This window comes from Balaenoptera ricei, chromosome 19, assembly GCF_028023285.1.
Source record: "Balaenoptera ricei isolate mBalRic1 chromosome 19, mBalRic1.hap2, whole genome shotgun sequence".
In the NCBI taxonomy this organism is placed as follows: Eukaryota; Metazoa; Chordata; class Mammalia; order Artiodactyla; family Balaenopteridae; genus Balaenoptera; species Balaenoptera ricei.
The window spans coordinates 5,116,119-5,236,543 of record NC_082657.1 but is presented as its reverse complement, the minus strand read 5'-3'; the positions used below and the strand labels follow the sequence as shown (position 1 = coordinate 5,236,543).

Here is a 120,425-nt window from a genome sequence, read left to right as displayed (position 1 = left end):
CTAGAGCACAGGCTCAGTAGTTGTGGCTCACGGGCTTAGTTGCTCCACGGAATGTGGGATCTTCCCGGACCAGGGCTCGAACCCATGTCCCCTGCATTGACAGGAGGATTCTTAACCACTGCGCCACCAGGGAAGTCCAAACTATTTGTTAATGTCATAAAATGCCTATTCTTCTATCTACTGGTAGATTTATAACAATTATTTAGAAAAGTATTTTGTTTTTTAAAAAATTGTTTTAGGGAATTCCCTGGCAGTTCAGTGGTTAGGATTCAGCGCTTTCACTGCCATGGGCCCCGGGTTCAGTCCCTAGTCAGGATTGAAAAAAAAAAATTGTTTTAGATGAATTCTTTATTCTCTCAATGATACATTTGTCGTACAATTCTAAACTGCCTTTTTTTTTTTTTACATTAGATAGCTTCTTTTGGATTATTTACCATTACAATATATTGTCTGTTCTTTAGCATTTAATTATGTATAATAAGTATGCCTAAAGTGTGTATAATATAATACTTTTTCTCCTCAATTATGAGACGGCAGTGTGCTTACTGCCAATTAGAATGTGCTTTGGGGTTGTGGTGGGAAAATACCCTTTGTTTGAGAGCTAACATAAGTTTGCACAACATGAATGTTTTTCTCATAGTGCGTTTGAAACTAAGCTACCCTAAAATCAATTTGAATTACATGTGATCACTCTTTCGTTTTTTTTTTTTTATAAATCTTGATTTTTAAAAAATAAATTTATTTATTTATTTATTTATTTTTGGGTGTGTTGGGTCTTCGTTTCTGTGCGAGGGCTTTCTCTAGTTGCGGCAAGCGGGGGCCACTCGTCATCGCGGTGCGCAGGCCTCTCACTATTGCGGCCTCTCTTGTTGCGGAGCACAGGCTCCAGACGCACAGGCTCAGTAGTTGTGGCTCATGGGCCTAGTTGCTCCGTGGCATGTGGGATCTTTACAGACCAGGGCTCGAACCTGTGTCCCCTGCACTGGCAGGCAGACTCTCAACCACTGTGCCACCAGGGAAGCCCCTGATCACTCTTTCTTTATTGAAGAGTTCTATTCTTTTAGCGTTCCTTAAATTTTGAAGATCATCATTGAGAAGATTCATGATTCTCTTCAGGATGGTATTATTCCTTGTGTAGTATCATGTTTTCAACATGAAACAATTTATTTATGAATTGTAATTAATAGGATACCTATGGTTCTTTATATCTTGTAGATATGTCTCATATACATATAATCAAGAAATTACAACCAAAAGCAAACAGTGATAAAGGAGTATTTCAAACAGTGATGGTGGGAAGCCCTGAAAGCCATGAAATCAAAGGCTTTTACCTCAGGGAAATCCAGGAATATATGCATGATTTTGAGTGTCAGTGGAGAGATAATGAAGGAAATTACAAAGGAATGTCTATAAACCATAACGAAAATCTCACTGTTGGAAGAGATCAACATAGTAGAAGCGATGCAGGAAATAAGCCTATTGAAAATAGGCATGGATCAAGCTTTCAAGATGAACTGCAGATACTTCAAACTGAAGGGAAAATTTTTGAATGTAATCAGGCTGTGAGGACTGTCAACAGTATTGCCTCAGTTTCACCACTTCGAAGAACTCCTAGTGGCTGCACCAGCATTTCTAATATACATGAGAATGATCCTTCAGTACTGACACAAGACCAAGAAGCACACAGGGAAAAACCTTACAAGTGTAATGAGTGTGACGTAACCTTTCTTCAGGGCTCAGACCTCAGTAGACATCAAGGAATCCATACAGGAGGGAAACCATATAAATGTGGTGTGCGTGGCAGGGCCTTCAGTCAGAGGACTCACTCTGCACATCATTGGAGCATTCACACTAGAGCGAAACCTTACACATGTAATGAGTGTGGTAAAGTGTACAGTCTGTTGGACCCTCAGAAAAGTCAAGCTGGAGGAAAGCCACACAAATGTGGGTGTCACGGCAAAGCTTCGGTTCTGTGTTCAGACCTGGTTAACCAACCATCAGGTAATTAATCCCGAATTGGAACCTTACCAGCGTAGTGAATGTCGCAAGCGTTTGGAAAGCGTTTACACCTTACGAAGTGTGAGCGAGCTCATACAGGAGAGAAGCCGTACAAGTGCAATGCGTGTGGCAGACGCGTCAGGGTGCATTCAGGCCTAAAAAGACATCAGGTGATGCATACTCGCGGGAGACCTTACAAATGTAATAAATGTGGCGAGGCTTTTGTCAGGCCTTTACATCTTAGGCTTCATAAGAAAATTCATGCTAGATAGAAGCTGTATAAACGTGATGAGTGTGTCAAGGCTTTTAGACAATCGTCTGAACTCAGGATTCAGTAAAGAGTTCATTCTGGAGAGAATGCTTACAAGTGACACGAGTGTGTAAAACCTTTACTCAGGGCTCACATCTCACCAGTCATCAGATAATCCATACTGGAGAGACCCTTAAAAGTGTACGGAATGTGGCTAGGCTTTTAGGTAGTCTTAAACTCAGGGTTTACCGAATACTTTATACTTACAAATGCTATGAATATGACAGTTTTAAAAATTATTGCTCACTCTTTAGGTATGTAAGAATATATATCCTGGAGACAAACCACACACATATAATGTTTGTGGGAAGGATTTTACCCAAACATCAAAGGTTGGTGAACATAGTGGAGCGATCCCTTACAAATGCAATGGGAGTGGCAAAAGTTTCACCTTGAGTTGAAGTATTAGGCAACAAGAGTCCATATTGAAGAGAAGTCCTGGAAACGTAAGGGCAGGCACTTTCCCCAGGCTTCAGAGTGCACTGGACTTCAGAATATACGTCTTTCAGAGAAACCACACAAGAGTAATGTGCGTGCTAAAGCTTTAACCCAGAGATCAGAACTGTGGAACAGGAGAGGATTTATATTGGAGAGCAAGCTTTCAAAGGTAATGAATGTTGTAAAGTTTTTCATCAAATAGTCACACCTTGGGTGTAGTAAGGTAATTCATGCAGATCAGAAACTGTACACATGTACTGAATGTGGAAACACCTTTAAGAAAACAGTATGTCCTGAAGATTCACCAAAAAATTCATACTGGGGAGAAATGTAACGAATTTGGTAAATTTTGAGACCAATTCTTACAATAGGCCACACATCAGACAGTTCATATTAGGAATAAGTAAGTCTTTAGTTCTCCAATATTAACTTACAATATTATATACTGCAGAATAGTTATATTAAATATGTTGGAACTTATGATGTGTATAACACAGGATCAAGGACGTGTGGAAACGGCCCATTATCTTCAGTGTATCAAGTAATTATTTGAGTTTTCTTGAGAAGGCGACACTACCATTTATGACTTTTTGCAGAAGTTTGAAATCTTTTTATTTTAAAGCTTTCTTGCAGGCCTTTCGTGATGGTCTCTGCAAAGAAATCAGTAAGATGAAGGGGCCAACTTCATTAGGTGTGGTTCCTTCATATCCATCTTTCTTGGGAAAACAGGAACACTGAATTATTACATTCAGTAATAATTGCTGTGAATTAGCATCAGCATAGGGCAGAGAATACTGTAAAACTGTGACATGACTCATCGTGCTTATTACGTTCAGGCTGCCCTTCCGTAGACAGGCCACTGGGGGTTATACCGCAGCGCTCCCCAACCTTTTTGGCACCAAGGACCCGTTTCGTGGAAGACAGTTTTTCCACGGATGGTTCAGGCGGTAATGCGAGCAATGGCAAGGGGCAGATGAAGCTTCGCTCGCCCGCCTACCACTCACCTCCTGCAGTGCGGCCCAGTTCATAACAGGTACCGGTACCAGTCTGCAGCCCAGGGGTTAGGGACCCCTGGGTTATAGGAAACAGTGCTCTACTATCTGACTGTGAAGAGAGAGCAGTTATCTTGAGAGTGGAATTTAATCAATAGAAATCAAACCGTATGTATATGTGTATGATTCACATTTAACTGCTGCCATTGCCATTTGCTACTGTTTTATTCAGAATGAATCACAGGTCTCCTGTTTTGATTAATAAAATTTAATCACTTTTGTCATAACCCTGGATGAATCATGTTCCTCCCACCAACACAGTTTTATCCCACTTCAGTACTTTGTACTAGAAGCTAACAGTGCACCATTAGGCTCTTAGGGCTGAAAGAATCTATGACAGTTTCTTTCCGTGGTGGAAAAAAAGAACATGCAGTTTGGGGATTACATTCTCCTAATTTGCACTTGAGTTAACTCCTCCACACTCTGCTTTAGAATATTCACCTGGCTGTAATAAAAATACCATAGCAGTGCATTTTCAGACTCTGATATTAAAGTACAAAAATTGGGGAATTCCGTGGCAGTCCAGTGGTTAGGACTCTGCACTTCCATTGCAGGGGGCATGGGTTCGATCCCTGGTCGGGGAGTTAAGATCCTACAAACCACGTGGCACGGTCCCCTCCCTCCTCCAAAAAAAAGCACAAAAATTGAACTAAGTAAATTTAAAGATCTAGTTGACTTTATTGAATGATTCATGAATCAGGCAGTATCCCATCTAGTTAATAAAGAGGTGCCCAAAGGAGCTGTACAAAATGGAAGGCTTTTGTAGGCAGAAACTGGATGGCACAAGAAAGTTATTAGCCGAAAGAAAAGAGAAAGAAAGGTTGTCTCAGGTAAGAACCATTTGGAGGTTAGGGGGAGTTCAGCAAGGGTCCTAACCCTGCAGATTACCTCACTAGTGTTGATCTGGAAATTCCAGAGCCATTGGCTTAAGGTCACGTTTCTTAGAGGGCTGAAACTACAATTAAGTGTTGCTTTGCTCTCCTGGGGGCGGTGACTACCTAGAGCCTGTTGTCTCTTTTTATCGCCGCCTAAACCTTGCCGTGCATTGGTGAATGCGCACCATATGAATACATTTCTTCTCGTCCTTTTTTGTATCCCTTGATTTACAGCTTGATTTACATGAAGAGAAAATAAGAATATAGTAAGCATATGAAAAGTATTAGGAAATAAAAGAAAATTTCACAAATAAGGATAAAAAAAAAATAATACAATCCCTTTTTTGTGCTTGGAGCACTCAGTAAAGTAACTTGAAAAGATCAGTGTTCATGAATTTTCTCTTATTTGATAGATAACCAGAAATTTTTTATATTCACTCCCCAAACTTTTTTGTCGTTGCTAATTTGTACTTCTGGCCATTTACTGGAATAGGATGGAATCCCACCCGAAGTTTGGTTTGGATATTGAGACTGATATTAAACACTGGAGTGTTACCAGAATGTTTGTTAGTTTACATAGTGACGAGCAGGGACTGGTGACTGGCTTGGTGTGTTATGGTGGGAACTGTGTGGTTCCGGGGGCAGGGTACCTGCTTATGGTTTGAACTTGCAGCTGGTATCAAAGGAGGGAGCATTCAGGCTTTTTTATCAGCTTGCCCAGATCGGCAGACTAGGGAGAGGTTGATGGTGAGGCTTAAAAGGTGGGAAATTACAGTAAGTCCCCTACATAAGAACCTTCGAGTTGCGAACTTTCAAAGATACGAATGTGCCCCCGTATGCCAGCTGTTGTATTGTACTACTGTACTTTTCAACGTACTGTACTGTAAGATTAAAAATGTTTTCTTTTTGTATTTGTTTTTTATGTATTATTTGTGTGAAAAGTATTATAAACCTATTACAGTACTATATAGCTGATTGTGTTAGTTGGATACCTAGGCTAACTTTGTTGGGCTTACAAACAAATTGGACTTACAAACGCGCTCTTGGAATAGAACTCGTTCGTATGCAGGGGACTTACTGTATTGGGAAAGACCCCACTTTTCTTTTCTTTCTTTTTTTTTTATACAGCAGGTTCTTATTAGTTATCCATTTTATACACATCAGTGTATACATGTCAATCCCAATCGCCCAATTCATCACACCCCCACCCCCACCCCCCAGCCGCTTTCCCCCCTTGGTGTCCATACGTTTGTTCTCTACATCTGTGTCTCAATTTCTGCCCTGCAAACCGATTCAGCTGTACCATTTTTCTAGGTTCCACATATATGCGTTAATATACGATATTTGTTTTTCTCTTTCTGACTTACTTCACTCTGTATGACAGTCTCTAGATCCATCCACGTCTCAACAAATGACCCAATTTCGTTCCTTTTTATGGCTGAGTAATATTCCATTTATATATGTGCCACATCTTCTTTATCCATTCGTCTGTTGATGGGCATTTAGGTTGCTTCCATGACCTGGCTATTGTAAATAGTGCTGCAATGAACATTGGGGTGCATGTGTCTGTTTGAATTGTGGTTTTCTCTGGGTATATGCCCAGTAGTGGGATTGCTGGATCATATGGTAATTCTATTTTTAGTTTTTTAAGGAACCTCCATACTGTTCTCCATAGCGGCTGTATCAGTTTACATTACCACCAACAGTGCAAGAGGTTTCCCTTTTCTCCACACCCTCTCCAGCATTTGTTGTTTGTAGATTTTCTGATGAAGCCATTCTAACTGGTGTGAGGTGATACCTCATTGTAGTTTTGATTTGCATTTCTCTAATAATTAGTGATGTTGAGCATCTTTTCATATGCTTCTTGGCCATCTGTATATCTTCTTTGGAGAAATGTCTATTTAGGTCTTCTGCCCATTTTTGGATTGGGTTGTTTGTTTTTTTAATATCGAGCTGCATGAGCTGTTTATATATTTTGGAGATTAATCCTTTGTCCGTTGATTCGTTTGCAAGTATTTTCTCCCATTCTGAGGGCTGTCTTTTCGTCTTGTTTACGGTTTCCTTTGCTGTGCAAAAGCTTTTAAGTTTCATTAGGTCCCATTTGTTTATTTTTGTTCTTGTTTCCATTACTCTAGGAGGTGGATCAAAACAGATCTTGCTGTGATTTATGTCAAAGAGTGTTCTTTCTATGTTTTCCTCTAAGAGTTTTATAGTGTCCGGTCTTACATTGAGGTCTCTAATCCATTTTGAGTTTATTTTTGTGTATGGTGTTAGGGAGTGTTCTAATTTCAATCTTTTACATGTAGCTGTCCAGTTTTCCCAGCACCACTTACTGAAGAGACTGTCTTTTCTCCATTGTATATCCTTGCCTCCTTTGCCATAGATTAGTTGACCATAGGTGCATGGGTTTACCTCTGGGCTTTCTGTCTTGTTCCATTGATCTATGTTTCTGTTTTTGTGCCAGTACCATATTGTCTTGATTACTGTAGCTTTGTAGTATGGTCCGAAGTCAGGGAGTCTGATTCCTCCAGCTCCATTTTTTTTTTTTTTTTCCTTATTTATTTATTTTTTGGCTGTGTTGGGTCTTCATTTCTGTGCGAGGGCTTTCTCCAGTTGCGGCGAGCGGGGGCCACTCTTCATCGCGATGCGCGGGCCTCTCACTATCGCGGCCTCTCTTGTTGCGGAGCACAGGCTCCAGACGCGCAGGCTCAGTAGCTGTGGCTCACGGGCCTGTTGCTCCGCGGCATGTGGGATCTTCCCAGACCAGGGCTCGAACCCGTGTCCCCTGCATTGGCAGGCAGATTCTCAACCACTGCGCCACCAGGGAAGCCCCAGCTCCATTTTTTTCCCTCAAGACTGCTTTGGCTATTCAGGATCTTTTGTGTCTCCATACAAATTTTAAGATTTTTTGGTTCTAGTTCCGTAAAAAATGCCATTGGTAATTTGATAGGGATAGCATTGAATCTGTAGATTGCTTTGGGTAGTGTAGTCATTTTCACAATATTGATTCTTCTAATCCAAGAACATGGTATATCTCTCCATCTGTTGGTATCATCTTTAATTTCTTTCATCAGTGTCTTATAGTTTTGTGCATACAGGTCTTTTGTCTCCCTAGGTAGGTTTATTCCTAGGTATTTTATTCTTTTTGTTGCAATGGTAAATGGGAGTGTTTCCTTAATTTCTCTTTCAGATATTTCATCATTAGTGTATAGGAATGCAAGAGATTTCTGTGCATTAATTTTGTATCCTGCAACTTTACGAGATTCATTGATTAGCTCTAGTAGTTTTCTGGTGGCATCTTTAGGATTCTCTATGTATATTATCATGTCATCTGCAAACAGTGACAGTTTTACTTCTTCTTTTCCAATTTGTATTCCTTTTATTTCTTTTTCTTCTCTGATTGCTGAGGCTAGGACTTCCAAAACTATGTTGAATAATAGCGGTGAGAGTGGATATCCTTGTCTTTTTCCTGATCTTAGAGGAAATGCTTTCAGTTTTTCACCGTTAAGAATGATGTTTGCTGTGGGTTTATCATATATGGCCTTTATTATGTTGAGGTAGGTTCCCTCTATGCCCACTTTCTGGAGAGTTTTTATCATAAATGGGTGTTGAATTTTGTCAAAAGCTTTTCCTGCATCTATTGAGATGATCATATGGTTTTTATTCTTCAGTTTGTTAATATGGTGTATCACATTGATTGATTTACATATATTGAAGAATCCTTGCATCCCTGGGATAAATCCCACTTGATCATGGTGTATGATCCTTTTAATGTGTTGTTGGATTCTGTGTGGATTCTATTTGGATTCTTTAGGCCAATATTTTATTACATTCCTTTTCCTACTGCACACATAAGTTAGATTGTATTATCTGGTTGTTGAAAATGCTTGTGAAAATACTATTTGGATAAATTGCTAAGATGTTTTTACACTAGTTTAATGAAAATTAATGTTTGGACATGTTTACCAATAATAAACATTACTAAGCAAGTTTACAAAGCAATATCCCAAAGGATGTTAGTGTTGATTTCACATATTGGTATTAAGCAATATGTTACATGGTTCATTTACAACTGTAGTAAAATTTGTTTCTTTTTTTAATATAATTCTTTCTTATAATTATTTTTTTCTTCCACACAATGTGACCCAGATTGTATATTTAATTTACATTTTCCCCCTTTTACACCAAGGGATATATATATCATTGTGTTGTTTTGACACTTTTGAGACATGAAAATGCACATAAGGCAATGACAGGTGCAAAGCAGGTGCTCTGTAAACATGAAGAAAGAGAGTTCCTTTAAGCCTTTAACTGGAGTGGCAAAACGGTGAACTGAATCTTTAATGTGGGACCTGGCTACGGTCAGGTGCTTGAAAATCAAGTGTTAACAATCACACAGTGAAGTAAATGAAAATACAATGATGAATAAGATACGAAGTCTCCAAGATTCCAACTATAGTTTGTGACAAGGAGATAATCTCCATTGGCAAATGCCTCGAGGCTATTCTGCCCTTTCCCAGTGATGTATTCACATTCAGAGCTAGAGGGTCTTGCAGGGAAAATGAGATTTGTGCTACTTTTACCACGGCAACTGACACCCAATATCCTCCAGTTAGAATTTGTTCCCATTCCAATATAATAAGTATATTTCCTTTAATAAATGATATTAATTTTGATATCTTTTATATCATATTTTAAGAGTCACTGTTATTAACGCTTTACATATGATAACTGCTGGAATCTTCAACTCTCTTATAAGTACTGATGTTATTCTTATTTCACAGATGAAGGAAGTTAGGACAGAGGCAAATTTGAAAGCTCATTTAATCCCATCCCAACAAGTGGCTGAATCTGGATTTGAGTCCATGTTGTCTGGTTGTAAAGACGTCTCTTAACCATGATGCTACACTAACAAGGCAAATTATTTCTATCCTTCAACTATTCAACATCTGTATTTAATTTTGTGAGTATCTCTTGACTTTTTTTTATGGGTTATCTTTATATATAATTATGGTTGTGGGGACTTTCTGTTCTGTCTGTACTTTTATTTCATAGGCCAATATTACCAATGAGTGAATAGTTAAATAAGATGTAAATACACTGATACCCACATAACCCTACAAGGAAGATTATCCAAGATGAAGTTGTATTTATTGAGGCAAGAATGGTTCACTATTAGGATGGATACAGAAGACCCATTTCCCTTGAGTCAGGAACAAGGGTGGAGAGATTCTAACTGTGGAAATAATTGCCCAAGATTGTGGCTAGCTGAGGAGTAGAACAAAACCATGAGGAAGAGATCAAACATTTTAGGACAGAGATTATTATTATTATTATTTAGTTTATTTATTTAACTTTTTTTTTTTTATTCTAATTTTTGGCTGCGTTGGGTCTTCATTGCTGCGCACGGACTTTCTCTAGTTGTGGTGAGCAGGGGCTACTCTTCATTGCAGTGTGCAGGCTTCTTATTGAAGTGGCTTCTCTTGTTGCATGGGCTCTAGGCATGCGGGCTTCAGTAGTTGCGGCATGCGGGCTTAGTAGTTGTGGCTCGCGGGCTCTAGAGCGCAGGCTCAGTAGTTGTGGTGCACGGGCTTAGTTGCTCCACGGCATGTGGGATCTTCCTGGACCAGGGCTTGAACCCGTGTCCCCTGCATTGGCAGGCTGATTCTTAACCACTGTGCCACCAGGGAAGTCCCAGAGATTTTTTTTTTTTTTAATTTTTCTTGTAATTCTTTTTTTTTTAAATTATTATTTATTTATTTATTTATTTATGGCTGTGTTGGGTCTTCATTTATGTGCGAGGGCTTCCTCTAGTTGTGGCAAGTGGGGGCCACTCTTCATCGCGGTGCACGGGCCTCTCACTATCGCGGCCTCTCTTGTTGCAGAGCACAGGCTCCAGACGCGCAGGCTCGGTAATTGTGGCTCACGGGCGCAGTTGCTCCGCGGCATGTGGGATCTTCCCAGACCAGGGCTCGAACCCGTGTCCCCTGCATTGGCAGGCAGATTCTCAACCACTGCGCCACCAGGGAAGCCCCCCAGAGATTATTTTTGATTACAGATCATATAATTATTAGTGGAAGGCTGCTAAGAGAAATTGAATTGGAAATAATGTAATAATTATTGAAATAGACTTAAAAGACATGTAAAATTACACATATTTCTTTTTTTTTTTATTGGAGTCTAGTTGCTTCACAATATTGTGTTAGTTTCTAATGTACAGCAAAGTGAATCAGCTATACGTATACATATTTCCCCTCTTTTTTTGGATTTCCTTCTCATTTAGGTTACCACAGAGCATTGAGTAGAGTTCCCTGTGCTATACAGTAGGTTCTCAATAGCTGTCTGTTCTATACATAGTGTCAATAGTGTATATATGTCAATCTCAATCTCCCAGTTCATCCACCCCCCACACACATATTTCTTCTACTTTTTCTTTTTTGAGCACTCATACGTGTTATTGTAGTTTTAATTTCAGTTTCCATGTGTAAATTGCTAGTATGTAGAAGTGCGGTAGATTGTTGTATGTTGTTCTTACGTACTGACACATTGCAAATTTTATTTTTCTAGAGATTTATGTAGATCACCTTGACTTTCTACATATATTATTTCTTTAAGTTTTCCTATTGCTGCTGTAACAAATTACCAAAAATTGAGTGGCTTAAACCAACAACATTTATTCTTTTTACAGTTCTGGAGGCCGGAAGCGTAAGATGGATCCAAAGCCCTGTGCTCCTTCTGGATACTTGAGGTTAGAATTCATTCCCTCGGGGTTCCAGAGGCCACTTAGATCCTTTGCCTCATGGTCCTCTTCTGCCATCTTCAAAGGCAGCAAGGTAGCCTCTTAAAATCTCTTCATCTCTGTCCCTCTGCTTCTGTCACATCACCAGCTTCTACATGAGTCTAATTCCACCGTACCCTGCATATAAGGACCCTTGGGATTATAACACATTTTACCAGATCATCCAGGATAATCTCCCATGTCATGATCTTAAGTAGATCACATTTGCAAACTCCCTTTAGACATTTAAAGTAACACTCAATATGTTATAGCTATGAGGATGTGGATATTTGGGGGGTGCATTATTCAGCCTACCACAGCCATAATGTCTTCTGTAAGTGGGTACACTATTTTAATCTTCTTTTTCTCTCCCTATTACTTTTACTTACTCTTCCCTTATTTCACTGGCTACGCCTTCTAATACAGTGTCAATAGCAGTAGTGAGAGTGGACATCTTTGCCTGGTTCCTAATCTCTGGGGAAAAGCATTCAGTTTTTCACCATTAAGTTTGATGTTTACTGTATGTTTTTCGTAGGTGTTCTTTATTGAGTTGAGGGAAGTTCCCTCTCTTCCTAGTTTTCTGAAGTTTATATAATAATAAATGGGCATTGGATTTTATGAAGTGCTTTTGCTGCATCTATTGATAGAGCCCCTGAATTTTCTTCTTCATCCTGTTAACAGTGTGGATGACATTGGTTGGAAGTTAACAGCCTTCTATCCCTCAGATAAACACCATTTGGTCATGGTGTATAGTTCTTTCTGTGTACTGTTGATTTCTATTGCTAATATTTTGTTAGGAACTTTTACATCTACATGTGCGATTCAGTTGGTAGTTATCTTTCTTCTTCCTTATTTATTTATTTATTTATTTATTTATTTCTAATGTCTGTGTCTAGTTTTAGCATCATGGTGATACTGGCCTCATAAATTGAGTTGGGAAGTATTCCCTCCACTTCTATTTTCCGAAAGAAATTGTATATAATTGCTATTTATTCTTCTTTATACGTTTGATAGAATTGTCTAGTGTCACTGTTGTGATCTTGTTAATACTTGTTAAGTAGAGCCCCCAAGTGTTGGATGTTGAGCCCCTACTCAACAAAAGACTGCAAGGGAAAACAAAATGCAGACGTTTATTATAGGTCCTGAGGCACACACCTCCTGGGCCACGTGAGGAGGTCCAGGCAGGGAGCAGGGTGCAGTCAAGGAGCACGGGGCAGGACCTAGGGCACATGCCTTTATTAGGCTCCATGGATGGAGTGATTTTGGGTTCTGGGGCTAAGGTCAGATAGGTCAATTCAAACCCAAAAGAACAGGGTTTTGGTAAACTTCAGGGGTGGGGGGGTCTTATCTAAAGGGAAACAAGGGGAAGGCCCTGGGTAATCGGGGACAATGCTTATCACAAGGGCAGCTGGGGGAGTCATATCAGGAACTTACATTTACTGTGACCCTTGGGCTGTTATCTAGGACATGCCCTCAAGGGAGGGGCTGGTGTCAGTTCAAGACCCGTGCAGGCCACTTGGCCACAGAAAATAAATGCCAAGGCAGCAGTATTACCAAGTAGTTTAGCTAAACACTCAACAGTCACTGTGCTTGCAGATTTATTTTTTTGGGGGGAGGGGAGATTTTAAAATTATAAATTCACTTCGTAATTCAAAATATTTATTCAAATGATATGCTTCCCATTGGTGATGTGTGGTAGGTTGTATGTTTAAAAGAATATTTCATCTTAGTTGTCAAGTGTATGTGTGTGGAGCATTTGTAGTAGTCCCTTACTATCCTTTTGATGTCTGTAAATTCTGTAGTATTTTTTTTTAAGTTAGTTTTTTTTTGATATGAACCATTTTTTTAAAAATTAATTAATTAATTAGTTTGGCTGCGTCAGGTCTTAGTTGCGGATCTTTCATTGTGGTGTGCAGGCTCTTTGTTGTGGCGAGCGGGCTTCTCTCTAGCTGTGGAGCGCGCTAGAGCGCGTGGGCTCAGTAGTTGCCCTGCGGCATGTGAGATCTTAGTTCCCCAACCAGGGATCGAACCCGCGTCCCCTGAACTGGGAGGCGAAGTCTTAACCACTGGACCGCCAGGGAAGCCCCTCTGTAGTGTTAACCAAACATTCAACTGAATAAACTTTAAAGATCTAATTGGCTTCATTGATTGATACATGAATCGGGCAGCGTCCCGTACAGCGAGGTGAGGGGAGCTGTAAAGGGCTACAGAAAAGGAGAGGTTTTTTTAAAGGCGAGGCAAGAAGTCATAAACAAAAAAGATAACTTCAGGCTTAGGTCACTCACCTGTGGTGGACAGAAGGGGTCTGTGTGGCAGAGGACCTCATGTTCCTTTGGAGAATGGAGAGGGCCCACGTGACACATGACCTCACTGGTGCAGACCAGAAAATTCCTGACTGACCTGTTAAGACAGCATTTCTGGGGGAGGTTGAAGCTTCAATTAAGTTATCAAGCCCCAGTTTTTGGGGTTTTTTTTGGCCACACCACGTGGCATTCAGGATCTTAGTTCCCCCACCAGGGATCGAACCTGTGCCCCCTGCAGTGGAAGTGCAGAGTCTTAACCACTGGACCGCCAGGGAAGTCCCTCAAGCCCCAGTTTAGTGGTGTGGCCTAGCATGAGTGATTCGATTTTGGCCTGTGGTTTTCTTTTTAACAGTGGTAATGTTCCCTGTTTCATTTGATATTTGTTATTTGTGTTTCTCCTATTTTCCTTCTTTTTTTAAAAAAAAAAATTTATTTATTTATTTGGCCGCGCCGGGTCTTAGTTGCGGCACACGGGATCTTCCTTGTGGCATGCAGGATTTTTTAGTTGCAGCATGAGGGCTCTTAGTTGCGGCGTGCATGTGGGATCTAGTTCCCTGACCAGGGATCGAACCCGGACCCCCTGCCTTGGGAGTCTGGAGTCTTAACCACCGGACCACCAGGGAAGTCCCTCTCCTATTTTCTTTGGTAGTTTTGATAGTGGGTTTTCAGTTTTATTTTTTTCAATTAACCCGATAATCTTTGGGACTGTAAATATTCATGCGAAGGGAGTAACCGGAGCAAGCAGCTCATTGCACAAGGAAGGCAACATTTCCAATACTCTGTTAGATGTAACTAGGTGAAGTCAAGAGCAACGAAATACAAACCACTGGATGTCCGTTCTCAGGAGAAGAGCTGGATTTAAGAAAAGGGTCATTTGTCATTCCTGCCCCCACAGAACAGGGCCCCACTGCATCTGCCCAGCAGAACTGCACATTTGCTGTGGACCCGAGACTACTGGGTACCTCTTTTCTTTTCTTCTTCTAAATGAGAGTGTTTATTGAGATTTTATTTCTCTGTTCCACCATAATGTGTTATGAGTGAGGAGAGCTCCACATGGGGCTCTGAATTCAGAGGAATCTCATGAGATTATTATGAAATTCTCATTTGTGATTGAACTCATGTCTAGGTAGAAATGTATTTTCTTTCCTCTGGGACTGGGGTAAATATATTTTGTGTGAACAAAGGACAGACAAATTATTTCTGATAGAAGTGGCACTAACATATATTGTAATATTATTTCCAATCATTTATCACCATCCTGTGAGATCATACATGTCTGCCCTTTGATATCAAACTTGGCCACTTGACTTAGGCAACCAACCCTTCCTTCCCTTTGAGAGGACTGCACTTCCCTGCCCATTTTATGCAAGCTTGGCTTTGTGAGTTCCTGGTGTGAGTAGAATGGTATGTTTCAACTTTAAATGGAAGCTTTCAAAAGCTTTGTTTGCTTTTTTGAACCTTCTCTTTCTGCTGCAAGAATGGTAGATCCCAGATACACTGGAATTTTACCCTGAATCCCAGAACCAAGTTAGAGAAACAAGCAAGAGGTGAATAATGATAGATATCATATGAGCAAGAAATAAATGTTTGTTGTTATAAGCCAGTAAGAATTCAGGGATATTTGTTACCACAGGAAAACTTGTAGAAAGCTGACTGGTACACTTTCAATGACCTTTTTTTTTCCTTACCCACCTTAACCACCCAAGGTTTAGGTTACAGATGGGAGTTCATTATTCCCAGTAATTGTTCCACCTTTGAAATCTTGATTTCAAGATTCCCTTCCTAAATATTACCCTCATTCCTTCCATCATATATTCACTGTTTGCATTAGAATAGCCATTTAATTTTAATTCATCTAGAAATATATTACCTTTCATTGTCTAACTACCCTTAATGGATTGTGTGTTCTCAGTGTTAACATGTTTAACTGGTTTATCATATCAGATATTTGTAACAACCTCAAGAAACTTGCCCTCTTTCACTGTGATGCCTTCACCTGCCTAAACAAGCCTCAGAACTGGATGAGCTCAGTTAAGACTTAAGTCCCGTTATAAGCAGGAAGTTCACACTGAGGGCCAAAAAGCCCAAGCAAACAAAAAAAATGAAAGAGCCCTTATGCTTTTAGGTGTTTTGTTAAATTGCTATCCCTTCTCCAAGGGTGCTCTTTTTAATTTCTCCAGCTATAGTAGCAAATTATAAATTTGATACGTTCTGTTTTCATTTTTATTCAATTCAGAATACATTCTAATTTCCTTTCTAATTTCTCCTCTGTCACAGGGTTGGTCACAAGTTGGTCATTATATTTCAAATATTTGATTTTCCAGATATTTTTGTTAATGATTTCTGTTTTAATTCCATTGTGGTCATAGAGATATTTTGTATAGGATTCTTTTAATGTTTATCCAGACTTGTTTCATGGGCCAGGATGCGGTTTGTCTTGGTAAAGTACTTTGTGCACTTTGAAAGATTGCTTAAAATTCTCATTAGCTGGATTGTTCTTATAAAGGAAAAGCTCAGTTTCCCTCCTCCTGTGGAGAGAAAGATTCAGTCCATCCTACTGTGTGTTTCTTTTCTCTGTGTTTCCTTTATGCTCACACTATTACGACCTTCAGTCTGAACACTTCACTTCTCACACTTTTGGTCACCAAATGTGGACGTTTTCCCCCACAACAAGCAATTCTCTGCAACACCAACTAGGTATTTTTCACTTAAACTCAATTCTCACACTATCTACCTGGAGAGAGCATCACACCCCACAGATTAGGGCTCAGCCCACAACACTGCCCCAGCCCCCGCCCGACACACTTCAGACCCCAGTCACAGGTCCAGGTCATCACCTTTGCTTCAGACCGAGTAGCTATAGATGGTGGATTCCAACAAGCCCCTCCTGGGATCAATTCATTTGCTAGAGCTGCTCACAAAACTCAGGGAAACACATTCACCAGTTTACTAAAGGATATGATAAAGGATACAGTTGAAGAGACACATAGGTTGAGATCTGGGAGGTACCCCAGCGCAGGTGCTTTTGTCTTCATGGCGTTGGGGTGCATCTACCTCCCGATGTGGATGTGTTCGCCAGTCTGCAGCTCTCTGAACCTCCTACTGTCAGGATTTTATGGAGGCTTCCTCGTGTAGGTATAATGACTTTTTAGGGGTAGGGCTGAAAATTCCAAGCTTCCAATCATGGCTTGGTCTTTCTGCTGACCCAGCTCCCCTTGTAGGATGGAGCCACCCAGAGTCACCTCAGTAGAACAAAAGATGCTCTTGGTGCTCTTATCGCTTAGAGAATTACAAGGGTTTTAGGAGCTCTGTGCCAGGAACCAGGGCCAGAGATCAATATATATATTTTCTATTATCTCACAGTTCTATAAATCTCCATTTCATTGATTAATGGTATTGGTAGAATCTTCCAGGAACTTACCGATTTTCTGTCTGTTCTTCTACTGTTATTGACAGAGGAAGCATGGAAATCGCTGACCATAAGTGTGGGTTTATTTATTTCTCCTTGCAATCTTGTCAGTTTTTTCCGAGGGTTTTGAAGTTCTGCTGCTGGGTGCATAGTTTTTATGATTGTCATGTCATTCTGATGAACTTAATCCCTTTATGATTATGAACTAGATTTCATTATCCCTGGTCTTATTATTTGCTCCTTAATCTACTTTGATCTTACAATAGCCACTCTATTTTGAATAGTGTTGATATGGTTTATCTTTTTTTCCATGCTTTTATTTTGTGTCCTTTAATTTTCAGAGTGCATTTCTTGTGGGAAACATAATGTCATCTCTCTTTTAAAAATCTAGTTGACAATGTCTGCCTTTCAATTGGGGTCTTTAGGCCATTTGGTTTGAAAGAGATAATTATATAGTTAGATTTAAATTATTATGCTATTGGTTTTATATTGTCTGCTTTGTATTTTCCACTATTTCCCCTCTTTTTCCGTCTTCTTTAAAATAACTGAATTTTTTTATGGGTTTGTTTAAACTCCTTTTTCGGTTCCTCACTGTTAGCTGTAACTATATTTAAGTGTTTGCTCTAGGGGTTTTACTAGACAGCTTACCACAGTCTACATTCAAGGACTTTCACACTACTTTCTATAGAGCATCCGACCCTTACACACGTATACTTCCATTTCTCCAGTCCTGCGCTTTGTGTGATCATTATCATAGATTTTACTTTGACATATACTATAAACCCAAACTAGATGGTTAAGTTTTTTAAACAATTATATTTTAAAGAAACTTAAAAATAAGAAAGGCATGACTTATGTATCTACCCGTGTAGTTTCTGTCTCTGGTGCCCTTCATTCCTTTGTGTAGGTCATGGCTCGGCAACCTACAGAACAGGAGCCAAATACAGCCTACCATCTGTTTTTAAATGCTGTATCAATGTAATTAGAATACACTTATGTTTAGGTGCTATGGATCTAATAAGGGCAGGGTAGAATAGTTGTAACAGAATCAGTACGGCTTACAAAGAATAAAATATTTGCTGCCTGCCCCTTTCCAAAAAAGTTTGCTGACTTCTCATGGAGTGTGACATTTTGATTTCGTATCTCAATTACTATAAAATTTGGGACGTAACGGATACGGAAAAGTCAATCTGGTCCTCAGGTATTAGGCAGTGGTGACACAGGAATTACTCTTTTTTAAAAAAAATTATTTTATTGAAGTATAGTTGATTTATAATGTTAATTTCTGCTGTATGGCAAAGTGATTCAGTTATACATATATATATATATATATTCTTTTTCATATTCTTTTCCGTTATGGTTTATCACAGGGTATTGAATATAGTTCCCTGTGCTACACAGTAGGACCTTGTTGTTTATCCATCCTATATATAATAGTTTGCATCTACTAACCCTCCGCAACTACAAGTCTGTTCTCTATGTCTGTGAGTCTGTTTCTGTTTTGTAGATAGGTTCATTTGTGTCATATTTTAGATTCCACATATAAGTGATAGCATATGGTATTTGTCTTTCTGACTAACTTAGTATGATGATCGCTAGGTCGATCCATGTTGTTGCGACACAGGATCGCTCTTACTTGGAAAAGTAAAACTGGAAATAATTGGCAGTCAGTAGGTCTTGTACTCGTTCAGGGGAAATACAAGTGATATGAGATTGTGTTGCGATTTGATTCGAACGTACAATGTCTTATTTTACGTTAAAATATTTTGATGACATTGACGCTGAAGGTACAACTGAGGCTTAAAAGCGCCCACTCACTTTACTTGTCATGCATTCATAAGTGGAACTAGCAACATACCCCTACATAGCTACAGGGGTCGATACAGGAAAAGTGTGTATATAACTAGTCCTGGGATCAAATCTCTCAGGCAATTTTGACAAATAATATTAACTATCTTTCCATTAATTCATTGTACTGCCCCATCCCCATGTCTTCTCGGCAATACTGAAGATGCTATAAAGATGTCTGTGTGTCCTTCAAACAGGTAATCATGATTTTGGATCCATTACTTATATCTTAAGCTCTATAGGGAATTATATCATTTTTAAAACGAAGACTCAACATGCAGAAGTATACACAGCCTATTTATATAGGGTGGCTTTTTAAGTCCTGAAAAATTAAAAAAAAATTCTAACTACAGGAAGTCCCAAATTTTAAATGTCTCCAATAGAAAATTAATATCACACCTCACCAAGCCACACAATAATTATGGCTATTCCTCAATCATTGTAAATATGTTCCCATCCTGGCAATTTTCTCCTTCTGTTTCCTTCACCGAATTGCCCTTCCCGATTTGTATTTGGATGACACACTCAGGGCCACTGCAGTGACCAATGAGCTTGATCCTTGTAGAGCTGGAATGGCAGGGCAACATTTTTGTCCTTACCGGTGTTAGTATGAAATAGCCCATTCTAAGGGTTCTGTGTTTCACATAGTTTGTAATCCCTACACAGACAAATCCAGCTCTTGTTTCCTTAAACTGCTTAAATTAACTCTAATTGCAGGAATGTTCCTGGGTCCAAACATCACCCCACATCAAGCCCCCACCAAGACTTCAGTTCCCAGACCTCTGAATTGCTGCAGCCTCACCAGCAGGACTCGTGTTCAGTTGACTTAAACAGTTTTCAACTTGTTAAGAGGAAAACATCTTAGTTTCCAACATAAGTATCCCACACTACTTTAAGCTTTGACCTTAAAACTGTTACAAACAGTTAAACCAAGGAGGAAGCGATGGTGCAACACAAGACCCTCAAGCATTTCTAAACCCAGACAAGATCAAACGGAGGAACGTGCAGCGCCCGCCCCGCCCTCTCACGGTCCAAGCGCTGGCCTGGGCCCCGCGCCCCGCCCCTCGCCGTGGCGTTCTGCCCAGGCCCCGCCCCTCGCCGTGGCGCTCAGCTCAGGCCCCGCCCCTCCCCGTGGCGCTCTGCTCAGGCCCCGCCCCCAGCCGCCTCTGGCGTCCCTACTCCACGGTCGCGTAGTTTGCAGCAGATCCCGAAGCAGAGAACGCGGAGCTGTGGTCGCGGTGGGCAGTGTGAGTTAACCGTTTTTTTCTAGTTAAACCTGCGCCTGGTGGTCCCCTCTCCGTATCCGAGGTCTGGGGTCGCTACGGACCTTAAAATACCCGCTCCCGCTCCTCCACCCCAAGTTAATTCAGTTGTGGCCGTGAGAGGCCTGGGGTCTGATTTCCCTTCGGTGTAAAATCCAGAGGTAATACATATAATGCACGAAATACGTAGTAACTTGTAGAAAAAAGAAGTCATTTTAATACCGACATGGTACTTAATTTTGTAAATGTCCCGTAACAAATGTTCGGGACATAATTTAAGTAGAATTTCAGCTTTGGGTGCTGATAGTGGAGCTTCTTCCTTGAGTCTTAGGTCTATTTTTCTCCTTTTCTGGTTTACAAGACCAGGATAATAAATATACTACAAAGACTCTTCATTTTAGGAGATTATTTTCAATGATGCTAGTTACTGGTATTAGAGCTAGAATTTAAAAGAAACAAAATGGATGCTTGTTGTTCGATAATAACGGGTACTCTAAGGTTTGTCCTCCAATTCAGGTGTCGATAGGTCTGCTACTAGTACTCAAAATAGGCATTGGCTGAGGGGTTGGAATGTTATGCTTCGTTGTTTCAATGTATGGAGTACTGGGTAAATGCTGGGATTAAGACTGAAAAAATTAGAGCTAGTACTATAAGTTTATTGGGAATTGATCGTAGAATTGCGTACGCGAATAAGAAGTATCATTCTGGCTTGATACGTGGTGGTGTATTAAGGGGATTTGCTGGGATGTAGTTGTCTGGGTCTCCTAGCAGTTCAGATGAGAATAATACTAAGATTAGAATCAGTGATCAGACACCTAGGATGTCTTTGTATAGTAGGGGTGAAATGGGATTTTGTCTATGTCATATGAGATTCTTGTGGGGTTATTAGAGCCCATTTCTGGAAGGAATAATAAGTGAACAATTGCTAGTGCTGCAATGAGGAGGGTAAAATGGAAGGCAAAGAATTGTGTTAGAGTTGCTTTGTCTACTGAAAAACCACCTCAGATTCGTTCCACAAGGCTTGTGCCGATATAGGGAATTGCTGAGAGAAGACTGGTAATAACTGTTGCTCCTCAGAACGCTGTTTGTCCTCAAGGTAAGACATAGCCTATGAATGCTGTGGCTATACCTGTAAATAGTAAAATGATTCCAGTATTTCATGTTTCAGAAAAGGTATAGGATCTGCAGTATAAGCCTCGTCCTCCATGAATGAATTGGCAAATAAAAAACATGGAAGCTCCATTTGCATGTAGATATCAGATGATTCTAGTTTACATCTTGGTAGATGTGTTACTCATGAAAATGCAGTTACTATATCTGATGTATAATGTAATGTATTGCTAGGAATAAGCCTGTCAAGATGTGTAGAACTAAACAAATGCCTAATAGAGAACCAAAGGTCCATCATGATGAGATGTTTGATGCAGCTGGAAGATCAACGACTGCATTGTTGCTAATTTTTATTAGTGGGTGTGATTTTCAGATGTTGGTCATTAGTGTTCTTATAGTTGAAATACAACGATGATTATTCATGTCATTGGCTGTGGTTAGATTCCATGTAAGAATAATGGCAACATACATTGTATTTAAGTACTATTTTTATAATTAGTTTTGTGGGGTTTTCTTCGAAACCTTCACCTATTTGTGGTGGACTTGGGTTGATTGTGGGTGGTGGTGTTGGTTGTGGAATTGTGTTGAATTTTGGTGGTTCGCTTTTGGGTTTAATGGTGTTTTTAATTTCGTTAGGGGGAATGTTAGTAGTATTTGGTTATACAACAGCTGTGGCTACTGAGCAATATCCTGAAATTTGAGTTTCTAATAAAACAGTTTTAGGTATATTTCTTTTGGGATTAATGATAGAATTTACAATAGAAAATTGATAAAGTGATAGAATTTTCTGTGCTTTAAAGGACAAGGAAGTAGAAATTGTATTTGTTCAATGGACTGGGGGACTGAGTAATTTATGATTCAGGTGATTCTGGATTTTTTAGTGAGGAGGCTATAGATATTGCGGCGTTGTATAGTTATGGTAGTCGATTCAAGGTAATTGTTACTGGTTGGTCATTGCTTATAGTTATTATAGAGGTCACTCATGGTAATTAAATGCTATTATGCTTAGGGGAAGGATAATGAGGAATGAAAGGAAGTATAGTTTGATTAGGCCTTTTTGGTCTGATACAAGTGTAGAAAATTTTATTTGAATAAGAGAAGTGGGTTTTGGTAAGATATTTTCTAGTCAAATTAAATCCAGTAGGGAAGGTGCTGATTTTTTGCTTGCTGAAAGTGGTGTGTAATAGTGGGAAAATATCCTAAGAGTTTGGAGATTTTGAAGAAGTTTGAGGGATAATTAAGTTTTAAATTTTATGCAGCAAGGTTGATTTCAGGTGCTAGAATAAAGCCTAGGATGGTTACGGCAAGGGCAGTTGGTTTCAAGTAAGGAGGCACAGTTAATTGTGGGATTGTTGTTGGGGGAATGCTGTTGGAGATAAGAAATCCAGAGAAACTGCTTCTAGCTAATAGATGTGTGATAGAGTTGATTAGGAGTGGGTAGTCTTCATTAATTAAAATTAATTGGACAAGCAAGGTTGTCCTCGGAGTGGGAGGAAAATAGCGAGTGCTATGGACAGCTGTGAGGGATGTGGCGACGGGGGTTATTGAGAGAGCTCAGGTGTTGGTATACAGTGTGTTAGCGGATTCGATAATAAGATCTTTAGGATAGAAACCTGTGAGGAGTGGTATCCTGTTAACGTGAGACTTCCAGTAATGAGGGCTGTTGTGGTGAAAGGCATTGCTTTACATAGGCCTCCTGTTTTTCGAATGTCTTATCTATCATTTAGACTGTGAATAATCGATCCAGAACACATGAACAGTATAACCTTGAAACAGGCGTGTGTGCAAATATGGAGAAATGCTAGATGAGGCTGGTTAATGCCGACTGTTACTATTATAAGGCCTAGTTGACTCGAAGTGGAGAAAGCAACATTTTTTGTAATGTCGTTTTGGGTAAGAGCACATATTTGCTGTAAATAATGTGGTGATAGCTCCTAAACATAATGTTATTGTTTGGATAAATGTATTATTTTCTATTAAAGGGTAAAAGCGGGTAAGTAGGAAGATGCCATCTACAGCTATCGTGCTCGAGTGGAGTAGGGCTGAGACGGCACTAGGACCCTCTGTTGCTGAGGGAAGTCATGGGCGGAGGCCAGTTTGGGCGGGTTTTCCAGTTGCGGCTAATGCAAGTCCTGTCGGGTAGATTTGGGTGATTTAGGTTAAGTGTAAAGATTTGTTGAATAGAGATCATGCTGTTGATACAATGAATCCAGTGTCTCCAGTGCGTTGTATAAAATTGTTTGAAGAGCAGCCGTATTTGCATCTGCTCTGTCACGTCGTCACCCAGTAAGTAGAAAAGACAAAATTCTGACTCCTTCCCATCCAGTGAAAAGTTGGAGAAGATTGTTAGTGGGCACACGAATTAGTATTGTGGGAATTCCCTGGTGGTCCAGTGGTTAGGACTCCGTGCTTTCACTGCCGAGGGCCTGGGTTCCATCCCTGGTCGGGGAAAAGAATTAGTATTGTGATAAGAAACAGGAGTAAATATTTTTAAAATTGATTAATATTAGGACCTGAGTGCATGTATCATATTGAAAATTCTATAATAGATCATGTGACAAATTAGTGCTACTAGCACAAACATTGAGAAATAATCTATTGTGAAGCTACGTGATGATTTTAAGGTTTGGATTGTGATTCAGTGTCAGTTTGAGATAGTTATTTCTTGTCCTGTAAGAATAAATGTCATTGTTGGAATCAGGCTGGTGATAAAAGCATACGAGGTAGTGGTTTTCACATGGGATGGATATATATTACTTTTGCAAATGTTGGAGTTTGTTGTTGTAATCGGCATTGTCAGTATGAATAGTGTGACTAGTGTAAAGGAGGTAAGTTATTATTTTTACTTGGAGTTGCACCAGTTTTTTGGTTCCTAAGACCAGTGGATGGATAACTACTGTCCTTTAGAAGCTTGAAAAAGCCATCCTGTTAGGTATGGACGCGTGAATTAGCAGTTCTTGCATACTTTTTTGGTAAATAAGATTTAGTCTTCTGTTACTGGATTCACAATCTAGTGTTTTGTTCTTTTTTAAATTTAAACTATACTTACAGTATAAGGTCCTAAAATGATTTGGGGATTTAATGATAGGAGTAAGAGCGGTAACGGGTGGAGAGTTACAATGTGTAAACGATGGCTTAATATTATTGATATGATGCGTGTATCTGCCTCCTTCAGCTTTTCGGTCTCCGGTCCACGTAGACATCGCCTTTAGGGTCGTTTTCCTCCATAAAATCCTTTACGACCTCCCCCGCCCCCCCATGTAATGTCCTCTTCCGCGAGGTGAATGCGCACCTCCAGCCTTGGCCCCTGGACGGCAGGCCGGTGGCCCTGAAGAGGTCTCTCCCCGGTCCTGGGGTTCTGCAGAGCCCGTCCCTCTCCGGAGACCCCCTCCCTCCCTCCCCGCCCCTCTGTCCTCGCCTCCTCCTCAGGCCGGTCCTTCGGCTCCCCCGGCCTCCCCTTCCTGGTCAGCCCTTCCCCTCACCCCGCGAAGGGGGACTTGACCTGGGCCAGGCGTGTGACATCCAGTGTTCTTCCTTCCTAGATTCCACCCGCTGGAAAATGTGTAGTCAGCGGAAAAGTAATCAATAGTCAATCTAAGAAAGAAGTGGAAAATTTATCTTTGCCGACCTGAGGATCATAACCCAGGAGACAGTCCTTAGAGAGCCGCGAGAACTGTGCTGAGAGGGAAGGGGCGAGGCTGGTGGATGGCCGACGTCGGCGAGGGGTACAGGCCGCCAGGCGCACATCTTGGTAGGAGCTCACTGCCGTTCTTGAGGAACACACAGCTTAGTTAATGGTTTTAGTGCTTTGCTAACTACGGTAAGATGTAAGAACCCAGGTTCATAAAAATTTTCCCTGAAAATGCCTGACTGTCTGTGGGCCGGTTCTGCCAGTTTTCCCAGAGCAGGGAGTGCCGCCTCCTGCCCTCTGCCCTGAATTCCTGTCAGGGCAGCTGCAGGTCAGTGACCGCGGTGGCTAATGTCTTGAATTTTGTAGAACTGGATGATGGGCAACATTCTTTATTTTACAGTCCGTTCCCTTTCGGTCTTAATTTCATCCAACATTTGGGAGGCATTTCGTGATCAGTCTGTCCCACGGTGCTAGGAATGCTCATTCCCAGGTCCAGTGAGCAGCCTGGTCTTCTAAGGTTCACCAACCCATTGCTCTCTAGGCGTTTCAGGAGTAGGGTCTTGTTTTTTTTTTTTTTTTTTTTGGCTGCGTGGCATGTGGGATCTTAGTTCCCCAACCAGGGATCGAACACACGCCCCCTGCATTGGGAGCTCGGAGTCTTAACCACTGGACCGCCAGGGAAGTCCCAGCAATGCTCCTTTTTAAATGGATGATTCATTTTCTCAGTTTTTCCTGTTGATTGTGGTCTCCAGGATGAATGTAGCTTCCAATTAATTTGCAGTGCTTTAGACACTTGTTGGGTTTTGCGCAAGACAAAAGCAGACCTGTTATCACTTTGAAGGGTGTTAGGCAGTCCACATCAGGGGATAATTTCCTTGAGGGCGTTAACCACTTCAGAGGCTTTTTCTCTGTCTGGGTGGGATATACCTCCACCCATCCTGAAAAAGCGTCCACAAACACAAGCAGATACCTGAAATTTCCTGTGGCTCGAGGCATTCTGATGCTGCAGAAATGTGTCTTGGGAGGCTCCCGGGAGCTCTGGTTCTTTACGTCTCAGCACAGAAAGAATTCAGTGAGAGGCAAAGTGATAGATAAGGATGTTGGTGAGGCTTGTGGGCGGGCGAGAGGGTGCCGCCCTGAGAACTTAGCTACAGTTTTATATAATCAAGGGAAAACTCCTGCATATCCAGAGGGGCAGTTTTCTTGTCCCTGCGTGGTCAAGCCGGGACTGTCATGGAGCAACGGAAATGAGCAAAAAGGTGGTAACATATACTAAAATACGATAAGTCATCTCAGGTTTCAGCATAATGTCACCTTTTCCTTATATTTTGTTTTTAGTGTGCGCAGAGGAGTGTCCTAGGGGTCATCAGCTTACTGAGCTCACTGGGCAGATGTGGGTCTCGTGCCACCATTGTTTTATTGTTCGGGGGCGTGTCTCAGGCTTCTGTTGCATGGTTTTATTGCTAAGCAAGCCTGCCCTCTTGAGTGATCATTAACTTCCAGGGGTCTCCCATACTTCTTTCTTTTATGATTCCCTAGTGGGATTAACTATTTAATCACCTACTTTGTCCCTCTACTCTGTCCCTATCATTCGTTTACCCTTTTATGCCTAAAATGGAGGTAAGGAGCGAGGTGAGATGGGACCTAGGCCTGCCTGGAAGGAATAAAGCGCCTGGCGGGCTGTCCGCGCTCGTTGGGAGAACGGCAAGTCACTGTCACTCTGGTCAGCACCATCCTTTAGCCCTCTTGGATGTTAAGCGTCAGGGGATGAGTCTACAAAAGACGTAAATAGAGCAGTAAGCATTCGAAGAGTCATCAAAAGCGACTGTAACCGTAAGTTTGAAGATGCAAACCATTTTTCCCAAACAGTTTCCAAATCTGGAAGAAGATCACTTAACGCCTCAATCTGTTTGTTTTTAGCTAGGCCTGGAACCTCAACGTTTTGTACTTCAGGCTCTGTTGAGTCTTTTATCTCAGTTATAGATTTAATCTGTTGTTTTTTGTTAATATCATTTGGTGATAAGGGTGGCTTCCTTGTCCCTCGAGAGACAGGGTGGCCCCTAATTTAGTTAGTAAGTCCCTTGCATTAAAGAGAGAGGACAATCAGGCACAAACGGAAAGCAATGTAGAAATGACCGGCCATTGCTGTTGCACAAAAGGGGTTCTGGGAAAGTGTGCCCCTGTCTCTTTCCCGACACTCCCATTGCGTATTTCTTATGCTTGTTAAGGCTTCTAATCCTTTGGGTTAAGACTGAAAGGGTTGCACCGGCGTCTATGAGAAATTCTATCATGGCCCACCACTTAGTGACCACCCAGGGCTCGACACTAGTGATGTACACGGTATCTGTAGGCAGAGCCACTTTCGGCCTCGAGCCCCCTCAGTGTTCTGATTGTGAGACCATCAGAGGCCCCCATCACTCTCTGGCATCTGGGGCACTCCTTCCTCCAGTGCCCTGGCTGTTTGTAAAGGGCGCGTGCCACAGGCCTTCCTCCAGTGTCCCTTTGGTCCACACAGGGCACACTGGTCCTGTCTGGGTACCCCTGGGCCTTGTGGTCCACCACAGCCAGATTGGCCCGGAAAGGCCGGCCTCCCCTTCGGTGGGCTCTGAGTGGACAAAGCCACTACCATCATTTGGGCCGTTTGTATATATTTCTCTGGGTGCGTTCAGCCTTTTCGGCCATATCCCTATTATAGAAAACTGAATAAGCCATTTGGAGCAAATCACTCATAGGGGTCTGAGGGCCAGCAGTTGCTTTTTGAATCTTGCGCCTGATGTCTGGGGCAGACTGGGCTATGAAATGTATAGCCAAAAGGGCCTGTGCCTTGGGGAAGGAGGGATCCACAGTTATATACTTTTTAAAATCTTCTATTAACTTTTCTTGAAATACTATCAGATTTCCATTTGACCCCTGTTGGACTTCTTTCACTTTTTCATAATTGACAGGTTTCACTGTAAATTTTTTCATAGCCTCTACTGAACAATCATACGGTCTCATCTGTCCCTATCAGTGGAATTTACCTGAGCGTGCATCTGCCTCGGGGACAGCGTTGTTCCCCACCCGGCATACTGCCTGGCCCTCTTGGGCTCTGGCTGCCAATATTATACACTGTTTTTCCTCTGGGGTGCAGCACGGGATAGTAAAGTCTGCAAATCCCCCCAAGTGAGATCAAAAGATCGCATTAACCGGGTAAACTCCTTCGTGAAAAGTTCAGGGTCCTCAGAAAAACTTGCCAATTTATCTTCTGCCAGACTTAGATCAGACATTGAGCAAGGCACACGGACTTCTATTTTTCCTTGATTTCCATCAGGAACTTTCTCTCTGAGGCAGAACGGTAGGGGCAGTTGGTTGGTAACTTATGCCACTGCGGGTGCTAGTTGGTCCAAGACTGGGCCCCTTGGGGTACAGAGAAGGAGCTCCTGAATATGGTGGGGGCCTCTCTCTCCTCACCCTTGGGTGTACTTTCCCCTGGGATAAGGGCCTCAGCTGCAGCAGGGGCTCCTGCCTGTGAGATGGCCCTTACTGGAGCAGCCACTTCCATGGCTATAGCGCCTTCCACCAGAGCAATAGTTAGCTATCCAGAAGTTTCCTTCCCTTGTCAAAATCCACCGTGCAATTTAATCAAGATTTGTACTTACTACTTTAGATGTATCCCTTCCAAAGTAGTCTCCCAACCTGGTGTTAATGGCCAAGAAACTGTCCCAAAGGAATAGTACAGAAGGTGTCCCCAGTGGTGTTCACAGTGAGTGGGAACTGGTCTGACTGTAAATTGGAAATAAAGGGTCAGCACCTGTAAGGGTCGTAGGGAGGGGAAGACCGACATCAGGGCACTCCTCTGTTGGGCACTTCTAGTAATTGGGGGAAAAGTACCTTAAGTCTTGGAAGTTGATGCCGTTCAGTTTCCTTGTGCATGACCTGCTTAAGAATACCTGTTAAGAGGCCTTTTATCTAGGATGGACACAGTCCTTTAAATGATGCTTTTTCTAGTATGTATAATCTCCTGGTTATAGATTATGGGCATCTAATCTTCATCCAAAGATAGATCACAGTGATCAGCTTCAGAAACAAGCTTAGAATATCTTAACTCAATTAAACTTTAGAATAATATAGCAACAAAGAGCTATTCGAAAAGTGAGTGTTAAGACAGTAGATACTGACCTCAATTAGCAAAACTAAAATTTAATATGTTGAAACATAATTTTTTCTTTTCTAAATAACCCTCAGTTTTACCAAATATAGCCAAAATAAGATTAATTTGTTTGTAAAATAAGTCTGGTTAATTAATAACATAGGCTTGTATTATAATTTGTCCAGTAAAGTGGTTGCCTTGATCACTAAAATTTACGGAAACTATACCCAAGTGAAAAACACGTTTTTAAAGCATTCTTTTTTCCACTGTGAGGGCATCAACCTTGTAGCCAAGAAAGGGTTTAAACCATTAAATAAAAAATGGGGGTTTGCCAGGGATCCGGGAAGAGCCAAGTGGCTGTCTTGGATTTCCCATAGCCTAAACCATTAAATAAAAAATGGGGTTTGCCAGGGATCCGGGAAGAGCCAAGTGGCTGTCTTGGATTTCCCATAGCCTAAACCATTAAATAAAAAATGGGGTTTGCCAGGGATCCGGGAAGAGCCAAGTGGCTGTCTTGGATTTCCCATAGCCCTGACTGTTTAATTTGCAGCTATTATTTACCCATTTAATTTCTCTCATTTAGGAGCAGACTATGGCCATGCTACAAGGACATCAGGACGGCAAAAGTCTGACAATGAGGGGTTAATTTTCTTGCTGACAGATTTTACAACAAAAATAGTATGAACTTAGTGACTTTCAGCAAACCCAGGTACAATAAAAATACTGTACTTAATGTTGATGACTAAAGACATGTCTATTAATTAACAAACTTTAATAACAACAAACTTTAATACCAGATATTAATTTAATATTAAATATTTCTCAGGTCATGTGAACCTGAAATCCATTTAGCTTAGTTTCTCTTATATTCAGAAATGTTTAATTTGTAAGCACTTACTTTTTTTTTTTAAGCCAATTAAATTGAGCTCCTTTACAAATTAACCTTAGCAATACTATCTAAACACAAGACCACGTAAGACACACATCTATCCAGACAGACAGATATCTCATAGGTTCATTTTAAAACTTGTTCATAAGACAGGCATTGCAATACAAAACTTATCAGTTTATAAATAACACTTGGAACAGTTAAGTTTACAGACTTGAGTATAACAGGGACAGACCTAGAATGTACGTGTCCTTCCGGGTCCCTAAACATCCGTAGCATCTCCCTGTGGCCAGCCGTGCTGACTGCCAGCATTCCTCTGGTTCCGTGTCTCTAAACATCCAGAGCATTGTTCCTCTGGTCTGTACCTGCATCTCTCATCGGAGTCCTGAAGCATTCGGGGTTGACCAGCCGCCTAAAAGGGGGCACACACTGGGGGAGTGTCCTCCCCAGTCCTCCTGGCACCCACGGCCCCTCTAGGACCCGACCCCCCTCCTTCTCATCTTACCACTGCCCCTTTGTGGTCGCCAGCCGAAAGCACTGAAACGTGTCTTGGGGGGCTCTGAGGAGCTCATTCTTCAGCGAGAGGCAAAGTGATTTATTAGACTAGGACGCCTGTGAGGCTTGCGGGTGGGCGAGAGGGTGCCGCCCCGAGAACTTAGTGGGCTCCTGTTTTATAATCAAAGGAAAAGTGGGGAGGGGGAGAGGACCACCTTCTTCCTCATTCTTGAGTAGACGTCAAGCTTCCATCATCAGCTCCGCCTCCACATCGGGTGGGGGATTTTTCTTGTCCCTGCAGAGTCAAACTGGGACTGTCATGGAGCAACGGAAATGAGGAGAAAAGGTGGTAACGTATATACTAAAATATGATAAACCATCTCAGGTTTCAGCATAATGTCACCTCTTCCTTATATACTTGTTTTTAGTGTGTGCAGAGGAGCGTGTCTAGGAATCATCAACTTACTGAGCTCACTGGGCAGATGTGGGTCTCATGCCACCACTGTTTTATTGTTCGGGGGCGTGTCTCAGGCTTCTGTTGCATGGTTTTGTGGTTAAGCGAACCTGCTTTCTTGAGTGACCGTTAACTTACAGGGGTCTCTCATGCTTTTTTCTTTACTTGCAGTCCCCTAGTGGGATTAACTATTCAATCGCCTACTTTGTCCCTTTACTCTGTCCCTATCAACTTGAGTAAAGTCTATTTGCCAGTCCTTGGTGGCTCGTGGAGTCCTCTGTGTTGGGTCCCCATCTGGGGAGATCTGACAGCAGTATTTGGGTTATTTTTAGCACAAATCATGCAATTTTGAGTGACTCCCTGGATGGCCCTTTGTAGGTTAGGCCCCATTATATATTTCTGAATCCATCGTAAGGTGGCATCTCTCCCGTGGTGGGTACTGTTACTAATGTGCTCCAGCACGGTGTCCACGAGTGCCTCAGAATCAAGTCAGTTCCATGTGCACTACATTCCTAGCCAGGCGAGGTGTGATCAAGAGTGAATCCCCACTCTTCGGCCCTCTCCTTGTCCTTTCCTGAATATTCCGGCTGGTATTTTGACAAGTCAGTCTGCGGGAGAAGTGACCCTATGATGGCTTGGTAATCGCCTGCCTTTGCTACTTTCTTTGCAGCTTGGTCAGCTAACCGGTTGCCTTTTGTTATATGAGTCTCACCCGTCTGGTGGCCTGGGCAGTGCATTAGGGCCACTTGTGAGGGCTTGTGGACTGCTTCTAACAGTGACAAGATTTCAGAAGCATGTTTTATGTCTTTATTGTTTGAAGTGAGGAGCCCCCCTTTTCTTTCCAGATCGCGCCGTGAGCATGCACCACGGAGAATGCATAGCGAGAGTCTGTGTATATATTTCCTCGCTTGCCTTCAGGGAGTAGTAGGGCTCTTGTCAGAGTAATGATTTCTGCCTTCTGAGCTGAGCTCCCTGGGGGCAGGGCTTTTGCTTCAGCAATCCTTTCAAGGGTTACCACCACATACCCAGCACGTCAACTACCTCGGTCCATGATGCTGCTTCTAACTGTGAACAGTTCCGTACCTGCCTCAGCCAGGAGCTGTCTGTTCCATCTGGTCTGCTAGAGTACGCCAGCTCCATGACGTGCAGGCAGCTGTGCTCTGGGGATTGTGCAGCAGCGGTCGGGAGCAGTGGTGGCTGGCTTTAGGGCTGCTGTGACCGGAAATGTTACACTGGGATTGTCTAAGAGAATGGCCTGGTACTTTCCCATTCTCCCAGAAGGCAGCCAGTAGCCCCCCTTTTTGTTCCAGTAAAGAAAAGGACATGGTGAGAGACATACACAGTGGTGGGTTGCCCAGGGTAGACCGCTCAGCTTCCAGAAGTCTGTGGCAAGGAGTTGCTACAGCTCAAAGGCAAGGTGGCCATCCCTTAACAGTGTGTTCTAGTTGTCTTGAGAATTATGCAACAGGTCAAAGGATATTCCCCAGAGTTTGAATTAACACCCCAAGATTTGTCTGTCATGGATATATATAATCTGAAAGGTTTCTTTCAGTCTGGTTGTCCCAAAGCCGGAGCTGAGACTAACTTTGTTTTTATTGTTTCGAAGGCTGTTTGGCACTCTTTAGTCCAAGTAAGGGGCTCAAAATCATGTCCCTTTAAAGCCTCATAGAGGGGCTTTACTCTGAGCCTATAGTTCGGGATCCAGATCCGATGGAATCCTGCCATTCCCAGAAACGCCCTCAGTTATCTGCAACTCTTGGGTGTTCCCAAGCCTGCAGTTGTTTTCTATCAGGCAAAAGACCCTGCTGCCCTTGGGAAAGGATAAAACCCAGCTACGCTTACATACTTGAGCCTTTTTCTGGGAGACCTTACATTCACAGTTGGCCAAATAGTTCAGGGTTCTGATGGTATTTTGTAGACACTTATCATTTGTAGGGCTTGCTATGAGCAAATGGTCCACATTTTGGAGGAAGAGTCCTTCATCCAATATTAAGTTTCTAAGGTCCCTAGCCAACATTTCCCCAAACCAGGTAGGGGAATCCTTAAATCCTTGAGGCAGGACCGTCCAACAATACTGTTGGACTACCTGTCTTTCTGGGTCCTGCCATTCTAAAGCAAACAGCTGCTGTGATTCTTCTGCAATAGGAATGCAGAAAAAAAGCATCCTTCAAGTCAAAAACAGAACCAGCTGTTTGCTCCTGGAATAGTTGTGAGCAGGGTGTATGGATTAAGTACCACAGGGTGCAAATCTTGGATTTTTTCATTAATAGCCCTCAAGTCTGGGACAAAGAGATACTCTGTTGAGTTTGGCTGTTTGACTAGGAGGATAGGGATTTTATATGGGGACCTGCAAGGTTTAACCTGATTAAACCAACTTTTTGAGAACTGGCTAAATTCCCTTTGGGCCTCTTGGCTCAGAGGGTATTGTTGTAGATTAGGTGTCCCAGCGCATCCCTTTCTTTTTGCCACGCTGTGCGGCTTGCGGGATCGGGATCTTAGTTCCCTGACCAGAAATCGAACCCAGGCTACCGCAATGAAAGCGCCGAGTCCTAACCAGTGGACCACCAGGAAATTCCCTCCAGAGTCCTTTTTTTTTTTTTTTTAATTAATTAATTTTCGGCTGTGTTGGGTCCTCGTTTCTGTGCGAGGGCTCTCTCTAGTTGCGGCAAGCGGGGGCCACTCTTTCATCGCGGTGCGGGGACCGCTCTTCATCGCGGTGCGCGGGCCTCTCACCATCGCGGCCTCTCTCGTTGCGGAGCACAGGCTCCAGACGCGCAGGCTCAGTAATTGTGGCTCACGGGCCCAGCTGCTCCGCGGCATGTGGGATCTTCCCTGACCAGGGCTCGAACCCGTGTCCCCTGCACTGGCAGGCGGATTCCTAACCACTGCGCCACCAGGGAAGCCCCCAGAGTCCCTTTTTTTCTTTTTTTTTTTTTTTTCTCTTTTTTTTCTTTTTTTCTTTCTTTTTTTTTTTTCTCTTTTTTTTCAGAGTCCCTTTTTGACATGATTTGTATTGGCCAGGCATTTTTGGCCTTCCCTGGGGTGCCATCGACCCACACTTCTGCCTTAACCTTTTCACAGACCTGGAGCGGGGGGAATGGGGGTGGAGTGGGTGACAGCTCAGCCTCCTTTTCTGGGGCGTCTGTGAGCGCCATCTTTAGGCTTACAGTGTGCTCCCGCGGGACCCTGATGTCAGGCTGTTCTGGCGAAAAAGTTGTTTGAGTGCTTAATTTACAAAAGAGGGACGGATTGGACATGCCGGCATATATAAGAAACTGTGTTTCAGGGTGAGGTCCCCTAATTAGCATTCTAGAGGTTATAAGAAAGAAGGATTTTGTCCTTCTCCAGAAACGCCTGTGACTGGGATGGATTGAGATGTTTTCTGCGCCACCGTGCTGTTTATCACAGAATATGTTGCACCCGTATCTATCAGAAAGTCAATCAGCTTGTCCGCCACTGTCAAGAGTTCCCCGGGGCTCCTGTGGGGCATCTTCAGAGCGTTGCTCTGTCTCTACCATAGGAGAGGCTCCCGTCTTTCTTTTGTTGTTTTCCTTCTTATTCCTTAGCCGAGCGCCGTCTTTTTTCCAATGCCCTCCCTCCTTACAGTAAGCACATTGTTCCCTCCCCAGTGGGGCTCACCTCTCTCCAGGCTACTCGCCTTCCAGGAATCCAGTGCTGCCACCAGATAAGTGGTGTTAAGTCTTGCAAAGAGCTCCTTTCGTTGTTCCCCGTTGTTGAACACTTTAAAAACAACATCTACCAATGGAGAAGGGTTCATTCCAAATGCACCATCTAACTTTGTAATTTTCTTCTTATATCTGGGGCGCTTTGCCCAATGAAGGTCACATTTACCATTCTCGATTTTGGGGGGCCTCAGGGTCTGCATCAGTGTAGCGCCTATAAGCTTGATAAATTCTTTCTAGAAACTCTGATGGATCCTCATTGGGTTTTTGGTGTATCTCTTGAATTCTGTTTAAGCTCTTTTGCCTAGCTACTCCCTTTCGAAGACCCGCTGGGTTACACTTCCTGTAACGCTCTAGGTGCGGCGTATCTCCGTTATTAGGTTCGCAGTCAGGCTCAGGAGGAACTGCCAGATTTGCTTCTGGAGTTCCACCTGGGTCCGCTAGATGGCGCTGGTGCACTTCCTCTATAGTCTTGTCAATGACCATCCTCCTTTCATCCCCAGTAAGCATCATATTCATAAGAGTGTGAATGTCCCCCCAAGAGGGACAGTGAGTGACAAAGATAGAAGTGAAAAGTTCAGTCATGTGGAGATATGTAGGTTATGGTTTTTCCAGTTAAATAAATCAAATTGAGAATGGATTGTGCATCCATAGATACCCAGCTGATTGGCCATCTGCCTTAAGGCCTCACAGGATATCGGTGCAAGGGAAATTGCCTGATCCAGAAGTGGCTCCTGGTCAAATGGGGTGCCCTCCTGGGTCACAGACGGTGATACAAACTAGGCCCCTGTGCCCCAGAGGTTAACATAGAAACATCTAATTGGTCCCCATAAGTAGGGGAAACAGGAGGTGGTGAAAGGAATGAATATGTTGGTGGCATGGGGGCAGTCAGAACAACCACTGGTGCAGCCTGCTTGGCCAGTGTTTTGAAATAACGTGTTCTCAGTCTCATTTTCTCCCTCTCCCTCTTGTAGAACAGATTTTCCCCTGGTTTTCCTTTCAGACCACTGTACCGTAAGGCGGCAGTTGTCTGACTTCTTTTCCTCATGATGCAATAGCGTAAATGCTTCTACGTATGGAATCTCATCATTTTTACCTGCTCAATTCTAATTGCAAGGTTGTATAAGTGAGCCATTCAGGGCCCATTGCTCTCCTGATCCTAACAGATACTGGGGCCACACACTATACAATAGAATATCATCTCTTTTTAGTCATAGGCCCACAGCTATATTTTGCCCATTCATTTAAGACACGCCCCAAAGGACTTTCCTTAGGGACAGATATATTTATAAGTTCAAGAGCAACAAAACACAAAAGGCACAAATTCCATCGTGAATGAACGCAAAACAAAAGCAAACAAATTGGTTCACAGAGTTCCAACAAAAAATTCCCCTCTCCAACAGGGTACCCCAGTCAAATGCAAAACAAATTGGCTTTTCCCTTACAGGAAAAGCCCAAATTGAGAGGGCAGTTATGTTCCCAGTTGTACACGTCAGACATTCCTACTGTCTGGAGCCCGTCGATTCCATCGGTATGGAGCTCCCAGATGTCGGTTCCTTGCTCCCACTGCCAAGTGCTGGGGCAGCCGGTGCCGCTTCAGGGGATTTTGAAGGGAAGATCCTCAGGACAAGTGGTCCTGTCAGCTGCTAGGGCCTTACCCGAAAATTCCCCACCGGGGCTGACCACAGGCAGCAAGGCTCCCGGCCGGCTCCGCCAAAATCGATGAGTCCAAGGTCGTTCTGCTCGCTGCACGACAGGCCGGTAACTGAGAGGCGAGTTGCTGGCGCACGGCATAGCGACTTTTCATTCGGAAAAGAACATGGCGGACCAGTGTCTCCACGAGCCGTCTTCCCCCAGTCAGATTTCGGGCTCCTTTTATACAGAGGAGGGGTGCTGCGTGGCTGGTTGTTGCAGACTCGGTGACCGCGCCGGCCAAGGGGGCGAGTGGGCAAACGGGGGCTGGACTGCGGCCCCAGGGCCACTGCCACACCGACTGCGCCGGCAACGCCCCGCACGCGCCCTGCCCCTGATGCAACAGCAGCCAAAGCCTCTGCATGGTGTGTCTCCCCAGCCTGTTGTGGTCCAGGAAATGGTCCTCTCTTGTTGCTTCTTCCCATATTTAGAGTTATACAATTCAAATCATCGGTCTTATAAGACTGTGTATTTGGTCACTTGTTTCAAGTCGCCTAGTCATCATTTTTACCGGAGGCTCAGTCACACACTTGGCAATGCAAGAACAATCTTTTTTTTTTATGGAAAGATCACATTCTTTTCTTTTTTTTTTCCTTTAAATTTATTTATTTATTTTTGGCTGTGTTGGGTCTTCGTTTCTGTGCGAGGGCTTTCTCTAGTTGCAGCGAGCAGGGGCCACTCTTCACTGTGGTGCGCGGGCTTCTCACTGTCGTGGCCTCTCTTGTTGCGGAGCACAGGCTCCAGATGCGCAGGCTCAGTAGTTGTGGCTCACGGGCCTAGTTGATCCGCAGCATGTGGGATCTTCCCAGACCAGGGCTCGAACCCGTGTCCCCTGCATTGGCTGGCAGATTCTCAACCACTGCGCCACCAGGGAAGTCCAAGAAACAATCTTGTAAAATAGGCAGAACACAAGTAGTATAGTAACATTAATAAGGTCATAAGTTAGTATTTAAAAGAACTTCTATTAGGTGCGACCCAGTATCTCCCCAGGTCTGTTGAACAGTCTGTTCTGCACCAACTGTTATCTTTAAGGGAAATGATATATTGTTGTTGTACATAAAGTTCACTAAGGTATCTAGACATACAGGGTGAGTGCTGCGTCATTACTGATGAAGGAAAAGGAAACAACATGTCCTAGGACGTGTGTGAGCCCCCGGGGCCGACTGCCAAGTGAGTGTCCTTGGCTTCATGCAGGAAAGATTTCGAGAGCGAGCCATAGTAAAGTGAAAGCAAGTTGATTCAAAGAGATGCACATTCCGTAGGCAGAACACAGGCCTTTTCAGAAATTGAGAGTGGCCCTGGGATGTGGGGTTGGTTAGTTTTTATGGGCTGGGTAATCTCATATGCTAATGAGTGGGAGGAACAGTTAACTATTTTAGGGAAGGGGCAGGATTTCTGGGGATTGGGCCACTGCCCACTTTTTGGGCTTTTATGGGCAGCCTGGGAACTGTCATGGCACCTGTGGGCGCGTCGTTTGGCATATGCTAATATTACCCTGAGAGGGGAACGAGGCTCAAGGTCCACTGGAAGTCGAATCTTCTGCCATTTTGGGCCTAGTTGGTTCTAACCAGTTTTTGTCATATCCTGTTTTTCTCAATGCTTGTGTCCCCCTCTTCATTCTTTGAATGGTTGTGCCCCGCCACCTTCCTTCCTGTCTCACTGTGACCCTTTAGAGGATTGAGGATGTTACATGGCTGCGGCCAGAGGGATAAAAATTGATCTTTATGGTTGAGAAGATATTTCTGCCATTGGGGAGGTCTGGTTTACACAGTGCACACCAGAGGGGAGGGAGGAGGCCAAAATGGGCAGTGAAAAAATTTATGTTTAAATTTTTCCTGTCTTGCCTTAAACTGTGAGTTTTTATCTCATCAGTGTTTTCCCAGGAAGCAGGCATCTTACTCCATCCCACATCCTCTGACTGTGTGGGCAAGGGGACCAGGGGAGACAGAGAGGGACTGAGAGGGGAAAAGAGCGGGCAAGATCAGAGGGCAGTGTAGAGGCTGGGTGAGTGTCTTGCAAAGAGATGGTAAGAATGAAAGAAAAAGCAGTGAAAGTAGCAGATGGGTAAAATAGAGTGTATAGAAAACCGGGATCTCCAGGGAGATGAAGGTGAAGGGATTAAGGCAAAATACGAGAGGAGCCCTTGATCAGTGGTAACAGCATCGTCCACGGTGGTGAGGCATTTCCCATGGAGAGTCGGGGGAGGGGATACAGGAGTTGAACCCATGTCCTACAGAGAAGCTTGATGCTGGGAGGGGAAAAGAAGAGGAGAAACGAGGAGAGCAGAGGAAGAGAGCGAGCAGGAAGGAAGCACAGCCACCAGGGGGCGCCGGAGAGTGGGCAGGGAGAGTAACAGGGACAGAAGGGGTGTAACCAGAGGGCAGAGAGGGAGCAGAGATGGGGGAAGAAAGAGGCAGAAATGCATAGAGATGTAGGTCATCAGAAAGGTCGGGGAGAAAGAGCATCAATAGGGGACACAAGGTGCAGAGTGGGGCGGGACAGGAGTGAGAAAATAGGAGGGGAGAAACAGCAGGAGAGTAGAGGGGAACAGAAAGACAGAGACATGGAAAGCAACAGGGAGACGGATAAACAGAATGAAATGGAAACGCAGAGCAGTGCAGGTGGAGACCTGGAGGTGATCACACTGTAATAGAGCACAGCAGTGGGCAGCCCTTAGCACAGGGCCCCTGGCGCACGCTGTGCCCCCCACCCCCGTTACCAGGCAACGGTTACCAGGAGACCACTGAAGGGATGGTTGGAGTGGCCTCAGAGCTCCCGTTCAGCCATTGGTCGGCGCCACCGTGAGCCCCTCCCTCAAGCGACCAACTGTCAATGAGTGACATTTAGTGGACCCATTCAGCCAAATGTCCGCAGAGTGGTGGTGGTCAGGCAGAGAGTGAAGTAAGAGAGGGATCCCGGCCTTCTCCCCTCCGCTTCTCCTTGGGCCGGCAGGGGAGCTGGGAGGCCGAGGGAACAGGCTGGGGGTGTGTCTTGCAGGGCTCCAGAGCCCTCGCCAAGGCCGCCCACTGCCCGGGCCCTGAGGCAGCGGTGACCCTCTGCCCCATCCCCGCCTCTGCGACCTAATGGCAGCGGCAGTCTGCATGGGCCACTGTCTGCGGGACCTGGCTCCCTGCTGTTGGGCGGCCAGAGGAGCCGGAGGGCCAGTTGGGTCCTGGGTGCCTGGCTCTCTCAGCGATCACAGCTGGGCAGGGTCTGGGGACCTGGCCCTGAGGGAGCTGCCAACTGAGATCATCATCTTTAGCCAGGCCTGGGCACTGGCGGTAGGACCCAAACCTGGTTCTGGACGAATGCTCTGGGGCAGGGTAACTGGCCCCCCTGCAGGGACCCCCTTCTCTTAGCCAGGCCTGGACCTCGGAGGGTGAAAGGTGTGCCTTGGCACCTTCCCCTTTCTTGTCAGGACAGAGAGTAACATTTGTTTGGTGGAGATTTACAGGAACATCTTTACCTGACCATGACCTGACCTCAGGTACAAAGGATCTGCCACCAAGAAGTCTGCAACAACTAACCACACCCCTCCCTCACTGTTCCTATAAGAGGGCTTTGCTGGAAGCTTTCAGGGAGTTTGGGGTTTTTAAGGCATGAGCCACCCATCTCCTTGCATGGCCCTGCGGCAAACCTTTCTGTTCCAAACCCCAACGTTTTGGTATTGTTCGGCCTCACTGTGCGTCAGGCACAGGGACTTGCATTTTGGTAACAATACCAAGTGGAGTAAATCAGACAGAGATAGACACATATGATATCACTTATATGTGGAATCTAAAAAAATGGTACGGATGAACTTATTGACAAAGCAGAACTAGACTCACAGACATTGAAAACAAACATGGTTCCCAAAGGTGGAAGGAGGGGGAGAGATAAATTAGGAGTTTGGGATTTACAAATACACACTACTACATATAGAATAATTAAACAAGGATCTACTGTATAGCACAGGGAACTATATTCAGTATCTTATAATAACCTATAATGGAAAATAATCTGAAAAAGAAAATATAGGGACTTCCCTGTTGGTGCAGTGGTTAAGAATCTGCCTGCCAATGCAGGGGACACGGGTTCGAGCCCTGGTCCAGAAAGATCCCACATGCTCCGGAGCAGCTAGGCCTGTGCACCACAACTACTGAGCCTGCGCTTTAGAGCCCGTGCTCCGCAACAAGAGAAGCCACTGCAATGAGAAGCCCATGCACTGCAACGAACACCCAATGCAGCCATAAATAAATGAATGAATGAATAAAATATATATTCAATATATATATACTTCAGTTAAAAAAGGGATAAGCTACACTTTGATCTTCAAAGATGTCATGCACTGAACAAAAAAAAAGTGTAGGAACTTACTTGTTGGTCTCTGTGTGGGAGTTTACTGTCCTGAGCCCCTCCTGGGACAGTGGGCAGCAGGGGACTGTCTGTTCCGCATGCTGAGGTCTTCCCTGTGTGTGTGGTGGTGACTCAGGAAGGGGGAGTGTTGATTCCAAGCATTCAACAGCATCTTTCCAACTTTCAAGATCGACCTCTAAAGACTCTACTGCCTGAGGAAGAAGCCCGGAAGAGGAGGAAGGGAAAAGAAAAGGAGTCAGAAATGGCTCTTTCTCAGGTAAAGTCATATTGTCAGTTGATGTTTCTGTCTGTCCTTCCTGAAATGCCCTTCTTTGGACTCGCTGATCTTGTCTGACTCTGAAGTATCCTGCCTGACACCTGTACCGTCACAGTCACCCGGGTCCTTCCCTCAGGGCCTGTCATCTCCACTTAGATCCCGTCTCCCCATGACCCAGTGACCTGGAACTTGTGAAGAGGCTCCACTGGGCCTAGTCCTGGGCAGGACTTCACACCCATGGACTGGAGACGGGGTGTCAGTGCTGTTGGGCAGCAGGGATTGTTGAGAGACCCCATCTGGATGCACTGTCTGCTCCCTGTAAACCAGGATAAAGAAGCTGCACATGCAGGTCAGGTATTAATATGCACTTACGCTGGTAAATTGTAGGAAACAAACTAATTACAGCAAATACGTTCTGACTTTTCAGGCTGCATTAGAAGCGAAATGGGTGTGTCACTGATTTAAAAATTGTAATGATTGGGAATGGAATGGAAAGTTCAGAGATACATCAGTGATAGAGGGTGTTTCATTCTATTATTGATTTTAAACTTTGAAATCAACCTAAATCTCTGACACATGGAGATTCTTAACCCATTTTCATCATCTCCAATCCTTGGAGGTTACCTTTTCACTGTGTTGGTTGCCTCCTCTGACACACAGAAGTTTCTCATTCTGATGCAGGTAAGGTTCCAGCTTTATACTTTTGCCGGTAGATACCCAGTTTCCCAGCACCGTTTGTTACTGAGACTGTCCTTTTTCTATTGTGTGGTATTGGCACCTTTGAAAATGCATTTTACATATATGCAAAATTAATCTGAGCGTTCTGTACTGTTACATTACATATCTGTGTTTATGCCAGTACCACACCATCTTGATTATTTCATGGTATGTTTTGCGCATTGACTTTTGGTATCCTGCAACTTTTCTAGAGGTTTTTTAAATTTTTATTTATTTATTTAATTTTTGGCTGCATTGAGTCTTCGTTGCTGCACGCAGGCTTTCTCTAGTTGCAGCGAGCAGGGGCTACTCTGTTGTGGTGCGCGGGCTTCTCATTGTGGTGGCTTCTCTTGTTGCGGAGCATTGGCACTAGGGCGCGCAGGCTCAGTAATTGTGGCTCATGGGCTTAGTGGCTCCGCGGCATGTGGGATCCTCCCAGACCAGGGCTCGAACCCGTGTCCCCTGCATTGGCAGGTGGATTCTCAACCACTGCGCCACCAGGGAAGCCCTAGAGTTGTTTCTTGATGTAGCAGTTTCCTTGTGGAATCTTTACTGTTTTTACATATGAAAGTTATCATCGGACTTCCCTGGTGGTGTAGTGGTTAAGAATCCGCCTGCCAATGCAGGGGACACGGGTTCGAGCCCTGGTCCGGGAAGATCCCACATGCTGCAGAGCCACTAAGCCCGTGTGCCACAACTACTGAGCCCGCGTGCCACAACTACTGAAGCCCGCGCGCCTAGAGCCCAGGTTCCGCAACAAGAGGAGCCACCACAACGAGAAGCCCGCACACTGCAATGAAGAGCAGCACCCGTTCACCGCAACTAGAGAAAGCCCGTGTGCAGCAACGAGGCCACAATGCAGACATAAATAAATAAATTTATTAAAAAAAAAAAGTTATCATCTATGAAAAAAGATAATTTTACTTTTTTCAATTTGGGTATCTTTCTTTTTCTTGTCTAATTTCTCTGGTGAGGGCTTTCTGTACTTTGCTGGACAGTAGTGCAGAGAGTGTGTATCCTTGCCTTCTTCCTGATCTGAGAAGGAAAGCTTTCTAGTTGAGTGTTTATATCTCTCTTTTTTTCTTTTTGGCCTTGCGTTGGGATATTAGTTCCCTGACCAGCGACTGAACCTGGGCCATGACAGTGAAAGTGCCGAGTCCTAACCACTGGACTGCCAGGGAATTCCCAGAGTTTTTATATCTTGAAACATACTTGAATTTTGTGAAATGCATTTTTCTGCATCAACTGAGATGATCATGTGTTTTCTTCCTTTATTCTGTTAATGTGGTGTATCACATTAATCGATTGTTTTATAGTAATAAAGTCCACTTGGTCATGATGTAAAATCATTTTCACGTGTTGCTGATTTTGGTTTGGTACTATTTTGTTGAGGATTTTTGCTTCAGTATTCATGAGGGCTATTGGTTTGTAGTTTTCTGTGCTTCGTGTGTCTTTCTCTGGGCTTGGTATAGAGTCACGCAGGCTCCACAGAATGAGTTTGCCAGTGTTCCCTCTGCGGCTCTTCGGAAGCTTTTTATCAGGATTAGAGGTGATTCTGCTGTAAAGGTTTGGTAGAATTAGGCAGTGAAGTGATCTGGTCTTGGCTTTTTCCTTGTTCGAGATTTCTGATTACTGCTTGAACCTCTCTAGTTATAATTCTTTTCATTTTTTTTATTAAAGATAAGAGCTTAGTAGGTTGTATGTTTCATGAATTTACCTGTATCTTCTAGATTATGTAATTTGTAAGCATTATCGTTCACAGGACCCCTTACAGTTTTAAAAAACATTTCTGTGAGAGCAGAAATCTCTCCTCTTTCATGTTTTTAGTTATCTGAATCTTTTTTTTTCTTACTCTAGCCAAGGTTTTGTAAATTTAATTTTTTCAAAACACTAACTCATAGTTTTTACTTTTATATTGACTTTTATATTCATTATCGTACATTTATCTCTGGTCTAATCTTTATTTACCTCTTTCCTTTCATTAAATTTTAGTTTATTCTTCTCTACTTACTTGAATAGTAAAAAGATTTCTGATTTGACTTCCCTGTTAGTACAGCTTTCACTACATTTTATAAATTTTTGTATGTTTTCATTTTCATCCAGATATTTAAAAAATTCCGTTGTGATTTCTTCTTTGACCCAATGGTTATTTATGAATACGTTGTTTTATTTCCACATTTTGGGGATTTTTCTGTTTTCATTCTGCTGTTTATTTCTAATTTCATTGCTTTGTAGTTTGAGAAAATGCATTATGCTCTCAGTCTTCTTAAAATTAAGATTTCTTTTATGTCCTAACATGCGGTCTCTCATGGAGAATGTTTTATTTGTTCTTGGGAAGTGTGTGTTTTCTCCTGTTGTTGGGTAGAGTGATTTGCACATGTCTGTTAGGTCCAGTCAGTCTATAGTGTTGTTCAAGTCCTCTGTTTCCTTATTGATGTTCTCTTTGGTTCCACCCATCGAAAAAACTGGGATGTTAAAGTCTCATACGATTATTGTGCTGCTATTTCTGTCAATGTTTCCTTCATTTTTGGAGGGAGCTCTAATGTTAGATGTATTATCTTCTTGGTGAATTGATCTTTTTAACAGTATATACTGTCCTTCATCTCTTGTATCAGCTTTTGTCTTTATATTGTCTGACATTGTGTAGTCACCCCGGGTCTCTTTAGGATGGAATGTCTTTTTCCACCCTTTCACTCTTGGCCTTTCCATGGCTGTAGATTTGTGATTGTTAATAGTTCCAGCTCTCTGACACACTTGCACACTGTACAGTGGTGAAAGGCAGGAGCCCTGGCCAGCACCCTTCACTGCAACTTCAGAGGGAATGCATCCAGTGTTTTCTTCTGATTATGATGTTTGTTTGGTGAAATGTTCTTGCTTCATAACAATATATTTTTTTCTATATTCCTTTTTGTCATGATTTTTAATTCTCCAGGAAGTTTTTATTATTGTGATAAGTCTTTTTCTTATTAATGTGTAACAGTAATTTAACATATTAACTTCTAATTTTGAGTCAATGTTTTTTGTAAGTGGAATACACAAACTCTGTTTTGCATTTGTTAATACCTAGCTGTTTTAATTTTGGTGGATAAAACTGTATTTATATTTTTGAATATTGGTATTGTACAGAGATAGATAGGAGTGAAAGTTTTATATTTTTCTCTGTATGTTTGTACCATTTTTCTTTTACTAGACCAGTATAAAAATAATGTTGACAAACTAAATTAAGTGCAGGTAATTCTTGTTCAAAAATGCTGAAATAAACGTGGATGAAAATGGTAATGGAAAATGTTATCCAAAAATATGTCACTAGACAACTCCTATCTTTTGTTTTTTCTTTGGCCAAGCCAAGCATCTTGTGGGATCTTAGTTCCCCGACCAGGGATTGAACCTGGGGCCACAACAGTGAAACCACCTCCCTGGGCCCACAAGTTCCTATAAAGCCCCAATGTATAAGGGGACAGTGGCCTTAGGTGGGGAGACCTCATGTAACCCCAGCTTGAAAAAGTGAGTCTGAATCTAGTTCAGATGCTCTAAGTCCTCCAGAAAGAGCAGTTTAATAAAAGGCTTTGGGTTACACTTTCAGAAGATAATATATAGAGAGAGCTGGACATTCCACTTAATCAATAAACATTAGTTAAAAATCAGGAACAACTGAAAACTGTTCAGTGAGATAGACAAAAAACAAAAAGCTTACTTTTTTGGAAGCTTATCATTGTTTTCAGCCTGTCCTCCCAATTTGCTGAGGCCCAAGGCATCTTGAGATGAGTTTTATGTCTCTGACATACCAGCTAGGAGGAAGCAGAGTGGTCGAAATATTGAGAGAAAATCAACATGGCCAAGTTAGATGTTTCTGTAACAGGTGGAGTATCTGCAGAGAGAGTGAAGAAAATTGTAAAGGCGAACTTTCTGACCAGACAACGAACACACAAAAATGCTCGAGGCAGTAAGGCCTGGACGTCTAGGGGAGGTTGAGCGACTCAAGGCAGACGATCGTTGCCCGCCCTGTTCTCTGGGTCGTGTGTGGACCCACAGAGAAAATGGAAGCGTCCTTAGCGTCTGCTCCTGGAGAGCACCCAGCTCATGGGTGTGACAGGAACCACGTGGGATGATGGCGGGGGATGGCCACACAGACAGTGCACACGGAGCCAATTCACTATATTTTGTCTTTGATTATGTCTGGTTCCCTTGACAACACTGACACACCTACTGTCACTCACTCCACAAACATCTCGTTGCAATTTCGTGTTCATTTCCTCAGATACGATGAGGTCTTCTCTGGCCGTGTACAGACCTTCCTCCCGCTCTGCCACGTGTGAGTACAGAGGGGCTGCCAGGCGCCCAGCTCCTTCATCTGGCTCTGCTCGCTTGACTGCCTGTCTGAGATTTCCCGGAGCTCGGGCACTTCAGCCAGGTCTTCCTCGTGAGAACCATCAGAAGATCCCTAATGGGGGAAAGAATCCTTAAACGGTCTTGTGTGGTGAGGGACAAAATAAAGCACTTCCAGGAAATCGCTAAGATCCAAACTGCCTTCTGCACGCTGCGGGCTCACATGACTGTCACGGCCGCTCAGGTCTAAGTGGTGTGTTGGCCACAGGTTCCCAACAGACCTGCACAGACTGGACAGGTGAGGTGAGAGGGAGACAAGGACTTGCCTTTCCGTTCGTGCTCGGCGTGTTTCCTTGCTCGTGGTTTATGTCAAGCACCCCTGTCTGTTAATGTCTTCTTCTGGTTTTTCTGCTCCTTAAGAATCATTAGCTAAGGGCCTTTCCTGGTGCTCCAGTGGATAACACTCGGCACTCCCAATGCAGGGGGCCCGGGTTTGATCCCTGGGGACTAGATCCCACATGCTGCGTGTGCAGTGTGGCCAGTCAATCAAGTTAGAGAAATTCCCCCACAAATGTACTAAAATTACATTAACTCTCATCATAAATTTCAAGCAAGCTATGAGAACCCTGAACTGGTCAACCCCAGTCCGCTTGGTGGGAAGATGTCGAAATGTGTTTAAAAGCAGGCAGAGTGGATCATCTTTTGAGTTTAAAGACAGTAATCCGGAGCCCAATCATGACCAGAAGCAAATGTTAACCCAGTAAGAACCCCACTAACCCTGGTGGTGTTCCTTTCCACTTTCAGTTCAGCGATTTCTTTTTCTTTTTCAAGGAGCTGCGCTCTGCGTATGTTTAGTTCTTTAGTTCTTAACTGCTGCAAAATCCTGGAAAACAGAAATAGAAAAGAGAGTGAGAGACCCTCAAGACTGACTCTGGTCAAGCCTCTCCAGTCTTCACACAAAGGCACCTCCCGCCTTTGTGGGAAGACCCCTCTGACCCTCCAGAGAAAGAGGGGGTCCACCCAAGACCCCCCGGACCACCATAACTCAGACCAGCCTTCACCCCTCCACCCCTGACCCCGGCATGCACACGGATCGGGGTGAGAAGGGAACGCAACCCCACCTTCTCAAGATCCAGGGAAGTCCAAGATGTTTTCCTGAACGTAAATCCTAACGCTAAAGTGGATAAAGGTATATATATATACATACACACACACACATATACATATATATATATATATATATTTTAATATTTATTTATTTGGCTGCGCCAGGTCTTAGTCGCAGCACGGGGGATCTCCGTTGCGGCATGGACGTGACCAATGGCGCCCTCTTTGTAAAGGGGCCTTCAGGGACGCTGTGCTAGCGCACCTTCTCTGCCCGAGCAGCCGTTTAAGATGAAGCTGAAGCCTCTTGTTAGATTCTGAAAGAAGCTTGTCAGCAATGTCTGATAAGCATTTATTACATTTTCCATTCATTTTTCCTCTCTGCCTTGACTAAAATAGGACAAACGAGAACTTCTAAACTTCAGGAACAAGTATGGCCATTATTTAACAGTGCCAAGCAGCGACGGCGTTGAGCGGCCTGTGCCCTGGCTCCCTAGGCCGTCAGCTGTCAGTGAGCCCGGAAGGGACTCAGCACTCTGAACCACACCCAGCTGCTGGACTCGAAGTGCATCTGAGATGCAGACACGTTCAGTGTACAGATCCAGGGCTGCTGTATACATTACAGCAGTGGGCTGGCGTAGACTTCGGCTAAACGTGTGTAGTAATGATAGTAACCATGAGCCCAGCTCAATTCACCTCTTAACAGATTTCTAAACGATTTAGAGATCTAAGTACCTGATTATGTTGCATTTCTTTTTAATTACATTTTTGCCTAAAATAGGAAAAACAAAAACTTACAGACTTGAAGAACAAGTATGGTCACTGTTTTAAAAGCGCCAAGGAGCGGTGACGGGCGTGGCCTGTGCCCTGCCTCCGTAGGCTGTCGCCTCCCACTGCCATCTCTAGTGGACTCTGCACCGTCACCAGAGCTGACTCACAGGTACAGAGAAGGGCAGGAGCATGGTTCGTTAGAAGGTCCCTCCCCACTGCTGTTCAACAAAGGACCCAGGGGGCCTCAGGAGTGTCACCAGCCATTAACTGTCAGGTGGACTCAGGGAGCAGATTTACATGCAGAAACAAGCGTATTTTAAAGGGCATCAGCTTATATACACATTGGTGGAGGAATTTCCCAGTGTGTAAACCGAAGATCGAGTTTGGATTAAGCCGCTTGTGGGCTCTTTGTCGTGGCATGCATGTGGGATCTAGTTCCCTGACCAGGGGTCAAACCCGGCCCCCTGCACTGGAAACGCAGAGTCCGACCCACTGGACCACCAGGGACGTCCCTGGCTCTGCTCTCTTGACTGCTCGTCCAGGATTTCCTGGAGCTTGATCACTTTAGCCAGGTCTTCCTCGTGGCTTAGGGAACAATCAGAAAGAATCCTTAAACAGCCTTGTTTGGTGAGGGATGAAATAAGGCACTTCCGGGAAATCGGTAAGGTCAAAACTGCCTTCTGCACACTGTGGGCTCACACACTCTCATGGCCGCTCAGGAGAGAGTCAAAGAGGGGTCAGAAATCACTGCCTCAGCCCAGTGAGTCCACCACCCACCACAAGAACGGGACCACCAGAAATCATTCCCTCCCAAAGTGAGGGCAAAACGGGGTAAAGGCTGGGAGGCAAAGCGGGAGACGTTAAACCCCTGTGGAACGCAAACTACATGGTACTCATACTTTAAAGTGGTTCTAAGTGGCGTATTGCTCTTATAATTTTCTAACCAGTAAAAAATGTAAATCACATTGGAAGTTGTTATGGTGAACATCATTACGCATAAGTTTCCTCCAGATAAGAACCATTTCCGTAGCAGAAATAAAACGGCTCCTGTCAGAATATGAGCATTTTTGAGGATCTTTATACACAGGGCAAAACTGGTTCTCCAGAAGAGCTAGTTACCGAATTACTTAGCAGTTGCTAGCGCTAAGAGCTAGCCAGCAGAAGACAGGGCAAGAAGAAAGGCCTTCTTCTCTGAGAGAACAGCATATTTACAAAGAAGCTACAGGGAAACAAAACATCCCAGGTGAGGAACCCAGCATGGCTGGGGCGGGACAGAGAGGCCGCTGGGGTCAGCCCCTCCTTGAGTCAACCTGATGGAAGAAGAGGGTCCAGATCTCACCAGTGGACCTCAGACTCGGCCTCCAAGACACAGGAAAGGCACCTCCTACAGGGCCTGGAGACTAGGAGGATGAGGCAAAGCTGTCTCCTGGGTTTCTGACCACCTGACTAGGTACAAAACTGTACCAATCTCAGGGGCAGCAATAGATGTGAGGAAAAGACAGTTTGGGCCCATGCTGAATTCAAAAGGCCCGAAGTCCACCCAAATGGAGGTGTGCCAGGCGAGGATGTGTGAGCTCGAGCAGGAGAGCGGGGAGGACAGAGGGTCCTGGAAACGCAAGGAGAGCTGCCACGCCGAGGCCTCGCGTGCACACGCCCGGCATCGGCCGCTGCTTCTGCAGCAGTTCTATCCACGCGCTGACCTCTCTCAAACTGAACTCACGGAGTCTTTCATTCTGTTTCTCTCTGCACAGAGAGATCGTGGGCCACGTAACCCTTCCTACATAGTGAGTAGAACAGTGCCTGACACAGAACAGGCGCTCGGTGAATATCTGAAGATGTTAGGGTATATACGTTATACACGTAAGCAGTATGTACACTTAATTAAAGTATTACATACATTGCTCCGGGCTTCATAAGATGCGTGACGTTGAGGGGGTTAAAATTTTTGCCCTAAGAGCTCAACCCACGTACGCCGAGCGACTCCTCCGCCAGTGGTTTCTACCAATCCCTCTTCCCCCGCCCCCACCGTCCTCCACGCAGCGTCCGCACGACCTGCTGCCGCGTCCGACCAGGCGTCAATCCTTCCGCACCGAGGCCACAACGCCCTGGGCCCGCAGCCGTACTTACCAGACGAAACAAACCCCGCCGCTTCGCCAGGCCCCGTCTGACGGGCCGCAGCCCCGCCGCCCTCACCTCCCTGCACTCTTCGCTGTGCTCCTGGGGCCGGGGGCGCCCGCCCCGCTTCCGTGACTTGAGCCCAGGCCAAGTTCTTCCTCGCCGTGGCCTTGGCCCTGCGTCGCGGCGCCGGAAATGCGCCCCCAGGTGGCCCCTTCCACCACCCACCCTCGGGGACGGGTGCAGCGCCTCTGGCTGCCGCTTCACTGCCGGGCACCTCACCACCTGCACTGTCACCGCGACCGCCTCTCGAGAAGAAATGGCGCCATGGCTCCGCCTCCGCCTCCGCCACTGTCTCCCGGGAGCCCGGAACCCGGAACCGACCCGGTCACAAGGGGCTCCATGGAGACGGGAGGGCTCGGCTCAGGCCGCCATCAACGGGGCAGAGAAGGGGTGCGGGGGGACGACGACTTCCAAGAAGACGGCAGGATGAGTGTGCGGGGAAGAGGGCATCTGCGCCCTGCGCCTCCACCCCCCGCTCAAACACTGCTTGGAAAGGATACTGTTTGAAAGTAGCGCTTGAAGAGGGACTTCCTGCTGGTCCCGTGGTAAACAATCCGCCTGACGATGCTGGGGGCGCGGCTTGGATCCCTGGTCCGGGAGCTAAGATCCCACATGCGGTGGGAAAACTAATCCCGCGCGCCACAACTACTGCGCTCGCACGCCACAACTAGAGAAGAGAAAACCTGCGTGCGGCAACTAGAGAGAAGCCCGCACACCTCAACGAAAGAGCCCGCATGCCTCAAGATCCCACGTGCCACAACTAAGACCCAACTCAGCCATACAGATAAAACAAGTTAATTTTTTAAAAATTGAACAAAATTTTTAACAATAAATTAACACAAAGCTACTGAAGAGTATTAACTGTTTCAGAAACCAAAAACACTAGAAGAGGGGTTTTGCCACCTCCTCCTACTAAAAACGCCGCCAGTGAGGCTATTGGAAGGGCACCACCTAAACTCAAAGGCATCCCTAGAATCGACCCTGGGTGAGGAGTCACTGAGCTTATTTTACCTCACTCTGATTCTGAGGTCAGTTCCCCTGACTCAGCTCAGCAAGTGCTGGATCCGGCCTTGTTAAGGGCACTGAAAATGAACCCACAGTGGAGTGCTGGACCCTGCTGTGAACTCAGCCGTACTTGAGACAGGCTGGGGACTCTTCACGCCAGAGCCTCTCGACCTCGGCTGTGCCGTGGGTGCCGCGTAGATGTTCAGGAGCACCCCTGCCCTGAGCTGTGACAGCCACGGCCCCTCAGACCCCGCCAGGTGTCACCCCTTCCTCTGTCCCCACGTCATCCCCCATCCCCTCTCACCCTCCTGCCTGGGCTGCGCTTCCACCCTCCTTGCTCTCTGACCCCCCGGCACAGGCTCCACTGCTCCTGGCTGCACCCAAACCTCTGCTGTGACAACCAACACTCCTGACACAGGCAGACTAAGTTGTGATTTTAGGACCTGAGGGTCCTGAACACCTTAGGGTGTTTGGAGTCCTATATCCACCCATCTCAGGAATTAGCAGACTCTGGGAGAGACAGAGGCACAGTTTGGGGTCCCGCCCACAATTCAGCCTGAACACATTCTCTTTTCTCGGCTTTATACACTGGAGTTCTCTGAGATGTCTTTTTCAAATCTCAACTGTTGCTTTCAAAAAGACTAAAATCACTGCACTCAGCTTTAAGAATAAAATCTTCATTTTCACCTTTAAAATGAAACTGGAGGGAAGACTAAAAGCAGTCATTTTTTTTTAAGCACTTAAAGAGAAAACCCACATGGGATCAGTTCACAGAATAAAGGTCACATAACCCCTCCCACCTCCTCAGCCACCGCCCGTCATCACAAAGCCCGCCCTGGGCTAGCACAGGGCAAGGGGACGAGGGGAGACCAGTGCGGGCCTGGGACAACGGCACAGCGGCCACGAGAGCAGCCGGAGCACAGGTCCTCTGTCTCTGGGCAGAGTGGGCCGCTCGCTCCATCTTCTTTCCAAGTTCAAGTGGCCAAGCATGGGCAACCTGGGGATTCTGACTAGAAACGGAATAGTGGGGACTGAGCAAGGACCAGTGGTTCTTGCTTTCTCCCATATCAAATAAAGATGATCAGTATATTTATGATGACTATTACGTATTGCTTCAGAGGGAGGGAACACCAGTTTTTCCCCACTTCCAGTTCTATACGTGAGCAGCCTGTAGGTCAGCCCACCAAGAACTAGAAAAGCTAAATATGTTTTTAAAGGATGTCTGAAGGCGTCAAAGAGGTACTGAGGCATCCGCAACCGAAGGGTCCAAGATTCCAAACAAAAGGGAAACCCAGTGAGGGAGCCGGAGACTGAGAGGGCCGCTCCTTCACTCGGGGCATCTGACTCTGGGAAGAAAATGCAGTGAAAAGTCAAGCAGAGAGCACTGGCTAACAGAGCTCTGGACAGTTCCATGGGACTGGGAAGACAGAAATTCGAGTGCAGGCCTGACAAGTCAGCCAGGACTTCAGGGACCAAGCTCCCCAAGAAAAGGAAGGCATAGAAAATGAGCCCAACACTCTGTAGAAACTGGCTGAGCAGCTGAGTTGCAGTAACCTCATGGTGCTCAGGAGACAAAAACTGGGCTTCAGGACCTGCCAAGAAGGAGGGGCCCTGGGAAGCACCCCAGGCTTCCAGATGGAGACCCTGGAAGGCTCCACCCTGGGGTGGGGGGGGAAGGTGGGTGAAGGCAGCTGAGACTGAGGCTTACAAGGACTCCCAGCCTCCAGTCACTCATTCCCTGAGTAAACTGAGAGCCTGTCCGTACTCTGGGTCTGCGTCAGAGGAAACTCTGAAGGAAGAGAGCATCAGCCAGAACCTCTACGGTTTTTCATATATAATACCAGCACTCAACTAAAATAACAAAAACGATGTCACAACAAATAGGACCAAGAGACAAAAAGAACAGAAATAGAAACAGATGCAGAGGGGATCCATATACTCCAGTTATCAGATGCAAACTTCACTTGTTCAAAAATATATACCAGACATTTATGCATGTGAATACGTGACTTCCATGTGCAGATGCATTTCTCCTGGTTTATGGAGGGTGACAGGGGGCGTTGTTGAAACTTAGGATCTATAGCGTACTCGTGAGAAGCACGGGTGATAACCTCGATTTGTGCCTGCCATCTGAAGTGTGTTGAGAGGGATGTCAGTCCTCTGAGACCTATAGGGCCTCATGCAATCCCAGTGCAGACACTGTCTCAGCTGAGTTGAATTGTGGGATACCCAGCTGGTGTCCCAGGAATTACTTGTGAGAAAAATCCCCACACACTGGTGACCAAAAGTGTCAAAAGCGTTCTACATGAGGGTGTTGTGGTGTGCATTTTTAAGTATGAAGTATTTGGTGATCCCTGAGTTTAAGGCACAACCAAGAAGCTTTGCTAAATTCAGTACACCTGTAATGCTCTGACGGGTGCGGAGTTCCTGATTATTGGTGAGACGTGATCCACGAGGATAGGTTTTTCACATTCATGGCAATTTGTGAGGATTCTTTCCAGAATGAGTTCATCTTCTAAAGGCCTGACTATACTAAATACATTTATCTGGCTTCTACCCAGCATAAATTTTCTCACGAAGCCTAAGCTATCAAGCCATGCTAAAAGCATCGCCAACTTCATTATAGTTTTAAGGGCTCTCACTAGCATGAATCCTCTGATGCTAAGTTAGGCTAGAAGGCACACTGAAGAATCTGCCACACTCATTGCATTTGTACGGTTTCTGTCCGGTATGAACCCCCCGTTGATCGGCAAGGTATGAATTTCGGCTAAAGGCTCTGCCACATACATCACATTTATACAATTTCTTTCCTGTCTGAATTTTCTGATGCCTACTGACGTTTGAGCTGTCATTAAATTTGTAACTTCTCCTTCCAGCATGAATATTCCAAGCTGTGAGTTTTGACCAAAGATTTTACCACATACTTCACATTTATATAATTTGGCTCCTGGGTGGATTATCTGATGTCTTCCAAGACTGGTGCTATCATTAAAGGTTTTGCCACACGTTACATTTGTACCACGACTCTCTGTGAATTTTCTAATGATGTACAAGCTGTGAATTTCGAACAAAGAACTTGTCACATACATCACATTTATATAATTTCTCTCTTGTACGGATTATCTGATGTGCAGTGAGGAGTGAGTCCTTAAGAAAGGTTTTCCTACACTCATTACATTTGTAAGATCTTTCGATGTGGTCTTGTGTCATCACTGAAGGAGGCATGAAATCATTGCCATATGTATTTGAAACGTTGGTTTGGACACTAGGAGGAAATCTTTGAAGTGGAGTAAATGAGGAACTACTGTTGACAGACCTCTCAACTTCATTACATTCAGATATTATCCCATCAGTAAGAAATATCTGCAGTTTATCCAAAATGTTAAATCCAAGCCTATTTCCAATGGGCTTGATTCCTGCATCCCTTCTACCATGTTGATCTCTTCCATCAGTGAGATTTCCATTATGGGTCATAGACATTCCTTTGTAACTTTTTTCATCATCTATCTAATGACAGATAATTTTGTGTATTTTCCTGGATTTCCCCGAGGTGAAAATGATTATAGGAACAGTTCTGTCATTATTACCAGTTTAAAGAGTTGGGAGGAAGATCAACATGAAGATTTTTCTGTCAGTGCCCTTCCGACCTGCAGCTTTATCAAGCTGACCGTTCCATCGCTGACTTGCACCAAGCCGTCTCGGAGTCAACCTAGCTATGGAAACGCGTTCTTCGCAGAATCCCAGTTCTGGGAGTTCAAGCTGGCCCATCACAGATGCCTCTCCATCTCTACAGGCAGAGAGTTAAAAGCAGGAGAACTGGCAGGTTTCCACAGGAGGGAAGTCCATGGAAAAGAGTGAAAACTGGGGAGTGAGGAGAGAAAACCCACGGTGTCCTCCGCAAGGCTGTGGGCAGTGACCCGTGAGCACAGGGAGCCCTCGCTGGTCACCTGTCCTGTCGCCAAGGAAGGCCGCCCTCGTAGGGAGCAGCTATTGGATGCCTGCTGTGTGCCTGGTGCTCTGTTCCCCTGGCAGAACAGCTGAACCCACGGAAGGTGTCCTTAGGGGCAGATGGTGGAGCGGGCACTTGTGTCTGGTGGGGCACTGACCCCGAGGGTGGGTAACCCTCTCCTGAGGATGTGGTGGGCTGAGTGCTGGGAGGGATGCGTCTCCAGGTTCCCGAGCCAGTGACCAGGGGCTTTGGCTGCACAGGTCCCCACCAGGTCCCAGGGCCCCGTCAGCGCACAATCACGAGGCCCTCACCTCTGGGGATTCGACCTCTTTTCCACCCTGCTTCATTATCCAGAACACTCGCTATTTGACTGCATGTCTTTTGAATGAATGTGACCTACAGTTGAGAAACACTGTGATGACAGTTTAATCACTGGGAACATGAATTACAAGAATGATATTTACATACCAATTAACACTAAACAGACTGTTGTCTCATAATTGAGAAGAAAAATATATATTATACTATAGGTGTATTCTGAATACTTACTGTAAATAAATAAATGCAAAAGAACAGATGACATAGGATAAAGAAGATGTGGCACATATATACAATGGACTATTACTCAGCCATAAAAAGAAACGAAACTGAGTTATCTGTAGTGAGGTGGATGGACCTAGAGTCTGTCATACAGAGTGAAGTAAGTCAGAAAGAGAAAAACAAATACCATATGCTAACACATATATATGGAATCTAAAAAAAAAAAAAAAAGGTTCTGATCAACCTAGGGGCAGGACAGGAATAAAGACGCAGACATGGAGAATGGACTTGAGGACACGGGGAGGGGGAAGGGTAAGCTGGGACGAAGTGAGAGTAGCATTGACATGTATACACTGCCAAATGTAAAATAGATAGCTAGTGGGAAGCAGCTGCATAGCACAGGGAAATCAGCTCAGTGCTTTGTGTTCACCTAGAGGGGTGGGATAGGGAGGGTGGGAGGGAGACGCAAGAGGGAGGAGATATGGGGACATATGTGTATGTATAGCTGATTCACTTTGTTATACAGCAGAAACTAACACAACACTGTAAAGCAGTTATACTCCAATAAAGATGTTAAAGAAAAAATAAAGAACAGATGACATAAATTGTAATGCTAAATAAGCCAAAACAAGCTTATCCAATCTAACTAATTGGCTGTTTAGAATTGTAAAACAAATATAATATAGAGAAATGAAGAATTTGATAAAACAATTTTTAAGAAAACAATATAGTTTTCTAAGTATCTGCTGTAAAACTACGTACCCATAAAGAAAAGGCATTTTTTTATAACTTTAACAAGTAGTATGTGTCAGTTGTTTTGCATAAGACACGCTGAAAGACCATCATCTGTAAATTCCACTTATAAATTAATACATAAAATATTAATTTTCTCCAGTTCTCTGACAGCCAGTAAGTAGACCAATCCCTACCTATGCAGTACCCTTAATTATCTAGCTTAATGGTTACCAAAATACATGGAATAAACAGCACATTGTATATTCATTAACTGGGATCAGATACAATGTTGTTGAGAACGAAGTACAAACGAAAAGCAAACAGGATATAATGCAGACAAAGGTGTATCATGAAAACCATGACAGAATACTAACATACCTTTTTCTAAAAAAGTAACTTTTGAGTATTTACTACAAAACATGCAATATTCTAAGCCATCTAACAGCACTAAATTGTTTTAAAAGGCTTGAGGTAAATTAACACGGTTTTTCAAATCAGGGTAGGAGATGCACAGGTTTATGTACATTAACCCAACCGACACACAAAGTGGTGCAAGAACCAGGACCTACAGACTGAGAAAACTTCAATGTGACCAGCCATTGGCCAAAACTTATTCTTAAACAGGACAGATTACAAAATAATACAACGGGGCTTCCCTGGTGGCGCAGTGGTTGAGAATCTGCCTGCCAATGCAGGGGACACGGGTTCAAGCCCTGGTTTGGGAAGATCCCACATGCCACACAGCAACTAGGCTCATGAGCCACAGTTACTGAGCCTGCGTGTCTGGAGCCTGTGCTCCGCAACGAGAGGCCGTGATAGCGAGAGGCCTGCGCACCGCGATGAAGAGTGGCCCCCACTTGCTGCAACTAGACAAAGCCCTCGCACAGAAACGAAGACTCAACGCAACCAAAAATAAAAATAATAATAATAAAAAAACTACAAAATAATACAACGAATACCAGGAGTTTAGACAGAAAACATCAAGGGAGATGCAAGAAGTGAGCTGTGTAACTAAGCTATTCAGCCATCCCTCCTGGAAGTGGTTTCTGAGTCATCACGGCTGCATGACTGTCCAGATAAAGTTGTTCAATGGATAAAGAGGGATCATTTCTATAATGTAACATGGAAGGTGGAGGCATGGGTGAAAAAGTGCTCTGGAGATGGGGGTGATCAACAGAACAAATTAAATATGCAAATAAATGTTTCCATTCACATCGAGGTTCCATTTGAGGAGTGATCAGGAATGAAAAAGGGCATAAGCAGAGCACAGAGTGTATGCATACGTGGGAGCACAGCTTGTGATTGCATATCTGTGTGAAAATAAGTGTACGATGGCAACTAAAATACTAATTTTAAAAGAAAACAAGAATTGGTTTAGGAATTAACATGATACCATCCCATTTTTAATTGTGGAAATTATACTATGGATATGAAACAGAAACGAAAAAGATCTAAAAAGGGAGAGAGTGTGATGTTGTAGGGAGAAAGCAGGATTACACATGTGCTCTATAATGTGTCACACTGATTATACCACAAGTACCACAAGTTCCACTGTCATGTTTATATCCAAGAAAAACATACAGGACTTTGGCACAGTGGTTAAGAATACGCCTGCCAATGCAGAGGGCACGGGTTCCATCGCTGGTCCGGGAAGATCCCACATGCCGCGGAGCCACAACTACTGAGCCCGTGCACCTAGAGCCCATACTCTGCAACAAGAGAAGCCACCGCAATGAGAAGCCCATGCACTGCAACGAACAGTAACCCCCGTTTGCCGCAACTGGAGAAAGCCCAAGTGCAGCAACAAAGACCCAATGAAGCAAAAAAAAAAAAAAAAAAAAAAAAACAACAAAAAAACATAATATTCCAGGAGATTGTGCAAGAATGTTCTTGGCAGAAACCAGAAGGAAAAAACCAAAAAAGGGCGATCATAGGCGATGGATGAGTTTCTTCTGTACCCAAACAGAGATACAAAAAAATCAAATCAATAGTAAAGAAGAGTAAGAGACCATGATTTTGAAACTGAGTCCCCCCTAAATCTGAGTTCTTCTGTCGAGTTTGAGTAACCTGTCTGTCCAGCATTTTCCCATTCTTATCCAATACCTATTCCCCTCAAGATTGATGAATGTCAAAGAAAAGGCAGGATTGATATCAAAGGGAACCTGGGGGGCCTTCCAGGTTACAAAAACCTTTCTGTGTCCCCTGTTTCCTGTTTATAGAAGAAGCCTTTAGTTTCCTAGACCTTCCCTGAGATCCAAAGAGCAGATTCAAGCAGTTACCAATTAGGGGAAGGAGGGAATGCAGAAACAAAGGAAAAGCAAGCCGAACATGTATCTTTTCCACGATTGGTAGCTTAAACTGATACTTTGATTTATAATCCCAAACTGTGGCTTCAACAAGTTGCCCCAAGAAGCCTTAAAAATTGATGACACCCAGAGGGTCAACTGAGAACTGGAATTCTTAACGCATCACATTTGGCTCTAGGTAAATAATAAAAGTCACAACTATTGCTTTTACTCTCTTCCTGAAAGAAGTTAAAGAATCACAAGACCGTGATTTAGAAACTTGTTTTGCAGGCACGTACAGAATAATCACAAAGGAAGTCACAATGTGGTGCCAAAGAGTCTGCACAGCTGAGATCTTATAGGAAAGCTGGGATCACAGACACTCCCCTCCCCTCCCTCCTTTTGCCTTTAAAATCTTATACACAGGTAAAAGAGTATGCTGAAAACTGTCCTTCCACGCAGTCTTTCTTCAGAGCTTTCACCATCCTCGATGGTGAAAGAATGGAAGCTTTTCCTTGAAGATCAGGAACAAGACAAGCATACCTGCTATTTCTAAAAACATATAATTGGAAGTCCTACCAAGAACACATAGGCATAAAATGAGATAACAGATATCCCAATAGCAACAGGAAGCAAAATCATCTCTGTACACAGGGAACATGATCTAATAGGTAGAAAACCCTGAAGATTCTGAAATTAAAAAAAAAAAACAAAACAACCTTCTAGAAATAATGAAAGAGTTCAAAAACCTTACAAGATTTAAAATCATCATGCAAAACTCAATTGGGTTTCTAAAAATTAAAAATGATCAAAACAGAAATTGAGAAAACAATTCCACTTATAAGAGAATCAAAAAATATTTAGACATGACATTATAAAAGAAGGGAAAGATTTGTACACTGCAAACTAGAGACTGCTGAAAATTTTACAGAAGACAAAAATAAATGGAAACATACCCCGTGTTCATGGATTGAAAGTCAATATTGTCAAGATGTCAATACTACCCAAAGTGATTAACAGATTCAAATCATTCATTCCCTAGTGAAATCCCAACAGGGTTTTCCTGAAAAAACAAATCCATTCTGTGATTCCTATGGAATGTCAAGAGACAATGAATAGTAAAAACAAGTTTGAAAAGAACAGTGAGAGGTCTCACACTTCCTTGTTTCAAAACTTATTCCAAACCTACACTAATCGAAACAGTGTGGTACTGTCATAAAGGCATAGAGAGACTTTAGGAAAAAACTCTTCTGTGATAGCAGCCAAGATGGCGAAGTAGAAGGATCCTAAACTCACCCCTTCTCACAAGCACGCCAAAATCACAACTAACTGCAGTACAACCATTGATGAAAGACTGGAACCTACCAGGAAAGCTCTTTAACAAGTAAAGACATAAAGAAGGAACCACAATGAGATGGGTAGGAAGGGCAGACTCACAATATACTCAAACCCCATATCCCCTGGGTGGGTGACCCAAAAACTAGAGAATAATTAATTATATTACAGATGTTCTCACACAGGAGTGAGAGTTGTAAGCCCCACATCAAGCCCCCTAGCCCAGAGGTCCGGCACTGGGATGAGGAGCCCCCAGAACATTTACCTTTGAAGGCCAGTGGGGCTTGATTGCAGGAGCTCAGAGTAATGGGGAAAATAGAGATTTCACTCTTAACAGACACACACAAAATCTCACATACACGGAGATGAAGGGCAAAAGCAATAATCTGATAGAAGCCTGGGCAAGAACTGCCCCTGCCTGCTATCTTGGAGGATCTCCTGGGAAGGTCGGGGGAGGCGTTGGCTCACCCTGGGGACATAGACAATGATGGCAGTAACATCGGGGAGCATTCATCTGCATGACCTCTCCTGGAGGCTGACTTCTTGGCACCAAGACCTCGCCCCACCCAAGAACCTGTAGGTCTGGCGCTGGGGCGCCTCAGGCAAAACAACAAACTGGCAGGGGATACAGCCCCACCAATCAGCCAATGGGCTGCCTATAGGCTTCCTGAGCCCACTGCCACCTCTCTACATGCCCTTAGACATACCCTGGCCTGCCAAAGGGCCAAGACCCAGGTCCAACCAACAGTGGGCAGGGAGAAGCCTCTAGACCAGCCTCACCCACCAGGGTGCGGACACCAGAAGCAAAAAAACTACAGTCGCACAGCCTGCAAAATGAATCCACAAATACAGGCCAGACACTACCCCGGGACCAGCTGGGCTCTGACCTTGGGTGATGAAAGGGACACATAGGACACCTCCTACAGAGGGCCACTTTTCCAACGTTGAGAAATGTAACTAACCTACCACATACATAAAAATATAAATAGCAATTTAGACAAAATGAGGTACCCGAGGAATATGTTTCAGGCGGAGGAATAAGACAAAACCCCAGAAGAAGAACTAAGTGACGTGGAGATAGGAAATCTGGCTGAAAAAATGTTCAGAGTAATGATCAAAAAGAACTCGGGAGGAGAATGGATGCACAGCCTGAGAAATGAGAAGTACTTAACAAAGACTTTGAAAATATAAACAACAACCAAACAGAACTGGAGAATACAGTAACTGAAATGAAAAATACACTAGAAAGAATAACAGGCTAAATGAGGCAGAAGAATGGATCGGTGAGCTGGAAGACAGAGCAGTGGAAATCACCACTGCTGAAGAGAAAAAATAGAAGAAGGAGGACATCTGAAGAGACTTCTGGGACAACAACAAGTGCACTAATATTTGTATTATACAGGTCCCAGAAGGAGAAGAGAGGAAGGGCCGTAGAAAATATTTGCAGAGATAATAGCTGAAAACCACCCTAACCTGGGAAAGGAAACAGTCACCCAAGTTCAGGAAGTGCCAAGAGTCCCATATGCATATAAAGACTTCATAGAAAGCACAAACCAAAAATCTATCATAGATACAAATTCAAAATGCACATGAAAATATGCTCAACATCATGTGCTTTCCCACTTTTTACAGCTCCTTGGAGCACCTCTATTTCCTAGGTGGAATGCTGCCCAATGTATCAATCATTCAATAAAGCCAATTAGATCTTTAAATTTATTTAAATTTGATTCAGTTTTTGCACATTAATGGAAGTCAGTCTGAAATGCACTGCTATGGGATTTGCATTATAGCCATCTGAATATTCTGGAATAGAGTGTAGAGAGTACAAATTATGAGTATGTAACCCCCAAATTGTATGTTTCATTCCATATTGGAAAGAAATTGTTACAGATTCTTTCAAACCTGAGAGCCTAACGGTGCATTCTTACCTGCTGTTACAAAGCACCGAGACGAGATAAAACTGTGTTGATGGAATAAACATGATTCATCCAGGGTTATGACAAAAGTGATTATATTTTATTAATTAAAACAGGAGACCCATGATACATTCAGAATGTAATTCTATGAATACAACAGTAGCAAATGATAATAGCAGCAGTTAAATGGGAATCATACACAAACACGTATCATTCTGGTTCTGATTAAATTTGATGCTCAAAATAATTGCTCTCTCTTCAATTTCCAAAAATAAGACTAACTTTTCTTTAATCACACATACAACAGTTACTGCCATCCAATGGAGAAAGTGACCAACTTTTCCTGTGCATTGTTCCTACCACATAATCAGTCCCTAATAACCTGTCACTCTCCTCCCATGAAAAGCCCAGTGCCTTAATGTCTTGCCTGCTCTCGTGCAGGTCAGTTGGTAGAGCATTCTGTCCTGTAACCCACTGTGAACAGAAGGGCGCCCTGAACATAATGAGCATGATGATTCACGTCCTAGTTTTACATTATTCTCTGCCCCTCCCTGACACTAATTCACACACTACTGAATTTGGTAATTCAGGATTCATGTTTTTCCAGGGAACACGGATGTGAATGAACCACACCTAATGAAGTTGGCGGCCCCCTCATCTTACTGATTCCTTCCCAGAGACCATCATGAAAGGCCTGTAATGAATGCATGAAATCAACATATTAACAAGGCCAAGCTCTTAGGGCTCACCACACAACAGGCCAATAAACTGAGAGACTAGTTGTTGGGGCAAGCAATAGTGGCTTTATTCAGAAAGCCAGCAGACCCAGAAGATGGTGGACTACTGTCCCAAAGAATTGTCTTCCCTGAGTTAGAATTCGGGCTTCTTTCATACTAAAAGTGGAGGGAGTAAAGTCCTGGTTCCAATCAGATTCCTGAGGGGATGTTTTAATTTCTTCTTTCTTGAAGCCATTCACAGGGGAGGCTGGACAGAAGGTTTCCCATGATGAGGTAAACAAAGGTATTTTAGTTTAATGCACATTACACGGGAATCAGGTTTCCCAAAGATAGCCCATTATGTGTAATTTAAGCTTATAGGCAATATCCCTTTAGTGATTCACTTGTAGCAAAAGCAATAGAATACAAATGTTAAAGTAAAAGGAAAAGGTCCAATATAGAGACAGACTTGTTCTTCCCTGTTACTTCAAACTTTAGGTTGAAAAGCATAAATAGTAAGTAGCCTTTTCAAGAAAACTCAAATAATTAAATTTTAATATACTGAAGATAATCGGTTATTTTCACATGGGTCCTTTTTCCTCTCATATACACACCATGTCAGAAGTTTCAACATGTTGTGACTTGTAATGATTCTGCAGTATGTAATATCTCAAGTTAACCTCAGAGAACTAAAGATTTATTTATTCCTAGTATGCATTCTCTGATGCAGGGGACACGGGTTCGATCCCTGGTCAGAGAACTAAGACTCTGATGGTCTGTTGTAAGAATTACATTTGTAAGGACTGTCCCAAATATTAGTTCTTTGGTAAACCCCAAGGATGTACTGTTTCATGAAGTTTCTCCGTGTGTATACTTTGTAACCTGTAAGAATTCTGTCATTACACTAAAGGTGTGGATACTTGATGTAAAAATTTACAACATCCATTACATCGGAAAGCCTGCTCGCCAGCATAAATCCTCTGTATTTCAGTTTTGATCTTCAAGTACAGTCCTCAGGACACGTATTGCTTTGTGTGGTTTCTCTCAAAAATGTGTACTCTGAAGCTTAGTGCATTGTAAGGCCTGGAGAAAGCCTCTATTCATACATCTCCATAGCTTCTCTTCAATATGGACTTTCTGCAATTGCCAAGTACTTGAACTCAAGGTAAAGGTTTTGCCTCAACCAGTGTATTTGGGAGGTATGGCGCCAGTATGTTCCTATCTTGTGACTTCTGGGTAAGATCCTTGCCACACACATTACATTTCTGTGGGTTTTACTCAGGATAAATATTCTGATATCTAGTGATGAGTGAGCAATAATTTAACTTTTGACATATTCGTTGCATTTTAAAACGTGGAGTATTTGGTGATCACTGAGTTTAAGGCACAATCTAAAAGCATTCAAAATTTAGTACATTTGTAACGTTCTGAAGAGTGCAGATTACCCGAATATTGGTGAGATGTGAGCAGTGAGAATAGGTTTTTCACACTCATGGCATTGGTGAGGAATCTTCCTAGATTGAATTCATTTTCTAAAGGCCTGACTATACTAAATACATTTATCTGGCTTCTATCCAGTATGAATTTTCTCGTGAAGCCTAAGATGTGAAGGCCTCCTAAAGCACTGCCACCTTCGTTGTATTTTTTTTTTAAGATTTATTTATTATTTATTTATTTATTTTTGGCGTGTCGGGTCTTAGTTGTGGCGCGCGGGATCCTCACTGAGGCATGCAGGATCTTTCACTGTAGTGCGCAGGCTTCTCTCTAGTTGTGGTGTGCGGGTTTTCTCTTCTCTGGTTGTGGCGCACAGGCTCCAGGATGCATGGGCTCTGTAGTTGTGGCACGTGGGTTCCAGAGTGCGTGGGCTCTGTAGTTTGCAGCACGCAGGCTCTAGTTGAGACACGCAAGCTCGGTAGTTGTGGCGCACAGGCTTAGTAGCCCCACGGCACGTGAGATCTTAGTTCTCTGACCAGGGATCGAACCCGTGTCCCCTGCATTGTGAGGCAGATTCTTTACCACTGGACCACCAAGGAAGTCCCCTTCATTATATTTTTAAGTGCTCTAACCAGTATGGATCCTCTGATGGTAAGTTTGGCTTGAAAGCACACTGAAGACTTTGCCACACTCACTACATTTGTAAGGTTTCTCTCTAGTATGAATTCTCTGATGGTAAGTGAGGTTCAATGCAAAAAAGCTTTGCCACACTGATATTTGTATGATTTCTCCATAGTATGAATTCTCTGAACAACGGTTAGGTGTGAATTTTGAAGACCTTCCCACATGTATCACACTTACATAGTTTCTCTCAGGTATGGGTTTTCTGATGTGTAGTGAGGGTTGAGACCTGAGTAAAGGCTTTCCCACACTCAAAACATTTGAAAGGTTTCTCTATATGTACTCTCCGATGACTTGTAAGGTGTGAATTTCGACTGAAGAACTTGCCACACTCATTACATTTGAAAGGTTTCTCTCCAGTATGAATTCTCCAATGAAGTCGAAGATGTGATTTTTGACTAAAGACCTTTCCACACTCATCACATTTGTAAGGTTTCTCACCAGTATGAATTCTCTGATGACTTAAAAGGATTGCCTTCTCACTAAAGGCCTTGCCACACTCATTGCATTTGTAAGGTTTCTCTCCAGTATGAAATCTCTTATGACTTATGAAATGTGAATGCTGACTAAAGAGCTTCCCACACTCATTACATTTATAAGGTTTCTCTCCAGTATGAATCCTCCGATGACCAGCAAGGTGTGCATTTCGGCTAAAGACTTTGCCACACATATCACATTTATATAATTTCTTTCCTGTATGAATTTTCTGATGTCTACTGAGGTTTGAGCTGTCAGTAAAGGTTTTACCACACTCATTACACTGGTAACTTCTCTTTCCAGCATGAATATTACGATGACGTACAAGGTATGAATTTTGACCAAAGACTTTACCACATACATCACATTTATGTAAGTTTGCTTCTGGGTGGATTATCTGATGTCTGGCAAGGGTGGAGCCATCATTAAAGGTTTTGCCACACTCATTACATTTGTAACATTTCTCTCCAGGATGAATTTTCCAATGATGTGCAAGCTGTGAACTTCGACCAAAGAATTTGTCACATATGTCACATTTATCTAATTTCTCTCCTGTGTGGATGGTCTGATGTTTAATGAGGTGTGAGCCCTTAAGAAAGGCTTTCCCACACTCATTACATTTGCAAGGTCTTTCCCTGTGTGCTTTAAGGTTTTGTGTCATCCCTGAAGGATGCATAAAATCATTCCCATATATATTAGAAACACTGGTTTGGACACTAGGAGAAATTCTTTGAAGTGGTGAAAATAAGAAACTACTGTTGATAGACCTCTCAACTACATCACATTCAGAAATTATCCCATCAGTTTGAAATATCTGCAGTTTATCCTGAAAGTTTAAGCCCAGCCTATTTCCACAGGGCTTGATTCCTGCACCCCTTCTACCATGTCGATCTCTTCCATCAGTGAGATTTTTGTTGCAGATTACAGGCATTCCTTTGTAATTTCTTTCATCATCTCTCCACTGACACTCAAAGTCATACATATTTTCCTGGATTTCCCAGAGGTGAAAATGTTTGATTTTACAGCTTTCAGGTCTTCCCAACATCAGTGTTTGGAATACTTCTCCTTTATCACTGTTCACTTTGGGTTGTAATTGCTTGATCACATGTATAGGGAAGATATCTACAAGATATAAAGAACCATAGGTATCCCATTCACAATAATTCAAAAATATATGTCTCATGTTGAATACATGATATTACACCAAATGTAATACTTATACCAAAGATAGGTATGAAATGCCCCAACCATGACCTTAAATTTTTGGAAACACTAAAGGAATAGAATTCTGTACTTAAGAAAGCATGTAACATAAATCCAAATATACTTTAAGGTAGCCTAGTTTTAAAACACCATATGACAAAAACACTCACACTGGACAAACTTATGTCAGGTCTCAAAGAAAGAGTATTTGTCTACTATCACCTCTACGAACATACCAACCAACAGTAAACATACTGCTGTCTCATAATTGAGGAGAAAAATATACTATTGATGTATTCTGCATACTTACTGTACATAAATAAATTTTTAAAAGTAGACAATATATTGTACCAGGAAATAATCCAAAACAAAAGTTATCCAATTAATAATATAATTAGCTGTTTAGAACTGTAAAACAAATATAACAGAGAAAATGAAGTTAGATAAAACAATTTTTAAGAAACAATGTATTTTTCTAAATCTTTGCTATAGAACTATGTACCCAAAAAGAAAAGGCATTTTACAACATTAACAAGTAGTACCTGTCAGTTGTATTGCATAATACATGCTAAAAGACCATCATCTGTAAATGACATAAATTAAGACATAAAATATTCTCCAGTTATCTAATGGCCAGTAACAGAGCAATCCCTACCTATGCAGTATCCTTAATTATCTGGTTTAATGGCTCCAAAATACTAGAAACAAAAAGTGAGCACTTTGTATATTTAATGACTAGGGTCAGACACAACGTTGTTGAAAAAAATGCAAATGAAAACCATACAAGATATAATGCAGATAAAGTCATATCATAAAGAACATGAATTTTATTAGCAGAAATCAGAAAGAAAAACCAGGAAAAATCCATCTAAAGACGAATGAATTTCTTCTGTACATACATGCAGATACAAAGAAACTGAATCAACCCACCAGTAGAGTAGGGGACTGTAATTTTCAAAAGTTAAGTTGCCTTAAATCTGAGTTCTCCTGCTAAGTCTGATTAACCTCTCTATCGAAAATTTTATTCTGTTTCTTCTTCCACACATGTTCATCTCAAGATTGAGGAGTACCAAAGAAAAGGGGGGATTGAAACTGAACAGGAATCTGCAGGCCCTTCCTGGTTACAAAAGCCTTTCTGAGTCTCCCATTTCCTGTTTATTAAAAAAAAAGGCTTTAGTCTCCTAGACCATTCCTGAGTTCAAAAAGTCAGATTCAAGCAGTTACTAATTAGGGGATTGAGAGAATACAGAAACAAAGAAAAAGCAAGTCCAATCTAATCACTTCCATGATTGGTAGCTTAAATTGGTACCTTGATTTATGACCCCAAACTGGGCTTCAACCAGTTATCCCAAGAGGATTGAAAAACTGATGACACCAGAGGGTCAACTGAGAATTGAAATTCTTAACCAGTCACATTTGGCTCTAAGTAAATAATAAAATGCCTGAACTATTGCTTTTCCTGTCTCCTAGAAGGAAGTTAAGGGATCACAAGACTCTGATTTAGGAACTGTTTTGCAGGAACATACAGAATAATCAGAAAGGAAATCACAACTTGATTCTCAAAAGTCTGCAGCTGACATCTTACGGGAAAGCTGGGATTACAGACACTCCCCTCCCCTCTCTCCCTTATCATTTAAAAATCTTACACCCTGGCCAGCCAGGAAGATGGATTTGAGGCAAGGCCAGGTCTCCCAAGTTTCTGGTTGGCACCTCCTCAACTAATACACATTTCTCTGCTTCTAACTCCAATGAGGAATGGGCATATGAATTTGGATTCGACATCATGTGTGATGTATGTTCTTTATTAGGAAAAGGTAGAAGACTATGCTGGAAAATATCCTGCAATGGAGCAGTTACACAGCGCTATCATCATACTCAATGGTGAAAGAATGAAAGCTTTTCCTTTAAGATCAGGAACAAGACAAGGATACCTGCTCTCAATATTTCTAAAAGCATATTACTGGAAGTCCCAGGAAGAACACAGAGGCAGAAAATTGGGTAACAGATATCCCAATAGCAAAAGAGAGTGAAATCATCTCTGTATACAACTGACATGATCTAATATGTAGAAAACCGTGAATATTCTGCAGAAAAAACCTGCTAAAATTTTTAGAGCTCTAAAAAATGACAAGATGTAAAATCAACATGCAAAATTCAGTTGGGTTCGTAAACATTAAAAATGAACAACCAAAAAAGAACATGAGAAAAATATTCCAGTTACAAGAGAATCAAAAAAAAAAAAAAGTTAGATGCAACATTATACAAGAAGGTAAAGATATGTATATTGCAAACTAAAGACTGCTGAAAATTTTAGAAAAGACAAAAATAAATGCAAAGACATCCCAAACTCATGGATTGGAAGTCAATATTGCCATGATGTCAATACTACCCAAAGTGATCATTATATTCAAATCATTCCCTAGTGAAATCCCAGTAGTGTTTTCCTGAAGAAACGGATACACCCATCCTGTGATTCATATGGAGTCTCAGGAGAAAACAAATAGCAAAAACGATCCTGAAAAGAACAAACTTGTTGTATCACACTTCTTTATTTCAAAACTTATTCCACAAATACACTAATCAAAACAGTGTGGTACTGGCAAATAGACAGAGAGACTGCTGGAATAGAACAGAGACTTCCAAAAAAAACCTCTTGTGGGATAGCGGCTAAGATGGCAGAGAAGAACCCTAAATTCCCCTCCTTTCACAAGCACACCAAAATCACAACTGACTGAAGAGCAACCACTGAACTAGAACCTACCAGAAAAGATCTTTAACAGCTAATGAAGGAACCACAACTAGATAGAAGGAGGGGCAGATTTGCCATATAATCAAATCGCATGCCCCCTGGGTGGGCAGCCCACAAACTGGAGAATAATTATATTACAGAGGTTCTCCCACAGGAGGGAGAGTTCTGAGCTCCACGTGAGGCAGCTCAGCCCAGGGGTCCAGCCCCAGGAAGCGGAGTCCTCAGAGCATTTGGCTTAGAAGGCCAGTGGGACTTGAATGCAGCTCCACAGGATTGGGGGAAATGGAGACTTCACTCTTAAAGGGCGCACAAAAGAATCTCACATGCACCAGGACAAAGGGCAAAAGCAGTAATATCATGGGAGCATGGACCAGAGCTACCTGCTGGTCTTAGAGTATCTCCAGGGGAGGCAGGAGGCAACTGTAGCATGGCCAGGAGACATAGACACTGGTGGTGGACATATCAGGGGGCATTCATCTGCATGAGCTCTCCTGGAGGCTGACACCAAGACCTGGCCCCACCCAAAACCCTGTAGGCTCCAGTGCTGTGACCCTGCCCCCCCCCCCGAGACCAAACAACACACTGGGCAGGGGAACAGTCCCACCCATTAGCAGACAGGCTGTCTAAAGACTTCCTGAGCCCCCAGCTACTTCCCATGCCCCTAGACACCAGAGGGCCCTACCCACCAGAGGCAAAGGCCCAGCACCACCCACTGGTGAGCAGGCACCTGGCCTCCCACAAGGAAGTCTGCACGAGCCTCTAGACCAGCTTCACTCACCAGGGGGCAGACACTAGAAGCAAGAAAACTATAGTCTCTGCAGCCTGTAGACCAAGTCTGCAAACGCAGGCCACATACTACCTGGGGACCAGATAGCCCCTGGTCCATAGGTGACGAGAGGGGAGTGCACTGCGTGAATGCATAGGACGTCTCCTACAGAGGCCACTTCTCCAAGGTTGAGAAATGTAACTAACCTACCACATACATAAAATACAAATGGCAATTCAGACAAAATGAGGCGACAGAGGAATATGTTTCAGATAAAGGAACAAAACAGAAACCCAGAAGAAGAACCAAGTGTCGTGGAGACAGGCAAACTATTCAAGAAAGAGTTCAGAGTGATAATCGTAAAGACGATCAAAGAATTTGGTAGGAGAATGGATGCACAATGTGAGAAATGAGAAGTTTTTAACAAAGACTTAGAAATTATAAATAACAATGAAACAGAATTGAAGAATACAATAACTGAAATGAAAAATATGACAAGTTAATAATAGACGAAATGAGGCAGAATAATGGATCAGTGAGCTGGAAAACAGAGTAAGGGAAATCACTGCCACCAAAGGGGAAAAAAGAAAAGAATAAAAAGAAATGAGATCAGTTTAAGAGACCACTGGGACAAGAGCAAGTGTGCTAATATTCGCAATACAGGGTTCCCAGAAGGAGAAGAGAGAAAGGGCTTGAGAAAATATTTGAAGAGATAATAGCTGAAAACTTCTCTAACCTGGGAAGGGAAACACCAAGACACATTCTGATTAAAACAATAAAAATTAAAGATAAAGAGAGAATATTACAAGCAACAAGGGAAAGCAATTAGAAACATACAAGAGAACTCCCATAAGGCTATTACACGATTTTTCATCAGAAACTCTGCAAGCCAGAAGGCAGTGGCACAATATACTTAAAGTGATGAAAGAGAAAAACCTGCAACCAAGAGTAGTCTACCCAGCAAAGTTCTCCTTCAGATTGATGGAGAAATCAAAAGCTTTATAGACAAGAAAAAGCTGAAAGAATTCAACAACACCAAACCAAATTTACAACAAATGCTAAAGGAACTTCTCCAGTGGGAAAAGACCACAACAAGACTTTCTTGACTACAAACAAGAAAATCACAAAATGGAAAAGCTCACTGGTAAAGGCAAACATACAATAAAGGCAGAAAATCATCCACACACAAAGCTAGCAGGTAGGTTAAAAGACAAAAGTAGTAAAACCATCTGTATCCACAATGAGCAGTTAAGAGATATACAAAACAATGATGTAAAATATAATATCAAAAACAGTAATCATGCGGAGAGGAGAGTACAAATGCAGGGTATCTAAACTGCATTTGAGATTAGCAACTTAAAACAAGCACATAAACATAAGTACTAGTATACAAAAACCTCATGGTAACCGAGAAACAAAAATCTCTAATACATATACATACAAAAAAGAAAAAGAAATCCAACCATAACATTAATGATACTCATCAAACCACAAAAAAAGAGAACAAAAGAAGAAAGGGGGACAAAAAGACCTACAAAAACAAATCCAAAACAATTAACGAAATGGAAATAGAAACATACATATCAATAATTATCTTAAATGTAAATGAACTAAATGCTGCAACCAAAAGATACAGACTGGATGAATGGATGCAAACATAGGACCTGTACATATGCTGCCTGCAAGAGACTCACTTCAGATGCAAAGACATATACAGACTGAAAGTGAAGGGGTGGTAAAAGGTATTCCATGCAAATGGAAATAAAAAGGAAGCTTGAGAAGCAACACTTATATCAGACAAAATAGACTTGAAAAAGAAAAAAGACTGTTAAAAGAGACAAAGAAGGCCACAAGAAAATGATCACAGGATCAATCCAAAAAGAAGACATAACAATTCCAAATATATATCCACCCCAACTAAGGAACACCTCAATATATAAGGCAAATGTTAACAGACATAAAAGGAGAAATGGACAGCAACACAATAATAGTGGGGGACTTTAACACCTACTTATATCAATGGGCAGATCATCCAGACAGAAAATCCATCAGGAAACACAGGCCTTAAATGACACATTAGAGCAGATGGACTTAATTGATATTTATAGAGCATTCCACCTGAAAGCAGCAGAATACACATTCTTTTCAAGTGCACATGGGTCATTCTACAAGACAGACCACATGCTGGGTCACAAAGCAATCCTCGGTAAATGTAAGAAAACTGGAATCGTATCAAGCATCTAGGCTAGCAATCAACTAAAAAAAAAAAAAAACCCACAAAACCAAAAAACAAAAAAGCTGCAAAAAACACAAAGATGTGGAAGCTAAAGAATATGCTACTACACAACCAGTGGATCACTGAAGAAATCAAAGAGGAAATTAAAAAAAAAAACAAAGCTAGAGACAAATGAAAATGAAAACAGTATGACCCAAAACCTATGGGACACAGTAAAAACAGTTCTAAGAGTGAAGTTTATAGCAAAACAAGCTAAACTTAGGATTCAAGAACGATCTCAAATAAACAACCTAACTTTATGCCTAAAGGAACTAGAAAAAGAACAAAACCCCAAAGAAAGATACAAAGATCAGAGCAGAAATAAATGAAATAGAGACCAAAAACAAAAAAAGAAAAAAGATCTATGAAACTAAAACCTGGTTCTTTGAAAAGATAAAAAACATTGATAGAGAAGTCTCAGAAAACGGCGGAGGAATAAGATGCGGGGATCACCTTCTTCCCCACAGATACATCAAAAACATATCTACATGTGGAACAACTCCTACAGAACACCTACTGAACACTGGCAGAAGACCTCAGACTTCCAAAAAGGCAAGAAAATCTCCATGTAACTGGGTAGGGCAAAAGAAAAAAGGAAAAAAAAAAAGAGACAAAGGAATCAGGACAGGACCCACGCCTCTGCGAGGGCACTGTGAAGGAGGAAATGTTTCTGCACACTAGGAATCCCCCTCACTGGCAGAGACAAGGGGGAGCTTTGGAGCCTCAGAGGAGAGCGCAGCAACAGGGGTGCGGAGAGCAAAGCAGAGAGAATCCCGCACAGAGGATCGGTGTCAACCAGCACTCCCCAGCCTGAGACGCTTGCCTGCCTGCCAGGGCGAGTGGGGGCTGGGTGCTGAGGCTCAGGCTTTGGAGGTCAGACCCCAGGGAGAGAGGATTGGGGTTAGCTGTGAGAAGACAGCCTGAGGGAGTCCGGAAAGAAACCTGGGCCTGCCAGATAGACAAGGGGCCACTGTTGCAGGGTGCATGAGGAGAGGGGCACACCCGCCCTAGGAGCTTCTTTCTCCACACGCTCACAGACAGCAGGGCACAGCCTACACCAGTTCTAGGGCCGGGCGAGAGCTGTGCCTGCTATCCTGGACCCCAGAGGTGGGCGTGACGGCTACTGCTGCCACCGCTGCCACCAAGGGTCCTGTGAGCAAGCTCAGGTCACTGCCCACCCCTTCCCAGAAGCCAGTGCAGCCCGCCACTGCCAACGGTCCAGCGATCTGGGGCCAACTTCCTGGGGAGAGCGAACGGCACACCTCAGGCTGTTGCAAATTCCCACTAGTCCCTGCCGCCAAAGGCACTCCCCGCACATCCCAACTGGGACTGCTGTATCCCTCCCCCTCCCTGGCCTGGGTGAGCAAGTGAGCCCTAATCAGCCACTGCTTTCGCTCCCTCTTGCCTGGGTGGGGAAGAGACTCCTGAGGGTGGCCCAAATGCAGAGGCAGAGCCAGAACGAAAGCTGAACTCCTGGGGCAGTGCGACCAAAGAAGAGAAAGGGAAATTTCTCCACGCAGCCACGAGAGCAGCAGATTAAATCCCTTCAATCGGCCTGGTAAACCCTCCATCTGTGCAATATCTGAATAGACAACGAGTGTTCCCACAATTGAGGCTGTGGACTTTGGGAGCAAGTACCCGCAGGAGTTGGGCCAGGTCAGAGTATAAGCTGGCCCCACGGTGCCCACAGCAGGTCCTGACACCTACCGAGAGTTCGATTTCTGCTTTTGATTTGTTTTTAGTTTTTTGTTTTGGTAGCTTAGTTTTTAGTGTTTGTTTTGATTTTGGGGTTCGTTTATTTGTTTGGCTGCTCTCTTCTTTTTTGTTATCTCTCTCTCTTTTGTGTGTGTGTGTGTATGTATGATTCTTTGTGTGTATTTTTGTTTGGTTTGTTTTTAACATTTGTCGTGGGGTTTTGCTTGTTCGTTTTCTTTTTTGTTTGTTTTCCCTTGTGTGTGTGTTTCTTTGTGTGTGTCTGTTTTCTTTCTTTCTTCTCCTTTTCCTCCACACCGTGCAGCTTGCAGGGTCTTGGTGCTCCGGACAGGGGTCGGGCCTGAGCCTCTGAGGTGGGAGAGCCTACTCCAGGACGCTGGACGACCAGAGAACTCGCGGCCTCAGGGAATATTAATTGGCAAGAGCTCTCCCAGAGGTCTCCATGTCAACACCAAGACCTGGCTCCACCCAACGGCCAGCAGGCCCCCGTGCTGGAGGCCTCGTGCCAAACCACTAGCAAGACAGGAGCACAACCCCACCCATTGGCAGAGAGGCTGCCTGAAGTCGTACTAAGCTCAGAAACACCACGAAAAGAGCCACCGGACGTGGCCCTGCCCATCAGAGGGACAAGATCGAGCTGCACCCACCAGAACGGAGACACCAGTCCCCTCCACCAGGAAGCCTACACAAGCCACTGGACCAACCTCACCCACTGCGGGCAGACACCAGAAGTAAGAGGAACTACGACCCTGCAGCCTGCGGATAGGAGGCCCCAAACACAGTAAATTAAACAAAATGAGAAGACAGAGAAATACGCTGCAGATGAAGGAGCAAGGTAAAAACCTACAAGACCAAACAAATGAAGAGGAAATAGGCAGTCTACCTGAAAAAGAATTCAGAGTAATGATAGTAAAGATGATCTAAAATCTCAGCAGGGCTTCCCTGGTGGTGCAGTGGTTGAGAATCTGCCTGCCAATGCAGGGGACACGGGTTCGAGCCCTGCTGGGAGGATCCCACGTGCCGTGGAGCAACTGGGCCCGCGAGCCACAACTACTGAGCCTGCGCGTTTGGAGCCTGCGCTCCTCAACAAGAGAGGCCGCAATAGTGAGAGGCCCGTGCACCGTGATGAGGAGTGGCCCCCGCTTGCCACAACTAGAGAAAGCCCTCACACAGAAACGAAGACCCAACACAACCAAAAATAAGTAAATTTATAAAAAAAATAAAATAAAATCTCAGAAATAGAATAAAATACAAGAAATGTTTAACAAGGACATAGAAGAACTAAAGAACAAACCAACAGTGATAAGCAACACAACAATTGAAATTAAAAATACTCTAGAAGGAATCAACAGCAGAATAACTGAGGCAGAAGAACGGATAAGTGACCTGGAAGATAGAATGGTGGAAATAACTGCCACAGAGCAGAATAAAGAAAAAAGAATGAAAAGAATTGAGGACAGTCTCAGAAATCTCTGGGACAACATTAAATGCACCAACATTCAAATTATAGGTGTCCCAGAAGAAGAAGAGAAAGGGTCTGAGAAAATATTTGAAGAGATTATAGTCGAAAACTTCTCTAAACATGGGAAAGGAAATAGCCAATCAAGTCCAGGAAGTGCAGAGAGTGCCATACAGGATAAACCAAAGGAGAAACACAGCAAAACACATATTAATCAAACTATCAAAAATTAAAAACAAAGAAAAAATATTTAAAGCAACAAGGGAAAAGCAATAAACAACATACAAGGGAATCCCCATAAGATTATCAGATGATCTTTCAGCAGAAACTGCAGGCCAGAAGGGAGTGGCAGGATATATTTAAAGTGATGAAAGGGAAAGACGTACAACCAAGATTATCCTACCCAGCACGGATCTCATTCAGATTCAATGGAGAAATCAAAAGCTTTACAGACAAACAAAGGCTAAGAGAATTCAGCATCACCAAACCAGCTCTACAACAAATGCTAAAGGAACTTATCTAAGCAGGAAACACAAAAGAAGAAAAAGACCTATGAAAACAAACCCCCAAAAATTAAGAAAATGGTAATAGGAACATACATATCAATAATTACCCTAAATGTGAATGGGTTAAATGCTCCAACCAAAAGACAGACTGGCTGAATGGATACAAAAACAAGACCCATATATATGCTGCCTACAAGAGACCCACTTCAGACCTAGGGACACATACAGACTGAAAGTGAGGGGATGGAAAAAGATGTTCCATAAAAATGCGAATCAAAAGAAAGCTGGAGTAACAATACTGATATCAGATAAAATAGACTTTAAAATAAAGAGTTACAAGAGATAAGGAAGGACACTATATAATGATCAAGGGATCAATCCAAGGAAACATAACAATTGTAAATATTTATGCACCCAACATAAGAGCACCTCAATACATAAGGCAAATGCTAACAGCCAAAAAAGGGGAAATTGACAGTAACACAATAGTGGGGGACTTTAACACCCCACTTACACCAAAGGACAGATCATCCAGACAGAAAATAAACAAGGAAACACAAGCTTTAAATGGCACAACAGACCAGATAGATTTAATTGATATTTATAGAACATTCCACCCAAAAGCAGAAGGATACACTTTCTTCTCAAGTGCATATGAAACATTCTCCAGGACACATCACATCTTGGTTAACAAATCAAGCCCTGGTAAATTTAAGAAAACTGAAATCATATCAAGCATCCTTTCCAACCACAACACTATGAGATTAGAAATAAATTACAGGGGAAAAAACTGTAAAAAACATAAAACACATGAAGGCTAAAAATTACACTACTAAATAACCAAGAGATCAGTAAAGAAACCAAAGAGAAAATCAAAAAATACCTAGAGACAAATGACAATGAAAACACATGATGATCCAAAACCTATGGGATGCAGCAAAAGCAGTTCTAAGAGTGAAGTTTACAGCAATACAATCCTACCCGAAGAAACAAGAAAAACCTCAAATAAACAATCTAAACTAACAGCTAAAGGAACTAGAGAAAGATGAACAATAAAACCCCAAAGTTAGTAGAAGGAAATCAATCATAAAGATAAAAGCAGAAATAAATGAAACAGAAACAATAGCAAAGATCAATAAAACTAAAAGCTGGTTCTTGGAGAAGATAAACAAAATTGATAAACCTTTAGCCAAGCTCATCAAGAAAAAGAGGGAGAGGACTCAAATCAATAAAATTAGAAATGAAAAAGGAAAAGTTACAAAGGACACTGCAGAAATACAAAGGATCATAAGGGACTACTATAAGCAACTATATGCCAATAAAGTGGACGACCTGAAAGAAATGGACAAATTCTTAAAAAGGTATAACCTTCCAAGACTGAACCAGGAAGAAAGAGAAAATATGAAGAGACCAATCACAAGTAATGAAATTGATACTGTGATTAAAAATCTTCCAACAAACAAAAGTACAGGATCAGATGGCTTCACAGGTGAGTTCTACCAAACACTTAGAGAAGAGCTAACACCCATCCTCAAATTCTGCCAAAAAACTGAAGAGGAAGGAACTCTTCCAAACTCATTCTGCGAGGCCACCATCACCCTGATACCCAAATCAGACAAAGATATCACGAAAAAAGAAAATTACAGACCAATATTACTGATGAATACAGACACAAAAATCCTCAACAAACTACTAGCAAACAGAATCCAACAACACATTAAAAGATTCATACACCACAATCAAGTGGGATTTACCCCAGGGATGCAAGGATTCTTCAGTGTAAGCAAATCAACCAATGTGATACACCATATCAACAAATTGAATGAAAACCATATGATCATTTGAATAGATGTAGAAAAAGCTTTTAACAAAATTCCACACCGATTTATGATAAAAACTCTCCAGAAAGTGGGCACAGAGGGAACCTACCTCAACATAATAAAGGCCATGTATGACAAACACACAGCTAACATCACTCTCAATGGTGAAAAACTGAAAGCATTTCCTCGAAGATCAGGAACAAGACAAGGAGGTCCACTCTCACAACTACTATTCAACACAGTTTTGGAATTCCTAGCCACAGCAAACGGAAAAGAAAAAGAAACAAAAGGAAAATAAAATTGGAAAAGAAGAAGTAAAATTGTCACTGTTTGCAGATGACATGATACTATAGACAGAGAATCCTAAAGATGCCACCAGAAAACTACTAGAGCTAATCAATGAATTTGGTAAAGTTGCAGGATACAAAATTAATGCACAGAAATCTCTTGCACTCCTATACACGAACAACGAAAGACCAGAAAGAGAAATTAAGGAAACAATACCGTTCACTACTGCAACAAAAAAAAATAAAATACCTAGGAATAAACCTACCTAAGAAGGTAAAAGACCTGTACTCAGAAAACTATAAAACACTGATGAAAGAAATCAAAGACGACACAAACAGTTGGAGAGATTATACCATGTTCTTGGATTCGAAGAATCAATACTGTGAAAATGACTAAACTACCCAAAGCAATCTACAGATTCAATACAATTCTTATCAAATTACCAATGGCATTTTTCACAGAACTAGAACAAAAAATCTTAAAATCTGTATAGAGACACAAAAGACCCCAAATAGCCAAAGCAATCTTGAGAAAAAAAAAACAGAGCTGGAGGAATCAGGCTCCCTGACTTCAGGCTATACTACAAAGTCACAGGCATCAGAACAGTGTGGTACTGGCCCAAAAGCAGACACATACATCTATGAAACAGAATAGAGAGCCCCAAAATAAACCCATGTACATATGGCCAATTAATCTACAACAGAGGCAAGAATATACAATGGTGACAGTACCTTCAATAAGTGGTGCTGGGAAAACTGGACAGCTACATGTAGAAGAATGAAATTAGAAAACTCCCTAACAACATACACAAAAATAAACTCAAAATGGATTAAAGACCTAAATGTAAGACCACACACTATAAAACTCTTAGAGGAAAACATAGAAAGAACACTCTTTGACATAAATCACAGCAAGATCTTTTTTGACCCACCTTCTAGAGTAATGGAAATAAAAACAAAAATAAACAAATGGGACCTACTGAAACTGAAAAGCTTCAGCACAACAAAGGAAACCATAAACAAAAAAGGAAACCATAAATAAGACAAAAAGACAACCCTCAGAATGGGAGAAAATAATTGCAAACGAATTAATGGACAAAAGATTAATCTCCAAAATATACAAACAGTTCATGCAGCTCAATATCAAAAAAACAAACCCAATCAAAATATGGGCAGAAGGACTTCCCTGGTGGCACAGTGGTTGGGAGTCCGCCTGCCAGTGCAGGGGACGCGGGTTCTAGCCCTGGCCTGGGAGGATCCCACATGCCGCGAAGTGGCTGGGCCTGTGTGCCACAGCTGCTGAGCCTGCGCTCTAGAGCCCACGAGCCACAACTACTGAAGCCCATGTGCCACAACTGCTGAGGCCCGTGCACCTAGAGCCTGTGCTCCGCAACAAGAGAAGCCACTGCAATGAGAGGCCCGTGCACCGCAATGAAGAGTGGCCCCCGCTCGCTGCAACTAGAGAAAGCCCGTGCGCAGCAACGAAGACCCAACGCAGCCAAAAATAAATAAATAAATAAATAAATTTATTTTAAAAAAAAATATGGGCAGAAGACCTAAACAGACATTTCTCCAAAGAAGACATACAGATGGCCAAGAGGCACATGAACATGCTCAACATCACTAATGATTAGAGAAATGCAAATCAAAACTACAATGAAGCATCACCTCACACAAGTCAGAATGGCCATTATCAAAAAATTTACAAACAATAAATGCTAGAGAGGGTGTGGAGACAAGGGAACCCTCTTTCACTGTTCGTGGGAATGTAAATTGATACAGCCACTATGGAGAACTGTATGGAGGTTCCTTAAAAAACTAAAAATAGAATTACCATAAGACCCAGCAATCCCACTACTGGGCATATACCCAGAGAAAACCATAACTCAAAGACACATTCACCCCAATGTTCATTGCAGCACTATTTACAATAGCCAAGACATGGAAGCAACCCAAATGTCCATTGACAGACCAACAGATAAAGAAGATGTAGTACATATACACAGTGGAATATTACTCAGCCATAAAAGAATGAAATTGGGTCATTTGTAGAGGCGTGGTTGGACCTAGACACTGTCATACAGAGTGAAGTAAGTCAGAGAAAAACAAATACCATATATTAACGCATATAGGTAGAATCTAGAAAAATGGTACAGATCAACCCGTTTGCAAAGCAGAAATAGAGACAAAGACGTAGAGAACGAACGTATGGATACCAAGGGGGAAAGCGGGGTCGGGTAGGATGAATTGGGAGATTGGGATTGTCATATATACACTATTGATACTATGTATAAAATAGATAGCTAATGAGAACGTACTGTATAGCACAGGGAACTCTACTCAGTGCTCTGTGGTGACCTAAATGGGAAGGAAATCTGAAAAAGAGGGGTTATATGTATATGTAGAGTTGATTCACTTTGCTGTACAGTAGAAACTAACACAACATTGTAAAGCAACTATACTCCAACAAAAATTAATTTAAAAAAAACTAATAAGTGAAATGGTAATTACAGGGAAATTTGCTGCTTTAAATGCTTATATTGGGAAAGAAGAAAGTATCTTTTAACATGCTATTTTATACTAATATGTATAAAATAGATAACTAATGAGAACCTAATGTACAGCACAGGGAACTCTACTTCACTTAGCTGTACAGTAGAAACTAACACATTGTAAAACAACTATACCCCAATAAAAAAAAGAAAAGAATATTGAAAAACCTTTAGCCAGAGTCATCAATAAAAAAGGGAGAGGGCGCAAATCAATAAAACCAGAAATCAAAATGGAGAAGTTACAATGGACACCACAGAAATACAAAGAATCAAAAGAGACTACTCCAAGAAACTATACTCCAATAAAATGGACAACCTAGAAGAAATGGGTTAGAAAGGTACAATCTCCTAAAATTGAATCACGAAGAAACAGAAAATATGAACAGACCAATCACAAGTACTGAAATTGAAACTGTGATTAAAAATCTTCCAACAAACAAAAGTCCAGGACCAGATGGCTTCACAGGTGAATTCTCCCATTCTAATATTTAGACAAGAGCTAACACTCATTCTTCTGAAACTATTATAAAAAATAGCTTTGGAGAGGAAGGAACACTTCCAATGAACTCATTCTGTGAGGCCATAATAACCCTGACACCAAAGCCAGAAAAAGATATTCCAAAAAAAGAAAATTACAAGTCAATACCACATATATGCAAAAACCCAAGACAAAATACTAGCAAACCAAATCCAACAAAAGAATCATAAACCATGATCAAGTGGGATTTATTCCAAGGATGCAAGATTTTCAATATCTGCAAGTCAATCAGTATGATACACCACATTAACAAACTGAAGACTAAAATCCATATGAACATCTCAATAGTTGCAGAAAAAGCCTCTCACAAAATTCAGCACCCATTTATGATAAAAACCCTTCAGAAAGTCAGCACAGATGGAAACTACCTCAACATAATAAATACCATATATGACAAACACACAACTAACATCATACTCAACAATGAAAAGCTGAAAGAATTTCCTCTAAGATCAGGAACAAGACAAGGATGTCCACTCTCACCACTTTTATTCAACATACATTTGGAAGCCCTAGCCACTGCAATCAGAAAACAAAAAGAAATAAAAGGAATCCAGATAGGAAAAGAAGTAAAACTATCACTGTATGCAGATGACATGATGCTACACGTAGAAAATCCTAAAGATGCCACCAGATAACTACTAGACCTCATCAATGAACAGGGTAAAGTTGCTGGATAAATATAAAAAATAATAAATATACAAAAATCTGTTGCATTTCTAAATACTAACAACGAAATATCAGAAAGTGAAATTAAGGAAACAATCCCATTTACCATCTCATCACAAAGAAAAACACTCTGAGAAATAAGCCTACCTAAGGAGGCAAAACAACTGTACTTGTAAAACTATATGATGCTGATGAAAGATATCAAAGATGACACAAACAGATGAAAATATATACCATGTTCTTGGATTGGAATAAGCAACACTGTTAAAATGACCATATTACCCAAGGCAATCTACATATTCAATGCAATCCTTATCAAATTAACAATGGCATTTTCACAGAACGAGAACAAAACATTTTTAAAATTTGCATGAAAACACAAAAGACACCAAATATCTAAAACAATCTCGAAAAAGAAGAATGGAGCTGGAGGAATCACACTCCCTGACTTCAGACAATACTACAAACCTACAGTCATCAAAACAGTATGGTACTGGCAAAAACAGAAACACAGATCAATGGAACAGAATAGAAAGCCCAGAAATAAACTCACTCACTTATAGTCAATTATTCTATGACAAAGTAGGAAAGAATATACAATGGAGAAAAGACAGTCTCTTTAGTAAGTGGTGCTAGGATAACTGGGCAGCTACACGGAAAAGAAGGAAATTAGAACATTCTCTAACACCACATACAAAAATAAACTCAAAATGTATTAAACACCTAAATGTAAGACCAGATACTATAAAACTCCTAGAGGAAAACAAAGGCAGAACACTCTTTGATATAAATCACAGCAATATTTTTTTGGATCTGTCTCCTAGAGACACGGAAATAAAAGCAAAAATAAACAAATGGGACCTAATTAAACTTAAAAGCTACTGCAAAGCAAAGGAAACCATAAAAAGAACGAAAATACAACCTATGGACTAGAAGAGTATATTTGTAAATGATGCTACCAAAAAGGGATCTATTTCCAAAATATACAAAATTCATATAGCTTAGTATCAAAAAAACCATACAACCCAATCAAAAAATTAGCAGAAGACCTAAATAGATATTTCTCCAAAGAAGACATAAAGATGGCCAACAGCCACATGAAAAGATGCTCAACGTCACTAATTATTAGATAAATGCAAATCAAAACCACAAAATGGTTATCACCTCACACTGGTCAGAATGACCACCATCAAAAAGTCTACAAATAGGGGACTTCCCTGGTGGTCCAGGGGGTAAGGCTCCACGCTGCCAATGCAGGGGGCCCGGGTTCAATCCCTGGTCGGGGAACTAGATCCCATATGCATGTCGCAACTGAGAGTCAACATGCAGCAACTAAGAAGTCCGCATGCCCCAACTAAATATTCTGCGTGCCACAACTAAGATCCAGCGTGGCCAAAAAAAAAAAAAGTCTACAAACAATAAATGCTTGAGAGGGTGTGGGGAAAAGAGAACCCTCACCACACTGTTGGAAGGAATGTAAATTGGTGTAGCCATTTTGGAGAACAGTATGGAGGTTCCAATCCTGGTCATATATCCGGAAAAGATGAAAACTCTAATTTGAAAAGATATATGCACCCCAATGTTTACAGCAACACTATTTACACTAGCCAGGACATGGAAGCAACCTAAATTTTCACTGACAGATGAAGGGATAAAGAAGATGTGGCACATATATACAGTGGAATATTACTGTCATAAAAAACAATGAAATAATGCCTTTTGCAGCAACATGGATGGACCTGTGAAGTCAGACAAAGAAAGACATATATGATATTACTTATATGTGGAACCTAAAAAAGTGATACAAATGAACTTATTTACAAAACAGAAATAGACTCACAGACATAGAAAACAAACTTATGGTTACCAAAGGGGAAAGTGCAGGATGCGGGGGGGGTGGGGGGAAGAGGAGAGAGATAAATTAGGAGTCTGGGATTAACATATACACACTACTATATATAAAAGAGATAAACAACAAGGACCTACTGTATAGCTCAGGGAACTATATTAAATATCTTGTAAATTGCTGTACACCTGAAATTAACACAACATTGTAAATTAACCATACTTTAAAAAAAAAAAAAACCTCTTGTGTAGATGTTTAAACGATGTTTCACAAAGGTGTAAAGACCACTTTATGGGGGAAGGCAGTCTATGGAACAAAAGGTGTTGACAGGACTTCCCTGGTGGCGCAGTGGTTAAGAATCCACCTGCCAATGCAGGGGACACGGGTTCGAGCCCTGGTCCGGGAAGATCCCACATGCCACGGAGCAACTAAGCCCGTGTGCCATAACTACTGGGCCTGCACTCTAGAGCCCATGAGCCACAACTACTAAGCCCATGTGTCACAACTACTGAAGTCCAGGTGCCACAACTACTAAGCACATGTGCTGCAACTACTGAGCCCAGGCGCCTAGAGCTGGTGCTCCGCAACAAGAGAAGCCACCACAATGAAAAGCCTGCGCAACGCAACAGAGTAGACCCCGCTCACCACAACTAGAGAAAGCCCACGTGCAGCAACGAAGACCCAACGCAGCCAAAAAAAATTAATTAATTAAAAATAAATAAATTTTTTTAAAAAGGTGTTGCCAAAACTGGATACCTACTAACAAAAGTATTTACTTGGACCATTATCTTACACTACAAACAAAAATTAACTCAAAATGGTTCAAAGACCTAAACCTAAGTCCCAAGTGTATTAAACTCCTAGAAGTAAACATACAGAAAAAGTTTCTTGACGTTGGACCCACAAATGATTTATCAGGTATAACACCAAAAGCACAGGCTACAAAATAAAAACAGATAAATTGAACTATATCAAAAATATAGGGGCTTCCCTGGTGGCGCAGTGGTTGAGAATCTGCCTGCTAATGCAGGGGACACAGGTTCGAGCCCTGGTCTGGGAAGATCCCACATGCCGAGGAGTGACTAAGCCCATGTGCCACAACTACTGAGCCTGCGCTTCTGGAGCCTGTGCTCCGCAACAAGAGAGGCCACGATAGTGAGAGGCCCGCACACCGCGATGAAGAGTGGCCCCTGCTCGCCACAACTAGAGAAAGCCCCCGCACAGAAACGAAGACCCAACACAGCCAAGAAATAAATAAATAAATAATAATTAAAAAAAAAAAAAATATATATATATATATATATATATATATAAACTACGGTGCATTAAAGCTCAGTGAAAAGACAACCAACAATAAAAGAGAAAACATTTCTAAATCACATATCTGATAATAGATGAGTATGAAGAATATATAAAGATTCTAAGAGGGACTGATCACCAAGTCCACCACAGGGACCCTTCCCCAATCAACCATCCCATGCATTGCAAATATAAAACAAAAACCCCAAGAGTAACATAGAAATTTGAACCTAATGATAAAATAAAAAATCCTTTATAATGCATAGAAATGTACAAAATGAAAGTACCAGTGTCTTAAACACATGATCATTCATCACTGAAGGTATCCCTCCACTTCATAAGCTCTCTCATTAAGACGCCTCAAAATTCGCTGTTGAGGTAGAATGAACAATGGCACAGGCGATGAAAAATGTGGCATCAACAACAGTTTAGCCAACAGCCTCACAGATACGAGAATGTGAGCTTTGACAAAGTTGTCCTGGGATAAATTCCTATACCAATTTAAAGAGGCTAAAATGTATGGTCACTGAGACACATGAATAACACGGTCACAGTGCCCTTGAGACAGGCTTTTGTGACAGTGCCCAAAGCCAGAAAAAAACCCGGTCAGACTCTTGTGATACTTTCTATCTCATATCCTAGAACATGCTGACCACTCTACTGAGTAGCTTCAAGTGGTGATTTTGTACAGAGCAAGAAAATACTACAACATATGAGGAATAGTGTCTCGATCAAAATTTTCTGTTACCCAGTAAACACATTGCATAGAGACTCCACAAGAGGTTGTCAGATAAACATAGGTGGATTATCACAGCAAGGAAACCAGGTAAAATTTCAGACCTTCGGAATATACTTCAAAGAAATTTAAGAGGTAAAATCACACAAAGTAAGGAGAAGGTAAAATTAGGAACAGTCGACATTCCCAGACTAGGTAGAGCAGTACAAGAGTAAAAATAATACAACGTGTATGAGTCAGACATTATAGGATCTTGAGATGGGACCATGTACTCAACCCACAGATGCCACGCTAAGAGCCTGAAAGGTTCACATATGCTCCCCTTGTAGGATTTGGGATCAAAAAGAGGATCTCTCCGTCCACTGTCCTTACACTTTTCCTAAGTAACAATCACAGAAGATCCAATCCACCTGCCTGTCCCACACACTCCTAAACAAAAGAAACAGCCCTTCTGAGATACCCATCTTTGTTTACACTTTTGATATACTCCCACACAATGTATTCTTGGCTATTTTTCACATTTCTCCCCACTGCCCAGGGCTCTTTCTCTTGCTCCAATGTGGAGATAATATTCAGATCAGAAGAAGAAATTCTGGGACTTCCCTGGCGGCCCACTGGTTAAGACTCCATGCTTCCAATGCAGAGGGCATGGGTTCAATCCCTACTCGGGGAACTGAGATCCCACAAGCCACAAGGTGTGGCCAAAAATTTTTTAAAAAAAGAAATAGAAATTCTGGTTTATCAGGACAAAGAAATGTGAAGTGCTGTGGTTTTCCTAAAATCCCAGTTCTTTGTTCAGCTGAGGAGTGAGGACATTACAGATGCGTCAGGAAAAATATTTCACAAAATCATCCACCACCTCCCTTCTACACAGGGAACGGTGTAATATGCAGACATCAAGCTCTCTTCCTGCAGAAACTGAGTCAAAAGCCAAAAGGCAGAAAATGGGAAATTGGTATTTTTTAAAGTTTGCCATTGAGCTTTGTACGTAATTAAGCTCTGGGACAACCACTGATGTAACATGAAACAGGCAGAGCATCTGAAGAAAGGGTCAGGTTAAACTCATGATGCCGCATCACGGGTGAGTCAACAGGGCTTTCAAAGATTATCAGGGCCTCCCAAGAGGCACACAAGGGAAAATGCAAATATACGCAAGGGCAGATCCCAACTTCTAGAGGGAAGTTATCCTCACCCAGGGAGAGCAGGTTCCTGCAGGTCTCCACCATCACGTCCCTGTACAAGGCCCTCTGACCAGGGTCCAGGCATTCCCACTCCTCCTCAGTGAACTCGATGGCCACATCCTCAAAGGTCAACCGTTCCTGAAATGAAATCACATTTCACCAATGGGCCATGAAGAGTTCTCATCTTCATACAAATGGAAAAGAGGAGTAAGGGGTAAGGACTGATTCAATTAAAGTATGTGTTCTACCAGATCCATTTAGAGGTATCTGGAAAAATTATGTATCTCTAATCTTAATTTCTTATGCTTTTTCATAAGACCTTATGAGATCCTCCAATTAATATGGATTTTTTCATCACCGTCGAAAATCTATGAAACGCCTATAAGTAAAACTCAACACTGTGTTGTCTATGCAGAAGTGTGAGGTATTACGTTCTACACACTGAGTGAGATTCAGTATATAGATGAGACAACAAAGTTCGCAGTGCTTTGAACGAAAGGTCAAAATCTTCAACTATGATGATGATAACAACGACTAAAAGTGTTTGAACACTTCCCATTGCTCTAAGTTACAGTAATGTTACTCTAAACGTTACTCTAAATAAGTACTTTTACAGGCAAGACCTTGTTATCAACGTAACAGCTCACTAAAGAAAGATCTGTCCCCATCTTACAGAGGACAAAAACTGCCACAGACACTCTGAGAAACTCGACTCAGATCAAGGAGGCAAGAAATGTTACAGCAAGCACTTGAACTCAGAGGGTTGTGCTCAGCAACTGAAGCTTAAGAATCAAACAGTTAAGTAATACAGAAAGCATTAAAAGTACATTGACAGAGGGTTCCCTGGGAAAACGTGAAAGAAGTCCAAGGTGAATGACATGGAGTGGCATGAAAGGTCATTATAGATGTGGACGCACAAACACATACACATAAATTGTTAGTAATCTTACTATTACTTAAACCATTAACAGGATTGCATAGAAAAATTCAAGGCAGTGGAATATACTGACGACAATTTCAACTGAAAAAAGATATAATATATAGTTTTAAAATCATGATGTCTTTTATCTAAACCAGACTTGCACATCCATGCACTATGCACATACATATCTATAAAAAATAACTGAGAGAAAAATCTCTTGACAGAATTTTGGACAATTTTTTATCGTCCTTTTATTCACGTGTATTTCAGCATCTTTCAGACAATGAAAATGTATCCACTGTACTCAATTTAGTTTGTCAACATGATTCTGTAGTAGGCTACTAAAAGAAAAATGGTACGAGCATTTAAAAAAAATAGAATACTTGAACTCAAATCTCAATAAGATAACCATACTCAAAAATATAGGGCTTCCCTGGTGGCACAGTGGTTGAGAATCTGCCTGCCAATGCAGGGGACACGGGTTCGAGCCCTGGTCTGGGAAGATCCCACATGCTGCGGAGCAACTAGGCCCGTGAGCCACAATTACTGAGCCTGTGCGTCTGCAGCCTGTGCTCCACAACAAGGGAGGCCGCGATACTGAGAGGACCGTGCACCGCGATGAAGAGTGGCCCCCACTTGCTGCAACTAGAGAAAGCCCTCGCACAGAAACGAAGACCCAACACAGCCATAAATAAATACATAAATTAAATAAATATATATATATATAAATACAATTTTATCCATTTAAATTTACATAGCTAGGCATTAACAAAAGCCAAAGAATTTCTGTGTTTTTGCCACTAATAAAACATTGATTTCAAATTAGAAAATTTATTAGTATTATACATTATTTCCACAGGTTATGGAAAAAAATTATCATAATAGTAAAGTTAAAAACTTCCTGGACAATTAAAAATCATGAAAAAAAGGATACGGAAAAAAATAAATTCTGATTAGGCAAGAACATTTCAAGAAACATCATGAACAGATGGAAACACTTGATGCATTCCCTCTGGAGTTACAGTGGAGTGAAGGGGGCTGGCAAGGGCGCCTGCCTTTCACCACTGTACAGGGTGCCTGAGCAGGGACCAACCACTAAAGGAAGTTAACAGGGGGAAAACAGAGGGCAAAAGACACAGTGTGAGAGACTTGGAACTGCTAGTGTTCACAAATCTAAGGACACGGAAAGGTGAAAAGTGAAAGGATGGAAAAAGATATTCCATCCTAAAGAGAACAGGAGAGAATACATTATATCAGACAAAATAAACTGAAGAAAAACAAGTGACATGAGACAAAAAAACATTATATAATGACAAATGGGTCAATTTACCAAAAAGACGTAGCAAGTAAAACTATATATACATCTAACATTAGATATCTCAGAAAAATTAAGCAAACATTAAAGGAAAGGAAGAGAGAAATAGACAGCAGCACAGGAATAGTATGAGACTTCAATGCCCCAGCTAAACTTACGGATGGAACCAAAAAGAAGATCAATAAGGAAACTATAGACCTTATTGGTTATTAGACATAACAGATCACGTGACCCAACAACAGCAGAAAACACATGCATCTCAAGAACACGTAAAACATTCTCCATGAGAGACCACATGTTAGGCCAAAACACAAATCTTAACAATTTTAAGAGACTGATATAATAAAAGTAAACAACAATGAAATAAACAGAAGAAAAAAAAGAAAATTCCCCCAAATGTGGAAATTAAACAACTCACTCTTAAACCACTAACAGGTCTAAGAAGAAATCACAAGGGAATTTTTAAATATATGGATGAAAAGGAAAATGTAACCTACCAAAATTTATAACACACAATGAAGGCGTACTAAAAGGAAATTCTAAACTGCTAAATGCTTACAGTAAAAAAGGGGAAAAGATCTCAAATCAGAAATTTATTTTTACACCTCTAGGAAGCAGAAAAACAAAAACAAACTAAACCCAAGTTTAGCAGAAGGAAAGAGGTAAATAAGAAAAATGAAACCAGGGACTTCCCCAGTGGGGCAATGGTTAAGAATTCGCCTGCCAATTCAGGGGACACGGGTTCGAGCCCTGGTCTGGGAAGATCCTACATGCTGCAGAGCAACTAAGCCCGTGCGCCACAACTACTTAGCCTGTGTGCCACAACTACTGAAGCCCACATGCCTAGAGCCCAAGCTCTGCAACAAGAAAAGCCACCACAATGAGAAGCCGGCGCTCCACAACGAAGACCCAACAACAAAGACCCAATGCAGCCAAAAATAAATAAATTAATATACTTTTTAAAAAAACAGAAAGATTAGACCAGAGATAAATAAAATAGAAAATAGAAAAATATAAAAATGAACAAACCAAGAGTTGGTGTTTGGGAAAACCCTTAGCTAGACTAAGGAAAAAAGAAAAAAAGATTCAAATAATTAAGAACAGATATGAAAAAGAAATGATTGCAACTGATATCAAAGAAAGTTTTTAAAGGAAGTACTATGAATAATAATGCCTGCAAATTACAGAATCTAAAAGATACAGGTAAATTCTTAGAAACATACAACCTACTAAACTTGATTAATCATTATGAAATAAAAAATTTGGAGATTGGTTCAAGATGGCAGAGTAGAAGGACGTGCTCTCACTCCCTCTTGTGAGAGCACGGGAATCACAACTGTCTGCTGGACAATCATCGACAGGAACACACTGGAACTCACCAAAAAAGATACCCCACATCCAAAGACAAAGGAGAAGCCGCAATGAGACAGTAGGAGGGGCGCAATCACAATAAAATCAAATCCCATAACTGCTGGGTGGGTGACTCACAAACTGGAGAACACTTATACCACAGAAGCCCACCCACTGGAGTGAAGGTTCTGCACCCCACATCAGGCTTTCCAACCTGGGGGTCTGGCAATGGGAGGAGGAATTCCTAGAGAATCAGACTTTGAAGCCTAGTGGGATTTGATTGCAGGAGTTTGACAGGACTGGGGAAAACAGAGTCTCCACTCTTGGAGGGCACACACAAAGCAGTGTGCACACTGGGACCCAGGGAAAGGAGCAGTGACCCCACAGAAACTGAATCAGACCTACCTGCTAGTGTTGGAGGGTCTCCTGCAGAGGCGGGAGGTGGCTGTGTCTCACAGTGAGGACAACGACACTGGCAGCAGAAGTTCTGGGAAGTACTCCTTGGCATGAGCCCTCCCAGAGTCTGCCATTAGCCCCACCAAAGAGTCCGGGTAGGCTCCAGTGTTGGGTCGCCTCAGGCCAAACAACCAACATGGAGGGAACCCAGCCCCACCCATCAGCAGACAAACGGATTAAAGTTTTACTGAGCTCTGCCCACCAGAGCAACACCCAGCTCTACCCACCACCAGTCCCTCCCATCAGGAAGCTTGCACAAGCCTCTTAGACAGCCTCATCCACCAGAGGGCAGACAGCAGAAGCAAGAAGAACTACAATCCTGCAGCCTGTGGAACAAAAGCCACATTCACAGAAAGACAGACAAGATGAAAAGACAGAGGGCTATGTACCAGATGAAAGAACAAGATAAAATTCCAGAAAAACAACTAAATGAAGTGAAGATAGGCAACCTTCCAGAAAAAGAATTCAGAATAATGATAGTTAAGATGATCCAGGACCTCGGAAAAAGAATGGAGGCAAAGATCGAGAACATGCAAGAAATGTTTAACAAAGACCTAGAGGAATTAAAGAACAAACAAACAGAAATGAACAATACAATAACTGAAATGAAAAACATATTAGAATGAATCAATAGCAGAATAACTGAGGCAGAAGAACAGAGAAGTGACCTGCAAGACAGAATGGTGAAATTCACTGCTGCAGAACAGAATAAAGCAAAAAGAATGAAAAGAAATGAAGACAGCCTAAGAAACCTCTGGGAAAACATTAAACACAACAACATTCACATTACAGGGGTCCCAGAAGGAGAAGAGAGAGAGAAAGGACCAGAGAAAATATTTGAAGAGATTATAGTCGAAAACTTCCCTAACATGGGAAAGGAAATAGCCACCCAAGTCCAGGAAGCACAGAGAGTCCCATACAGGATAAACCCAAGGAGAAACATGCCAAGACACATAGTAATCAAATTGGCAAAAATTAAAGGCAAAGAAAAATTATTGAAAGCAGCAAGGCCAAAACAACAAATAACATACAAGGGAACTCCCAGAAGGTTAACAGCTGATTTCTCAGCAGAAATTCTACAAGCCAGAAGTCAGAGGCATGACATATTTAAAGTGATGAAAGGGAAGAACCTACAACTAAGATTACTCTACCCGGCAAGGATCTCATTCAGATTCGATGGAGAAATCAAAAGCTTTACAGACAAGCAAAACCTAAGAGAATTCAGCACCACCAAACCAACTCTACAACAAATGCTAAAGGAACTTCTCTAAGTGGGAAACACAAGAGAAGAAAAAGACCTACAAAAACAAACCCAAAACAATTAAGAAAATGGTAACAGGAACATACATATTGATAATTACCTTAAACGTGAATGGATTAAATGCAAAATTAAACCAAAATACACAGGCTCACTGAATGGATACAAAAACAAGACCCACATATATGCTGTCTACAAGAGACCCACTTGAGACCTAGGCACACATACAGACTGAAAGTGAGGGGATGGAAAAAGATATTCCATGCAAATGGAAATCAAAAGAAAGCTGGAGTAGCAATACTCATATCAGACAAAATAGACTTTAAAATAAAGAATGTTACAAGAGACAAGGAAGGACACTACATAATGATCAAGGGATCAATCCAAGAAGAAGATATAACAATTATAACTCTATATGCACCCAACATAGGAGCACCTCAATACATAAGGCAACTGCTAACAGCTATAAAAGAGGAAATCGACAGTAACACAGTAATAGTGGGGGACTTTTAACACCTCACTTACACCAATGGACAGATCATCCAAACAGAAAATTAATAAGGAAACACAAGCTTTAAATGACACAATAGACCAGAGAGATTTAATTGATATTTATAGGACATTCCATCCAAAAACAGCAGATTACACTTTCTTCTCAAGTGTGCACGGAACATTCTCCAGGATAGATCACATCTTGGGTCACAAATCAAGCCTCAATAAATTTAAGAAAACTGAAATCGTATCAAGCATCTTTGCTGACCATAACATTATGAGATTAGAAATCAATTACAGGGAAAAAAACGTAAATAACACAAACACATGGAGGCTAAACAATACATTACTAAATAACCAAGAGATCACTGAAGAAATCAAAGAGGAAATCAAAAAATACCTAGAGACAAATGACAATGAAAACATGACGATCCAAAACCTATGGGATGCAGTAAAAGCAGTTTAAAAGGGAAGTTTACGGCAATACAATCCTACATCAGGAAACAACAAACATCTCAAATAAACAATCTAACTTTACACCTATAGGAACTAGAGAAAGAAGAACAAACAAAACCCAAAGTTACTAGAAGGAAAGAAATCATAAAGTTCAGAACAGAAATAAATGAAATAGAAACAAAGAAAACAATAGCAAAGATCAATAAAACTAAAAGCTGGTTCTTTGATAAACAAAATTGAAAACCATTAGCCAGACTCATCAAGAAAAAGAGGGAGAGGACTCAAAATCAATAAAATTAGAAATGAAAAAGGAGAAGTTACAACAAACACTGCAGAAATACAAAGCATCCTAAGAGACTACTACAAGCAACTCTATGCCAATAAAATGGACAACCTGGAAGAAATGGACAAATTCTTAGAAAGGTATAACCTTCCAAGACTGAACCAGGAAGAAATAGAAAATATGAACAGACCAATCACAAGTAATGAAATTGAAACTGTGATTAAAAATATTCCAACAAACAAAAGTCCAGGACCAGATGGCTTCACAGGTGAATTCTATCAATCATTTAGAGAAGAGCTAACACCCATCCTTCTCAAACTCTTCCAAAAATTGCAGAGGAAGGAACACTCCCAAACTCATTCTATGAGGCCACCATCACCCTGATACCAAAACCAAACAAAGATACTACAAAAAAAGAAAATTACAGACCAATATCACTGATGAATATACATGCAAAAATCCTCAACAAAATACTAGCAAACAGAATCCAGCAACACATTAAAAGGATCATACACCATGATCAAGTGGGATTTATCCCAGGGATGCAAGGATTCTTCAATATATGCAAATCAATCAATGTGATACACCATATTAACAAATTGAAGAATAAAAACCATATGATCATCTCAATAGATGCAGAAAAAGCTTTTGACAAAATTCAACACCCATTTATGATAAAAACACTCCAGAAAGTGGGCATAGAGGAACCTACCTCAACATAATAAAGGCCATATACAACAAACCCACAGCAAACATCATTCTCAATGGTGAAAAACTGAAAGCATTTCCTCTAAGATCAGAAAAAAGACAAGGATGTCCACTCTCACCGCTACTATTCAACATAGTTTTGGAACTCCTAGCCTCGGCAATTAGAGAAGAAAAAGAAATAAAAGGAATACAAATTGGAAAAGAAGAAGTAAAACTGTCATTGTTTGCAGATGACATGATACTATACATAGAGAATCCTAAAAGTGCCACCAGGAAACTACTAGAGCTAATCAATGAATTTGGTAAAGTTGCAGGATACAAAATTAGTGCACAGAAATCTCTTGCATTCCTATACACTAATGAAAAATCTGAAAGAGAAATTCAGGAAACACTCCCATTTACCACTGCAACAAAAAGAATAAAATACCTAGGAATAAACCTACCTAGGGAGACGAAAGACCTGTATGCACAAAACTATAAGACACTGATGAAAGAAATTAAAGATGATACCAACAGATGGAGAGATATACCATGTTCTTCGATTGGAAGAATCAATATTGTGAAAATGACTATACTACCCAAAGCAACCTACAGATTCAATGCAATCCCTATCAAATTACCAATGGCATTTTTTACAGAACTAGAACCAAAAAATCTTAAAATTTGTATGGAGACACAAAAGACCCCGAATAGCCAAAGCAGTCTTGAGGGAAAAAAATGAAGCTGGAGGAATCAGACTCCCTGACTTCAGGCTATACTACAAAGCTACAGTAATCAAGACAATATGGTACTTGCACAAAAACAGAAACATAGATCAATGGAACAAGATAGAAAGAGGTAAACCCACACACCTATGGTCAACTGATCTATGACAAAGGAGGCAAGGATATACAATGGAGAAAAGACAGTCTCTTCAATAAGTGGTGCTGGGAAAACTGGACAGCTACATATAAAAGAATGAAATTAGAACACTCCCTAACACCATACACAAAAATAAACTCAAAATGGATTCGAGACCTAAATGTAAGACCGGACACTATAAAACTCTTAGAGGAAAACATAGGAAGAACACTCTTTGACAGAAATCACAGCAAGATCTGTTTTGATCCACCTCCTAGAATAATGGAAATAAAAACAAAAATAAACAAATGGGACCTAATGAAACTTAAAAGCTTTTGCACAGCAAAGGAAACCATAAACAAGACAAAAAGACAACCCTCAGAATGGGAGAAAATATTTGCAAACGAATCAATGGACAAAGGATTAATCTCCAAGATATATAAACAGCTCATGTAGCTCAATATTCAAAAAACAAACAATCCAATCCAAAAATGGGCAGAAGACCTAAATAGACATTTCTCCTGAGAAGACATACAGATGGCCACGAAGCATATGAAAAGCTGCTCAACATCACTAATTAGTAGAGAAATGCAAATCAAAACTACAATGAGGTATCACCTCACGCCAGTTAGAATGGGCAACATCAGAAAATCTACAAATAACAAATGCTGGAGAGGGTGTGGAGAAAAGGGAACCCTCTTGCACTGTTGGTGGGAATGTAAATTGATACAGCCACTATGGAGAACAGTATGGAGGTTCCTTGAAAAACTAAAAATAGAATTGCCATATGACCCAGCAATCCCACTACTGGGCATATACCCAGAGAAAACCACAATTCAAAAAGACACATGCACCACAATGTTCACTGCAGCACTATTTACAATAGCCAGGTAATGGAAGCAACCTAAATGTGCATCGACAGACGAATGGATAAAGAAGATGTGGTATATATATACAATGGAATATTACTCAGCCATAAAAAGGAACGAAATTGGGTCATTGGTTGAGACGTGGATGGATCTAGAGACTGTCATACAGAGTGAAGTAAGTCAGAAAGAGAAAAATATTGTATATTAACTCATATATGTGGAACCTAGAAAAATGGTACAGAAAAATGGTTTGCAGGACAGAAATTGAGACACAGATATAGAGAACAAACGTATGGACACCAAGGGAGGAAAGTGGCGGGGGAGGTGGTGGTGGTGTGATGAAATGGGAGATTGGGATTGACATATATACACTAATATGTATAAAATGGATAACTAATAAGAACCTGCTGTATAAAAAAGTAAAATTCAAAAGAAAAAGAAAAAAGAAAAAATTTGAACCGAATTATATCTAGAGAAATTTAAAAAGTAATCAAAAACCTCAAACAAAGAAAAACCCAGGGGGGCTTCCCTGGGGGTGAAGTGGGTAAGAATCCACCTGCCAATGCAGGGGACACGGGTTCAAACCCTGGTCCGGGAAGATCCCACATGCTGTGGAGCAACTAAGCCCATGTGCCACAACTACTGAGCCTGTGATCTAGAGCACGCGAGCCACAGCTACTGAGCCTGCACTCTAGAGCCCGCAAGCCACAACTACTGAGCTCGTGTGCCACAACTACTGAAGCCCGTGGGCCTAGAGCCCATGCTTCACAACAAGAGAAGCCACCACAATGAGAAGCCCGTGCACCGCAACAAAGAGTAGCCCCCACTCGCCACAACTAGACAAAGCCCACGCCCAGCAATGAAAACCCAACACAGCCAAAAATAAATAAATAAATAATAATTTAAAAGAACAAAAACAAAAAAACCCCAAGAAAAACCCAGGACCAAATTCTATCAAATATTTACAAAATAATTACCACTAATCCTGCTAAAAATGTTACAGAGTTGAAGAGGGAACTCTTGCAAATTCATTCTATGGAGCAGCATGATTCTGATACCAATCCCAGACAAAAACACAACAAGAAAGGAAAACTAGAAACCAATACCCCTGATGAATACTGATGCAAAATCCTTAACGACATACTAGCAAAATAACTTAACACCACATTAAAAAGATCTGACATCTTGACCAAGTGGATTTTATTCATATAAGGCAAAGAGGAGTCAACATACAAAAATCAATTAATGTGGTACACCACATTAACAGATTAAAGGAAAAAAACACACAGGACCATCTCAACTGATGCAGAAAAAAGCATTTGACAAAATTCAACAACCTTTCAAGATAAAACACTCAACAAACCAGAAAGAGTAAATTCTCTCAACATAATAAACGCCATTTATGAAAAAAGCACAGCTCACAACATTCTCAATGGGGACAGACTGAAAGCTTGTCCTCTGAGAAAAGGAAAAAGGCAAGTATGCACACTCTCTGCACTACTGCTCAACAAAGTACTGGAACTCCTCGCCAGAGCAATTAGATAAGAAAAAGAAATCTAAGTTATCCAAATTGAAAAAGTAAACTTACCTTCTTTCCTAGATGACAAGGTTTTATATGTAAAAATCATAAAGATTCCACAAGAAACCTGCTATATCAAGAGTCTTAGAAAAGTTGTCGCATACAAACTCCAAATGCAAAAATCGGTTGCAGTTCTACACACAATGAACAATGCTAAAAGAAAACTAGAAAACAATCTTATTTACTATAGCATTAAAAAGGGATGAAATATTTAGGAGTAAATTAGCCAACATGGTGAAAGACTTGTACACTGAAAACTACTAACCATTGCTAAAAGAAACACAAAAAGATACAAATAAATAGAAAGACAACCTGTACTCGTGGGCTGGAAGACTTAATACTCTTAAAATATCCAAGCTACACAAAGTGTTCTACAGATTCAATGGACCCATTATCAAAATTTCCATAGCAATCTTTGCAGAAATAGAGGAAAAAAAAAAATGCTAAAAGTCATAGGGCAGTTCTAGAGACCACAAATAGCCAAAAGTCTCTTGATCAAGAAGGAAGGTGGAAGCCTCCCTTTTTATTTCAAAACATATTGAGAAGTAATCAATGTGGTGTGGTACCGGTATAAACACAGATACATAAACCAAATGAACAGAACACAATACTCAGAAATAATCCTTTGCATATATGTAAAATGTATTCACAAGGGTGCCAAGATACAGAGAGGGGAAAGGAGAGTATCAATAACAATGGTGCTGAGAAAATAGATACCTACTAGGAAAAGAATGAAGCTGGAATCTTGCCCGTATCAGAAGTAAAAACTTCTGTCTGTCAAAGGATACAATCCACAGAGTGAAAAGACAACCTCTGAGGAATGGAGGTGATGAAAGTAATTTAAAGAATTTCCAACTGCCAGAGATTTAGGTTGATTTCATAGTTTAAATTTGATGATAAACTAAAAAACCCTCTACCACTGATGTCTATTTTTGAACTTTCCATTCTATGACCAATCATTAAGATTTAAGGAGAGTGACTCACATTTTTAGCTTGAATCGCCTTAGAAAAAGTCAGAACAAACTGCCCCAATTGGTCTGATTTTCAGATTTTATCAGGTACTGTGCATATTAATACCTGACCTCCAAGTGCAGCTTCTGTAACCTGGTTGACAGAGAGTGGACAGTGCATCCGGATGGGGCTCCTCAACAATCCCTGCTGCCCAAGAGCACTGACACCACGTCTCCAATCCATGGGTGTGAAATCTAAGTGGAGACGACAGACCCTGAGGGAGGGCCCTGGGTGAGTGTGAATGTACAGGTGTCAGGCAGGATACTTCAGAGAAGATTAGCGAGTCCAAAAAAGGCATTTCAGAAAAAACAGACTGAGAATCAATCAAAAATATGACTTTACCTGAGAAAGAGCCATTTCTGACTCCTTTTCTTTCCTCTCCCTCCTCTTCCAGGCTTCTTCCTCAGACAACATGAGTCTTTAGAGGTTGACCCTGAAAGTTGAAAACATGCTGTTTAATGCTGAGAATCAACACACCCCCTTCCTAAGTCACAGCCACACACACAGGGAAGACCTCAGCATGTGGAACAGACAGTCCCCTGCTGCCCACTGTCCCAGGAGGGGCTCAGGACAGTAAACTCCCACACAGAGACCAACAAGGGAGTTTCCCACCCTTTCCTTCAGATCAGGCTCCCCTCCTGGTGAGGCCCCCACGTACACAGCAGCAGCGGGCACCTCAGCTGGACCCGACGATCCCCTGCAGGTCACAGACCAGCCCTGATCCATCCCCACGCAGAGCAGAGCCCCTCAGCCTCAGCCCAGATCTCAGCCCTCAGGAACGGGGGCACCCAGAGTCCTGATGCTCAATGATGGATCCGGATTGGAATCACCTGGGGCAACATAAATATTATCGAGCTTTGGTCCCACACTGACTACATGAAGAGGATTCCCTGGTCAGAGAGTACAAACATGTCTATGCATAAAGCCTCATCGATCTAATGGGAAGCCTGGGTTGAGCAGCGCTCAGAGGAGGCAAGCCCAGCACAGCCCCCACTTTCTTATTCTTTCCCAGCTTTACTGAGGTATAACTGACTAACGAAAATGGTGTAAATGTAAGGTATACAGAGTGATCCTCTGACAGATGTGTATACTGTGAATAATTATCACTATCAAGTAAGTCACACTTCCATCAACTAACAATTACCATTTTGTGTGTGTGTGTTGTGAGGACACTTAATTGTTTCTCTGTGAGCAAATTTCAAGTATACAGAAACAGTACAGGCAGCATGCAGTACACGAGATCCCCAGAACTTATTCATTTTACAACTGAAAATCCGTATGCTTTGACAGACGTCGCCCCATTTTCCCTATCACCCAGCTCCTGGTAACAGCCTTTCTACTCTATGGCTCTATGACTTTGATAATTCTAGTTTCCATGTACAATACCTGTCCTTTGTCAGGCTTATTTCACTTAGCATAATGTTCTCTAGGTTCATTCATTTTGTCATAAATGCAGGATCCTTGATTTTTCATATTTATATACAGTGAATAACATTTCATTATACATATTATATACATACTATACAATATACAGTATATGTTTAGATACCACGATTTTGTTACCCATTCTTTTGTCAACAGACATTTTGGTTGTTTCTGTTCCTTGGCTACTGCAAAAACCGTAATACTCATGAGACTGCAGATGTGTCCCTGAAAGCACTGATTTCCTTTCCTTTGGATACCTGCCAGAAGAGGGTTTGATAGATTGTGTGCCTGTTCTATGTTTAATTTATTAAGGAACCTCCATATTGTTTTCCAGCATAGCGGTACCATTTACACACCCACCAATAGCACACAAAGGTTCCCTGTTCTCTGTATCGTGCCTGTGTGTGTGCATATTTTGGGAGGGACAGGAGTGGGTAATAGAGTACCCAGCACTGGCCTGGCAGCGAGAAAGTTGCAGCTGCATCTTCCCAAGGATGAGCCCCCGGACTGCAGATCACTGCAGTGTTGCTGCCCTCTGACTCTTGCAATCATCTTTCCCAACAACACGAGACTTTATGACTCTTCTCAAGTTGGGCCCATAGACCCATACCTAGCAGGACCTCCCTACTGAAAACATTCTGCAGTCTTAAGCTTAGTACTCATAACTTCCAGTCTGGACTCAAACAAACTTACAAACTCTCATGGGGTCCAACACAGTGTCCAGAGAGCCCATAATGATCCCCTCATCCTGTTACACAATGACAGGAAACATTTCAAGCCCTAATAACTCATGCATGGGGGATAATACAGAAGAGGACACCCAAGGACCCACTAGACACAAGGCACCGTATTTTCATTTACAGTGACCCAGGCAAAACACTGAAATCTCCAAAAACTACTAAAAAGAGAGATATTTCCAAGGATGCACATGCCCCAGTGAGACCCCAACATCTTCCAAGGCAACACTCCAGATTCTCTTTGCATCTTTCCAAATGCATATGAAACTTTCTTCACTTGCAACACCAAATACTCAAAGATACCAAAGTTAACGCAAAAGATGATCTCTGAGATTTTCCCTATATTACTCTATTGGTGGCACGATGATGCTTGCCCTCCTAAAAGAGCCAACAAAAGTCAGTGTGTGGAGTGGGTGCTGGAGGGCACCCTCTAGATCCAGCCCCTGAAGACCAAGGCACCCATCCTCCTGCACCCAGAGCTCCCTGTGGGCTCTGCTCAGGCCAGGGTTCTAACAGTGGAGGATAACATTTCTCTCAGCCGAATTCCACTTTCTTCACTCCTGCTCACGTACGATCATGAGTTATCACATCAAGCCCATGCAGGCAACGTCAGCCTCAGCACTGATGTCCCAGGGAACCTGAGCTAAGACACTAGGGCACCTCAAACCATTCCATGCAGGTTCTCCAACAAACCCACTTCCAGGTTCTCCAGCCTGAACTGAGACATTCCTTTCCAACAGATCCACACAGCCCTCGATCCCGTAACTACACTTGGGACAGGGGCACACAACATTCACTGGGCTCATCTTGATGCCCCCACTGGCTGCCATATCCCTCCTGCAGCCCCCTACAGGCTCCCCTCCGCCTTCCCCATTTTTCTACCTCTTCTCCATACGTGACTGACTAAACGCGAATAAAAGGCACAGGGACTTCTCGGCAAAGGGATCAAAACAGGAATGCACACAAGCTGCCACCCAAAGGAGACTGGGCATTCAGTGTGAAAATCAAGAAGCTGGCCCTCTGGGCTTCCCTGGTGGCGCAGTGGCTGGGAGTCCGCCTGCCAATGCAAGGGACACAGGTTTGAGCCCTGGTCCAGGAAGATCCCACATGCCGTGGAGCAACTGAGCCCATGCGCCACAACTACTGAGCCTGCGCACCACAACTACCAAAGCCCGCATGCCTAGAGCCCGTGGTCCGCAACAGGAGAGGCCACCGCAATGAGAAGCCCGCACACCGCAATGAAGGGTAGCCCCTGCTTGCCGCAATTAGAGAAAGCCCGTGCGCAGCAACAAAGACCCAATACAGCCAAAAATAAATAAATAAAATAAATAAAGTTATTTAAAAAAACAGAAAAAAGAAAAAAAAAAAAAAAGAAACTGGCCCTCCTGGGAAAGTCTGCCACCACCTGGGGACATTATGGAGTCCGGGTACAAAGGCATCTGAGGTCAGGGAGGATGTCTCAAAGAGAGGGTCCCCGGGCCTCAGTTTCCTGTTGTCCCCACTCACACCTACTTGGAAGATGTTCTAGCTCTTTGAGGGCTGCCTCCTTCATGCCCCGTTAGGTTCTCCTTCTGCCCCCCCTTAGCGCAGTGACACCGCTACCGCTGACTCTGAGCAGCTGACCTGCTGGAAGGCAAAGCTCCTGTGCAAGGTGGCGCCTGGCGCCTGGATGGGCACAGCCTGGAACACTGGGGGCTACAGCAGGGCAGTGACACAGCACACTAAACACGGGGACACCTCAGGACACTGCATGAGGACATCCATGGGCTTTTCAGGACTTCCTGTATTTTGGGGCTCTTCTTTTGAGTAATTTAGTAGCCACATGGGGTAAAGATCAATTACAGCTGAAATGCCCAGAATGCAGGAACCATCCTCATCACCTGCCCTGTTCTCTTGGTCTCCCTTGAGGATTATCCAGCCCAACCCACAGTCCTAACATCTAAAGACATCTCCAATATCAGGTACTGCAGCCATCCCGGGAAGAAGAGGAACACTGTGAGCCCTTAAATAAAGGGTAACCAGGAAAGACTCAGAATAATCAATGGAGAAAGGCTTTCAGATGAGAGTGATTGACTTTAAAGGCAATAAAACCTGGTTAAAATGACAGAGATTGTCAAGGCAGGATGGGGAGCCCTCTCTGAGCCTAGACCTGAAGGGGGACAAAGGGCCTGAGCCACGGTGATTTAATAACAAAAGGTAAGAGCGGAAACTAACATCTGAGACAGATGGTGTTTGGAAACAGAGAAAAGGTGAATGTGACCAGAGCAGAGTGAACCATGAGAAAAGCTCCCAGGATGAGGCTGGGGATACCAGCAGGGCCCTGAGGATGACACAGGGCTGAGTAGCCACAGTGAGGAGTCGGGATTTTGTCTTGAGGACAAATGGAAGCCAGTGGAGGTCTGAGTGTCAGGAAGTGACAAAATCTCCCTTGAGATCTATCCTTAGTCATGGAAGACACCTGATGATACTCTTGCTGACTCTGAGCCTAGCTTCCTGCCTCCATCCTACTGTTTTTCTTTTAGTTTTTCATTTTGGGAGGTCTGGGATCCATTTAAAATTCTAATTACCAGTGGGCACTCCCTCCAAACCAGAACTGCCACACACAGACACACGCCCAATCTGGCCAATCATTTCAGGGCTCAGAGTTACCCAGGCTGAGAGTTTCTGGTCTAGTCTCTCACCTCCATGTTACAAGTGGGCTCCCTGAGGCCCAGATGGGAGACATTTATGACAAAGTCTGAGCTGAGTGAACAGAACCGGGTGTGACTGAATTCTGAAAAGGTCACCTGATGGGCAAGTGGGCACAGTTTGTCTTTATCAACTGTCCCATTTAACACCAGGACCATCTTTCATGTGCCTGAACAAAGGAAACTTCTCTTTCAAGGTTCGATCACACTGATACCAAGCAGGTAATTCATCTTTATCAGAAGATTGCAGTAAAATATTTTAAAAACACAGAATTGCAAATATATATCCACTGGTGCAGAAAACATTGTAAGGGATCAGCTTAGAAATAAGATCTGAGCAATCCTTTTCATCGTGAATAGAGGGACACTGTTGGAAGAAGGTTCCAAGTCAATCCCACCCATCCTTCCTCATTTGCACAGAAGAGCCAAAAGGGACCTGAGGGAAACATCTTCATATCACCTCATAGCTCACTATTTTCACCGATCACAGAAAACAGAAAAAAAGGAACATTAGACTAACTGGTTAAACTAGGTTTTGACTGTTACTGTAAAAGATCATTGACATCTTTGCCAAGTACTCCTCAAAATAGTCTAAAGTTATTTCTACTTACCAAAGAAAATTTCAAATATATTAGACGAAGAGAAGAAAGCACTCAGGCGAGGAATGAATCTGAAACAAATTTTAAAAAGAAATAATGTGTGTATTCGTTTTAATCTAAAATTCTGGAATCAAAGTTTTAAAACAAAAACTGAGGGTATATCACATTTGGAAAAGAATGACATGACTAGAATACTGGAGACTAAAAAAGCTTATTTCAGAAGTTAAAAATGATTTATAGGAAAGAAGAAATTGAATGAACTAAGATTTATTCCAAGCTACAAAAAGAACCATATGTAAAGAAAGAAAAAAGAAAAATGTAAATCCATTAAAAAAAACAATGTTGCCTTAAAAAGCCACCACATAGTGACCGTCAGTCATTTCTTGCCCCACTTCTCCTCTCCCCTGACTTCTACCCCATGTCAGGAAAAGGTATGGGGGTGACAACTGAGTGAATCAAGTCACTACCTGCTGGCTCAGCAGGGTTTGCAAATGGAAGTTATCTTCTGATACAAATAACAACAAAAGGCACAAGCCTTATTGACAGGAGTTTTGCAATTCTCATCCTCACCTGTATAATTTTAAATGTATTAGATTCTAAAGACACGAATCAATATCATCACAACTTAATCATCCACATCCAAACAACTCACCATCCACCTGGATCCAGTTTACCCTCTCTACTTTTACTAGGTGTTTCCATTTCATTCTGTTCACCTGTCTCCCTATTTCATCTTGGTCTCTGTCTCTTCTTATTCCCCTCTGCACTCCTGCTGTTTCTCCCCTTATTTCTTCCCTCACACCTGTCCTGCCCCACTCTGCAACTTATTCCCCTTCGAGATGCTCTTTCTCTCCAACCTTTCTGATCTCGTCAAAAATCTGTAGGTATTTCTGCCTCTTGTTTGCCTCATCTCTGCCCTCCGGGTTACACTCCTTCTCTCCCTGTTACTCTCCCTTCCTCCCCACTTGCTGGCACCCCAGGTGGCTGTTCTTTCTTCCTCTGCTCTTGTCACCCTTTGGCTTCTTTCTCTGCCAGCACCATGACGCACTGAAGTCCATGGTTCCACGTCTTATCCTCTCCACATCTGACCTATCTCACCACCATTCGCCTCCCCCTCCTCCAGGGCAGCTCTCCCTATGTTGTTTTCCAATCCCTGGAGATCTGGCTTTTTCATTTACTTCTCTATTTTATTCACCTGCTACTTTCAAGGCTTAATCTCTTTCATTTTACTACCTCTTTGCAAGTCCCTCAGCCACCCTCTACGTTCCCATCGGTTCTCCCTCATGCTTTTCTCCTTCGCAGTTTTAATCTTTCTCTCTCAGTCGCTCAGTTTCTGCTTCTCCTGATGCCCCCCGCCCATTTACTGGGCTGGAGACTGAATGAGATGCCCGCGAACCGGAAGAGCACATTTTTCAATAGAGCTGAATACGACACGGAACAACACTAGGTGTCACACGTCCGGCCCAGGTCACCTCCCCCAACGCGGGGTGAGGGGAAGGGCTGACCAGGAAGGGGAGGCCAGAGAAGCAGAAGGACCGGCCTGAGGAGACGCGAGGACAGAGGGGCTGGGAGGGAGGGAGGGGGTCTCAGGAGAGGGGCGGGCTCTGCAGAACCCCAGGACCGGGGAGAGGACGCGGCCTGTCCGGGAGCGGGACGGCCGGCGCTGCCCTCCAGGGGCCGAGAGGGCGAGGCTGGGGGGCGCGAATCCACCTCGCGGAAGAGGGCTTTATAGGGGGAGGGCGGAGGTAGTAAAGGGTTTTAAACAGGAAAATGTCGCCAAAGACGGTGTCTAAGTGGACCGAAGGCTGAAAAAGCCAAGGGAACGGACCAGCCTCAGAAAAAATTAAAACCCAAACGAAAAGATACCCGACCTGCAACTGCAACGTCTGGATTTACTCCGGGGCGGCTGCGGCGGGGGGTGGGGGTGAGGGAGCGCTGCACAAATTTACACTGGAAAGAAACTTACGCTCCGCTCCGCGACCTTGGCTCCGCACTCTCCGCTCTCCGCGTCCCTAGGAAAGAGCTCCGGGCCTTAGAGACAGGGCTTCCGGGGCGGGGCCTGCGCGGAGCGCCAGCGGCGAGGGGCGGGGCGAGGAGAGCGCCCAGGTCTGCGCACTGAGCGCGGGAGGGAGGGGCAGGGAGCAGGGCGGGGTTGGTGCGCCTGTTACCTTGACTGCGTTCCTTTAAGTTACTGGCTGTAACAGTTTTCACGTAAAAGCTTACGGCTGTGTGGGCCAGTTATGTCGGAAGCCAAGATATTTCCTCTTAAGACTAAAAGGGTTTAATAAAAACCTATTTCTCACAGCAGGTTGTTCTGACGTCCTGCTAGTGAGGCTGAAGCAATTTACTGGTCTGGGAACTTGGGTCTCCCGGAGCGGAGAGGGAGGGGTTGACGTGGGCCATTAGTTGGATCCAGGAACACTTCCTAAATTGGAATTAATTTAAGCAGCTTTAAGAAATAAGAACGGGGGGCTTCCCTGGGCTTCCCTGGTGGCGCAGTGGTTGAGAATCCGCCTGCCAATGCAGGGGACACGGGTTCGAGCCCTGGTCCGGGAAGATCCCACATGCCGCGGAGCAACTAGGCCCGTGAGCCACAACTACTGAGCCTGCGCTCTGCAACAAGAGAGGCCGCGATAGTGAGAGGCCCGCGCACCGCGATGAAGAGTGGCCCCCGCTTGCTGCAACTAGAGAAAGCCCTCACACAGAAACGAAGACCCAACACAGCCATAAATAAATAAATATTAAAAAAAAAACAAAAAAAAAACTCCCCCTGGGCAGAAATGGGCTATTTCATACTGACACCCTACAAAACTGCTTTTCTTTTTCTATTGCCCATTCACGCAGAAGGGCAAACTCAACATAGTGCTTGAGTTCCACAAACTCAGGGACAGTACCTGGAGGTCTGAGATGGAAGACTAAGACATTTGATCATTTAGGTCACTAAAAATTGCCTTAAAAACAGCAATACATTTTTTTTAAATTGTTATAAACTGCATTATTCTTTCTTTTATCCAATGTGTTTTAATTATTTGCCTTTCTAAAACCAACTCTAAACAGTGACATATGAGAGTTGTATAAGCAACACTATACAGTGACAAACATCACTGAATAAGTTTAAGCTGTAGAGCATAAGTAACTGACATATACTGTGAAATGATTATCACAATAAGTTTAGTTAGCATCCAGAATTTCATATAGATAACACAAAAAGAGAAAGCAAAATAGAAGGAAAAACTTCTTTTTCTTTTGATAAGAACTGCATTATTGTTTAAAAAACTTACTCTATTCCACACTTGGGAGAATTACTTTTAAGTATCTTTCCCAAAAACTTTTAATGAAATTCTACTTAAATACATAATAACACAATGTAATTTCAAATTGATTATATGTTCATTATGCACATTAGAATTTTTCACTTTTTATTTCCAAATTATAATATATTTTAGTTTTTTATTTTCTATTTCTTAAAGTTTTGTCAAGGGTGGGTAACAAAGCCTGAAAAATAACAGTCTTCAGAAGACACTGGGATTTATTTCCATTTAAAGAATAATTAAGTTGCAATATTTCTAACCGCATTTAGTAGGGAGGTATATTCTCTTTAATTTGAACCCTAAAGAAAGTAAAACTAGATTACCAAATATACAGTAACTTCATTTCGACCCCCAATATTTTTAAGGCAGTATCTGTTAGATAACATCTACTAGAAACTATGCTTTATCACATCCCTATATGTGAAACATTTCAACCAGAGAGACATGGGAATCCATTGAAATAGGATGATGTTTACATAGGGAAATTAGCATACTTAAAGTATTTTCAGGTAAAATGAGCAGACAGTCCTGGTGTATAACGCACAGTAAGTTTAATTATCATGCATCATCTCATATAGATAAAATGGAGAAATCAAAATAGGAGAAAAAACCTTTTCTTTGATGAGAACTGCATTATTCATTTTTTTAAAGGTTTTTTTCTTAATGTGGACCATTTTTAAAGTCTTTATTCAATTTGTTACAATACTGCTTCTGTTTTATGTTTTGGTTTTTTGGCCCCAAGGCATGTGGGATCATAGCTCCCCATCGAATCTGCAAGCCCCTGCACTGGAAGGTGAAGTCTTAACCACTGGGCCGCCAGGGAAGTCCCCGTTATTCTTTAAAATACTTACTCTATGCCACACCTGTGATGAATTACCTTGTGAACATATATGGTGACTAAAAAATTCCTTTAAAAAAAAAAAGCAAAATAAAAAGATCTTAGAAGAACAAAATACGCTTAAGCTAGTAGAAGGTAGGAAAAAGGATTAGAGACAAATGAAATGTAGAATAAAACCAGAGAAAATGACAACAGTGCAACACTGTTATTTGAAAAGGATAACAAAACTGACAAATCCTTATCCAGATTAACAACAAAGGGAAGATTCAAATGACTGAATCAGAAATCAAAGAGGGGACATTATAGCAGATTACAAGTGATTCTTCAGAAATTTTTTTAAAAATTTAGAAGAAAATATTTAGACAATTCTATGCCTAAATATCAGATAACCTAGAAGAAATGGATAAATCCATACAGAACACAACCTACCAAGACAGAATTATAAAGAAATTAAAAATCTGAACAAGACTATAACTTTTAAGGAGATTGAACCAGTATTCAAAAACCATTCAGCAGAGGAAAGCAAGAGAGCTTCACTGCAAAATTCAACCCAACATTTATAAACAATTAAGACCAACCTTCCAAGGACTTCCCTAGTGGTGCAATGGTTAAGAATCTGCCTGCCAATGGAGACATGGTTCGATCCTGGTCCAGGAAGATCCCACATGCCACGGAGCAAGTAAGCCCGTGCACCACAACTACTGAAGCCTGCACACCGCAACTACTGAGCCCACAAGCTCTAGGGCCCATGTGCCACAACTATTGAGCCCACATGCTGCAATGAGAAGCCCACACACCGCAACAAAGAGTAGCCCCCGCTTACCACAACTAGAGGAAGCCCGTGCGCAGCAACGAAGACTCAACGCAGCCAAAAATAAATAAATAAATATTTTTAAAAAATCAACACATTTAAAAAGACTATCATGACTAACAGGAATATATTCTTTTTTTTCTGTATTTTTAAAAAATTTATTTGGTTGAAGTATACTTGATTTACAATGTTCTGTTAATTTCTGTTGTATAGCAAAGTGATTCACTTATACATACAATACATATATTCTTTTCATATTATTTTCCATTATGGTTATTAAGGATATTGAATATCATTCCCTGTGTTATATAATACACCAATGGAACAGAATGCTGCAAAATAATCCTTTCCATCGTGTGAAGTGTTTTGACAAGGGTACCAAGACTACACAAAGAGGAAAGGACAGTCTCACTAACAAATGGTGCTGGGAAACTAGATATCTACCAGCAAAAGAAGGAAGCTGGAACCTTACCTGCATCAAATGCAGAAATTCGGTGTGCCAAATGATACCATCAACAGAGTGAAAAGGCAACCTCTGAGGGATGGAGGTGACGAAAGTCATTTAAAGAACACCCACGTGTCAGAGATTTAGGTTGATTTCATAGGTGAAGACCAATGATGGAATAAAATACCTTCTAGCCCTGAGGTCTCTTTCTGAACTTTCCATTCCACTCCTGACCACTGAGATTTTGAAGTCAGTGACTCACTCATTTAGCTTCAATGCATTATAATAAGCCTGAACATATTTCCTCTAATACGTCTTTTCCAGAATTTACCAGGCATTCTTGCATATGAATACATAACTTCCAAGTGCAGATTCTTTACTTCTGATTTACAGAGGGTGACAGAGGGGGTTGTTGAAACTTACGATCTTACAGCCTATTGGTCAGAAGCACGGGTGATAACGTACATTTGTGCTGCCATCTGAGGTGTGTTGAGAGGGATGGCAGTCCTGTGAGATCTGTAGGATCTCATGCGATCTCAGTACAGCCAGTGTCAGAACTGAGTTGAATTGTAGGATACACAGTTGGTGTCCCAGGAATTGCTTGTTGTGCAGAAAACTCCTCACACATTGGTGACCAAAAGTGTCAGAAGTGTTCTATGTGAGGGTGTTGTGGTGTGAGACATAGGAGACACAGAGGAAAGAAACACACAGTAGGAAGAAATGGATTTTTCCCTCCACAGGAGGAAGAAAATCAAGTTTTTCCTTTGTAAGAACACCCAACATAAGGAGATAATTTTTCAAGATCTTCCAAGTACTTTATCAAGACAAACCATATTCTTGGCCATCAAACAAGTCTTGATAAATTATAAGAAATCAAGTTATACAAAATATTTCTATGACCACAATGGAAAAAACAGAAATCAATAACCAAAAAATATCTGGAAAAACAAATATATGGAAAATAATGACCTACTAATGAACAAGGCTGGAACAAGGAAGAAATTACAAAGGCAATTAGCATGTATTCTCAACTGAATGAAAATGAAAACAGAACATATGAAATTTACAACTGACCAAGTACTTCAGGAGAAATTAAAAACTTGAAAATGGATAGCAATTTATTAAAACATCTGAAAACCTAAGGGCTCTTTCTTTTTTGTTTGTTTGTTTGCTAGGGTTTTGGTTATTTTGGTTATTAATGTGAACTTCCTGCTTGGCATGGGAGTTAAGTCCATAACTGAGTTCATCCAGTTCTGAGGCTTACATAGGCAGGGGAAGGCAGGACCAGGTAAAAGGGCAAGTCTTGAGGTTATTTACAAACATTTGATTATGATACACCACTTTGAAATGTTATAACTGAGAAAACATAGGCCATTGAGGGTAGTTGGACTACAAAAAGTAATATATTTCTAGATAAAATAAAAATGAATGGCTATTCTAATGGGAAGAGAAAACAGAAATTGGAAGGTATGAGGGTAATTATTTAGGAAAAGAATTCTTGACATCAAGATGTCAAAGGTGAAACAATTCCTGGAGATAATACGTTATTACCTGTAACCTTGACTTTGGGAGGTTAAGGTGGGGATGAAAAAACAAAAGGTCATTGAAAGTGTACCAGTCAGCTTTCTAAAAGTTTTGCTGTGGTGACAAATATTCCTGAATTCTCACTGGATTATAACAACAAATATGTATTGCTTCCTCATATGACCTCCATCATTATTCACCTCTTGCTTATTTCTATAATTCAGTTCTGTCATTAAGGGTAAAATTTCAGTGTACCCAAGAACATTCTTGCAGTAGAGAGGAAACGGGGTTATATGGAACAAAGACTTTGAAAGCTTCCATGTAAAGTTGAAACATGCCATTCTTTTTTTTTTTTTAATATCTTTATTGGAGTAAAATTGCTTTACAATGGTATGTTAGTTTCTGCTGTATAACAAAGTGAATCAGCTATACATATACATATATCCCCATATCCCCTCCCTCTTGCATTTCCCTCCCACCCTGCCTATCCCACCCCTCTAGGTGAACACAAAGCACCTAGCTGATCTCCCTGTGCTTTGTGGCTGCTTCCCACTAGCTATCTATTTTACATTTGGTAGTGTATATATGTCCATGACACTCTCTCACCCTGTCACATCTCACCCCTCCCCCTCCCCATATCATCAAGTCCATTCTCTAGTAGGTCTGTGTCTTTATTCCCATCTTGCCACTAGGTTCTTCATGGCCTTTTCTTTTTCCTTAGATTCCATATATATGTGTTAGCATACTGTATTTGTTTTTCTCTTTCTGACTTACTTCACTCTGTATGACAGACTCTAACTCCATCCACCTCATTACAAATACCTCCATTTCATTTCTTTTTATGGCTGAGTAATATTCCATTCTATATATGTGCCACATTTCTTTATCTATTCATCTGTCGATGGACACTTAGGTTGCTTCCATGTCCTGGCTATTGTAAATAGAACTGCAACGAACATTGTGGTACATGACTCTTTTTGAATTATGGTTTTCTCAGGGTATATGCCCAGTAGTGGGATTGCTGGGTTACATGGTAGTTTTATTTTTAGTTTTTTAAGGAACCTCCATACTGTTCTCCATAGTGGCTGTTATCAATTTACATTCCTACCAACAGTGCAAGCGGGTTCCCTTGTCTCCACACCCTCTCCAGCATTTATTGTTTGTAGATTTTTTGATGATGGCCATTCTGACTGGTGTGAGGTGATACCTCATTGTAGTTTTGATTTGCATTTCTCTAATGATTAGTGATGTTGAGCATCATTTCATGTGTTTGCTGGCAATCTGCATATCTTCTTTGGAGAAATGTCTATTTAGGTCTTCTGCCCATTTTTGGATTGGGTTGTTTGTTTTTTTGATATTGAGCTGCATGAGCTGCTTGTATATTTTGGAGATTAATCCTTTGTCAGTTGTTTGTAAATATTTTCTCCCATTCTGAGGGTTGTCATCTCATCCTGTTTATGGTTTCCTTTGCTGTGCAAAGCTTTTAAGTTTCATTAGGTCCCATTTGTTTATTTTTTTTATTTCCATTTCTCTAGGAGATGGGTCAAAAAGGATATTGCTGTGATTTATGTCACAGAGTGTTCTGCCTATGTTTTCCTCTAAGAGTTTGATAGTGTCTGGCCTTACATTTAGGTCTTTAATCCATTTTGAGTTTATTTTTGTGTATGGTGTTCTAATTTCATTCTTTACATGTAGCTGTCCAGTTTTCCCAGCACCACTTAAAAACATGCCATTCTATTCACACCAAATGGGCCAAGGAACTCAAATGACCAAGCTTGCATAAAATAGGGAGGGAAGAGCAATCCTCTCAAAGGGATGGAAGGTTTGCCTATGTCAACTGGCCAAGCTTGATATCAAAGGGCAGACATGCATGATCTCACAGGAGGGTGATAAATGATTGGAAATAATATTGCAATATGTGATTAGTACAGCTTCATCAGAAAGAAGTCCCTAGCCACAGCAATTGGACAAGAAAAATAAAAGGAATCCAAATAGGGAAGAAGCAATACTGTCACTGTTGGCAGATGACATAATACTATACATAGAAAATCCTAAAGATGCCACCAGAAAAGTACTAGAGCTCACCAATGAACAGGGTAAAGTAGCAGGGTACAAAATTAATATACAGAAATCTGTTGCATTTGAATACAGTAAAACCAAAATATCAGAAAGTGAAATTAAGGAAACAATCCCATTTACCATCGCACTAAAAAGAATAAAATACCTAAGAATAAACCTACCTAAGGAAAAGACCTGTATTCAGAAAATTATAAGATACTGATGAAAGAAATCAAAGATGACACAAACAGATAGAAAGATATACCGAATCCTTCTCCTAGAGTAATGGAAACAGAAGCAAAAATAAACAAATGGGACCTAATGAAACCTAAAAGCTTTTGCAAAGCAAAGGAAACCATAAACAAAATGAAAGAACAACCTACAGAATGGGAGAAAATATTTGCAAATGAGACAACCAACAACGGATTAATTTCCAAAATATACAATTGCTTATATAGCTCAATATCAAAAAACCAAACAACCCAATCAAAAAATGGGCAGAAGACTTGAATAAACATCTCTCCAAAGAAGACATACACATGGCCAAAAGGCACATGAAATGATGCTCAACATCACTAATTATTAGAGAAATGCAAATAAAAACTACAAGGTACCACCTCACCCCGGTCAGAATAGCTATCATTAAAACGTCTACAAATAATAAATGCTGGAGAGGGTGTGGAGAAACAGGAACCCTTGTACACTGTTGGTGGGAATGTAAATTGGTGCAGCCACTTCGAAGAACAGTATTGAGATTCCTTAAAAAACTAAAAATAGAGTTACCATATGATCCAGCAATCCCACTCCTGTGCATATATCTAGAAAAATGAAAACTCTACTTCAAAAAGACATATATATTCCAATGTGCATCACGACACTATTTACAGTAGCCAAGACACAAAAGCAACCTAAATGTCCATCAACAGATGAATGGATAAAGAAGATGTGGTATATACATGTATACAATGTGATATTACTCAGCCATAAAAGACAATGAGAGAATGCCATTTGCAGCAACGTGGATGGACCTAGAGATTATCATACTAAGTGAAGTAAGTCACATGGAGAAAGACAAATATCACATGATACCACTTATATGTGGAGTCTGAAATAATGATACAAGTGAACTTATTTATAAAACGGAAACAGACTTAGAGACAGTAAAAACAAACTTATGGTTACCAAAGGGGAAACGAGGGGAGGGATAAATTAGGAATGTGAGATTAACATATACACACTCTATATATAAAATAGATAATCGACAAGGAACTATTGTGTAGCACAGGGAACAATATTCAATATCTCGTAATAAACTATAACGGGAAAGAATCAGAAAAAAATATACATATAAGTGAATCACTTTGTGGTACATCTGAAACATGGTAAATCAACTATACTTCAATAAAAAAATAAATAAAAGAAAGTTGTCTTTACTTTGTTCACACACAAAATACCTTCACCTTAGTTCCAACTGAAACGAAAACAAAAAAATGTCAATACGAATACAACTTCCATCATCAGTGAGGATCTCATAATGGTCTCATGAGATCCCTCTTGCTTGGAAAACAGCTTGTTCATTCATAATGTCAGGTCTTGATTGTAATATTACATCAAGAGAAGCTGAAAACAAAATGCCAGACTACTATCTTTTCTGTTACTGAAAGGATATCCAGGGGAGATCACACTACTCCCAGAAACATTTGCAAAAATCTGGACACAGCTTTTAGTGTCACAACTGGGGTAGTGCTTCTGGTGTCTAGTGTGTACAGTCCAGTGATGTTGGTAAACATCCTACAATGCACGGAACAGCTTCACACAACAAAGATTTATCTCACTCACAATGTCAACAGAATCAAAAAGTTATCACGTAAACATGAACTGAAAGGAAAGAGGAGTGTCTTCTTAACAGCAGATAAAATAAAGTTCAAAGAAAATAAAATTACCAAGGGTAATAGCAAATGACATAATGAAAAAAGGGCCAATCTACCATGAAGACCACACAATCCTAAGTGTATACGCACAAAAGAACAGCAGCAAAATCTGTGAAGCAACAACTCATAGAACTGAAAGCATCAATACACAAATCCACAATTATACCTTGAGATTTTGATCCATCTCTCTCAGTAACTGATAGAACAAGGACAAAGAAAATCACTTTACATGGATGAACTCCATACCACCATCAAAGCATGGGATAGAATCAAGAATTTTAGGACAACATTAAAAAACAGCAGATTACACATTATTTTCAAAAATATGTCAGGATACATAAATCACAGCAATATCTTTTTGGATGCATCCCCGGTAGCCAACTCCCACATTGAGGTTTGTTTTAGAACAGGCTGGTTGACATGAAATCTCATAGGCATTCTTCCAATTACATCTGAGTCAAAATCCTGAGGATGATTCGTAGCTCTCATCCCTATGACCTGGCACCTGTGATCAGTACCCAATCCATCCCAAAGACTCATCAACTGAGCAACTGAGCTATCATCACGGCTGTAGCTTCATGGTCAGAACTTGAACGTTTTCGTAGAAAGGAGTCAATTTCATCTGTAAAGATGATGGAAGACTGTGGCTTCATGGCAAGGAAGAAAACAGCAGCAGCTAGTTTCTGAGATTCTCCATACCACTTACCGGTCAGTGTTGAAGGCTGAAGGTTAAGAAAACAACCACCTGCTTTTTTGGCTGTAGCCTTGGTAATCAATGTTCTACCACAGCATGGAGGCGCATAGAGAAAAACACCTTTTGGAGGCTGCAGAAGCTTGGAATTTTCAAACAAATGTTTCTTTTTGATAGGTAAGATGACTGTATCTTTCAGATCCATAATGACATCATTTAAACCTCCTATATCACTCCAAGTAACATGCGTGTTCAGACGGTCTAGTTGATGAGCAGCAATACCCATTTCATATTCTGAAAGCTTCACATTTTTCACTCCAATTGGCTTCATTAATTTTTCTGCCTGTTTCAGAGCTTTTGCTTTCTGATTGGATCAATTGCATCCATCATCCATTCGATTGTAAAGTATGTTATTGCATCAAATATCATCAAACAGAAAATTAAACCAACACCATTCCGACTCAGGGGACGAGAAAAGGCTTCAGCATGTTCCATCTAGATTGTTAACAGTCGCATAAAGAACAGGCAATTGTTAACACCACCATCCTCTGCGAAAGGGTGCCTAAGCTTGAAGAACCACATCCATTTTTGCACCAGGTCGTACCAGTGCCTGTGCAACAATCAGACCTGGCTCATTCTGGCCACCTTCACCTAGGACCGTGGTTCTGAGGTCACCCAGGACAACCCCATGTCCCTGCAGCAAGCTGGCTACCTAAACTTTCCCTGGAAATGGCCTAACTCATAGGGGCAGCACTAACAGAGACCTAAGGGCCTAGGCCAGGTGCACACCAAGGTGAGGACTGGGACGCCCTTGGAGGTTAATCCAATGGATACCAAGGGCTGCGGGAAGCTGGGGGTTGGCACTAAGGTGGGGTGTGAGAGAAAAGGGAGGTAACCTTTCGAGCTTGGCTTCCCAGATCCAATCTGGTCCGCAAAGGACCTCAGCCGGACCCTTCACCCCTCCCACAAAGCCCTGTGGGAACCCGCGACTCACGCCCTCACAGATACCTCACTTTTTAAAAAATTTTTTTATTTATTTATTTTTGGCTGCGTTGGGTTTTCGTTGCAGTGCACGGACTTCTCATTGCTGTGGCTTCTCTTGTTGTGGAGCACAGGCTCCAGGTGCGCAGGCTTCAGTAGTTGTGGCGTGCGGGCTCAGTAGTTGTGGCTTGCAGGCTCTAGATCACAGGCTCAGTAGTTGTGGTGCACGGGCTTAGTTGCTCCGCGGCATGTGGGATCATCCCAGACCAGGGCTTGAACCCGTGTCCCTTGCACTGGCAGGTGGATTCTTAACCACTGGGCCACCAGGGAAGCCCAATACCTCACTCTTGAAAGGCCCACATACAGAAACAAAAGGCAAAAACAGTAATAGAATAGAAGCATGGGCCAGACCTACCTGCTGGTCTTACATGGTCTACTAGGGAGGCGTCTGTGGCTCACACTGGGGACATAAACACTGGTGGCAGACATCTCGGGGAGCATTCATCTGCATGAGCTCTCCAGGAGGCTGACATGTCAGCACCAAGACCCAGCACCATCCAACAGCCTGGAGGCTCCAGTGCTGGGACTGCTCAGGCTAAACAAGAAACTGGGTGGGGACACAGCCCCAACCATAGCCGACAGGTTGCCTAAAGGAATCCTGAGCCCACAGCCATCTCTACACATGCATCTACACCTGGCCCTGCCCACCAGAGGGCCAAGACCCAGCTCCACCCACCAGTGGGCAAGCACAAGCCTCGAGACCAGCCTCACCCACCATGGGGCACACACGAGAAGCAAAAAAACTGAAGCCCTGCAGTCTACAGACAGAACCTGCAAACGCAGGCCAGACACAACCCTGGGACCAGCTGGCCCCTGACCCTTGGCTTACAAGAGGGGAGTGCACTGCTGGGACGCAAAGGATGTCGCCTGAAGTGGGCGACACTTTCTCATCTCTCCAAGGATGAGAAGCGCAGCTAACCTACCACATACATAAAAATACAAATAGCAATGTAGACAGAATGAGGCGACAGAGGATTATGGTTCAGACAAAGGAAGAAGATAAAACCCCAGAAGAACTTAGTTACATGAAGATATGCTATCTACCAAAGGAAGAGCTCAGAGTAATGACCATAAAGATGATCAAAGACGTCAGAAGGAGAATAGATGCATAGAGCAAGAAATGAAAAGTTTTTAACAAAGACTTAGAAAGTATAACAACCCAACAGAGCTGAAGAATACAACAACTGAAATGTAAAGAAAAAAACAAAAAACTAGAAGGAATCAACAGTAGACTAAATGAGGCAGAAGAATGGTCAGTGAGCTGGAAGACAGAGTAGTAGAAATCACCACCCCCGAACAGAAAAAAGAAAAAAGAATGAAAAGAAAGGAGGACAGCTTATGAGACCTCTGGGACAACAGCAAGTGTGCCAATATTCACATTATAGGGGATCCAGAAGGAGAAGAGAGAGAGAGGGCCTGAGAAAATACCTGAAGAGACAATAACTGAAAAATTCCCTGACAAGGGAAAAGAAAGAGTCACCTAAGTAGAGGAAGTGCAGAGTCCTATATTCATATAAAAACTTCATAGTAAGCACAAACCAAAAATCTGTCATAGATACACATTCAGAAAGCACCTGAGGGCTTCCCTGGTGGCACAGTGGTTAAGAGTCTGCCTGCCAAGGTATGGGACAGGGGTTCGAGCCCTGGTCCAGGAAGATCCCACATGCCACGGAGCAACGAAGCCCATGTGCCACAACTACTGAAGCTCACGCGCCTAGAGCCCGTGCTCCACAACAAGAGAAGCCACCGCAATGAGAAGACCGCACACCGCAACAAAGAGTAGCCCTCACTCACCACAACTAGAGAAAGCCCGCGTGCAGCAACAAAGACCCAACACAGCCAAAAATAAAATAAACTAAAAAAAAAAAAAAGAAAGCCTGAAAATATGCTCAACATCATGGGCTTTTCCACTTTGTACAGCTCCATGGAGCACCTCTTTATTTACTAGGTGCGATGCTGTCCAATTCATGAAGCATTCAATAAAGCCAATTAGATCTTTCCGTTTCCTTGGTTGAACTGTTGTACACTAATTGAAGTCAAGAGTCTGAAAGGCACTGCTATACGATTTGCATTATAGTCATCTGAATATTCTGCAATAGAGTATGGAGAGAATAACTCAAGTACAAATTACGAGTAATCTCCAACTTGTATGTTGTTTGATCCTATATTGGAAAGATTGTTATAGATGCTTTCACCCCTGAGATACTAACGGTGCATTGCTAGCTTCTGCTATAAAGTACCGAGACGGAATAAAACTGTTGGAAAAAGGAATAACATACATCCAGTGTTGTGACAAAGTTGATTATTTTATTAGTTAAAACAGGAGACTAATGATACATTCTGAATAAAACAGCAGCAAAACGTAATGGCAAGAGTTAAGTGTGAATCACATACATACACACACTATTCTGAATATTTTCATTAAATGTTCCTCTCCAGAATATTTCTCTCTTCAATTTCCAACAATAAGACTAATTTTCCTTTACACATAGATATATAAAACTACTATCGCCACTCAATGGAGAAAGTGACCAAGTTTACCCCTGCATTATTGCTACTGGATAAACAGTCCCCAGTAACCTGTCACTCTCCTCTCAGGTAAAACAAAGCCCAGGGACTTCCCTGGCGATCCAGTGGTTAAGGCGCCTGCTACCAGTGCTTCCACTGGAAGGGGCACAGGTTCCATTCCTGGCTGGGGAACTAAGATCCCCCATGCTGTGTGGCAAGGCCCAAAAATTTAAAAACTAAAAACAAAAACAAATAAAACCCAGTCCCTTGATGTCCTTCCTGCCTTGTTCATGTTCAGTTGGTAAAGCATTCTGCACTATAACACACAGTGGTCTATGTATGAAAGGGCACCCTGAATATAATAATCATGATGAGTCAAGTCACAGTCTTACACTATTCTCTGGCCCTCCCTGACGCTAATTCACACACCATTGAACTTAATAATTCAGGGGACTTGTTTTTCCAGGGAACATGGATGCGAATGAACCACAACTAATGAAGTTGGCCCCTTCATCTTATTGATTCCTTCCCAGAGACTGTCATCAAGGTCTGTAATGAAGGCATAAGATCACCATGTTTCCAATGCGAAGCTCTTACTGCTTGCTGCAGGCCAATACATCAAGAGACTAGTTCTTGGGACAAGGAATGACAACTTTATTCAGAAAACCAGCAGACCGAGAAGACAGTCAACAACTGTCCCAAAGAATCATCTTCCCTGAGTCAGAATTCAGGCTTCTTTGACACTAAAAGGGGAGAGAGTAAAGTCCTGCTTCAGGTCAGACTCCCGTGAAATAAAATTTATACTTTATGGCAAGACAAGAAAAATTTACATAAATTCTTCTCTGCCTTTTGGCTTCCTCTCTGCCCCCACTGTGCATTGTGTATTTGCCTGATACATCAACCAAACCTGACCCATCAGCAGGAATAAATACTCAACCATAAAGACACATTCTCCTAGCATCAACAAGGCAACACCTGGGCTTCCCTGGTGGCGCAGTGGTTGAGAATCTGCCTGCCAATGCAGGGGACGCGGGTTCGAGCCCTGGTCTGGGAAGATCCCACATGCCGCAGAGCAACTGGGCCCATGAGCCACAACTACTGAGCCTGCGCGCCTGGAGCCTGTGCTCTGCAACAAGAGAGGCCGCGATAGTGAGAGGCCCGCGCACCGCGATGAAGAGTGGTCCCCGCTCGCCACAACTAGAGAAAGCCCTCGCACAGAAACGAAGACCCAACACAGCCAAATAAATAAATAAATAAATAAATAAATTTATAAAATAAAACAAGGCAACTCCTTAAAAGATAACATTCCTTCTTGACCTTGTAAAGGTTCACATGACCCACCACGATGAGGCTTAGACCTGGATTATGTGAACTGTCAAAAATATGTCATTTGATGTATAGCTGTCTGTCTCACAAAAATTATATAACTGTGCTTTGATTTCTAACAGGCAGAACAGTTCTCAGAGCTTTCTGAGATGCTCTTCCCAGGATACAATCCTCTACTTTGGCTCAAATAAAATTTTCCATTTTTTTCTTAGATGCAC

General features: G+C 42.2%; 1 protein-coding gene and 1 pseudogene across 4 annotated transcripts; both read right to left on the bottom strand.

Moving 5' to 3' along the window:
* Positions 1-22,359: 22,359 nt before the first annotated feature.
* Positions 22,360-24,177, bottom strand: LOC132353924 (NADH-ubiquinone oxidoreductase chain 5-like; annotated as a pseudogene).
* An 11,752-nt stretch (positions 24,178-35,929) lies between these two features.
* Positions 35,930-105,751, bottom strand: LOC132354207 (zinc finger protein 160-like). 4 transcript variants are annotated; one of them, XR_009499208.1, is made up of 9 exons: positions 105,690-105,751; positions 103,736-103,794; positions 98,618-98,708; positions 86,748-86,874; positions 46,789-46,894; positions 45,889-46,126; positions 45,380-45,553; positions 40,713-40,903; positions 35,930-37,245 (listed from the first exon to the last, which is right to left on the bottom strand). XR_009499208.1 is itself a non-coding variant. In XM_059905929.1 (5 exons), exons 3-5 carry the CDS (start codon positions 98,687-98,689, stop codon positions 64,851-64,853), a joined length of 1,608 nt encoding a protein of 535 aa, XP_059761912.1. In that variant the 5' UTR covers positions 98,690-98,708; positions 103,736-103,794; positions 105,690-105,751; the 3' UTR covers positions 61,954-64,850. The 4 variants fall into 4 exon arrangements, 1 of the variants encoding a protein (XP_059761912.1); XR_009499209.1 differs by having other exon boundaries at positions 45,903-46,126; XR_009499210.1 differs by having other exon boundaries at positions 45,977-46,126.
* Between the last annotated feature and the right edge of the window lie 14,674 nt (positions 105,752-120,425).

What these genes read in the sequence shown, in the direction of transcription:
- LOC132354207 (XM_059905929.1), bottom strand. Translation starts at nt 98,689, where the DNA reads ATGTTGTCTGAGGAAGAAGCCTGGAAGAGGAGGGAGAGGAAAGAAAAG. An exon ending in CAGAAATGGCTCTTTCTCAG is followed by an intron (nt 86,875 to 98,617) that starts GTAAAGTCATAT and finishes ATTTCATTTCAG; the next exon opens with GAACGGTTGACCTTTGAGGA. An exon ending in CAGGAACCTGCTCTCCCTGG is followed by an intron (nt 66,260 to 86,747) that starts GTGAGGATAACT and finishes TATATCTTGTAG; the next exon opens with ATATCTTCCCTATACATGTG.